Source organism: Schistocerca piceifrons, chromosome 5 (genome assembly GCF_021461385.2).
Source record: "Schistocerca piceifrons isolate TAMUIC-IGC-003096 chromosome 5, iqSchPice1.1, whole genome shotgun sequence".
Taxonomy (NCBI): domain Eukaryota; kingdom Metazoa; phylum Arthropoda; class Insecta; order Orthoptera; family Acrididae; genus Schistocerca; species Schistocerca piceifrons.
The window spans coordinates 373,941,606-374,085,784 of NC_060142.1; the positions used below are offsets into that span (position 1 = coordinate 373,941,606).

At 41.9% G+C, this 144,179-nt stretch overlaps 1 non-coding gene across 1 annotated transcript; it reads right to left on the reverse strand.

The window, feature by feature from the left end:
• Positions 1-130,314: 130,314 nt before the first annotated feature.
• On the reverse strand, positions 130,315-130,389 carry Trnai-uau. Its single transcript has one exon. It is a non-coding gene; the product is annotated as a tRNA-Ile (tRNA).
• Positions 130,390-144,179: the final 13,790 nt, after the last annotated feature.

Sequence of the window (144,179 nt, forward strand, 5' to 3'; positions counted from 1 at the left end):
GACCGTTCGCCGATTTGCGGGGGAGGAATGTGGTGTCACCGCCAGACACCACACTTGTTAGGTGGTAACTTAAATCGGCCGCGGTCCATGTAGTACATGTCGGACCCGCGTGTCGCCACTGTGATCGCAGACCTAGCGCCACCACCAAGGCAGGTCTCGTGATACGAGAGTGGACTCGACCCCAGTTGTACGAGAACCAAGCTACCGCCCAGTTGTACGCGAACCTAGCTATCGCCCAGTTGTACGAAGCCTTTCTCTCTCATTAGCCGAGAGACAGAATAGCCATCAGAAGTTAATGGCTACGAACTAGCAAGGCGCCAATTGTATCAGTGCCTATAGCTTACTAGTATTCAAGAGCGATGTATTCCAAGGAATAAAGAAAAGATAAGTAAAACGCATCTACATACTTTTCTTCTTATTCATTCATAAGTTCTCATGTTCCAGACTTCACGCCCGTATGCTTATTGCCGTGCGTGCACTATCGGCTACAGCGTTAGTTTAGCGTGCCTTTCTTTTGGCTACTACCGTGTGGCGTAACAGTCTTGTTACGTCACAACACTATGCATACCACCACGACCAGAAGTATTGGATTCTAAGTTATTTACAGAGCAACGATTCACTGAAGTCACATCTAATTATAAACTGAAGGATTTGTTGGGGTGTCAATCTAGCATAAATGTCCACACTTGTCTCAGCTGCATGTAGATATCTATGATGTCATTTTATTTCTTGCAGCGCCTTCACCTTAACACTATCATCGTACATTTGCATCATATTCGTCCTTTCTCCAGCCAGAGCGCCATCGAAAGCTTCAAGCATGAATTTTGTTTCAACAATTTGGAAAATTTTGGCGATTTCTTTTATCACGTGTATCACAGTGGAATTCTTCTATAAATCAGTTTATGCATTCCAACAATCGTAGACGAACTTTTCTTGAATCTATAATTCATCTCCTTGAGCTAATTCATCTGGCAGTCTTTTATTTGCCTTCCGTTTCCTTCGTCGGTAAGTGTGAATATCCATATCAATACACATTTTGGTGCCAAAAGTAACAGCTTTATCTATACCTGTAGTTCGTTTCGTCACTAAAAACTCAACCAGGTTCTAATTTAGCCAGTCCTTTATCCAAAGGCGTTTTTGGAGACTATACAGAGTTTTGGACTAAATTGACTTCCTCCATTATCGTGTTCCAAAAGAAGATGTAGGTCAAAAATGTAAGACTGCATCTAACTGGAAGCACCAAGCTAGCTGTAGATCCTCATGCTTGCTCTTGGATGGTCTACCAAAGTGCTCAAAATTGTTTTCTTTTGTGACTTTAAATGGATTTTAATGAGCACTCCAGCGAGTAATAGACATTAGTTTCAAACTTTTTCTGCTTTTTCTATGTGGCCGAGCGGTTCTAGGCTCTTCAGTCCGGAACCGCGCTGCTGCTACGGTCACAGGTTCGAATCCTGTCTCGGGCATGGATGTGCGTGATGTCCTTAGTTTAGTTAGGTTTAAGTAGTTCTAAGTCTAGGGGTCTGATGGCCTCAGATGTTAAGTCCCATAGTGCTTAAAGCCATTTGAACCATTTTTTGAACCGAAGCCAAAAATAAGTTTCGCAATTTACAACAATTTTAAATAACATTGGCGTTACAGATGAAAGGGACCACCGTGGCCATCACAATCAAATGGTGCCTAGGCCTTCCTGACAACTGCCTTCACATATACAATGACATATACAAAGCTCCACAGAAATATCAAACGCACCTATAAAATCATTGCAGGACATAGCACTAAAAGATGAAGCCGTCAATAATGTCGCAATTCATATCCGGTAAACCCTTTTAAAAGGATCAAAACTTACTCAGCCAATCTCGCCGTAATAACATAACCAAGATTAATAAAAACTAGCAAATAAAAATGAACCAATAATCTTCACTAAGGCAAATGTGGGCGAAAGTGCCGCGACTTATTAAAAAGTTAAAATTTTTAAGTAGTAAAAAAATTCTACGGATCTCTCTTTGAAACAGACCTAAAAATACCAAGGTTAAACAAATTTAAAATCTATAAGCTTTTATTCTCAGCTCACAATCATTATCTGATCCAAAACAATCAGAAATTAAAGCCTAGCTAAAATATTTTGGTAATATTTACTTCAAAACACAATCACTAAGAAACAATTTCATTCCCATCGCCCTGTGTGGCGGTTACGGAAAAATAAACGCTACTGGAATAAATGAGCCAGAAAATAAACAATTTAAAACATTACACTAAATAAACCTCACAACGAAATACAAAGAGGATTTTCTACTATACTTAAAACATAGACAAATTTATTGAGCATGCGGGCACCTTGTGCCCATTGAATATACAAAACTTGACAGCAAAGTCACGCACCGTAACAGCAAGCAAATAATTGAGCCACTTGCTCTAACGCTAGTCAAAACTGTTTACATTCAAACAGAATGTTTACCATTTCATACATTGAAGTGTTGCTTGTTGACTGCAGTAAAAATTTATCACACATTGCACAGGAACATAATGAAATACCCCCCAGGGTGCCGCTAATTTAATATTTATTTAACAGCAAAGCAAAAATGAAATACCGATCGAACAGACGCATTAGCAGAGACTAACTAGGAAGGTGCAGACAAACGAAGAAATTTTTTCACATTCACCTTTTGATGTAAAGTTGGTTTTTTTTTTTTTTTTTTTTTTTTTTTTTTTTTTTTTTTTAGTAGTAGTAGTGGAGAATAATCGAAGATTTTCTCGTAAGAGAAGGATGTACATTTTGTAAAGCAAAAGGTACTGCAGTCTAAGTGTATTTAAATGTGCATGACTAATACAATATAGAAGACCAATATAAAGCATTTTTATTTATGGAAGTATGTGAAGTGATTTATATGTAATAACGATCGGCGCCGGTGCCCACGGAGTCCTTTAGTTGCCTGCATCTTCAAATATTTCGGCGAAGTTAAGCACAGAGTATTTTTGCAGAAGCACACAATTCATTATTTCTATTTTATATACAAATATATTTTATTCAATTACATTACAATTGGCGACCTGTGTGCCAGGACTTCTGGGCACTGGTCGTGAATTGTGTTTGTTAACTATTGTTATGGTCAGAAATTTTTACGGCATTGTTATAAATTGCAAAAACTAACTGCCTGTATTTTCTGTTTGCATGAATCACGACGGGGAGCGAGAATTAAAAACGGCAAAAATTGGACCTAGGTCACGAAAAATTTTCCATAGTAAGCTGTTTTATTCGGCGCAGCAAAAGGCAGAACGGCTGCGGAAGTTGCTTGCATGGTATGCTTGGTAGCGCCTCCTTTGATGTAGATAGAAACTTTTTCCTCACAATTTCCTTCCTTGAATTTTATTGGCGAAAAAAAAATTAACAACAAATTTTCAGTGTTATACGTATTGTCAGTAAAAGAAGTGTGATACACTAGTTAGAGCATCACAACAGACGACAAAACAGGCTTTGAGATCACGTAATTTTCACCTATCAAGTGTAATAATTAATGTAGGAAATTTTTTAACATTTTGTTGAAATTTCTATTTCTTACAAATTCATATAATATGGCCGAAAAATATAAGCCCATTGTTGATAGCGATAGCGAAAATGCAATCAGCGAAGATGGCGTAGAATTGCAAGATCGAATAATTGAAGTTCAGACGCCATGCATGACTACTGTATAATGTTTACGCAGATCAGAGATGAGTGTCGCAGGAGTGACGAATGATAACGACGCTCCAGCGCAAAATATCCTCACGCATCTCCCAGAGCGACATACCGCTCATGAATGAAACATTGGAGAGCGAGCAAAATATGAATCTTGACAACACGTTACAAACACCACTTGGTCATAACACAAACATTAACTTGGGAAGCAAGGCGGACAGCAAGTACAGTAGTACAACTGAAGCACTGCTGTGGCAGCTGCTATCTAACATTAACACGAAATTAGATCGTATCAATACCAATTTCAGTGATATGAAACACGATATGAATACCAAAGTTGATAATTTGACACAAGATATGAACACTGTTACACAAGATCTAAATGCAATGAAGCAAAAACAAAAACAAATCTTCAAAGATTTGCAAGATGCGGTCTCACAGAAATTCGATCATTTAGCCAAAAATTTTCGCACTGAAATAGACGAAAAACTGAATGATGTGAAGACACAGGTAAAGCATAAAGTACTTTCTGAAGTTAACGGTAGCATTCCGGCGTTAAAGCAGAAGGTAAATTCTTCTAATGACCATCACGACCTAGTAGAACAACAGACAAATAAAATCACAGACGGAAATACAGACACTGAAGCCGCACAAAACCAGCTGTGTTCGACAGTAAAAAAAGTAACCACTGTCGTTAACAAAATAAATAAAGACTATAGAGCTGTACCTCTAGCTGTAGAAGAGCTTACTCTAAGGGTAGCGACATTAGAAGTTGACTCAGCTTTTGCTAAGAAGGAGAGAGAGAAGATTAATGAAAATCTGAGTGAGATCATTAGTCAAGCTGAAGCAGGTACACTAGATAAGGGTAACACCATTGCAGAGAAGTTGGTAACCGATTGTAAGTTATAAACAGATGTAGTAGAAAAGGCTATTCAGAAAAAGGAAAATGAAATCGTGAACAAGGTAAACATTAACCTGCAAGCCGTGGAAAATAGGATCCGCAATCTTTTTAAGGAAAATACTGCCGGATCTCGAAATATAAATGTAAATTGTACACAAGCTACAGTAAACAAACCACAACCTGTTTTTATATATCTACAAATTGTCACGAGTCCCACAGCAGGTACAAGTGACAATTGTAGATTGCCAAGTGTAAACATACCCACAACTCCAATACCTGAACAATTACCTGCCGGAATCACAGGTAACAACCATAACGACATAAATACGACCGAAAATGCCATGTGCTCATCAACTATTTTTGCAGACGAAGGTTTGCTGATGCATCGACAATTCCCTACATTCACTACCGAAGGTAAAAGAATGAATCCCGTAGTGTCCATCAGTGCTTTTCGTCATGTATTTCCACGCAGCTGGAAGGAAGCACAGAAAATCAGATTTGTTGTAGGATATACGCAAGGTGATGTGCTCTTATGGGCAACTGAAGTGGCCGAACGTTGCAACACTAATATTCAATTTGAAAGAGCTTTCCTCTACAAATACTTGTCTGAGGCAGTGCAGGAAAGATTCAGACGCGAGGTTTTCAATCCTGCACCATTCAATGGCAAATACGTTAGTCTCCGTGGTTACTTTGAAAAATACCTTAACAAGACACGCTACTGGACGAACCCAATATCGCAGGTAGCCATGTTAAAAATTTTAAAAAGTCGGTTACCATCGCACATCAGAGAAAAATTAGTCACAACGACCGAGCACGACACTGAATATTTCCTGTCAGTGCTCGATTCAATCGTCTTAATCTGTGAGGAAAGACCTATACCCCATACAGCAATAGAAGAACAGGAACCACAACATAATTACGTAAATGAGTCAATAAAACGTGATTTAAACACGCAGCAAGGTTGGTACACACAACAGCAAAACAACATACCGAGAGGCAATGAGTACGGTAACGCGAATGGAAAAAACAAACGATTTAAAAGAAATTTCCAAAACAACAGGGGTAATTTCAACGCACAAGCGAATTACAATTCACCACCACAATGTTCTATGCCGAATATAAACAGAAACAGTCATCCGCAGTAGTGGCTGACGCGCGGCAACAATGTCATGTCTTACGCTGTACCGCAGCAAACTTTTGGGCAGCAAAATAGCTCCACAGCAGCTAACGACACAAATTGGCAAAGTTCACACAGTGCAACGCATTGAAATTTGTCCAGGTAATGAACTAAGTCACACTTCTCCGTCGGAAAACACCAACCGGTCGTAGTACAGCCCCAAACTATTGACCTCTCTGGAAGTGGGGGCAAGGAAGAACTGCAAACATGTTTCATAAGATTTGACAAACGAGGTAACATCAAGGATGATTTGTATCATCATGAGTTATACAGAGTAGATAAGGTCAAGGAAGACCAAATACAAACAATCACTAAGGTAAAAATATTTGGCATTTACACACAGTTAATTTTAGATACAGGTTCAACTACCAACCTCATGTCAAATGCATTTTTTGTGAATTGAAGAAGAGAGGTAAGTTCCCAATATTTCCTGTACAAAATTTCAAGGTGCAAACTGCTAACGGCAGTAAGACTAAATTTGTTAAGCATCAAGTGCTTATTCCAGTACAAACTGAACATTCACAGTGAAGTGCAACTTTCTTATAATTGACAAACTAATTGTTAATTGTCTTATTGGGATGGACACGCTTAGAACGTACAAAACACAGATTGACAAAGGTAATGGCAAATACCACTTTTATGTAAAGGATCAGATCTTTTCTATTGACTTAGTCAAAACACCTGATGAAAGTAACAAAAACAAACCAGAGTCAAATTTGAAGACTATCCACATGAAACATTTTGTGCAATGTCATATCCTATTGCATGGGCAAAACGAGAGGCAGTAAGGGAAGAGATCAATCGTATGATTAAATGGGGAATTATACAGCCTTCATTTTCAGCCTATTGTAGTCCAACATTAGCAGTAAGCAAACCAGATGGTTCTGTAAGATTAGTTCTTGATGCTAGGGGTATCAATAAGACTACAGTACCAGTACGCATAAGACCAGACAATTTGGAAGAACAGCCTTTAAAGTTTTGTAGTACGAAATATTTCAGTATACTCGATCTCAAAATGTCCTACTGGTAAAAAAAACTCCACGAAGAAAGTCGAAAATATACTGCATTTGTTTGTGGGGGCAGAAGTTACGTTATTCCGTGTTCTACCTTTTGGACTGAACATTAGCGCAGTAGTGTTTATATCTGCATTGGACAAGGTCTTAAGACCAGAATTGCTTAGCAACGTCACTGTATATGTAGACGACCTGCTGACAGCCACAGATCAGACTCATTGAACAGGTGCTTCAACGATTTGCAGATTACGGAGTAACAGCCAATTTAAAAAAGTCTAGTTTTGGTAAGGAGCAAGTCAAATTTTTGAGACTTGTTGTGTCAGAACAAGGGATATTACCTGATTCCAAAGAACTTCATGTCATACGCAATGGTCCATCTCCAAGGAATAAAAAACAACTAAAGGCCTTTTTAAGGCTAGCTTCGTTTTTTCGTAAATTTGTACCACAACAACTAATGAACAGAGACGCATTGCTCAACTTTTTACGAAAAAATAGGGTTTGGTTACGGGACGATAAGTGTGAAAAGGACTTTAATAACATTAAGCAGGCATTGGTAAATGCAAACATTCTTAGCCACCCTGACATGTCCAAGGATTTTTGTCTATGCACATATGCCTCATTCAAGGGATGGGGGCATGCTTATTTCAGATTGTTGTTGTTGTGGTCTTCAGTTCTGAGACTGGTTTGATGCAGCTCTCCATGCTACACTATCCTGCGCAAGCTTCTTCATCTCCCAGTGCCTACTGCAGCTTACATCCTTCTGAATATGCTTAGTGTATTCATCTCCCTCTACGATTTTTACCCTCTACGCTGCCCTCCAATACAAATTTGGTGATCCGTCGATGTCTCAGAACATGTCCTACCAACTGATCCCTTCTTCTAGTCAAGTTGTCCCACAAGCTCCTCTTCTCCCCAATTCTATTCAATACCTCCTCATTAGTTATGTGATCTACCCATCTAATCTTCAGCATTCTTCTGCAGCACCACATTTCCAAAACTTCTATTCTCTTCTTGTCTAAACTATTTATTGTCCACGTTTCACTTCCATACATGGCTACACTCTATACAAACACTTTCAGAAACGACTTCCTGACATTTAAATCAACACTCGATGTTAACAAATATTTCTTCTTCAGAAACGCATTCATCGCCATTGCCAGTCGACATTTTATATCCTCTCTACATCGACCATCATCAGTTATTTTGCTCCCCAAATAGCAAAACTCCTTTACTACTTAATTCGTCTACATTCCATTATCCTCGTTTTGCTTTTGTTGATGTTCATCTTATACCCTCCTTTCAAGACACTGTCCATTCCGTTCAACTGCTCTTCCAGGTCCTTAGCTGTCTCTGACAGAATTACAATGTCGTCGCCGAACCTCAAAGTTTTTATTTCTTCTCCATGAATTTTAATACCTACTCCGAATATTTCTTTTGTTTCCTTTATTGCTTGCTCAATATACAGATTGAATAACATCGGGGAGAGGCTACAACCCTGTCTCACTCCCTTCCCAACCACTGCTTCCTTTTGATGTCCCTCGATTTTTATAACTGCCATCTGGTTTCTGTACAAATTGTAAATACCCTTTCGTTCCCTGTATTTTACCCCAGCCACCTACAGAATTTGAACGATAGTATTCCAGTCAACATTGTCAAAAGCTTTCTCTAAGTCTACAAATGCTAGAAACGTAGGTTTGCCTTTCCTTAATCTAGCTTCTAAGATAAATCGTAGGGTCAGTATTGCCTCACGTGTTCCGATATTTCTACGGAATCAAAACTGATTGTCTCCGAGGTCTTCTTCTACTAGTTTTTCCATTCGTCTGTAAAGAATTCGCGTTAGTATTTTGCAACAGTGACCTATTAAACTGATAGTTCGGTAATTTTCACATCTGTCAACATCTGCTTTCTTTGGGATTGGAATTATTATATTCTTCTTGAAGTTTGGGGGTATTTCGCCTGTCTCATACATCTTGCTCAAAGATGGAAGAGTTTTGTCAAGACTGGCTCTCCCAAGGCCGTCAGTAGTTCTAATGGAATGTTGTCTACTCCGGGGGCTCAGTGCTCTGTCAAACTCTTCACGCAGTATCATATCTCCCATTTCATCTTCATCTGCATCCTCTTCCATTTCCATAATATTGTCCTCAAGTACATCGCCCTTGTATAGACCCTCTATATGCTCCTTCCACCTTTCTGCTTTCCCTTCTTTGCTTAGAACTGGGTTTCCATCTGAGCTCTTGATATTCATACAAGTGGTTCTCTTTTCTCCAAAGGTCTCTTTAATTTTCCTGTAGGCAGAACTATCTTACCCCTAGTGATATAAGCTTCTACATCTTTACATTTGTCCTGTAGCCATCCCTGCTTAGCCATTTTGCACTTCCTGTCGATCTCATTTTTGAGACGTTTGTATTCCTTTTTGCCTGCTGTATTTACTGAATTTTTCTATTTTCTCCTTTCATCAATTAAATTCAATATTTCTTCTGTTACCCGAGGATTTCTACTAGCCCTCGTCTTTTTACCTACTTGATCCTCTGCTGCCTTCACTACTTCATCCCTCAAAGCTACCCATTCTTCTTCTGTTGTATTTCTTTCCCGCATTCTTGCCAGTTGTTCCCTTATGCTCTCCCTGAAACTCTGTACAACCTCTGGTTTAGTCAGTTTATCCAGGTCCCATCTCCTTAAATTACCACCTTTTTGTAGTTTCTTCAGTTTTAATCTACAGTTCATAACCAATAGACTGTGGGCAGAGTCCAAAGAAGGATGTACATTTTGTAAAGCAAAAGGTGCTGCAGTCTAAGTGTATTTAAATGTGCGTGAATAATACAATATAGAAGACCAATACAAAGTATTTTTATTTATGGAAGTATGTGAAGTGATTTATATGTAATTACGGCCGGCGTCGGTGCCCACGGAGTCCTTTAGCTGCCTGCATCTTCAAATATTTCGGCGAAGTCCGAGCATCAAACGAGATTAAGTTAAGCACAGAAAATTTTTTGCAGAAGCAAATATAAATAATAAATTGAGTTGCGTGTGTGAATATATATATATATATATATATATATATATATATACACGCAATTCAATTTATTACTTCTATTATGTAGATAAACATATTTTATTTAATTACGTTACAACATGTACTGGGAAGTGCCCACAATACGCAGCTAGTAGAAGCAGTACATGGTAGCTCAGTCGATCCGCCAACCATACACTACGGCTACCACGGCCACTACACTTCAGTGCACTGTATTGACCATCAAACGACAACTACGTGTCCACGTCCCCCACTCGCCCCCCCCCCCCTCCACCTTCCATCCCTCGCTCTCACCTAGAACAGCCCACACTAACTCTTCCTTTAACGGACGCAACAACAGCTGGCTATCAAGATTGATGCAAATGGCTCTGAGCACTATGGTACTTAACATCTATGGTCATTAGTCCCCTAGAACTTAGGACTACTTAAACCTAACTAACCTAAGGACATCACATAACACCTAGTCATCACGAGGCAGAAAAAATCCCTGACCCTGCCGGGAATCGAACCCGGGAACCCGGGCGCGGGAAGCGAGGCTATCAAGAGAAGGCACTGCCAGCCAAGACCATCGTAGACAAGACACTGGTGGACAGGATATCCTGAGACTCCTCACTGCTGGACCGTATGTGATCCTTTAACCAGACTCACGCACCTCGGCGCCCTCCTAAAAAAGGCGCCGGGGTGGCGCAGCCTCGAGCGCCGCCTGTCAACATCAGACCGGCTCAAGTAAAACCACCATGAATTAAATAAGGATGTGTTGTTCCTTCAGTGTGTTCACAAGGCTTTTCTATTGATTCAAAAGGTCCCTCCTTGTTTTAATATACTCCACTATTCTTTTCAATAATAACCATTGAGTTTATCTCTGGAAAAGGTATAAGCCAACGTGCATTATCACTGGATGTAGCGGAGTTGAAGTTAGATTCATTATAAACATGTTCATTCTCATTAATTTTCACGCCATTATTATACTTATCATCCTTTTTTTCGGTGTCACTTGCGTCAAAGTCATCATTAAAACAACATACAGTAAACTCTTCACCTGTGTTTGTAATCTCAGCATCAATAATTGTCTATACATCAGAGCCAGGTTCAACAGGGTGATTAAACCTTCCTCCCCATCTCTATCTTCTCCCCAAGCGGAGGGGTTGTACACAGAGACCCAGCGAGCGATTTAGCGCCTTCAGCCCTTGTCCTTCTTAGCTTTCTCAACAAGAGCCAGATATGTGAATTGTGAAATATTCCAGAGATTATTTCGGTGACTCATCATGGCCTACACGCCCATCAACAGTACTTTTTCTCTCCGAGTACCCCGTAGGCTCGTAGGGGAGAGCAGATAGGTACAATCGTAGTCATAAATGCATAGTCATTTCCAAAAGTATACTGTGGCTCATAATAAGACCAGCTTTTTCAGTGGATGAAAAGATTATTTTTATTTTAGTATTTTATAAACCATTATTTGTTCGTTAAACATAATGATTCTAAATTTATAATACATTTCGATATTACAACAAAGTTTTATCCGCTGTAAAACAGTGTAAAGAAAGACGCTAATGTTTTCAAAGGATCCTGATACCATGTACTAGAAAATTACGAGATATTAATTACCTAGTTAGAAACTTAGGTGTTTACTTTTCGGCTCTTCTTGGATATGAGCAATGCAGTCACTGTTTACAATCACTTAACAAACAACAACAAAATTCAAAGAAAAATTACATTAATTTCTTAGTATACCTAATCGAGCTTCATGAAGAATGAAATTAAAGAAATTTAACAAGAAACTCAAGGTATTTTAGAGAACATGCACTAGAGAACTGTTTGAGTTTTCCTCATTCTGAGTGGTATTCGCCGAGAATTTTAAATTGAAGTTGGAGGGAAGTCACGCAATGACTAATATTTTAATTTGTTGAAACCTGCTAGTAATAACGTAATTTTATGAAAAAGGTTCATATTGAGTAGCTTGTTGCTATTCTTTTATAGGTACTATTTGCTCACTTTATGAAAGAAATCATCCCATAATTTCTCCGTTGTGCACATTATTTATGTTTCGCCCTGAAGCTGCCATAGACCGAATTGGGTGCACCACTTTAACGCACTTATTGTAACTATATAATTAGTTATGCTATATTGTGTGTGTTTAGCACAAAAAACCTTATTCCCGGAGCGTAAAGTCTCGATCACTCTTGTGTTGAACTTGATGTCTGCAGTTGGTAAAATCCATTTCTTGAATCTAGATGACACCACTCTAGTTCATTTAGTTCGATTTTCATATTGACAAAATACACTATACAATATTTATATAAAATCTTTAAAAAACTTTTGGAATGTAATATTTCAGTTAAAAAATGAATAAATCACTGGTAAGTTATTCACTGCACTCCTGTGCGTATTTTTAAACAGTATTTTTAGTACACCTGCCTAGATGGCGTAGACATCAAAAGACATTTCATGTAGAGTAGTTGCGTTTAGCTGACAACTGGTTACATTCCTACAGTTTTTAAGTTTCATGTAACATTTTCCCAAAATTCAAAAAATTCTGGCCTCGAACTCCCTACTGCTTCTTATTTATTGGACACACTTTGTTTGCGATTTGATTAAAATGATATGGTCCAGAGGGCCTCCAAATCTTGAGGTCCTCGAGATTTGGAGGCTCCCAGGACCGGAGACCCAGTGCAGACTGCCCGCTCAGCTTCCCCTTTGCCCACAACTGCTTCATGACGGTTGCGGGTGAGCACAACATATTATTCTTACAGAACTTTTTGAGCAGTGAAGAGTTTCTTTCTGAAAGATGGGTTGTCCAAGAATATTATTCCGTATAACATTATTCAATCAAAAGATGGAAAATATGAAAATTTAGAATGATTGTAAGTAGTAATGTGGCTGAACTAAGGTGTTTTAAGCACATTATACAATTACACCTCCAATACGCAGTGGGCCCAGAAGATTACAAGTGCTTTACGAGTTCCAAAAGTGTGCCTCCAGTTTAAATTCTCAACACTGTGGCAGCATATGAATTTTGAAGTTTCCATCCTATTTATTATTTCCTCACCATGTGTTACACTTATTGATGTAGTACCCATTGATGTGGAGAAATCATTATGTTGTGTCTTTTTAAAATCGAGGATGAGACCATTCGCAGAAAACCAGTCAGTGATACTTTTAAGAACACTGCTTACCATTTCCTCTGTTTCTGTATGTATGCTTGTATTGATTAGAATGCTAGTGTCATCTGCAAAAATAATTAATTCTGTTTGTTGTATATTATAGGCTGGGTGACATCACATTCCGTCAATTCTCATCAGCCTGTTGTACCAATAAGATTCTGTATACATTCTTTAAGAGTGGATACCTAGCTGAACGTCCTGCACAGTTTGTAACTCCCAAGGGATTCGCCTTCGATTTTTATGGTGCGAACCTTTTTTGATTACTGTGGTGCCCCATTTTTCATTCGGTGTTCATGGTGCAAGTTAATGGTTTGTTTTGAACGTTTTTTGAATGTCGGCAATGTCAATTTTGTGAAGTGTAATACACAAATCCCATAAAAGGTCTGTTTCTACACTTCCCGGATACTCATTTTCTGCCACCTTCCTGATGCACATGTTGGGTCATTAACAGCTAATATCTTTCCTGTCAAATTGTTAACACAACACGTTCAAATGAGCCCTACTAAATATTGATCTTGCGGCTTCGCACTGAATGGGTTCCTTGTCAGCAATCGATGTTTTCAACGGGTTGTAACATAGCAAATTATTCCGAATCTTTATTCCTTTGCAGTGAAGGAATCGACCTTAGATTGTGTCTTGCCATGTAGGCGGGAGGAGAGCAGCCTTTTTTCTCATATACGCGTAGCTGTCACTCTGTGCGCTGGGGCCAGGAGCAGATTTCCTTATGCGCACTCCCAGTGACTTGAAAGAAGTAGTTGTAAAATTTGTAAGATATTTTCCATATTCCATATACAGACCTGTATTAATAAAACAACTTACTATAAAAATATTAGTTCAGTACCTTCAGTACTTTTAGAGACATAAATCTTTACTTACAAAGCCCACAACAACATCTCTGGTGTTGCGAAATTGAGCAAGGAACTGTAATGTATTCATCTATCGTATCAGCAGAAACTATAAGATCTAAAAAAAAAAAACTTAGCTCCTCTCGAACAGGCCATGAAGGCCCAACAGTACCAACAAGCGGCCGTGTCATCCTCAGCCCATAGGCTTCACTGGATGAGGATATGGAGGGGCATGTGGTCAGAACATCGCTCTCCCGGCCCTATGTTACTTTCCGAGACCGGAGACACTACTTCTCAATCAAGTAGCCCCTCAGTTTGCCTCACAATGGCTGAGTGTACCCCGCTATCCAAAAGCGCTCGGCAGACCGAATGGTCACCCATCCAAATGTTAGCCCAGCCCGACAGCGCTTAACTTTGGTGATATGGTGGGAACCGGTGTTACCACTGCGGAAAAGCCAATGGCCAGACTATAAGATCTAATAAACTAAAAGATAAGTTCATATAAATTGTTTTTTCTAGATTTTTCTTTGCTTTCATCACAATAGCTGCTGACGGAATACTAAACATTTTCAAAATAATTATTTAATTACATTTTACTGTGTGAATTATGTGGAGAGAGAGCACTAGTGACCTGGAGCAGCTGAGATGCTGAATGACATTGTGTGTGGCCTACCTAATCCCTTCGTTTCCATACTCACGTGACAGTCGTGAGATGCCGACCAACACAACCAGCACACAAACAACATTCAAATGTGATTTTTGTATGAGAAACGCGTTGTGTTATCTTTTCTTCTATACAGCCTGCAGCTGGCATTACTCATACCCACTTTGTGCGACTGCTTTGAAATGCTAATCGTTTATATTCAAGCATTTGTTACGCTTCATTCCAGTTTCACGTTAATTCTTCATGGTGTTACTGTATTAGCGACCAGTAGTATGTGAGGTGAGAGGATATGGTTCGGCCCTGCAGAGATATACTTGGCTTATTTATTATTCAGAGGTAAGTCTCATGACAGTATGTGTACTTGTAACACATATTTCCTCAGTCTTCGCGTGAATTTCAACTATTTCAGAAAGTTCTGCGCAACTGTAAGGTAACTACAATTTTTTAAACTCAACTACCGAGGGCATCGCGTAAGGGTTGTCCACTACAATAACAGTTATGGTGCTTTTACACCTGTGCGCCTTGCGGATAGCCGCCGTGCGGCTGTGCTTACCCCACACGCAACTAGAGGCACGTGTCTCGCTGTCTGCTATGGGGAGACTGCTTCTACCCTGTGCACACAATTCAGCGGCATGCGCGCCTTTGCACAGGTGCATGCGCCTCCTTGCCTCTTCGTGCAACTGTTTGATGAGCCTAGTGCGCGGGGGAAGGCTCACAGGTGTAAACGCACCTTTAGGAAACGGAAATGGGTAACTCTCAAGTTTTTACATATGACTCCTGGAAGTATAGCAAGTCTACTATCATTTCCTCTACAGACTGTAGGTTTCCTGTTCTGACGTACCACAAGCGCCGGAACGAAGATGCGGAACGTAAGGGCAGAGAAGGCGGTGAGGGAACGTCGGCCAGCGGTGCGCAGAATTGGACCGCGCTGCGCCAAGAGCGACACCTGGAAGAAGCGAATATTAACGCCGCTCCTGCTGGCCTCGGCCGCTCAGATCCGCACCGGATCACGGACGTTAGTTATCAGTGACGTGTGACAACTGGCCTGAACAGTTCACATACCAAGGACTCTAAATTATACTGCAAGTCGCCCCTCGTTTGCGACTACTATTTGTAAATCTCCAAAGTTAAGTAATAAAATTATTAATGTTATTTGTTTGAAATTTTTGTATAGCATTCTGAAAACTCTGCATCCCGTAGGCTTCCTAGTAGCGACGAGTGGGCGAGACCCCACATTTCCGACACAATCATGTCCCCCATTTCACTAATTTGGCTGATTTTAACACAACACTGCGGTGCATGGTATAAATTTAGTACTTATATCCTTCCTGCAGGTAGTTAAATTATTATTCTTACTAGCCTTGACAAAGACTTTGTTAACTCTAATTGTATTCGGTATTTCCTGAGCACGTATCCACACCAGTGTCAGAAAATTGAATAACCCTACTATTCTGCCCAACCGCATCTCGTACAGTAAAAGTTATTTACTTTTCACTAAGAAGTGCTGTTCTATACCAGGTCTTAAATATACATTTACAGCATTATACAGGGTGATTCAAAAAGAATACCACAACTTTAAAAATGTGTATTTAATGAAAGAAACATAATATAACCTTCTCTTATACATCTTTACAAAGAGTATTTAAAAAGGTTTTTTTTTTTTCACTCAAAAACAAGTTCAGAGTTGTTCAATATGGCCCCCTTCAGACACTTGAGCAATATCAACCCGATACTCCAACTCGTTCCACACTCTCTGTAGCATATCAGGCGTAACAGTTTGGATAGCTGCTGTTATTTCTCGTTTCAAATCATCAATGGTGGCTGGGAGAGGTGGCCGAAACACCATATCCTTAACATACCCCCATAAGAAAAAATCGCAGAGGGTAAGATCAGGGCTTCTTGGAGGCCAGTGATGAAGTGCTCTGTCACGGGCTGCCTGGCGGCCGATCCATCGCCTCAGGTAGTTGACGTTCAGGTAGTTACGGACAGATAAGTGCCAATGTGGTGGCGCTCCATCCTGCTGAAATATGAATTGTTGTGCTTCTTGTTCGAGCTGAGGGAACAGCCAATTCTCTGACATCTCCGGATACTGTAGTCCAGTTACAGTAGCACTTTCGAAGAAAGGTGACGCTGACGCCTAGTCAACAGCGCCTCAAGCGAACAAATGTACAACTAAATGAAACTTTATAGCTCCCTTAATTCGCCGACAGATAGTGCTTAGCTCTGCCTTTTGTCGTTGCAGAGTTTTAAATTCCTAAAGTTGTGGTATTCTTTTTGAACCACCCTGTACTTCCATTCTAATGGGTTGTAAATTAAGTATCAAAATTTTTTTAATCGACCATAGACTTGGTAGGTTTCTGTATAATTGATCTACACCGAGGACATGTCTTCTTTGTTCCTTTCAAATGTAAGAACACGTCAAAGGCTGGAAACACTTGATCGCGGATTATAGCTACTTCATATAACAACTCATGCTTGTTCTCTAAATTCTTCATAGAACCTCAGTTTCTCCATTCGGCGTCCTTAAGCGATGGATTATCAGAACTACTGAACTTAGATGACATGAGGAGCATTCAATAAGTAATGCAACACTTGTATTTCTCGGCCAATTTCAGATAAAAATTTGCTGTGAGACATCGTGGAATATTCCCGCTTCTCTGGTTTCGTGAAGTTCCGGTAAGTAATGGCGCTCTATCTAGACCTCAAAATAGCGTCTGTGACTGAGGTTTGTTCCAAGCAGAGAGCTGACACTGAGTTTCTTTTGGTGGAAAATCAGAGCATCGCAGCTGTTCATACGCGCCTGCGTCATGTCTATGGAGTTCTGGTAGTAAACAAAGGCAGGGTGAGTCGTTGGGCGAGGCTCCTGTCATCATCGCAACAAGGTCGCGCAAACCTGTACGATCTCCATGTACCGGCCGGTTGCACACAGCTGAGACTCTTGCAGTGTCGGAGGGTGTGGACACTCGCATTCGAAGTGACTGACGGATCAACCAGACGTCCCTGTTAGTAGTGCTGACTCACTCGTCCACCAGTTGGGGTATTCGAAGGTGTGTGCCCGCTGCGTTCTTCGTTTCCAAAGAGAAGACTACAAATACTAACGAAGGACCATCTGCGTGGAACTAAGTGCTGGTTACGATGCTGATCGTCACAGGCGATGAAACAAGGTTCATCACTTCTAACCGGAAACAAAACTGCAGTCCATGGAGTGGCGCCACGCCACGCCTCCTCCTCTTCAGCCGGTAAAGTGGTGGCGCCTGTCTTCTGGGACTGAAGGGGTTATTTCGTTTGGTTCAAATGGCTCTGAGCACTATGGGACTTAACATCTGAGGTCATCAGTCGCCTAGAACTTAGAACTACTCAAACCTAACTAACCTAAGGACATCACACACATCCATGCCCGAGGCAGGATTCGAACCTGCGACCGTAGCGGTTTATTTTGTTTGATTTCCTCCATTATGATGCAACGATCACCGCTGATGTGTACTGTGCAGCCTTCAGTAAATAGAAGAAACGACTTCAGCATGTTCGTCGCCACAAAAATGGAAACGAACTTCTCTTCTCTATTACAACGCAAGGCCTCACACAAATCTGCGCACTCGAGAAGTACATACTAAACCCCATTTAACTGTTCTTCCTCATCCACCATACAACCCGAATCTCCCACCTTCCGGCTTCCATCAGTTTCGCCCAATGAAGGGTGCACTAAGCGGGAAACAGTACGTAGATGATGGGGTGGTTATTGATGCAGCAAGACGTTGCCGTCGACGTGGACCATTGGGGTGGTACCAAGCAGATATACAAGCTTTGCCAGAAATGTGGCGCAAGGCCGTCACATGGAACGGAAATTATGGTGAAAAACAGGGTTTTGTCGCCAAAGAGTGGGAGATAATATGGTGTATCGAAATCATGGATGAAACCAACCTACTTTAAGAAAAAATGTGTTTCAATACCTATGGAACGGCCCTCCTATATTAACAGACCGTACAGTCCTAGTTTTATTCTGGACTTTTTGTATCTCCCATTGTTTATGAGATTGATACATCTAGCAGCACTTCCTGTAGCAGTACGAGAAAATTCTAGATTGTCACAACCAGTGTACTTCACGGGAATTCTATGTAGCACTAAGAAATCTAGATTAAATTCAGATTCCAGTTCATCAGTTTTGTCAGTTAGCTGTACCTTAACAACTTTGATAGAACCATGTCACTTATAACTGACTTAACATCCAACTTTATTAATTTGTTGTGTTTTGCCAAACTGTCCACCATGTGGAATTTCCTTCCATAATAGTCCTTCACTAGCGCAGCTTAAGATGAAAGTTCCGTTGGAGACTTATCTATCTTAGTTGTTACATGTTTTAACTGAGCCTTTAACTAGTTAACGGTTTGGTATCAATTTCTCATCATCTTACGTTCAGATTTGTGAAACTGACTAGTCTCCAGTAGCGTTGATAAGCAGCACGACCATTTCTTTCCCTCGGTTAGTACACGGCGAGCACTTGGCTAATTCGTTGATTGTATTCCAGTTTAGTTTCTTAGGCTCCGATACCGCAAAATGGAAACGTTTCATCCACATCTATATAGTAAACGGAAGTCTGCTATAGGCAAGGTAAGGTAGTCGTCCCATCTGCCAACAGTTATTTACGCATTTTCAGCATACTTCTAAATCACAATTTCTGTTTCCACTTGTCCTCTGATGATGCACTCTATAAAATTATGTTCATAGATACGTGGGTCATTGAATAAGTAATGCCCTACAATTTTTTAAAAAGCCATTATATACATAGACAAACGTCCTTTTTGGTGCTTCACATCTGATATTTGTTCTGTGCGCCGGTGAAGTTTCGAACCTTTCTGACAGATGACAAGCCGTAGTACAGCGTCTAAACGGCGTCTACATACGACTCACTTTAAAGCAGCGTGTTGTTATTGAATTCTTGTGAGCAGAAAAAGAAAGCGTGTTGAACATCCATAAATGTTCGTGTGCAGTGTATGGTGCTGCTGCAGTTGACAATAGTACAGTTGGGCGTTGGGTAATGAAAGGTACAGCCTCAGTAAATGCAGAAATAGAGCTCCATAGTCAGCCACACTCGCCGTGCCCTGTCACAGCCACTGCTCCGGACATTCTGAATTGTGCGGATGCCATTATTCGTGCCGACTGGCGCATCATATCTCGACAGTTGACTCTAGACTTGTCGGTCAGCATTGGAAGTGCGTTTTCAATGATCGAGACTCTCAGATATTAAAAGAGGTGCTCACGATGGGTTCCACGAATGCTCACAGCGGACCACAATATTCAAATAAAGGCCATTTCATCTTAATTGTTGGAGCGTTTTGAGACCGACGGAGAGGCCTTTCTGTCACGGATTGTTACGGGGCACGAAAACTGGGTGCACCACTTTGTGCGGGAAACAAAAAGGCAGTCCATGGATTGGCATCATCCTCATCCACCACAAAAGAAGAAATTAAAGACAGTCCCCTCTACCGAAAAAGTGATGGTGACTGTCTTCTGGGATTGTGATGGCGTCATTGTCATGGATGTGATGCCAAGACGGTCAACGTGCAATTCAGAGGCATACGTGAAGACTGTGAATAACTCAAGAACCGTTTCCGACGTGTTCGATCGGAGAAGAATCCAGCACAATTCTTGCTCCAACGCGATAACGCACGCCCACACACAAGTCTGAGAACCCGAGAACACATCACCAAATTGGGTTGGACATCATTGCCTCATCCACCCTACAGTCCAGACCTGGCACCCTCCGAATTCTAAAGATTCTCTACGGAAAGCACACTTTGAAGATGACGAGAGTGTCAGTCATGCAGTGAAAACTTGGCTACGCCTATAGGACAAGAGCTTTTACTGGCAGGAAATACATGCTCTTCCACAACGTTGGCGTACGGCCATAGAACGTGATGGTGACTACATAGAAAAATACGCATAGATATGTTGATGTATATTGTCACCAAATTCTGACTCTTTAACAGTAAATACGTTCGGAGGGAAAATAATTTATTGAACCACCCTCCTCATAGTTACTGATAGATCTCCTTTGGACAGTTCAATAGCAAATGTGTATATAACCCTGTCTCTTCTTTCAGATTTCACATTTGACCGTGTGAACAGAGCTAATGTTCTCCATTACCTGTTTGTCTTAACACGTGAAATAGGGGGCTCTAGCTTCTTACTTGGGGAAGTGTTCAATACTGAATTATCATACTTAAAATTCGAAACACGGTGAAAAGTTCTAAGTCTACGTCACACATCAGAAGAACAAAAACGTATTAACGTACTTTGAGTTTCACTTCAGACCCGCATAAAGGCAAATACAGCGTAAAATAATGAGAGTTTCTGAGGACAAGAAAAGTAACTCTATTCATTCAGTTACTCATGATTTAGAAACAGACGAATACTTCAAAAACCCAAATAATACTTAAAATTTTGTTTGAACCGTTAAGTAGCGAGACAAACCTCGCTACGAGTATCGAAAAAGGAACAGGACAGCGGCAGTCTCATCAGCTTGATAGTATAATACCCTATAAGTAAGCAAGTAACCACGTGTGCTCCCTGAAGGTTGTTTTATTAAGTTTCGTGCACAACTAGTGACTTGGCACCACTCCGCATTCGAGACTGCGAGAGTGTTAAAGGTCTGGAGCCGAAAAATTGGTGTTCTGTGAAATTCGGACACGGGAAGTGCTATTTTCAGTCTTTTGCAATGGTTCCTAATCGTTATACACGTCAACGAGGTCATTATCTGAAACTAACGGTGAGGCGTAATTGACTTGTGTATATACGGCAGCTGGAACCAGAGCTCTAGGCAACGTCAGGAGCTTGCGTTTCAAGGCAAACTGCATAATCGTGGCTGCATACAGCGGTCGTCTGCACCAGACGATTCGAGCTGAGTTCTTGCACATAAATGGAGCGACGCGCTCCTTGCACGCGAGTCAAAATTCAACTCTGTACACTGGTTTAGAGGTAACAATCTACCAGTTCAAGGTAACAGGCTGGACTGAAAAGGAACTGCATTGTAAACTTGCGAACGATTTCAGCCAACATAATGTCGATTTTCAATCATCGAAAAACTGCTTGACACACGCAGGCTCGAAGATAGAAACAGAGGGATTTCTGATAACGATACAAGATCAGGTCATTGTGACGAAGAACTGCCGCAAGTATATCCCGAAAGAGTACGGAATAAACGGTAGCTGCAGGAATCGTGGGATCAAGAGGAGACTGTATCTCACATTACATCTGGATTTAAAAGCCTGTAACTACCGGAATATCTGAGAAGGTATTTTGAAGTTGTAAAAATATCCACCAGAGTTTGGGACTGCAATATTAATTAATGATAGACTTACATCCATCCGATAGAAGTGATCCTCTCGGTGTAGAAAAACAGAAATTGAAAGTTTACTGGAACTGTAGCGTAACAATCAATGATAGTAACGTAAAAATTATAGGAGAGATGAATGATGGGAGAGATGAATGATGGGAGATGAAAATTTAATTGTGGTGGGGGACAGGAATTCGGTAGTAGGAAAGGGAGGGATAAACAGTCGCATATGCATTGGAGGAAAGGAATGAAAGATGGAGCCGCGTGTAGAAATTTGCACCAGAGCATAATTTAAACATCGTTGGTTTGAGAATCATTAGACAAGGTTGAATGCATGGAGGAGACCTCGAGACACTGGAAGGTTTCACATTGATTATATATTTGTAGGACAGAAATTTCGGAATCAGATTTTAAACTGTAAGACATTCCAGGAGCAGATTTGGACTCTGACCATAATTTGTTGGTTACGGCTTGTAGACTAAAACTGGAGCAATTTCAAAAAAGGTAGAAAAGTAGGAAGATGGGATGTAGATAAGTTTAAAGAACCGGAGGTTACTGAGAGTGGTTTCAGAAGGAGCATCAGAAAACAATGGACTACAACAGGGAAAAGAAATGTCATAGATGACTGAATAGGTAGCTTTGAGAGATGAACGAGTGAAGGCAGCGCAGGAGCAATAGATAAAATGACAAGGCCTACTAGAAATACTTGGAAAAAGCAGGAGACACTGAATTTAACTGGTGAAAAGAGAAAGTGCACGTCTAAAAAATGAGACTGACAGAAAGTGCAAAGCAGCTACACATAAATGGCTAGAGGACAAATGTAAGGATCTAGAAGTACAGTACACACACTAGGCCAAAGATGGATACTGCCTGTAGGAAAATTAAAGAGATCTTTGGAGAAAAGAGAAGCTTCTGTATGAACATCAAGAGCTCAGGTGGAAAACTACTACTAAGCAAAGACGAAAGGCTGAAAAGCGGAAGTTCTATTTAGACGGGCTACACAAAGAAAAGAAGGCAATATTGTAGAATGGGAAGAGGATGTAGATGAACATGAGGTGGCAGATACGATACTGGCAGAAGAATTTGACAGGACACTGAAGCTAACTTTGGGGAAGATCTGTTTGGTTCCAGGAGAAAAGTAGGAACACGCGAGACAGTACTGACCCTACGAACTTTCTTCAGTGAGCACTTAAGGAAACATAGGAAAATTTGGAGAAGGAATTAAAGTTCAGAGAGAAGATACCAAAAGTATGAGATTTGCCGATGACATCTTAATTCCACCAGAAACAGCAAAGGACTTGGAAGAACATTTGAATGGAATGGACGGCGTCTTGACAGGAGGATATAAGACGGACATTAATTAAAGCAAAACAGAGGTAGCCGAATTAAATCAGGCGATGCTGAGGGAATCGAGACACTGAAATAGGCAGATGATTTTTGGCATTTGGTCAGTAAAATAACAAATTATGGCTGAAGAAGAGAGGTTATAAAAAGAAGGCTGTCAATGCAAGAAAAGAGTTTCTGAAGAAGAGAAATTTTTTATCATCGAAAATAGATTTAAGTGTTGGGAAGTTTTTTCTGAAGATGTTTGTGTGGAGTGTAGCCTTATATGGATATGAAATGTGGACGATAAAGAGTTTAGACACAAAGAGAATAGAAACTTCTGAATTGTGGTGCAACAGAACAACGTTGAGGATTATGGGTAGATCGTGTAACTAATGAGGAAGTACTGAACAGAACTGAGGAGAAAAGAAATGTGTCGCATAATTTGATTCAAAAAAGTGATCGTTGATAGGACACAGTCTCAAACATGAATACATCACCAATGTATTATTGCCATCATGGCAGTTGCAGGTAGTAGTTGCGCTGAACGCCTGGAGAACAGATTGTCGGATTCGTGGAGAACATAGATAACTTTGTGCTAACATGTTGTTTAAAACCGTTATCATTTTATCAACACATAGTAAAAATGAGTAATTCTATAAAGGAGAATAATAATAATACGTATCCATCTTTTGAGCATTTTTCACAATGATATGAAATAGTCACTTACAGATAGTTACATAGAATTTAGATAATGTGGCATGTAAATAAATTTATGCCTTAATTTTCTACACGTACAATCAAAATCTTACGCTCTAAATCTTACCATTTATAGAGTCATATATTAGTATACTGTAATGTTACAGCATTACATTTACCTATTCTAGACTGTGTTGTTGGTAATAACAAGTCATTATCGATTATATCGATACATTAATTCTGTTAAAGTTAATTTGTACTTCACAGCTTATTGCACCATAAGTTTGATGTATATGTAATTATTTATAGAAGAATGTGTGACGGGTCACAGCAAGATTTGGAATTTTTTGTTGTCGACGCGGTAGTTTCGTCGTCTTAACGTATCGTCGCAGCAGCTGGACTGACATAAGTTATTATAAGTATTGCTTAAATGTGATAGATAGGTTTAACGGGGTGGTCGCACTTTCAGTAGTAACAGAGTTTGGGGTACTTGCAGATCAGAGTTATCACTGATATACAATTGGAAGTATATTTGCGTGATTTGTAAGTAGGCTACGAAGAGTGATGACCATTCGATTTGTTTTACTCTGCGGACGTCTGTTGATGAATTACTGTCTAGTTGGTTCCCATTATTAAAAATTGACTTGCTACAGTGGGAGACCTGGCTAAATAATGGTCTAAAACGAGGACTTTTATCATTCGTCGGATTATGGCAACATTTCATTGAGAGTACTGGGACAAAGTACTTCTTATTGGTACTTAAGGTCACATACTAGTCGGTATTGTTGACTAGTGTTCCTGTTTGGAAAACTCTGGGGCAGAGTGTTATGTGTGTGTTTATAATAATTAGCACATTCTGAGAGAACTGAGTGTTAGCTGTGTTTATTTGGAGAACTAGCACACACTAGGGTGATAGTGTGGTGTTATGGCTGAGTAGAGGATTGATTGGTGATTTACATTGAGCGATAGTGACTCAGTTTCCAAAATACTTGATCAGACAGACACTAGAGAATTTCGGAACGGTATTATTACATTGGTCGCACAGAGTGGATTGCCCGTAAACTGTCAAGATCTTTCCCGTAAAAGTAACTACTAACATTTCATGCAAACACTTTACAGTATCAGCATTGCTATCAGCTCTGAAGTGGCGAGTGATCAATAAGTTAGGGAATGGTAGTGGGACGCGATTTGCCAATACCTGTAGAGGCTTAATTTTGCTTGGACCGTTTGGTTTCAGGTTTCAAAGTGGTGGTGGCACTTGCGTTATTTGTTTATATTTTTTGTATTTGAATCGTTGTACTTGGTGGTACAGAGTTGCTGACACTCGTCCACAGCTGTCTACTGGCGACGTAAGACTAAAAAGCAAATAAATCTTCGGTACGCAAAAAAGAAAAATAAGTGACGAATATCATTTGAAGAACAATAGGATTATTTCCAAAGAAATCTGAGTCCCTAAAGAAAAGAAAAAATGAATGTAAAGTACAGGAACAATACTTTAAAAAGTTCGAAAAAGGGAAAATGTATGTTCGAAGCTATCAGTTTGCTGTTAGTTACTTGAACGAAAACAAAAACAAATTTCATAGAAGCAGTTTATTATTAATACGTCTGGCTTGACGATATTATTTGGGTAGAATGGATGAAAAAAGAAATACATCCTCAAAGACAAGAAAAAACACGTAACACGAAGGCATTATCCGAATGGGACGGAAATCTGTAGACGTGATGTACAAGTACAGACAAACAAATGATTAAAATTTCAGAAATTTTGAATGATTTATTCAACAGAAGGAGCTTCACAAATTAAGCAATTCAATAACGCGGTGATCCACCTCCAGTCTTTATGCAAGCAGTTATGCAGCTTGGTAATCGATTGATTGAGTTGTTCGATGCCCTCCTAAGGGATATCGTGCCAAATTCTGTCCATCTGGCACATTAGATAGTCAGAACCCCGAGTTGGTTGGAGGGCCCTGCCCCGTTCTCAATTGGGGATACATCCGGCGACCTTGCTGCCAAAGGCAGGGTTTGGCAAGCACGAAGACAAGCAATAGAAACTCTCGCCGTGGCGGGCGGACATTATTTTGTTGAAATGTAAGCCCAGGATAGCTTGCCATGAAGGGCAACAAAACTGACAGCAGAATATCGTCGCATACCACTGTGCTGTAAGAGTGCCGCGGACGACAACCAAAGAGGTCCTGCTATAAGAATAAATGGCAGCCCGGACCATCACTCCTGCGTGTCGGATCGTATGGTGGGTGATATCCCACTACTGTCCTGGGAGTCTTCAAACAGGCATGGAATCTCATTCAAGTAGAATTGGCTTCAGTGATGAGTCCAACTTCGAACTCAGCGCCGATGACTAGCAAAGACTGATCGATCGACATTAATTCATACACTAAGGATAATTAATTAACCTCTCTCTCTCTCTCTCTCTCTCTCTATATATATATATATATATATATATATATATATATATATATATATATATATATAGGGTGAGTCACCTAACGTTACCGCTGGATATATTTCGTAAACCACATCAAAAACTAACTAACCGATTCCACAGACTGAACGTGAGGAGAGGGGCTAGTGTAATTGTCATACAGACCTTTGATAGTTTTTGATGTTGCTGAGCAACAGTCATACAATAATTTTTAAATGAACACACCACCATTTTATTGTATTGTTGTTTATTTAATTACGGTCCATATTGCGGCCTTTTATACTATTTTCAACTGATTGAGTTTATGTCATTAATATATATTTCAGGACATCAAGCTCGAAATTGGCCATAAATTACGAAAAATATTCGCTCCCCAAGAAATGCCATATGAAAACTCATCATCTTGTGAAAAGATCGAGTGCCTCTGAGCACTATGGGACTTAACATCTGTGGTCATCAGTCCCTTAGAACTTAGAACTACTTAAACCTAACTAACCTAAGGACATCACACACATCCATGCCCGAGGCAGGATTCGAACCTGCGACCGTAGTAGTCGCGTGTGAAAAGATCAATTGATAATAGAGTGTGAGCATATTACGTGCTTTTATTGAACAGGAAAAGTCCAAATGAACGTGCTGCAAAGGCGCTTCTGGTTTTGGCCAATCAAAGAAATTTTTAGTAGGAACTGCCTGGTGTTCCACATAAGCATGGCACTCGGCCGTCAGCTGTTCTATTTGAGCGTCGTTGCCAAACCAAGTGCAGTGTCTGCAAGCTAATTGTTTCGTGCGGACAACGTCCCAGTGATCCTGGTGGAGCAAGTTGAGTACATATGGAGAGCCTTTGGGATCACTGCACGCAATTGTTCTGATTCAGTGTGTCGCAAAATAACGCCTTATAGCGCTGACAAGTAATGCCGACGTGCAAATTATCGGCTGATCACCGGGCCAATGACTTGTTTCACTGAGCAGGGCCAACCCAGGCGGATATAGCTCAACAAATTCTACAAGTTCGAATCCGCTGCCGTTGCTTGGGCGACCTTCCGGTGATCTAAGGGGAATTGGTCCAGAGCATTTAAGTCCTGTGTATCAATGTAACAATATGATGCTTCCGATGTGTCAAAGTCTGCATCCGCTCGCACGGGAAGACGTGAGAGAGTGTCAGCATTGGTGTGCTTGGATGTAGGCGTGAACGTTACCTCGTACTGATAATGTAAAAGAATAAGAGCCCATAGCTGCAATTTTTGTGCAGCGCTATTTTGAATGGGCTTGCCCGGGTTGAAAAGTGACTGCAGCGGATTGTGCTCAGTGAGTAACTAGTGCGCCCTTCCATGCAGGTATTGGAGAAATTTAGTCACTCCATACAGGACTGCAAAAGCCTCCTTCTCTATCTTCGAAAGCCTTGTTGAGATGTTTGGAGGTAAAAGTAATTGGTCTGTCCGTAGAAGCAATTCTCTGCCAAAGTACCGCGCCAGTGCTGTACGAAGGTGGATCCGAGGGTGGAGCAAAGCGTCTTTCAGTTTCTGAAATGCAATGTCACATTCGTGGGGCCACATGAAAGGTACTTTCTTGCATAAAGACGATGTAAAGGCGCCGCGATTTGACCTACATTGGGAATGAAGCGGATGTAGTAGGTCAGCTTCCCTAGTACTGATTGCAGTTCATAGAGATTTGTTGGAGATTTGAGATCACAAATATCCTGTAAGTGCAACTGTGTTAGGTAAATACCTTGGGAATTGATCACATGACCTAAGTATTATACTTCAATCTGGAAGAACACACAGTTGTCTTTTTTACATTTGTGGCCTGCCTCTGAAAAACACTTTTAACAGTGTACACAAATTACTAAGGTGTTCTTCTGCTGGGCACACTGATACCACAATGTCATCCTAGTAATTTGTGCATGAAGGCACAGATGCAGTTAATTGTTCCAGATAGCGTGGAAAGATCGCTGGTGCAGATGTGCTACCGAACGGCAAGCGAAGAAACTTGTAGATACCCATATGTGTATTAATCACAGATACTTAATGTCATTGTTCCCCTAACGAAATCTGTAGATATGGGTCGCGCAGATCGATTTGGAGAAGTAGCGACCCGCTGCTAAGAGGTCCGTCCATAAGCTCATCAGGTCATGGCAGTGGGAATGAACTAACTACAGTCTGAGGATTTACTGTCGCCTTAAAGTCTGCGCAGAGTCTCATTTTTTCTGAAGGTTTCTTCACGGAAAGTAAGGGGGCTGTGATGGGTGCAGTGACGCCTTTTCCCTGTCACTGTTCAAGTTCCTTTGCAGCATGTTCACGGACCGCGTATGGTTCCACGCGAGATCTGCAAAAGAGGGGCTATGCATTGTCTTCCATTGACACATGAGCAACAAAATCGATAGCTTTGCCTAAGCCCTCAGCAAACAAGTCTTTACATTTGTCACACAACTCACCAACACTGTCTCTAGAGTCGAACGAAGTAAATGCTACCACATTGTCTACAATACGCAATCCAAACGAGTCAAACAAATCAAGGACAAAAATATTAGCACTGTCCCGTGGACGCAACATCTGGAATGATACATTCTTTTGCAAATTTTTGTAGATAGCAAGAAGACTACAAGTTCCTAATACTGGAATGTCCTGTTCATAATAAGCTGTCAACGCAGTTGCTGACTTCCGTAACTTGGGTTTACCGAGCAGATCATAAGTACTGCTATTTAGCAATAAACGGTTGCACCCCAGTGTAACTGAAACTGAACACTATGATCAGCAATAGCAAGGTCCACAAAAAATTTGTTGGAGTGGTGAATATAACGAAACATCAAGTCGCTATACTGTTTTCCACATTCAAACTTAAATATTCATTGTCTTATGAGCCCCTGCAAATCTGCATTATTGACTCTACGTTTCACTTGGTTGTTTCTTTAGAGTATAGAATTTAAATCTGACAGCCGCCACATTGATATTATCGTCGCAATATTTGTTCGGTGCTTGAACAAGCTCCTCTTAGCTAACAAGTTCTGGCCTCGTAGTAGGGAATAACTTCGTACAAATGCGGTAAACGGTGACACCAACGGTGGACAGAAAAAAAGACTGCTTCACAGTACCTTGAATGAGGGCCCAGGTGCGCGTCAAACTGTGGAAAGTATTCCGAAAGTCTTCCTTTCCGTCTTCAGATTGTCGAAATGGAGGAAGCAGAGTAGGTTATATTGCTTGTGGCTGTGCAGTGGGTGACAGAGTCTGATACCGTATCTCAGTTGCTACCATCTGCGTTCAGATGAACCCCTTCATCAGTTCCGTAATCTGGTTCATTGATTGCATTTGTAACTGAAGAACCTGGTTTAGACCAGGGGTTGGTGCAACAACCGTTTGCGTTTTGGCTCCGCTAACTGTGAGGCAGGCAAATGAAGGGTTTGCAACATTGGGTCTGACATGAAAACAAATGCTAACGCAAACACACAAGAAATTCTAAAGCTAACTTATTGACTATGGCAGCACAGCAATTAAATAGCAAAAATACGAAGAGCACCAATCTGTAACAGAAAATTTCCACAAGTACGGAAAGGCAACAAACAAGCAAGCAAAGTGACACAGTAGATGCAGCGCAGTGAGTTGCCGCGCGGAGTGGCCGCGTGGTTTGAGGCGCCATGTCACAGACTGCGCGGCCCCTCCCGCCGGAAGTTCGTGTCCTTCCTCGGGCATGTGTGTGTGTGTGTGTGTGTGTGTGTGTGTGTGTGTGTGTGTGTGTGTGTGTGTTGTTCTTAACATAAGTTAGTTTAAGTAGTGTGTAAGTCTAGGGACCGACGACCTAAGCAGTTTGGTCCCTTAGTAATTCACACGCATTTGAATATTTGAGCGCAGTGAGTTGGGAACTCTCGTCACCAGATGATGTGTACGGATCATCTGGGTAGATCGGATTGTACAGGTCGATTAGGTTTAGGTGCCCCAAGGTGGACAGAGGAACTGTAAGAGTGCAAATTATTATTATTATTTTTTTTTTTTTTTGCGTCATCAGTCTTCTGGTGGTTCGATGCGGCCCGCCACGAATTTCTCACTTGTGCCAACCTCTTCATCTCAGAGTACTACTTGCAACCTACGCCCTCAGTTACTTTCTGGATGTATTCCAATCTCTGTCTTCCTCTACAGTTTTTGCCCTCTACAGCTCCCTCTAGTACCATGGAAGTCATTCCCCGATGTCTTAACAGACGTCCTATCATCCTGTCCCTTCTCCTTGTCAGTGTTTTCCACATGTTCCTGTCCTCTCCGATTCTTCGCAAAACCTCCTCATTCTTTACCTGACCAGTCCATCTAATTTTGAACATTCGTCTGTAGCACCACATCTCAAATGCTTCGATTCTCTTCTGTTCTGGTTTTCCAACAGTCCATGTTTCATATCCATACAATGTTGTGCTCCAAACGTATATTCTCAGAAATTTCTTCCTCAAATCAAGGCCTATCTTTGATACTAGTAGAGTTCTCTTGGTCAGGAATGCTGTTTTTGCCAGTGCTAGCCTGCTTCTGATATCGTCCTTGTTCAGTCCTTCAGTAGTTATTTTGCTCCCTAGGTAGCAGAATTCCTTAAGTTCATCTACTTCGTGACCATCAATTCTGATGTTAAGTTTCTCGCTGTTCTCATTTTTGCTCCTTCCCGTTACTTTCGTCTCTCTTCGATTTACCCTCAATCCATATTTGTAATCATTAGATTGTTCGTTCCGTTCTGCAGATCATGTAATTCATCTTCACTTTCGGTGAGAATAGCAATTCATTAGCGAATCGTATCATTGATATCCTTTCACCTTGAATTTTGGTTTCATTCCTGAACCTTTCTTTCACTTCCATCATTGCTTCTTTGATGTACCGTTTGAAGGGAAGGGCTGAAAGACTGCATCCCTGTCTTACACCCTTTTTAATTCGAGCACTTCGTTCGTGGTCGTCCACTCTTATTATTTCCTCTTGGCTCTCGTGCGTATTGTATATTACCCGTCTCTCCCTATATTTTACCGCTATTTTTCTCAGAATTCCGAACATCTTGCACCATTTTACATTTTCGAACGCTTTTTCCAGGTCGAAAAATCCTATGAACGTGTCTTGATTTGTCTTTAGTCTTGCTTCTATCATCATCCGCAACGTCAGATTTGCTTCCCTTGCGGATTTACCTTTCCTAAAGCCAAGCTGATCGTCATATAACACACCTTCAATTTTCTTTTCCATTCTTCTGAATATTATAATTGTAAGCAACTTGGATGCATGAGCTGTAAAGCTGATTGTGCGATAATTCTCGCACTTGTCACCTCTTGCAGTCTTCAGAATTGTGTAGATGAGATTTTTCCGAAAGTCAGATGGTATGTCGCCAGCCTCTTACATTCTACACACTAATGTGAACAGTCGTTTTGTTGCCACTTCCCCCAATGATTTTAAGAATTCTGATGGAATGTTATCCATCCCTTCTGTCTTATTTGATCTCAAGTCCTACAAAATTCTGATTCTAATACTGCATTCCCTATCTCTTCTAAATCGACTCAAGTTTCTTCTTCTATCAAGTTAGATAAATCTTCCCTCTCATAGAGGCCTTCAATGTACTCTTACCACCTATCAGCTCTCTCCTCTGCATTTAACAGTAGAATTCCCGTTGCACTCTTAATAGTACCAGCTTTGATTTTAATTTCACCGAAGATCGTTTTGACTTTCCAGTACGCTGAGTCAGTCCTTCCGACAATCATTTCTTTTTCGATTTCGTTACATTTTTCATGCAGCTATTTCATGTTAGCTTCCTTGCACTTCATATAAATATAAGTATTTCTGTATTCCTAAATTTCCCTGAACATTTTTGTACTTTCTTCTCCCATCGGTAAACTGAAATATTTCTTCTGTTATCCATGGCTTCTGCGCAATTATCTTCTTTGTACCTACGTTTTCTTTCCAGCTTCTGTGATTGCCCTTTATAGAGACGTCCATTCCTCTTCAACTGTACTGCCTACTGAGCTGTTTATCTTTGCCGTGTCTATAGTCTTCGAGAACTTCAAGCACACCTTGTCATTCCCTAGTACTTCCGTTTCCCAATTCTTTGAATATTGGTTCTTCCTGACTAATCTCTTAAAATTCAGCTTCCTCTACATCTGCTCATTACGCCTTATAATCAGGTACATGATTTCTGAATCTCTGCCTGACCGTGATGTAATCTAACTGAAATCATCCCGTATCTCCCGGCCTTCTCCAAGTATACATCCTCTTCTTGTGATTCTTGAATAGAGTATTCGCTATTACTAGCTGAAATTTATTACAGAACTCAATTAGTCTTCCTCCTCTCTCATTCCTTAATGTTACCAACTTTGCTTTTAATTTCACCGAAGGTCGTTTTGACTTTCCAGTACGCTGAGTCAGCCCTTCCGACAATCATTTCTTTTTCGATTTCGTTACATTTTTCATGCAGCCATTTCATGTTAGCTTCCTTGCACTTTATAGAAATATAAGTATTTCTGTATTCCTAAATTTCCCTGAACATTTTTGTACTTTCTTATCCCATCGGTAAACTGAAATATTTCTTCTGTTATCCATGGCTTCTGCGCAATTATCTTCTTTATACCTACGTTTTCTTTCCAGCTTCTGTGATTGCCCTTTATAGAGACGTCCATTCCTCTTCAACTGTACTGCCTACTGAGCTGTTTATTTTTTCCGTGTCTATAGTCTTCGAGAACTTGTAATCCCATACTGCCCCGTAACCTTTTCTTCTGTTCCTTCCCCTACAACTCCATGCCAGTCCCCCATGACTATAAGATTTTCATCTCACTTTACGTACTGTATTGCCCTTTCAGTATCCTCATATCCTTTATCTCTTCATCTTCAACTTGAGACGTTGGTATGTATACCTGAACCTATCGTTGTCGTTGTTGGCTTGCTGTCGATTCTGATAAGAACAACCCTGTCACTGAACTGTTCAGAGTAACATGCTCTCTGTTCTATCTTCCTATTCATAACGAATTCCTGCTGTTGATATTACCCTATACTCATCTGACCAGAAATCCTTGTCTTCTTTCCATTTCACTTCACTGAGCCCTACTATATCTAGATTGAGCCTTTGCATTTCCCTTTCCACATTTTCTAGCTTCCCTACCACGTTCAAACTTCTGATATTCCACGCCCCGACTCGTAGAACGTTATCCTTTTGTTGATAATTGCTGATTTTTCCGTCTTTAGGGGCAGCTTCCCACCGCAAAGACAACAGAGTGCCCTCTTTGGCAAGGTTGTTGGCAGAATTAGGGTGACTTCTTATACCGTAAGTCTTCGGCCGCCAATGCTGATTATTGATCGAAATTTAAGCAGTGCGGGTTTCGAACTCGGGACCGAGGCAAGACGCCATAACAATCCAAGACGCCACCCCTATACCACCTAAACCACAAATTACACTTTATCGCGTTGCAATACTTAACTAAAGTTGCACAACAACTTGTTGGGTGCGCTTACGAGCAGATACAACTAAGCAGTGGCCTGTCAAGGCGTGCGTTACTGAATACAACGTCTACAAGGCTATGTCCGTCCTGGCCGCCACACTGTCAATACCTGTAGCAAAAAATGTCCCTATGCGAAGGCTGTAGGCGACTCCATTTGTATACTAAGTCTCTCAGGCCGATCTCCACTACGAACTGTAGCTACGAACTGCAACCTTGGAACTCCGTACTAGAACTGTCATACGCCAGCTCCGAACATGAACCTGTTGCTGCCTGTGGCTGTCGTTTAACACAACGAGGACGGCCATCTCATTAGCGGCGGGGCAGAGGTTGCCGATAGGGCCGCGCTTGTGCTAGGCGGCGAACTTCAAAAAGCCGCCCGTGGTGCCAGTCGGAAACGGTTTCGGCGTGCCAGCTACAGTTGCGTCTACTGGTGAGGGTACAGCAGATTAAGTGTTAGCTTTTGCCGTCCGCTGTTCGAGAGTGGAAAGGTAGAGAAATAACTTGAATGTAGTTCGATGAACCCTCTGCCAGGCACTTAATTATGAATCGCAGAGTATTCATACGGATGTAGATGCGAAATCTCTCTACAATATTGGAGAAGGGACATCATTTGTACACAACCTGATTCAAACTCAGTGAGGTACTGATAATGGCGTCAGTGTATTTCCTGATAAAAGTAAGTACGTCTCAGTCATTGTCTTCCGCTTCCGTTTATGAAGTATTGGTGTCCTCTGTGACTATCTGTCTACCAAAACATGAAATAATTGACGACCGCTGTTAAGATATTACCTCGTGGACGCAGTGCATAAAGCAGTGTCAGCAACCAGGAATACGTTTTAGACAAAATTACATGGGTGTTACTCGGACACAGCGCAAATGGAAAAACTGGTAGAAACCGATGTCGGGGAGGGTCAGTCTGAACGCCGGAAAAACGTTGGAACACGGAAGGCAATACCCACTCTCGGAAGTATCTTAGAATGTAGGATTATGAAAGGCAAATCTACATTTATAGCATTTGTAGATCAGGAGAATGCCGGCCGAGGTGACTGAGCGGTTCTAGGCGCTACAGTCTGGAACCGCGCGACCGCTACGGTTGCAGGTTTGAATCCTGCCTCGGGCATGGATGTGTGTGATGTCCTTAGGTTAGTTAGGTTTAAGTAGTTCTAAGTTCTAGGGGACTGATGACCTCAGAAGTTAAGTCCCATAGTGCTCAGAGCCATTTGAACCATTTTTTTGATCAGGAGAATGGTTTCGACAATGGTTGACTGGAATACATTATTTAAATCTATCAAGATATCAGGGGTAAAACAGAGGGCGCGAAAGGTAATTAACAGCTTGTACAGAGACCAGACAGCAGTTATAAGAGTCGGAGGACATGAAAGGGAAGCAGTGGTTGAGAAAGGAGTGGGACAGAGATGTAGCCTATCCCTAATATTATTCAAACCTAACACTGAGAAAGTTGTGACGGAGAGCAAGGAGAACTTTGGAAACGGAGAAGAAATAAAACTTTGTGATTTGCCGACGACATTGCAATTTTGTCAGAGGCAGTATAGGACCTGGACGTGCGATTTAACGGAATGGACAGTGTGCCACGCAAACATTCCGCAACCCATAACTATTGCAGGGTGTCTACTTTCAGACGTTTCGCCGGTCGCGGTGGTCTAGCGGTTCTAGGCGCTCAGTCAGGAACCGCGCGACTGCTACGGTCGCAGGTTCGAATCCTGCCTCGGGCATGGATGTGTTTGATGTCCTTAGGTTAGTTAAGTTTAAGTAGTTCTAAGTTCTAGGCGACTTATGACCACAGATGTTGAGTCCCATAGTGCTCAGAGCCATTTGAACCATTCAGACGTTTCAAGCCATACACGCCAGCGATCATCTGTCCGATGGAGTATAAAACTTGATATATCTGAAGAAACCACCTGTCGCCTCTCAATGGACGTCCAGCTGCCGTACTGGCGCGCAAATTCCAGCCTTCAACGCCGATTAACAGCAGTCATCATGAGTGGGCGGACTAGGTGCCTTCTGCGGAAGTCCATACCTAGCAACGTTCGATGAACAGTCGTTTGGGTCTAGTCCCTTGGTTTATATGGGTGGTCAGCTGCTCAACAATTGCACATCAATTCGCCTGAACACATCGTTCACGTTTGACATCTATGACCTCGGTGCCGGTTTTGAATAGCACCATGCGCCGTATACTTTAATCACGGCGACACCAGACGTTTCGGAAATGCCTCCATCCCTGGCCCGAAAGCCAATGATCACGCCCTTTTGGACGTCAGGAAAAACCGCTTCGTTTCCGCATTACTAAAGCTGCATTGTTTACCGCGTCCCCTCGACACGCTTTATGTGTCCTCCACTGTTAGTGCTGCCACCTGCCACACGCCGTATTGCACGTTGACGTCGAACACAGGTGCTGCACACGTCAATGTGACTGAACCGTGAAAACTTGTTAGGAAGTCTTTTCTTATTGCATTTGTCTGGCTTGTAACCTTGTACGGAAGTGAAATATGAAAAGTAAGCAATTCAGACAAGAGAAGAATAGAAGCTATTGGAATCTGATGCTATAGAAGAATGCTGAAGATTAGATGGGTAGACTAAGTAGCTAATGATGTACTGAACAGAACTGAGGGGAAAAGAGATTTGTGGCATAACTTCATTAAAAGAAGAGATCGATTGATAGGGTTCTTTCTGAGATATCAAGGGATCACCAATTTAGTACTGGAGGGATGTGCGTGTGGTAAAAAATGTAGAGGGGAACCATGAGACGAATACAGGAAGCAGATTCAAATGGATGTTGGTTCCAGTCGTTATTCGGAGATGAAGAGGCTTGCACAGAATAGAGTAGCGTGGAGAGGTGCATCAAACCAGTCTTCCGGCTGAAGATCACAGTAATGACGACAACAGTACCACTATTTTCAATAATGCAAGTGATAAAAGTCTATTCCCCTCCTGAGCAAAGAATATTTTATTGTGAAGTTAGGAGTGTTTGCTTCAACCACAGACATAATGGAAACACAACGTCTATTACCTTGCCTTTCCATACCCGAATGTCTTTTCCCCGGGCATGGAGAGCAGAGCATAGAAAACTGTGGCAGATATGCCAGGCAGAGTACAGTTCACTTAAAGTCCGCTCTACATAAAATTGATGATTATTGTGCAAAAATATGGTGAAAGTTTTGGAAGAATGCGGCTGTTTGGTGCCTTTTACAGCAGTAAGTCGTATCATATAAACTGTAGTACCGGACGCAAGATATTTCCAAGTAAAATTCCGCGTTGTTGTACCACCGTTACATCAAGCATTGCTCTAAATCTTAAAGGCGGGTAATACAGTATACCATAATTTTCTTCATCTGTCTAACACGAGGCGTAAAGACATTGTGAAAGCTAATGTGCATAATACTTCACACTGCATTGTGGCTGAAAGGCACGAATTTTGTCATCAATTTTATATTTAAAATTGGTACAAAAGAAATAGTCATGTTGGAGACAGCGTAGTGAGTTTTTTTTCAAAACAATACAGGGATGGATTTATAATAATTTGTATTAGCATCACTTAAATTTACCTCATGTCTATTTTCCTGAATCATGTAAGAAAAAGTTTGTTAAGCTAAAAGATATCTCCATTAGTAAAAAGTTATATGTTGTGATCTTCATAAGAAAATTATTACGTAAATTTTCAAACCAGTAAGTTATGCGACAAATGTGAAACGTCGCGTTTTAACATTCGTTGGCAAATTTGTGTTTGTCAGTTTTTCAGATTTAATGTAAATTTAGTAAGTTAAACAAGTTGCTCCAATTTCTGTTTGCGTAACGTCTTTAATCTGATTACAAAATTTCTTTCTAGCATCATTCTTGTCCTAAAAGTGAAGCTGTGTCCTTTTAAGAAAAATTTCAGTAACGATTTCAAGTTCAACTAAAAAAACTATTTTCAAAATTTGTCCTCTCGGGACTGGTGATCGATTTCTGTGGACACTGTTACGCGATTCCGGAGGGAAAAGACTCAAGGTGAGTTTGTACTGATTTCAGACCCAGTTCTAAGTTCTACCACTGTCGTTTATCGGAAAATATTTAATTACCTGAACGACAAAAAGATAAGTAGAGAAGTGCGTGAAAAAGTGACTGTTTCCTTCTAGAACGAGCCCACAAATATCCATTAAAAATTGATATCCTTTGCAGTAGTCGAACGCGTTTTACACACAATTAAATTTCAATAAAATCAATTTTCAAAAGTGTTGAAATGTAATTTTATTAGTAGTTTCGAACAATGGCTTGGCGCTAACATTACAGTTTAAAAGTTGGAGCAAGGTCACGCTATTTTACAGACCCTGCTAGCCACTCATGAAGTTGCCAATAACACTTCACGGTATTTAGAGAAAAATATAGAGTTGGGTCGTTACAGCACTCAGAATACTGACAACACCCCACTCTCGCAGCTTCACACACGTAGTTTCACACACGTAATTATTATTGCTCTTTGCCAAGCTCACTTCAACAGCTTTCTGAGTATCCGACTGCCTGAAACAATAAATACAGAGAAGCAGTAGCAGACACATTCTTTATGTGAAAGACATAATGAAATACATCAAACGGTTCTTCAATTAAATGTCAAACCGTGTCAATGTCAATAATTTAAACATTCCTTAATACTATACGGGTAAAATTATTACTTGTTATCAAGGTTTCTAAAGGCTTTCTTAACTGTATCTTTTTTTGAGGTCATCTGATGAGGCCTGCCACGAATTCCTCTCATGTCACAACATCGTCATCTCAGAGCAGCACTTGAAACCTACTTATTTGCTGGATGTATTCCAATCTCTGTCTATCTCTACAGTGTTTGCTCTCTACAGTTCCCTCTGCCGTCATGAAAGTTATTCCCAGATGTGTTAATACATGTCCTATCAACCTATCCCTTCTTATAGTCAGTATTTTCTATATGTTCCTTTCTTCGGCGATGCTACGACGAAGCTCCTCACTCCTTATCTTATCAGTCCACTTCATTTTCAGTATTCTTCTGTAGTACTACACCTAAAATGCTGCGATTCTCTTCGGTTCCGGTATTCCCACAGTCCACGATATACTACCATACAATTCTGTGCGCTAATGTACATTCTCAGAAATATCTTCTTCAAATTAAGGCTTACGTTCGATACTAGTACACTTCTTTTGACCAGAAATGCCTTTTTTGCCTGTGCTAGTCTGCTTTTTCTGTACACCTTCCTCTGCCCATCAAGAGTTATTTTGCTGACTAGGTACCAGAATTCCTTTATTTCGTCTTCGTGGTCATCAATGTTGATGTTAAGTTTCCTGATATCCTCATTTCTGATATTTATCATCACTTCCGCCTCTCTTTGGCTTACTCTCAATCTATATGCTGTACTCATTAGGATTTTCATAACACTGAATAGATATTGTAATTCTTCTTCACATCCACTGAAGATAGTAACACCATTAGCGAATCTTATCATTTTGAACCTTTGTTTTATTGCCGTCAATGCTTCCTCGACATGTAGACTAAACAGTAGGGGCGAAAGACGGCATCCCTGGCAAACACTCTTTTAAACATAGCATTTAGTTCTTGGTCTTCCACTCTTATTGTTCCCTCTTGGTTCTCGTCCATATTATATTACCTCTCTTTTCCTATACCTTACTCCTATTTTTCGTAGAATTTTGAACTTCTTGCACCATTTTACCTTGTCGAACGCTATTTCTAAGTCGACAAGTTATGCGAGCGTTTCTTCATTTTTCTGCAGTCTTGCTTCCATTAGTAAGTGTGTAGTCAGGACTGTTTCTCTGGTAGCTTTACTTTCCTAAAGCTAAACTGATCGTCATCCAACAGATACTAAATTTTCTTTTCCATTCTTCTGTGTGTTATTCTTGCCAGCAACTTCGATGCATGAGCTGTTAAGCTGACTGTGCGATAGTTTTCGCTCGTTTCAGCTGACACATAGTCAAGACTGATTCAAAAAACATCGTTGTTGTGTAACACAATTAGCTCTTTATACTCAAGAAGTAATGAGTCTTATCGACAGGGGATGTCAAATTGATTTCCAGAAGGCTTGCGGCACTGTTCCTCACTAGCGTCTTCCAAACTGCGTGCCTATGGAATATCGCCTCAGTTGTGCGACTGGATCCGTGATTTCCTGTCAGATAGGTCACAGTTCGTAGTAATAGACTGAAAGTATATCGAGTAAAACAGAAGTAATATTCAATATTCCCCAAGGAATTGTTATAGGCCCTTTATTGTTCCTGATCCATATTAACGACATAGGAGACAATCTCGGTAACCATCTTAGATTGTTTGCAGATGGTGCTGTACTTTACCGCCTAGTAAAGTCATCAGACGACCAAAACGAATTGCAAAATGATTTAAATAAGACATCTGTATGGTCCGAAAAGTGGCAATTGACCCTGAATAAAGAAAAGTACTAAAAGAAATCCACTAAATTTCGATTGCGCGATAAGTCACACAAATCTGCGGGCTGTAAATTCAACTAAATACTTAGGAATTACAAATAATCTAAATTGGAACGATCACATAAACGATGTTGTGGGTAGAGCAAACCAAAGACTGCATGCAATTCATCGGCAGAACACTTAGAAGGTGTAACAGACCTACTAAAGAGACTGCTTACACCATGCTTGTCCGCCTTATTCAAGAGTATTACTGCGCAGTGTGGGATCCACATCAGATGGGACTGACAGATGACATCGAAAAAGTTCAAAGAAGAGCAACTCGTTTTGTATTATCACAAAATGGGGGAAATAGTTCAACAGATATGAAATGTGAATTGGAGCGGCAATCATTGAAATAAAGGCGTATTTCGTTGAAGTGGGACCCTCTCATGAAATTTCAATCACCAGTTTTCTCCTCCGACTGCGAAAACATTCTATTGGCACCCACCTACATAGGGAGAAATGATAATCACGATAAAATAAGAGAAATCAGGACTCACACAGAAAAACTTAAGTGCTCGTTTCTCCCGCACGCAGTTGGAAAGTGTAACGGTAGAGAGGAAGCTTGAGATTGGTTCACTGAACATTCTGACAGGCATTTTATTGTAAATAGCAGAGTAATCACGTAGATGTAAATGTTACTATCTTCGGATTTGAGCAGATGATGTATTTCCGATGTCTGGTGGTGCGTCGCCTGCAGTGTCCTGCGATTGGCAGGAAAGAAGTAATAGTCAGTTTGAACACACTTTATTATAACTAAAGAAAAAGGCCTTCTTGGAATACACTAAGTGTTAAACGCAAGAACAAACAGAAAAAAACGCAGCTCTTATGGTGACAAACCAGATAAGGAAACAAGACAATGGAAGAAATACTGACCAAAATCTTTTCCATAAAATACAAAATGCAATGTGCTGCTACAATGCTGCTGCGAGTGAATACAATGCTAGGGCCAGTGTAAGTACTGGCCCGAGCTGTTCCTAGTGGTTGGTAAACATTGCCGGTCTGACGGTCTAGGCATGCTTATAAAGCAAGGTCGACTGAGTGCTACATCAGTATTATGAGTTCCGATTGGTGGAACTCCGTCACACGTTGTCTGACGAAGTAGCTCCATGTTTATTTGGAAAGTCTGTTATTGTTTCTGTCCGCTGGCGATGTTTCTCTCCACGCTCCTGAAATGGGGTCGCAACCCACTTTGCGTGTCGGTTCTGTGGGCCTCTAACAATAAGGGGCTACAACGACATTTTTCCCACTGGGAAAAAAAAATGCGCAGCACCACAAACGTCCGTAGGACTAGGGGCATCCTGGTCGACGTCCACGGGCTCGAGCCCAGCAGGGGCAGGTGGCAGCAGCGCAGCACAGGCATCTGGTGGTGGGGACAGCTGCTGAGGCAGAGACGGAGAAGGAGGTTCCACCACAAGGCGGTCGGTGATAGGCATTGGCAGCTCCCCCAGGGCGTCGTGATCCACCAGACAGGAGTGGAGCTGGTTGAGGCACCAGCGGGTAGTGGAACCATCAGTTCACTAGAGAGACACCATTGCAAGGCTGCAGAGCTCAGTGATGACCGCAGGCATGAAGCTCACCTGTGGATGAGAGAAAGTCTGCGCCCAGACCTCTTGCCTGATGTGAAAGGGCTGTACCGGCATGTGGGCAGGAGGATGAGAAGCCTCAGGAATCAGCACAGATCAGGGAGCGTGGAAAGGTCGACCATGAAGTATCTCTGCTGGACTTTTACCAGCATGAAAGGTGGCATGGTATGTTTCCAAAAAAAGGAGCATGGCCTCCTCCAGCAGGTGATGGCTCAGCAGCTTATCGAGCTGGGTCTTGAACGTCTGCACAAAATATTCTGCCCAGCCGTTTGACACAGGGTGAAATTGTGCAGCATGGACAAGGGGAAATTCTGTTGGCAGTACAGAATTGTTTAAACTCGGTATCTCGGCAGAAGTAAACTGTGGACCGTTATCCACAACAATCATTTTGGGGTGGCCCTCGACAGCAAAGAGGCGCAGGAGAATTTTGATAGTCTCAGCAGAAGTGGTGTTCATCATACAGGAGACATAAAGTATCCCGACCCAGAGTCAATCAGTATGAGCCACTGGGAATCATGAAACGGCCCTGCAAAATCCAAATGGAGATGTTCCCATGGAGCAGCTGCATCTGGCCACGGAAAATACTGGCACCAGGGTGCTGCCTGCCGTGTTTGACACAAGGGAGGCAATGTCTTTATCCAAACTGCATCACTAGAGGTGTCAGTGGGCTAACTATTTGGTGAGGATGATGCCCCAATGGCCTACATGGAGTATGTCGAGACCAGTGCGGCGCAATCGCGGGAGAGACCCTGGAGCGTCGTAATCCATTCCCTTTAAGTCTGACCTGAGCAGTTTCGACAAGAAAAGAAAGTCTGATGGGCGGAGGTGACGTGCATTTGTGCATAAAAGTACTCAAAAAGACAGCTCTTAACGTAAATGAGATATCTCGAGGGGACTGCTAGGGTTCAATCGTTGAATTAAACGATACACCTGTGGACCGACTATTGATAAATAAAAAAAATAAAATAAAAAAAAGCCCGACTTCGATTTTCGTCGTGGATCCCAACCGTTTGACACAAATTGAACATGGTTCGACGGACATATCGAAAGCTGGAGCCACATGCAAAGTGGTCAATTTACCTGCGATGGAATCAACTCTATGAGCTAACTCTTGGAACGCTGGCGAGTGAGAGCGAATTTCTGAACGCGTGTGCGTTGCCTGAATCTGCTGTAGAGTATCCACCAAGAACTAAAGAAGCTCCTCGGAGTAGGCCATTCCATTCAAAAAAGAAAGTTTTATCCTAATCGCCAATAAATGTAGTGTCCTGCGGTCAGCAGGAAAGAACTAAAAGTCAGTCTGAACACACTTTATTTAAAATTAAAGAAAAACGCTTTCTTGGAGTGCACTATGTGTTAAACGCAAGAACAAACAGAAAAACATACACCTCTCGTGGTGGCAAACCAGAGAAGGAAACAAGTCAATGGAAGAAATACTGACCAAAATCTACTCTACAAATTACAAAATAAAACGGCTACTACAATGCAACGGCGAGTGAATACAATGCTAGGGCCAGTGTAAGTATTGGCCGGAGCTCTTCCTAGCGATTGGTAAACACTGCCGGTCTGACGGTCTAGGAGTGCTTATAACGCCAGGTCAGCTGAGTGGTACATCAGTCATATGAGTTCCAATTGGTGGAACACTGTTACATGTTGTCTGGTGAGCTGGACAGTGTGGCTGAGCGGTTCTAGGCGCTTCAGTCTAGAACCGCGCGACCGCTACGGTTGCAGGTTCGAATCCTGCCTCGGGCATGGAAGTGTGTGATGTCCCTAGGTTAGTTAGGTTTAAGTAGTTCTAAGTTCTAGGGGACTGATGACCTCAGATGTTAAGTCCCAAAGTGCTCAGAGCCATTTGAACCATTTTTTGTTGTCTGGTGAAGTAGTTTCGTGTTTATTTGGAAAGTCTGTTATTGTTTCTGTCCGCTGGCGATGTCTCTCTCCACCACTCCTGAAAGGGGGTCGGCAACCCATTTTGCGTGTCGGTTCTGTGGGCCCTCTAACAATAAGGGGCCGCTACAACATCGCCAGTCTCATAGGTTCTACACACCGACTTGAATAACCGTTTGGTTGCCATGTCCCCCAATGATATCAGAAATGACGTAATGCTATCTGTCCCTTCTGCCTTATTTGATCTTAAGTCTTCCAAAGATCTTCTAAATTCTGTGGATCCCTATCTCTTCCTGAGCCACCCCAAATTTTTCCTTCCCTCACGCCATCAGACAATTCCTCAGCCTGTTAGAGGCCTTCAGTGTACTATGTCTACCTGTCCCCTCTCTCCTCTACGATTAACAGTGGAATTCCCAATTGCACTCTTAAGATTCACACTCTTGCTTTCGCTTTCAGCGAAGGTTATTTTTACTTTTCTGCATGCAAAGAGAGTCCTTCCGATGACTGCTTCTTTTTCGATTTCTTCAGATTTTTGCTGGAACCACTTCGAATTCGCTTCCCTGCACATCCTATTATTTAATTCCGAAGGGAGTTACATTTTTGTACTTTCTTCTTTCATCGATCAGTTGAAATACTTCTTTTGTTGCCCAAGATTTCATCACAGTTACCTTCCTTGGATTTATATTTACCTGTTTAACATTGTTTTAGAGGTGTCCATTCCTCTTCAACCGAACTGCCTTCTATGATATTCCATACTACCCATAATGCCGTATCCACATCATTAGCGAACTCCAAACACGTCTTATCCTTCCTCATTCCTTCAGTAACCAACTTCCTTCTACACTGATTCTTCTGTACGAGTCTCTTCGTCATTACTCAGTCGCGATACAAGACTATATCTGCTCCTGGATACATCCAATATCTGATTTCGGAATCTCTGCCTGACCATGATGCAATCCAGTTGGATTCTTCCCGCGTCTCTGGGCGTTTTCCACGTGTACCTTATCCTCTTCTGGTTCTTGAACTGAGTACTCACTATTACTGGGTGATATTTATTGCAGAACTGAAACAGCCTTCTCCCTTTCTTATTCCTGCTACCAAGCCCATATTCTCCGTAACCCCTTCTTCTACTCATTCCATTACAACCGCATTCCACTCCCACATGACTATTATATTTTCATCTTTTTTTATGTACTGAATTACTCATTCATCATCCTCAAATACTTTCTCTGTTTATTCGTTTTCTTACTGCGACGTCAGCTTGTATACCTGAGCTTTATTTCCCGCCGTTGATTTGCTGTCGGTTCTAATGAGAATAATCCTGTCACTGAACTGTTCACAGTAACTAACTCTCTGTCCTAGCTCCCTGTTCATGAGGAGACCTACTCCTGTTGTACCATTTGCTGTTGCTGTTCATTTTACCCTATTTAGTGTCATCGTAAGACACCACTCATCCGCTGCCATCCAACGCGCGACAGAGTGAACGTCAGCATCCCCGGTCCCCTAAGGGTGGCGCCAACGTGGCAGTAGTCTCTGGGAAGACTACATGACACCAGGCCCTCTCCAGCGCTGCCATAAAGGACGCCGACGACAGCACTCGGGGGCCAGTTCGTCAGCACAGATCGTCTCCTCAGTTCCACAGCTCAGCTCCATGGGACACCGGCTGCCAATGTCATAGTTAGTTAAGTCAGCACAGCCAGAAAGAAAGCTTGTAGTTGAAATGACAAAAGTGTTCAGGGATTGGAAATGTTAGTTAGGTTCTGCATGATCTCTTCTCAAAAGATAAGTAAAAGTGTTGGATTATTCAATTATAGCACTATTTATTGATATTCTGTAGTATGCCCAGCCACCCTGGCGCTGTATGCTGCTTCCTAGTCTACAAATTATTGTTGTGAGCACCCGAGGTACAGCACCCTATATCCGGCGAGTCAGAAATCCTTATCTTGTTTCTACTTCACTTCGCTTATCCGCACTACATTTTCACTGAGCCTTAGCTTTTCCCTTTTCATATTTTCTAACTTCCCAACTACGTTGAGACTTTTGAGATTCCACGTCCCGACTCGTAGAATGTTACCCATCTTTTTCTTATGGTCACATACCCCTTGGCAGTCTCCTCCCGGAGACCCAAGTGGAAAACAAGTTCGGAATATTTTGTGAAGGGAGAAATCATTATGATACTTTCTCAGTTACAGGCTATATATCCTGTGGCTATAACCTATGTGTCTTTAAGACAGTGGTTTTCATTGCCTTCTGCATCCCCATGCCGTTGATCATTGCTGATTCTTCTGCTTTCCCACCGAAAGTACAAGAGAGTGCCCTGAACCTCTGTTCGCCCCTCTGCTTTATTTGGTAAGTCCGTTGGCAGTACGGCAGTCTCTTCTTTTGGCGGAAATCTTCGGCCGCCATTACTAATGATTTTTATTCAAAATTTAAGCACTAGGTAGGCTCGAACCCGGGACCCACGATGTTTTGATTACTGGTCAAAGACGCTAACCATTTTTTATTACTTTTTACGTTTCTTCATTTTGATCGTCATTGTTCTCGCCATTTGGTTTATTTCGTACTGTGGGATACATAGGGCGCATCCAGGGAAGACGCAAAAGGTCTGAAGGTGTTCATTCGGCTAGAGTGCCGAGTGGATCCTAGGAGAGTAGGAGAAGAAGTGTTGTCGGTTCGCCGCGTGGAGTGGCCAAGCCGTTTTAGGCGCCATGCCAAGGACTGCGCGGCCCCTCCCGCCGGAGGTTCGAGTCCTCCCTCGGGCATGGCTGTGCGTGTTGTTCTTAGTGTACGTTAGTTTAAGTCATTTTAAGTAGGGTGTAAGTCGAGGGACCGATGACCTCAGCATTTTGGTCCCTCACGAATTCACACACATTTGAACGTTTTTGGTTGTCGGCTCAGGGGCCAGTAGCGGAAAGCGAGCTCGTTTGTGCCTGGCACTCTGTTCCCACATAACAAGGCCTAACGCGAGCAGTTTCCTACGCTTCCCTTGGTCGAGGACTCCTGGTGACGATCGCAAGGCGTCCGTTCATCAGAAATCCCTAAGCGGGAGAACGATGCTGGTCCAGCAGCATGGGGTGGCACTGTGAACGAGCCGTGGGAGCAATCCCCCAGCAAACAGCACCCTTAATCAAGGACATCAATTTTTTTAAAAATTTTTAGTAAATTTTCTCGATTTCTTCCAAATGAGTTGCCACCTGCACTTCCTCCTTCTGCAGGAATGGACTGTAAAGCTTACAAAAGTTGTGGTTTCTTAAATGCTCCCGTGGGCAGATTGTGCTATTATGGGGCTCTAAAATACTAAGGCACGGCAACTATTTATATATATTAAGATGGTATCTGTTATTTCGGACATGTCCGAAAGAACAGATACCATCTTTATATATATATAGTTAAGGCTCACCGGTAGTTCCGTTTCAGCCGCGCTCGCGAGTGGCCGATGTTAACTGTTGCGCTGCACTTCCGTGTTTACATCGCTGTACTTGTGCTTCGCCGAGTGCCGTCCGTCCGTTAATCTCCGTGTTCGTTCCTGTTCCTTGTGATCTGATCGCTCTTTCTGGTCTTGCTGCTGCTACTTGGAATTTCAGTTGTTTAACCGAAATTGCTTTGCTGGATTAACCATGACTACAAACCTCAGGAAGAATACTCTGGTATTTGCTTTTGACAAGGAATCCCGTCCTGTGCAGCCGACATCCCTGGAAATAGATGACTGGATTACACAGGTAATTGGTCTAAATTCTGAAACCGTTCATACCTGGCAACTGGATCAGGAAAAATACTATGTTTTTGTCAAGTTAATCAGTGCTTCGACTGTTGATAAAGTGTTACGAAAGTGGGGCTATGAAGTAGAGTTTGTGCATAGAAATGGTTATAAAAGTAAGGTTTCCATCTATAGAGCAGACATTCATTACAAAACCGTTCGTGTCTTGAATCTTCCCATTGAAATTGAAAATGATAAGATTAAGGAAGCTCTTTCAAACTACGGAGACGTTAAATCAATTGCAAATGAAAGATGGTCGCCTCGCTTTAAACTGCAGTGTTTTAACGGGATCCGCTGTGTAGAGATGGACGTTAAGACGAATATTCCGTCTCACATAACTGTTTGTGGGTATAAGGCACAAATTGTTTATACAGGTCAGGAAGCTACATGTCATATGTAACGAAACCAGCCACTTCAGACAGGAATGTCCGCGGCGAACTGTTGTTCTTAAAAGTAATTTGATACAGCGTCAGAAGCTTACCTTAAATGATCTGTTACCAAAGAATAGCCCGGAACAACTGGTTGAGAATGTTAACGCAGCGGACCAAGCTGATGTGTCCCTTCACGATAACAGTCAATTTCCCCCGTTAACAACAAAAGGAAACCCTGTTGCCACTACTCGTGAAACTGAAACGCAACCGAAAAAACGACCTCTGGAGATAACTGATAGTTGTTCAGAGGACGAGCTGTCTTGTCCCACTCCCTCACTTCGCAAGCAAAAACAGTGCGATGAGGAGGCAGAGGAACCTGAAGGCAAAATGCGAATGGAAACTAATGAACAGAAAGATAATACACATACGGTACCAGAAAATGAAGGGGGTGTAAGCAGCATTAATTTGCAAGAAACAACAGGTGCAGTAGCCGATTGCAAAGATCAGAATCTATCTGATAACAAACAAATTCAGGAAGAGGTTGCAAAACTGCAGTCTCCATTTGTTTCCCTCGATCAGAAAGTGAGTGAAATTAATAAAGAACGAGGAAGTGGTGGCCAAACTGAAATCACGGTCAACACCTCAGGGCAGGCGCCGGCAACCGAAATTGCGAAAGCGTCTGCCGCTGCTCCAGATAAACCGCGAAGTAAAATACCGACGCAACCAAATGAGAATGTGGCTAGTAACCAAGGGAAGGGAAAATCCGGTAGGGGCGACCCAAGTCCAAAGAATGTTCAGTCCGAAACGGTCGTACACGAATCACTGGAGGAAAAATCAGAAAGTTTACCAGGAAATCATTCTGCTTGCGTTACAAGAGAAAACATCAGAAGTAGAAAAAAACGGGACAGTAACTAATAAACGAATGGAAGTGTCATTCCATGTTCAGCCTTCCGAGAAAACTGTTACAGCTTAACTGAAACCTGAACCACAGGAAACTAAATTAGTTCATCAAAACAACTACATAGTGACAGCACAATGACGCAATCTTATTCTGTCACCACTATAAACATAAATAAAATCACGACCGGTTTGAAATTATCGGCCCTTAAGGAATTTTTGTGCGAATCTGCGACTGATATTGCCCTGTTACAAGAAGTTCTAATTTCGGATTTGGTTATTCCCGGCTTTGTCAGTTACATAAATGTGTCTGCCGAAACAAGTGTTGGAACAGCTATTTTGGTGAGGGAAGGGATTACAGTAAGCGAGGTGGAACGACTGGAATCGGGAAGGGGAATAGGATTAAATATCTATGATGTGACTATCATCAACTTGTACGCCCCTTCAGGAAGTTCTCATCGAGTTGACAGGGCACTTTTCTTCAAAGATGACTTGATATACTTGTTAAGGAAATCGCCAAGACAGTTATTACTTGGAGGTGATTTTAATTGTGTTTTAAATCGAAAAGATCAGTTACCTAATTTTAATTTCTCAAGTGAACTAAAACAACTAGTTACTGGTTTAGAATTAATGGATATATGGGAAATCAAATACCCCTCCACTGTTGAGTTCACTTATGTCACGGCAACATCACGTAGCAGGATTGATAGACTATATATTTCCAAAAATCTTGAAACTTCCGTGACAAAAGTAGAAACCATTCCTACGTATTTTTCAGACCATTCAAGTGTCTTAGCTTGCATAAATCTAACAAGACAGCCGGTTTGCCGATTCAAGAATCAGTGGAATTTGAACACTTCCTTGTTAGTAAATCATGATTTAGAAGATCTGATTAAAGAAACATGGGCAATATGCCTGCGAACCCGTAGTAGATATGCCACTGCTATTGACTGGTGGGTTAAAATGGCAAAGCCAAAGTTGAGGAAAGTTCTTATTCAATACAGTGCCCAGAGCGCAAGGGAAATGAAATGCACTATAGAGTATTACTATTTCGTTTTGAGAGATCTATATGATCAAGTCTCCGCAGGTTTCTCACTTCGGATAGCAGACATCAAAAAAGTCAAAGCCAAGTTACTTAATATCAAGAGAAGTCAAATGGAAGGGTTGAAAATAAAATCGAAGGCAAATTCGGTGTCAGAAGATGAAACTTCTTCCCTATATCATTTAGTGAAGCATACGAAAAACGGGAGAAGGACTTTTATTGATGAAATTCGAACAAAACACAGTACGATTCTCAGAACCCAGCAGGATATCATGGACGAGATTTATCGCTATTATTGCGAGCTATATTCTGTACATCAAAGCAGTGATGCTTCCTTGGAAGAATTCATTGACATCCTAGCCCCACAGCTGACAGAAGATGACAACGAAAATTTTCTCGAGGTTGTCAGTGAAGAAGACGTGTATGAGACTCTGTGCGCCTCACCACCAAAAAAATCCCCAGGACCGGATGGTTTGCCAGCAGAGTTTTACATCCGTTACTGGCCAATAGTAGGTGCGAAAATCACGGACATTGTAAATGAGGTTATTCAGTGTAAAATGATTCCGGCTGAGTTTAAGGAGAGTAAAATTGTTCTGGTGCCAAAAAATAATGGAAACAAAGATTTAAATAATTTTCGTCCAATTTCACTGCTGAATTCTGATTATAAATTAATAGCTAGAATAATAAACAAGAGAATTTCATGCCTTACAGATAAAATTATTAGTCAACATCAGAACTGTGCGAAAGGCAGAACCATTTTTCAAAATCTAGCGGAATTCAGGGATATCATGGCAATAACTTCTGTAACAAACATGAAGTGTGCTTTATTGTTTTTAGATTTTTATAAAGCGTTCGATGTAGTAAATCATGAATATCTTCTACAGACATTGAAGAAAATAGGTTTCAACGGTAGGGTAATACAGTTGATTAAGCACATAGCAACTGGAATAAATGCTAAAATAGCGGTGAATTGTCAACAATCCAGGCCGATACAAATACAACGAGGTGTTCCTCAAGGAAGTCCTCTGCCCATGTCGCTCTTCGCCATTTCGCTGGAACCTTTCTTCCGACATGTCCATGCTAGATTAAAAGGCTTAACATTATCAGGAAATAAAACAGTTATAAGAGCCTATGCTGACGATATAGGGGTCATTATAAGGAACAATGACGAGGTAACCACGCTACCAACAGTGATTGATTCGTACTGTAGAGCATCTGGAGCCAATGCAAACGAAAAAAAAGTAAGATGTTAAGTCTCAGAGGTTTTGATAATATAAACGTCGAGTGGGCAAAATTAGTACGACAACATAAAACACTTGGGATCACCCTGACAGCATGCCCTATGAAAATGGCGGCTTTAAATTGGAAAGTTGCAGCAGATAAAGTACAAGGAGCCACTGTAGAGAATTTAACTCGATATATGAACCAAGTTCAAAGCACACAGTATATCAACTCATGCATCCTTGCTAAAGCTTATTATACTCCCCAGCTGTTTCCAATACCGAGAATGATAGCGAGAAGAATAATGTCTAAAATCACCAACTTTTTGTGGAGAGGTGAAGTGCTCAGAGTACCTGCTAAAGTAGCCACTTTAGATCCTAAAAATGGTGGACTAGGATTGACTGATATAACGGATAAAGCCTCTGCTCTTTTTATCAAAAGGCAAGTTAATTTAATAAGAGACTCGCGAGAAAGCATAACCAGCCAACTTTTCGAGATCATTAAACCTCCAAGCCTGCTTCCCCCGATTGACGTGCAGGATATCAACAGTCGCTTACAGCACGTGAGGATTTTCTATGTTGAGTCAGTCCCGACACTTAACATCGAGAGCCATAATGCGGGAACGAAAGAAAAGCGAAGGAAGGAACAAAATAGAACGACAGTTTCCAAACATTGAGTGGACTGAGATTTGGAAAAACGTTAGTTCTAATGTGCTCACGTCTAATATAAAAACGTCATGGTACAAGGCAGTTAACAACATAGTTTGCACCAATGAAAGACTGCACGCAATCGGACTCTGTGAAACAAATTTATGTCAACAATGCCATCTAGTTGGCACAGTAATCCATAGATATACTTGCAGTGGTCACATGAATAGTTGGAAGTGGATCCGGGAGCAAATAGCTCTGATTACAAGAACATCCCCTGAGTATATATCGCTGTCATTGATACACAGGCCTGAAGCACGCTATTTCCCAGAAGCAAAAAATAACGCTGTGTACTGGTTGCTGGGAAATTTTGTTAAGTACGTCCTTAACAAATTAGGATCCGATATCATCATAGAGTTCCACAAAATTAGAAGCTATTCGAACCACAAGAAAAAGTTCGGTAATATGTTAAAATTGTATTTGAAAGAATGGGCATTGGTTAATATAAAAAAGAAGACTATGTTGACAATGATGTATTGTAGTTACCTTAAGGATACTATTTACGATTTTACAGTATATTTATGATGTGTGCTTTTTCTACTTCAGAGAGTAGTGTTTGAAATTTATAAGCTAATGTACAGAACTTATGTGACATTGAGATTGTGTGTCTAATAGTGTCAAAACAGAAAACATTAAAGGTGCATTGTTGGCTTCTACTAGAAATTTGGAAATAGACAGTTTTTATAGAAATGTCCTTATCGATTGGTTAAAACCATAAGATTCTATCTGATAAATGTAATATTCAATGGTTGGCACATTGCCCTGTTCGTTTTTGCACTGTGATGTGTAAGTCAGTTCCGCAGTGAAAGACTGATTATATAGAGCTGATCACTTCAGATACTTAAGATTCAATTAATGTCCAGAAAGTATTGTTGGAAGGCTAGTCAACTTTATTATATATCTCCTTTATGCCATTCTCAAGTATTTCAGAAATTGCCTAATATGATTATTAAATTGTTTTATATTTAAAATTATCCCACGAACTTGCTGATATCCATCATAAAGAAATTATGCTTCTGTAAAGATTGCAGCTCATGTAATTCAAAGTGCAGATTTTACTTCTTCAGGTTGAAGTTTGAATGTCTTTAAAAAAATTTCTTGATGTTTAACGTAATTCTTTCTGGTAATTTAGTTAGGAACATAATCTTCTGTTGTCTTTCCTTAACGTCGGCGTAACTGAAATGATCAAACCGTTTTGTTTAAATAATTTCATGTATGTATAACTTAGTATGTATTTGGAATGTGTAACATTGTTTTTTTAATAAATGTTTTTATGAAAAAAAAGATGGATAGAACGTCTGCCATGTAAGCAGGAGGTCCCGGGTTCGAGTCCCGGTCGGGGCACACATTTTCATCTGTCCCCGTTGACGTATGTCAAGGCCTGTAAGCAGCTAATGGTGTTCATTTCATTGAAAGGGCAACTATTGGCTGACTGCAAATAATTTTGTTTTGAGGGTCGTACCCCGATTGTCACAGCCTAGTTATGTCCCTGAGTTGAATATTAACTGAGAGAATAAACATTTATTAACACAATAATCAGAAGTGCACTCTTACGAGAGGACTGGCAAAAGAGGAAATTAGTTTGCTATCGCACCTTCTTTATCACACTTACGTAGACCGGGCTTCGGCATATTGTATGGTCTGCAATGAAACACTTCCTGTTTTACGGCCGATCACACATGTGTATAATATTTTATACCTGCATTTGAAGTATTAATATTTGTAGTGCTTGAAAACAAATAAATTGATAGGCTATATAATTAATTTCACTGGAAAGAATTTATAGATATGTGCCGTCGTACTCTATCGACACCACACGCTACATCCAGAGGTTGGCAATCAATACGCAGCCGGCTCGTAGACAGCCTCTGCTGTATGCGCGAGGAGCGCTCACAATGAGCCGACTTATGAAGATGCCGCACCAACACCAGCCAGGCTACTCGGTGGTGTTCCCTTGGAGCCTTCGCAGCCTTTGTTGCCATATGCCCTGTCGGCTATCGCTCAGATATAGCACACACACAAACAGGGTGGATCACTATACAAATGCTGTTGATGTGTAACGCGGAGTCGCGCGGAGGCGCCGCGGGGTTAGAGGCGCCATGTCACGGATTGCTCGGCCCCTCCCGCCTGATGTTCGAGTCCTCCCTCGGGCATGGGTGTGTGTGTTGCTCTTAGCGGAAATTAGTTTGCTATCGCACCTTCTTTATCACACTTACGTAGACCGAGCTTCGGCATATTGTATGGTCTGCAATGAAACACTTCCTGTTTTACGGCCGATCACACATGTGTATAATATTTTATACCTGCATTTGAAGTATTAATATTTGTAGTGCTTGAAAACAAATAAATTGATAGGCTATATAATTAATTTCACTGGAAAGAATTTATAGATATGTGCCGTCGTACTCTATCGACACCACACGCTACATCCAGAGGTTGGCAATCAATACGCAGCCGGCTCGTAGACAGCCTCTGCTGTATGCGCGAGGAGCGCTCACAATGAGCCGACTTATGAAGATGCCGCACCAACACCAGCCAGGCTACTCGGTGGTGTTCCCTTGGAGCCTTCGCAGCCTTTGTTGCCATATGCCCTGTCGGCTATCGCTCAGATATAGCACACACACAAACAGGGTGGATCACTATACAAATGCTGTTGATGTGTAACGCGGAGTCGCGCGGAGGCGCCGCGGGGTTAGAGGCGCCATGTCACGGATTGCTCGGCCCCTCCCGCCTGATGTTCGAGTCCTCCCTCGGGCATGGGTGTGTGTGTTGCTCTTAGCATACGTTAGTTTAAGTAGTGTGTAAGGCAAGGGATCGATCACCTCAGCAGTTTGGTCCCTTAGGAATTCACACACATTTGTAACGCGGAACAATGTTGGAAGTGGCCGCCGCGAGGTGTGTCGTAAATGCGAGATACTCTCACGACAGCTGATTTTAAATGACGAATCACTGAAGTGCGTAAAACAAAGAGTTTTGTAGCCCTGAATTTAAACTTATGTACTAAGCTTACCACAACGTCGTGACGTGCAATGTATCCGACAAAACGGCGGTCAAACATTGCAGCAGACCTTAAATCACGATAGCTTATTCACGGCAATGAAAGCTATCCTCTATGAGCAAACTCAAGACAGAAAAGAAATCGGTTTCAGTTGTAAAATGAAATTATAGTTTCTTGCTATCACTGGTTGCATGAAACGATCCTGACACTGGCTACACGAGCTGCTGCGTTACCAACAGATGGGCAGCCCTCATTAGCACTTGTTTGCATATTAAAGGCGTCACAGGCAAGTTTCAACCGCAAGAACAATGACAGGAAATAAATAACAGCAAATAAAAAAGTCAGTAAGATGATGAAAATGATGCGGCAAAGTATTAAAAACAAAAATTTATATTTAAACCAATTAACTGAATACAAATACTGAACAAACTCTTTTGATTAGCTTTAGAAATAAGAAAATCCGCTTTACTGTATTTGACAAAATTCAAACGTAAGACCTTCCCCACGATAGGCTAATACGCTAACCACTACACTACGCCACAGCATTGAGTTGAAGACATATATTTACAGCTGTGGTGACTCGGTCGCAACGGCGAATTGAAGCTTTAAAAAATTCAGCTTCACACAGTGTCGTGCGAAGCTTATCTAATGTAAACCGATCTCTGTGACTATGGTAGCTGGATACACTATGTGATCAAAAGTATGCGGACACCTTGCTAGAAATGACTTACAATTTCGTGGAGCCCTCCATCGGTAGTGCTGGAATTCAATATGGTTTTGCTCACCCTTAGCCTTGATGACAGCTTCCACTCTCGCAGACATACGTTCAGTCAGGTTCTGGAAGGTTTCTTGAGGAGTGGCAGCCCATTCTTCACGGAGTGCTGCACTGGGGAGAGGTATCGATGTCGGTCGGTGAGGCCTGGTACGAAGTCTGCGTTCCAAAACATCCCAAAGGTGTTCTATAGGATTCAGGTCAGGACTCTGTGCAGACCAGTCCACTGCAGGGATGTTATTGTCGTGTAACCACTCCACCACAGGCCATACATTATGCAATCGCCATCCCCGAATTGCTCTTCAACAGTGGGAAGCAAGAAGATACTTAAAACATTAATGAAAGCCTGTGCTTTGATAGTGCCACGCAAAACAAGGGGTGCAAGCCCCCTCCATTAGAAACGCGACCACACAATAACACCACCGCCTCCGAATTTTACTGTTGGCACTACACGAGCTGGCAGATGACGTTCACCAGACATTCGCCATATCCACACCCTGATATCGAATCGCCACATTGTATACCGTGATTCGTTACTCTACCTAACGTTTTTCCACTATTCAGTCGCCCAATGATTACGCTTCTTATACCAAGCGAGGCGTCGTTTGGCATTTACCGGCGTAATGTGTGGCTTATGAGCAGCCGCTCGACCATGAAATCCAAGTTTTCTCGCCTCCCGTTTAACTGTCATAGTACTTGCTGTAGATCCTGATGCAGTCTGGAATCCCTGTGCGATGGTCTGGCTAGATATCTGCCTATTCCACATTATGACCCTCTTCAACTGTCGGCGGTCTCTGTCAGTCAACAGACGAGGTCGGCCTGTACTGTTCAGGAGTGTGGAAATCTCGCGTACAGACACGACACAAATGACACCCAATCACCTGATCACGTTCGAAGTCCCTGAGTTCCGCGGAGCGCCCCATTCTGCTCTCTCACGATGTGTAATGACTACTGAGGTCACTGATATGGAGTACCTGGCAGCGGGTGGCAGCACAATGAACCTTGTTGTTCTCGTGTGGTTATCTTGTGTGATGAAATACAAAATAAAAGTACCAGACACGTGATTCTGGATCCAAACACTTCAAGAAAGAAAGCTGGACAAGGAATTTGAAGTGAACTGACCAATCATTGAGGCTATTTGGCAAGCTTGAGCTGTTCGGGCATGACGTTGTGCACTTTGATTAGAAGACACCAACTCCAACAAGTGAAGTGTCAACTATCAAGTAATTTTAATCGGACTGTAGACTGCGTCTCTGTTATTGCAGTTGTTTAAGACTAACGCACTAGCAACGAAATGGTGCGGTCTGCTACATGGACTTGCAGAAAAAAGTTAAGTCATACCGTTACATACATATTACTTGCGCTTCTAATTGTTTTGCTTTCTGTCTCAGTAACCACATATTACTCGGCATCCAGCCCTGGACCGAACCAATAGTTTTAACCATACCTATGTAATCCCCAGATAGGATTAAGCTGCAGTGGCATGAATCAACCATCAGTCAAAGACTTAAGAACGCTGCGGTGAAATGCAAATCCAATTAATCTCTCATAGAAACGTATTTAAATTGTACTTATTCAAAAATAATTGTTAAATGTTGCCCATTATTTCAATAAATTCAGCTCCAGCTGCCAAGGTAGAACATTCTAGGTTCGAAACTAGCGGTCTTATCGCAGATCATATCTCAGTACGTTGGAATCACACCGACCCAACTCCAGCTCCCCTTGAACTGCCCGTAGGAAGTTGCCCTTTCGTTAAAACAATACATTTTCAAAGGCATGAAATGCACTTAAATGACACAAAAAGTATATCTCGGTACCTTATTCTATAAATGTCCTACACGTACTACATTCTGTTGCTCGCTTGTATGGTGGTGATTAATTGTGTGCCGAACTGTGTATTTGCGATTCCAGCTTCCTCTACGTGCCTAAAGTACGCGCTTCCAAAACAGGACGTTTATATCACATGAATCGTCGATAGAAGAGCTTCAAAATGGTACATATGTCTTCTGAAATCAATCTTTCCTTCTCCCGAAGATATCGCCGTCCATATATTACTTGAATCTTCACCATTTCTTTAGTCTCAGCCGGAGTCTACATTACTGCCTGGTCACCCTACCGTCGAGTGTAGGGATTTACATTCGGCCACGATTTCGTCAGATAGCTGTCCATGCAGACCTGTCAAACTCTGTCGGCGGAGCCTTGGACTTTCCATTGACGGAATGCCACGGCAACGCTCACACTTTCCTATTGCGCCGTTCTCACGTGTAATGTCACAAAGCGGCCGTGAGAAAGAGAATGGAACACCAACAAGGCAGAGCATGAGGTGGCTGTAGACTGAATGTGGTAACGGAGTTAGAAATTCTGAAATGAGTAATAAAAAGGTTGAAAATAGATGCAGAGGTGTCCGCGAAACGAAATAGAAACAGGAAGACATTTGGTCAGACCAACAGTGTGTGATAAAAACAGCATCAGAAAAAAGTATAACGGGAGTAGGTTTCATTACAAGTAGAAAGGTAGGTCAAAGTGTGAGTTGTTGTGAACGACTCAGCCTCAGGATTGTTCTTAAGAGAATGTTATCGAAACCAATGCTAACAACTACAGTTCAGAAATACGGAAATTACAAGATATAATGTGTATATGAGGTGATTAACGAATAATTCTGTGTGTAAAGCGACATGAAAATCTAATAATTATGTCAAATGAGAGTGCTACAGTAAAGGTAGGATTGGAATACAGAGACACGGAGAAATATTGGTTCGGCAGTAGTGATATGAGCTGGATTGCTTCTTTGTGAGACAAGGATTCTGATATCAGGGTCTAGATTGTAATACATTCTCAGGAAAAAATATAGACTCAAATCATAATTTAGAATTCTTGAAGAGTAAACTGGAGAATAAGAGAACATCACGTAGCATCAACACGCAAGGGAGTGGAATACCGGAATCTTTAGGAATGGTTTTGTTGGTTCGAATTCCTTTGATGCTGTAGATAGTCAGCAGATAGTGGATGTGAGGTGAGATGGACAAATCTAAAAGGGTATCGCAGACATTTCATCGCCCAATATATAGTCATAAGAAAGGAAACTGCGAAGAAATTGTGGGTAATAGAAGAAATATTTCATTTGGTCAATGGAAGAAGAAAATGGTAAAGAATTCAGTAAAATAAAGAGACGTAGCAACAAAAGTCCCTTAGAAATAAAGTAAATTGAAAAAACGGGGAATTAAGGGGAAAATATTGCAGGAAAAAAAGTAAAGAAATCATAATAGAAATGAACGTCGGAAGGACAAATTAACCGTATAGAAAACTCGAAATACTTTCGGAGAAATCACTGTTAAACGCGGAAGAGAGAGAGAGAGAGGGAGGATAAGTATAAAGAGTATGAATTTCACTAAGAGGGGCGGGGGTCTGTCTGGCAACCAATGGAAGACAAAATCCGAGGCGAAATGCGTGTCCACTTGGAGGATATAGAGGGTCCAGTATTAGAGAGATTGACAGAAGTTTGAAAGACTTACGAGAAACAAAGCAGAAATGACATAAATTTCCTTCGGAATGTTTGAAATAATTGTAGAAAATGGTAATAACACACCCATCGATGGGATGGAGACCATAATTGAGTTGCACCGTTACACCTTTGAGTTACAATGGAGGCAGTGGCATATAGATTAAAAACTGTAATTAACTGGATAGTTTTAGGATATCCAGAATCTCGCACCAATATAGTGAATGTGGTAAATAAAGGATTGGTCTGGGAAACGCTGGATGAAAACAAAATAACTTCCAGTTGCTTCAACAAAATTTTCAGCGCAACAATTTCGAGATGGGAGCAGTGGAAGAATGAACCACAATACCGTTAGGAAACATAATCTGGTTTACCGATGGGTCGAAAACAGACGAAGGTATACAGCTCAGATTAGAGAGAGGGAAGCTGGCCACAGTATGCCATGAGGAAAAATCCGAGATCAGAGTGTATGCTGAGAAGAATTTGCTTAGGTGCTACAATGATCGTGGCATCTACATTTATGCAGACAGCCAAGCACCTCTGAAATCTCTATCTGCCCTTGCAACGAGATCAAAGATCGTTTCAGAATGCCATGTAGCCCTTGAGTGACTAGGGGAAACTAGCAGGGTAAACCTGCTGTGGGTCTCACGAATTAGTAGCATCGAACAAGCTGATAGGCTGGCCAGGAAAGGTTTGATGGCGCCATTTATTGGCAGAGAAGAGCCGAATGAGACCGCACTTATTCTAATCTTCCAATGTGAATCGTTGGAGGGCAAAAAACACAGTTTCATTATATCCTGAAGGAATTGTGTGTAATAAGGAATTAGTAAATGCTCTATTACTACTCTTTAAGTCATTCGCTTGACTTTACTAGAATCACACACAGCGAAACCGTCCAGCAAACGCGTATGAAATAACATGGTAACAAAAAATTTTCAAGTTTTTGTGTAAAGTCTGTGAGACTGGAAACTTCATGCAGGATCTCATGGCGCTTGGAAAGGACAGTCACGGCACAAATGGACTCTCTGGGGGGCTGGCTTGTCAGTTAGATTTCAGTAAAAAATTCCATATGAACTAGATGATGGTGATCATGCGAATGACTATTTTAGCAACAGAATTGGATTGATTTGGGGGAGGGGACCAAACAGTGAGGTCATTGGTCCCATCTGATTAGGGAAGGATGGGGAAGGAAATCGGCCGTGTCCTTTCAAAGGAACAATCGCGGCATTTTCCCGAAGCGATTTAGGGAAATCACGGAAAATCTAAATTAGGATGACCGGATGTGGGTTTGAACCGTCGTCCTCCCGTATTCGAGTCCATTGTTCTAACCATTGGGCCAGCTCGCTCGGTTTGGCAGCCGAGTCAGAACGTGGATCGTAATGGAATCATACCGCAAAAGTAGTAGCACATGAGAGTCCGAAGACTCTCAGAAAAGAAAAGAAAAAATCGAATGTCTTTGAAAATAAACATCGGACTAGAATTAAATCCAGCAAAGTCTGGAAAGGGAATCAGAATAACATGGAGTAGATTGAAGTCATCGCGGGATCGGATCAGCAGCGAAGTCAAATGCAGACCAAATCCTGACTACCTAGTCTTGAGATAAGGTTCCAGCACAAAGTCTCTCGAAAGAACCGCCAAGAAGTCTCACTTCTCACTAAGTGCCCCCACCAAAAAAACTCCACTCATTCTCATCACTGAATTTCATCGCTCCACAGAATGTGTCTCCACTCACCAGTTGGTCGGTTTTTATCCAAGTCTTCCCACTCTTCAGCTTGCAGAGGGCTGAAAGTTTGTCGTCGCATCTACCGTTGGCCGACTATGTATCACTGCTGTACAATAGATGATTCCTCCTAGGCAGTTCTCTTCCTCTTCCAAGATGCTTACCTAATGTTGAAGTCTGTCAAAAGTCCATAAAATATTTCATTTGCAGCCAGTTGTTGTGGACGGTTTTTCACACACTTCACCCAGCAAGCATTCTCACCGTCTTGCCCGGCGCAATGACTGCTGATGGCTTCTCGCAAACAAGTTTATCCCATTGAGAAGCCTTCAGATGGTTTCAGGGTGGGCGCTCACCTGCAGGAAGGTTAGTTCCGCTGACATGTTTCTCACGGAGGCGCAGGTTTAGGGACAGTAGGTGCTTTCCTATCGCAGAAATCCGGCTGACGATGAATCCCCTGTCATCCATAAGCCTTTCTCAGTCAGGTGCCTCCAGTCGAAAACGGTGCTCTTCTCGGCAAATCCACATTGCCCATCAACAAGCTCTTATCGGTTCCTTTTGTGTGTAATGCTGGTACATCCCAATCACAATCTCTCTGTTTATACTTTGGCATTAACTGATGTATCTATACGATCGATTCTGCGAGGCATATGTGTTACAGTAAACGCAGATGGACCGTTCATCCGCAGTCGTTCTGACAGTTGGTAAAACTTCTCATTGTACCCCACCTGTTAAAAAATTGTAGTATGTGAACCACTCCACGGTCTATCCTCTTCATCCAAGGCTGTGAATCGTTTAGAAGAGAACCAGTATGTATAAAGTCCCCTGTCCGTGTTACGAGCGCTACACAAGTTAAGCTTGCTGATAGGGCTGCCGTATCACAGCTTCCAACATCGCTGAGTAATATTTCGAATTAAAATTCCTAGACAGGCTGCTAATCCCAGGCTTCGAACTCTGCCTGCCCTGAAGAGATGTCTTCTGCCTCTTCCATCGTTGGAATGTTGTATAACATTCTCTTCCATCATCTGAGCCGCTGACGTACTCTTCAATAGAGAATGAAAATGAAACACACCATCGGGCGACGCAACCTAGTACCTTCGAGGTCAAAAAAACAAGAGTTGGCAAAAGAGGCCTACAGGAAAAAAAAACAGAAGATGGCTGACCCAAGTAAGTGGAATATATGTCACACGCAGCTAACGCCCATGTGGTTGCTGTCCATTTCCTCCAAAGAAGAGAACCTTTAAACTCATGAAAGATGTAAACAGAACAAAGAAAAATAATGCCGAACTGAATACACACACATGAAAAAAAGTTTTGCATCACCCCAGTTCCCAGAACTCCTGAAGATGGGCGTTGACTGTGTGTGTTGTATCACAGACACAGTCCCTTTGACTGTTCAGAGATGTCAATAAACCCGCCCAAAGATGTAAACAACCATGCATGAGCAGCGCCTATTAGACGGAGGGGGTCCAACAGCCGATCAGTTCCTGTCATTCCACCAGGAAGGAGCTACACTGCTCGTGTTGTCCGTAGTTCAACCACCCCTAGACGGTCAATACCGCGGTTCGATGATCACGTCCGCATTGTTACTTTGTGCCAAGAAGGGCTCTCAACAAGGGAAGTGTCCAAGCGTCTCGGAGTGAACCACAGCGATGTTGTTCGGACATGGAGGAGATACAGAGAGACAGGAGCTGTCGATGACATGCCTCGCTCAGGCCACCCAAGGGCTACTACTGCAGTGGATAATCGCTACCTACGGATTATGGCTCGAAGGAACCCTGACAGCAATAACACCATGTTGAATAACGCTTTTCGTGCAGCCACAGGACGTCATGTTACGACTCAAACTGTGCGCAGTAGGCTGCGTGATGCGCAGCTTCACTCCCGACGTCAATGGCGAAGTTCACCTCTGCAACCACAACACCATGCAGCGCGGTACAGATGGGCCCAACAACATGCCGAAAATACCGCTCAGGATTTGCATCGCATGCTCTTCACCGATGAGTGTCGCATATGCCTTCAATCAGACAATCGTCGGAAACGTGTTTGGAGACAACCCGGTCAGGATGAACGCCTTAGACACACTGTCCAGCGAGTGCAGCAAGGTGGAGTTCCCGTGCTGTTTTGGGGTGGCATTATGTGGGACCGACGTACGCCACTGGTACTCATGGAAGGCGCCATAACGACTGTATGATACGTGATTGCCATCCTCCGACCGATAGTGCAACAATATCGACAGCATATTAGCGAGGCATTCGTCTTCAACGACGACAATTCGCGCGAACATCGTGCACATCTTGTGAATGACTTCCTCCAGGATAACATCGTTCGACTAGAGCGGCCATCATGTTCTCCAAACATTAACTCTATAGAACATGCCTGGGATAGATTTAAATGGGATGTTTATGGACGACGTGACTCACCAACCACTCTGACGGATCTACGCCGAATCGCCGTTGAGGAGTGGGACAATCTGGACCACAGTGCCTTGATGAACTTGTGTATGGTATGTCACGATGAATACAGGCATGCATCAATGCAAGTGGAGGTGCTACTGGATATCAGAGGTACTGGTGTCTACAGCAATCTGGACCACCACCTCTGAATGTATCGCTTTATGGTAGTACAACATGCAAAGTGTGGTTTTCATAAGCAATAAAAAGGGTGGAAATGATTTTTATATTGTTATCTATTCCAATTTTCTGTACAGGTTCCGGAACTCTCGGAACCGAAGTGATGCAAAACTTTTTTGATGTGTGTAATTAGCTAAGACCAGTGAAAAGAATTGTATAAAAATATGGCAAAAAGAAGATCCAGAATTGAAGGAAGAGGAGATCACATTACATAATAGTACCGTGGATCCAGTCACAATAGAAGAACTGCAAGTCGTTTTAAAAAGTATAAAAAACCTGAAAGAATGTGAACCTGGTGATATTAATATGGAAACTTTAAATATTCCTATACCTTTTGTGCTTTTACACTGCGCAACATAAATAAAGAATCACTTTTTCGGAACTGTTTCCCATTGTGGCGTATGAGTTTGAAATTTGGCTCGTGGTGCCTACAACCTTCCTGTGTAATGGTGAAAAAGCGTGGTGCCCCACGACATCATCCTCGGGCTAGGCGACACTTCAAACAGCAACGTGTCAATACATGCGAAATAAAGGTCAGAACTCAGAAGTTCATGTGAGGTGTAATCTGGGTTAATGGTATCACATTGGCACCGAATTCCCCTACAGTTACGTCCAGCGCCAACGTCGACCTATCACGCGCTGGGAAGCCTCTTATCCACATTTCATTCCTTCCTTTTGATGCCTCTACAATGGAGATCCCAAATGCCCTGCTTTGAAATCACGTGGTTTCTTATGGGTGGCCGAGGAAAACATCTGAGACGCGCTGCCACTTAGAGTCGCCACGAATTTGCCTTTAGGGGTGGCATAAAAGGAGTCAAAGAAACCACCACTTCCCTTGGGGCGAGGCTCCCCACGTATTTCAGGGTCGCAAACGACAGTTTTCAGTGTGATGAGCAACTTCGACACCCTTCCGATACCGGATGGCTCACTAGCAGGCGCAAGGGCAGGAGAGTAGCCTGCCTGCAGGCGCCTAGGGCTCTTGTCACGGGTTCTACTTGTACAGGTACATTTTTAAGGTGATCAACAAATGTAGGCGATCGGTAGAGGTTCCACCCCTAACATCTGAGTAAAAATTTCCGTCGTACTGCACTCCAAAGGGGTGCGCTCACGTTCATTGGGGTTATTGGCCCACAACGTGCTTAGAGAAAGGTGGAATCGTCAGAGGACTGCCAGCAGTGTCAAAGGCTGTCAATAATTTCTCCCTGTTGCTCGTCACACTGCGAACTGTTGTTTCCCACCGCAAAATTTATGAGAATCAACGCCCCAGGCAAGGGGTGCACAGTAGTGGAGTACGCCACAATCGGAGGCAATTAGAGTGTTTCGAAAAAGTAACCCTTTAACTGTGTTACACAATGTAGATTATTACGTTTATTTAATGCATTTTAGCACTGGTGTTAATTCTCAAACTATTGAAAAATATAGGAATTTATATCATTTTTCAAGAAAGGTCAAAGAAACAATTGTGGAAATTGTAAAGGACTTAACCTCCTAAAACAGTCTATAAAATATTTGCAAAAATAAACTGTAATCTATAAGAACCGTATCAGAGACTCTCCTATTAGAAGAACAAAGTGAGTTTGACGGCCGCTGTGGCCGAGCGGTTCTAGGCGCTTCAGTCCGGAACCGCGCTGCTGCTGCGTTCGCAGGTTCGAATCCTGCCTCGGGCATGGATGTGTGTGATGTCCTGACGACCTCAGATGTTAAGTCCCGTAGTGCTTAGAGCCGGCCGGCTACAGTCTGGAGCCGAGCAACCGCTACGGTCGCAGGTTCGAATCCTGCCTCGGACATGGATGTGTGTGATGTCCTTAGGTTAGTTAGGTTTAATTAGTTCTAAGTTCTAGGCGACTGATAACCTCAGAAGTTAAGTCGCATAGTGCTCACAGCCATTTGAACATCCATGCCCGAGGCAGGAGTCGAACCTGTGACCGTAGCGGTCGCGCGGTTCCAGACTGAAGCGCCTAGAACCGCTCGGCCACCACGGCCGGTTCACTGCTCTCCGGCCCGTTAGACCTGGACCCGGCATCGCTGCCGCTGTCATCGCCCCGGAAGACGCCCTCAGGACTGAACGTGTATCCTGAGCAGTGTTTCCGGGAGGAGATCCTTGTGCTGTTGCAAGCCAGATGGCGGGGTACGGATGGGAGTGCCAACCTCCATAGCTCGCAGCTCACAGCTACAGCTCCCGGCTCGTCACCCCCCCTCCCTCCCCCCCGTTGCCGTTCGCATCTCCAGTACCCAACAACGATTCGGCGTTTCGGGGGTAGAGAGGAATGTGCTGGCGTACGCCTTCGCCAGCACATCAGTCAGCACTAGGAAACATTGTATAGCAGGCTCTGTACTAGGGCGCCTATAACGAGGGAAAACCAAGACACGCTCCCTGGGCAGCGTGCGTGTAGGCCGCCGCCGCGTCAGACCGAACTGTCTCAATCTCAGTAAGTCGAATCGGGACTCAGTTCGCACTGAACCCCGATACGTCGCACTGTGCTCTAGTCTTCCACAGTGATAGTCGTCGCCTCGAACATTAGCTAGCTGTGAGAGAATGTTAGTCGTTATTTGTAGTTGTGATATGGACACGGACAAGATTCGAGAATTAGTACATGTTATTTGATTGCTGTTAACCACAGAACATCAGACTGGACATAACTGAAATACTCAATTGGTTCCAGTGATAAAATGTAATTAACCACGTGTGCATTTTGTGTTGGAGTGAGAGGAAACCGGACACCCACCTATCATACCACCCTCTCCTCATTCAGCCAGGAACCACAAAACATTACAACAGGCACAGCCACAATAAATACATGCACACACAGTGCGGAATCTGTCACTCCTAAGCGGAAAGTCTGAGAATGGGAAGGTCCCAATCCCGCCTGTACAAGTGAAGTGTTTCTCATCAGCTACGGTATCTCTACATACACAACCCGCACCTATTCACTAGACTGGCTAGGGTACTACCTAGTGTCAGAACAATGGCAGGTAACCTCCTCTAATCGCCACAATTCACACAGCCAGAGGAAGAAAAATTATTACTGATCTGAAAGACTCTTGGAGATAGATGTAAACTATCTCGATTAAGTCTGTTAACAAAATTTCCAGAAGCGGCTTTAAATGATTACTATAGGAACGTCAGGCGCGTAATGGGACTCCTTAAGGATATGGCAGCAAGAGAGGGGAAGAAAACCAATGTGCACTCCGTGTGCATACCGGGTGGAGTCATTTCAGATGTAGAAAGGGTCCTTCCGGATGCCATGAAGGGTACAGGGTGCACCCATCTGCAAGTGGTCGCTCATGTCGGCAACAATGATGTGTGTCGCTATGGATCGGAGGAAATCCTCTCTGGCTTCCGGCGGCTACCTGATTTGGTGAAGACTGCTAGTCTCGCTAGCGGGATGAAAGCAGAGCTCACCATCTGCACCATCGTCGACAGGACTGACTGCGACCTATGGTACAGAGCCGAGAGGAGGGTCTGAATCAGAGGCTGAGACGGTTCTGCGACCGTGTGGGCTGCAGATTCCTCGACTTGCGCCATAGGGTGCTGGGGTTTCAGGTTCCGCTGAATAGGTCAAGAGTCCACTACACACAGCAGGCGGCTACACGGGTAGCAGGGGTTGTGTGGCGTGCACTGGGCAGTTTGTTAGGTTAGATGGCCTGGGGCAAGTACAGAAGGGGAAACAGCCTCAAAGGGTGCGGGGCAAAGTCAGGACATGCGGGGACCTAGCAGCAATCGGTATTGTAATTGTAAAATGTCGAAGCTGCATTGGTAAAGTACCGGAACTTCAAGCGCTGATAGAAAGCACCGAAGCTGAAATCGTTATAGGTACGGAAAGCTGGCTGAAGCCACAGATAAATTCTGCTGAAATTTTTACAAAGGCACAGACGGTGTTTCGAAAGGATAGATTGTATGCAGCCGGTGGTGGCGTGTTTGTCGCTGTTAATAGTAGTTTATCCTGTAGTGAAATAGAAGTGGATAGTTCCTGTGAATTATTATGGGTGGAGGTTACACTCGACAACCGAGCTAGGTTAATAATTGGCTCCTTTTACCCACCTCCCGACTCAGCAGCATTAGTGGCAGAACAATTGAGAGAAAATCTGGAATACATTTCACGTAAATTTTCTCTGCATGTTATAGTCTTAGGTGGAGATTTCAATTTACCTCATATAGACTGGGACACTAGGATGTTTAGGACGCGTGGTAGGGACAGAGCATCGAGTGACATTATACTGAGTAAACTACCCGAAAATTACCTCGAACAATTAAAAGAGAACCGACCCGTGGAGATAACATCTTGGACCTACTGATAACAAACAGACCCGAACTTTTCGACTCTGTAAGCGCAGAACAGGGAATCAGTGATCATAATGCCGTTGTAGCATCCCTGAATATGGAAGTAAATAGGAATATAAAAAAAGGGAGGAAAATTTATCTGTTTAGCAAGAGTAATAGAAGGCAGATTTCAGACTACCTAACAGATCAAAACGAAAATTTCTGTTCCGACACTGACAATGTTGAGTGTTCATGGAAAACATGCAAGGCAATCGTAAAATGCGTTTGAGACAGGTACGTGCCGAGTAAAACTGTGAGGGACGGGAAAAACCCACCGTGGTTCAACAACAAAGATAGGAAACAATTGCGAAAGCAAAGAGAGCTTTACTGCAAGTTTAAACGCAGCCAAAACCTCTCAGACAAACAGAAGCTGAATGATGTCAAAGTTAGCGTAAGGAGGGCTATGCGTGAAGCGTTCAGTGAATTCGAAAGTAAAATTCTATGTACCGACTTGACAGAAAATCCTAGGAAGTTCTGGTCTTACGTTAAATCAGTAAGTGGCTCGAAACAGCATATCCAGACACTCCGGGATGATGATGGCATTGAAACAGAGGATGACACGCGTAAAGCTGAAATACTAAACAACTTTTTCCAAAGCTGTTTCACAGAGGAAGACCGCACTGCAGTTCCTTCTCTAAATCCTCGCACAAACGAAAAAATGGCTGACATCGAAATAAGTGTCCAAGAAATAGAAAAGCAACTCGAATCACTCAACAGAGGGAAGTCCACTGGACCTGACGGGATACCAATTAGATTCTACACAGAGTACGCGAAAGAGCTTGCCCCCTTTCTAACAGCCGTGTACCGCAAGTCTCTAGAGGAACGGAAGGTTCCAAATGATTGGAAAAGAGCACAGGTAGTCCCAGTCTTCAAGAAGGGTCGTCGAGCAGATGCGCAAAACTATAGACCTATATCTCTGACGTCGATCTGTAGTAGAATTTAAGAACATGTTTTTTGCTCGCGTATCATGTCGTTTCTGGAAACCCAGAATCTACTCTGTAGGAATCAACATGGATTCCGGATCGTGTGAGACCCAACTCGCTTTATTTGTTCATGAGACCCAGAAAATATTAGAGACAGGTTCGCAGGCAGATGCCATTTTCCTTTACTTCGGGAAGGCGTTCGATACAGTTCCGCACTGTCGCCTGATAAACGAAGTAAGAACCTACGTAATATCATAGCAGCTGTGTGACTGGATTGAAGAGTTTTTAGCAAACAGAACACAGCATGTTGTTCTCAATGGAGAGACGTCTACAGACTTTAAAGTAACCTCTGGCGTGCCACAGGGGAGTGTTATGGGACCATTGCTTTTCACTAAATATATAAATGGCCAAGTAGATAGTATCGGAAGGTCCATGCGGCTTTTCGCGGATGATGCTGTAGTATACAGAGAAGCTGCAGCATTAGAAAATTGCAGCTAAATGCAGGAAGATCTGCAGCGGATAGGCACTTGGTGCAGGGAGTGGCAACTGACCCTTAACATAGACAAATGTAATGTATTGTGGACACATAGAAAGAAGGCTCCTTTATTGTATGATTATATGATAGCGGAACAAACACTGGTAGCAGTTTCTTCTGTAAAATATCTCGGAGTATGCGTGCGGAACGATTTGAAGTGGAATGATCATACAAAATTAATTGTTGGTAAGGCGGGTAACAGATTGAGATTCATTGGGAGAGTCCTTAGAAAATGTAGTCCATCAACGAAGGAGATGGCTTACAAAACACTCGTTCGACCTATACCTGAGTATTGCTCATCAGCGTGGGATCCGTACCAGATCGGGTTGACGGAGGAGATAGAAAAGATCCAAAGAAGAGCGGCGCGTTTCGTCACAGGGTTATTTGGTAAGCGTAATAGCATCACGGAGATGTTTAGCAAACTCAAGTGACAGACTCTGCAAGAAAGGCGCTCTGCATAGCGGTGTAGCTTGCTGTCCAGGTTTAGAGAGGGTGCATTTCTGGATGAGGTATCGCATATATTGCTTCCCTCTACTTATACCTCCCGAGGAGATCACGAATGTAAAATTAGAGAGATTCGAGCCCGCACGGAGGCTTTCCGGCGGTCGTTCTTCCCGCGAACCATACGTGACTGGAACTACATTTTCTAAGGACTCTCCCAATGAATGTCAACCTGTTACCCGCCTTATGACAGTGGCACGTAAAGTGCCCTCCGCCACACACCGCTGGGTAGCTTGTGGAGTATAAATGTAGATGTAGAATGTAGATGTAGATGTAAGTTTTTTTTGTGACTACATTCTCCACACTCACATGGTAGATGCCTTCATCAGCGAGTGTTCAGAGCAGGTAAACCATACTGACTCTTTACTAAGTAGTAAAAGTTTGTTTTTTCACAAATGTAAAAAAGTGGCTGAGCACTATGGGACTTAACATTTGAGATCATCAGTCCCCTAGACTTAGAACTACTTAAACCTAACTAACCTAAGGACATCACACACATCCATGCCCGAGGCAGGATTCTAACCTGCGACCGTAGCAGCAGCGTGGTTCCGGACTGAAGCGCCTAGAACCGCTTTTTTTTCTTTTTTTTTATTCCACAAAAAAATTGCTACAATGAAATGACATAAATAAGGTGACAGATAATTACAGTAATAAATTACAGCATTCTGAGAATAAGTCTTTAGCAGTAGCACAATTTAGCACACTCGGCCACAACGGCCGGCTCACAAATATACTTTCAAGTTCCAAAACTTATGGAAGCAGTTTTGTCAAAGCTCCTAATCTTGTTAAAGGCAGACATTTTGCAAAAAATAGTGCTAAGAAAATTGGTAGTAAATGTTTGTTTTTTGTGAAACATATTTTCTAGTTCTGAAGATTATGGAGGCAGTTTAGCCAGTTCTCCTGATCAGTACAGAGTATAAATGCTATTATTCAAAAGGAGGTAACTGAGTTAATTTTGTTATCTTAACGTCTTGCAGCTTATTTACACACATCTGAATTTTTAGTACCGCCAGTTTTTGTGGCTGTACTTTGGTCTATCCTCCAAAACAAAGAATTGTATGAAAAAATAGAGAATACATAAACGGCGTGACCAAAGAATAAAGAATATTGCCGACTGTAAACTAGCGCAATTTATATTGGCAGTCGCGTATCTCAGACAACATGTTTGTTACGTGTCTTAACTTCTTTAACATATGTAGATCAACTGTGACAACAGCGGTTATGCGTGTATTCTGTCCATTTACCTCTTAAACTTATTAGGACATCCTGCGTTGTCATAAGTTCAAACCCATGTCATAAGTCGATTCAGTTGTATGTATGCTTGTCTCCTTGCATTCAGATCAATGAGTCAGACATATGAAAGTGGGCACATGCTGTATTAACATGATACTGTATACTGTATTAACGTGTACTGTACCACCGCCAGAGGCTGGCAGCTGCAAGACGCTGCTGCAGCAGTACAGTCTATAGAATATTTTGAAGTTCAGGTAGCTATAACCAGTGGCACACAGGTTTGTACTTCAAGGCGAACTGCTCATTTCTTGTGGCGTTGTTGATTGACAGGGCTGAAAATAAAAAATAATTTTATAGAACATATTTACATATATCTCACTGTACAATCGACAGTAGTAGTAATAGCCACTCATTTTCACGTTTTTCGTCCTGATTACTTGGTAGTCCAAATAAACTCTCATGCCTTGATGTAGAAAGCCCCGCTGTGACGTGTACACTAGTGTGTGAAAAACCTGTGTCCTGGTTCAGTATCAGATTAGAGGGATACCATTGCTCTGCGGATTCAGCAGCTGTTGGGATGGTTCAGGCAATATCAGGTCATGGAACGCATCCAGTAGTTCTGCTAGCTCTTTACTGATAACAAAGCCCTGAGTATAACAAAATACACACAATATAGTAATAGAGATGGACTACTGGCGAATTCCTAGTCAGAATTCGCAGTGATACCCTACTCAACGTTGGTTCCCGAGTGGTGACACCGTATTTCAAGACGACAGTGCCCCTGTACACGCAACTTGCAACGTTCAGGATTGAACTTGTAGCCACAAGGATGAATTGTCGCATCTACCCTAATCACCGGTCACCAGATCTAATATTATTGAGCTTTTTTGGCCTGCTTTGGAGATAAGGGTGTGTGATCGCAATCGTTTCCCAAACTTGCCATAATTTTGCGGGAAGAATGTTATAAGATTTCCTTGAAAACCATTCAGCGCCTGTATTTACGCAGTCCAAGATGACTGGAAGCTGTTTTCAAGAAAGTCAGTCCTACTTCTGCAGCATTTGTAGATTAGGAGACTCTTCAAGGAAATAGTGACGGGAAAACACTCTGAAGGTAGCACGGACAAATTACAGGAGGTGAAATCTACAACTTGTGCAGAAACTTGAGGGGATATACAGAGATATTTGTTAATGTCGCACATAAATATGGTGTTAGAAACTCTTTCTTGAAGGTATTTGTTTGGGGTGTAGCCTTGTACGCAAGAAACGTAGACAATAAGAAGTTCAGACGAGAAAAGAACGTTTGAAACATTAAGATGGCGTCGAAGGTAAAAGTTCGAAATGTGTGTCCCCACAAAAACTTAAATTCTGCGACAAAAAGAAATCGTGTGAAAACTGCAAGGGCGAAATTACGAAGCTAAATGAACGAATTAGTAGCCTACAGTTCGTAATCAATGCCCTGAAAATGGATATTACTAAAATTCAAGAAAGAAAAACCGAAGTGAACACGCCACGTTTTCTGCAAGATAGTTCGACAGTTTCCGAAAAGTGGACCAAGGTGAAGTGCAGCGGCCGCGAACAAAAAGTACAAGATCAAGAGAATTGTGAAATAAATGTAAGCTTCGTGCACGACAACTTATTTCAAGTACTTTCCACAACAGATTGTGGAAGTGCAGTGTTTAGTGATAGTGCTCATGAACCATGTGAAAAGCAAAAGGATCTTGTAAATAAGCCAGAACAAAAGAATTCGTTGACGCAGAAAAATAAGAAATCCGACGTAAATTTAGTAAACAAACATCTGCCGACCTTATGTAGTTCCGATGGATTATCGGCTTGTGTGAAAAAGAAAGAGGAAATAAACAGCTCAGTTAGGCCTACATTTTGTAGCTCCAAAACAATTACAAAAATCGAAATATATTCAGACAGCCAAGGGCGAAACATAGCTACTGACTTTCGTAATAAAAGCAATGTGTACTTAACTTCCATGGTGAAACCAGGTGCGAAACTGCACAGCAACTGCAATAAGCCACGAAAAAATTTCCACATTAAGCAACAAAGACTTTGCCGTTTTCCTGGCGGGAACAAACGACGTCGCAAGAAACGAAAAACAAGATCTGTTGCTTTCACTAAAAAGGCGACTGTATGAACTAAGATGTACTAACGTCATTGTACCTTCAGTACCACATCGTCATGACCTAGCGGAATGGTCCTGCGTTAACAAAGAAGTGGAACGTGCGAATAGTGAGATGAAACAGATATGCAAACGATTCGAAAATGTGACTTTCATTGATATAAGCAAACTAGGAAGGAGATTCCATACTAGACATGATTTCCACTTAAATAGATTAGGAAAAAATTTCGTAATTGCAAAAATAATAGAAATAGCAAATGCCAAAACGAAAGTAAGTTGTGACACTTCAAACGTAATTCCCCTCAAGGACAAGACCAACAAACTACTAGGTAAATCTGAAAATGAAGCATCACCACTACAAGACAAGTGTGATGTTCTGACATTGCAAGAAAACACCCCAAGTTCACACGGAAGCATATCAATAACAACAGAACCAACACCTGAAGTATCAGAAACAGCTACACCACCATCATCATCAACAGCAGCAGCAACAACAACAACAACAACAAAAATGACAGCATCAATAACACCGGGAGCTACACCAGCAGCAGCAGCAGCAAGCAACTCACCATATCCCAGTGAACGACCTACAAGGTGCAGAAAACCTGTCCTTCTGGAGGATTTTTGGTACCTCACCAGGGCAACGAACGGAGTATGACACCACAAAATGTAAATACAAATGTAACCAGTTCTCATCCTCATCACCTGCAGATTCTAAGCTTAAACATTCAGTGTCTTAGAAATAAATCATTAGAACTTGAGGTAGCTATGAACAGTGCAAATATTGACTGCATGTGCATTGTGGAGCATTGGTGCAGAAGTTTTGAACTAAGTAGCATTAATAGTCATCCGTTTAAGTTGGCAAGCCAATATTGTAGAAAAAATACAAAAAATGGAGGTGTATGTATATTTACCAAACTAAGTATCGGCTATAAAAGAAGGTGTGAAGCTGAATCATTGAGTGTGGAAAATCATTTTGAAGCTGCAGCTATGCAGTTGAATGAAATACAGGGAAAAGTCATAGTCATAGCAATATACAGACCACCTACTGGTAATGCAGACATATTCTTTAACCAATTAGAAATATTGCTTAACACTCTGTTCACCGATAGAGCCACTGTAGTTGTGTGTTGGGACTTCAATATTAATCTTATGAGTGAATGTAGACTAAAAGACCAGTTCCTAAATCTGTTATGTAGTTTCAACCTGCTTCCACACATACACACACCCACAAGAATAACAAATAATACAGTCAGTCTTATTGATAATATATTTTCAAATGTAGGACGCACAAAGTTGAAGTAACAAATACTGATTCAGGATTATCAGACCACAATGCTCTTGTCCTCAAAATCCCTTCAAGGCCACTGAAAGAGAAAAAAACAAACTTCATGCATAAAAGAATTTTTCCACAGAGAACTGTGTAGAATTCGTAAATATGCTAACTATTGAGGATTGGGCAGAAGTACTATCTCTAACAAATACAAATGATGCATATAACTCATTTTCTTCCATTTTCATGGGATATTTTGAAATGTGTTCTCCAAAAAAGCTGTCAAAAATCAGGTCACATGGCAATACAAAGCCAAGTTCTTGGATCACAGCTGGCATCAAAACTTCCTGTGGAACTCTAAAGAGACTAATTTCTGAAATGAAAACATCCACAGACCCACAATTCACAGAATATGTCAGGAATTACAAGAGGGTATATAGAAAAGTCATTTCTAAAGCAAAATTCATGAGTAATGATAGTTCTATAAGACAGTCTGAAAACAAATCAAAAGCCATATGGGGTATTGTGAAGACTGAAACGGGGAAGAGTTGTGAAAACCAGGGCATTAGCCTCAAAAAATTAAAAAATGTCAATATTAATAAACAAGATTTGCCAAATTATATTAACAATTATTTCATAAATGCAACAACTTCATTAAGCTTAAAATTTACAAACAAAGAAAAACCTGAATATCCAAAAACAGCTTGTAGGATGAGGGTAGAGCCAACAAATGAGGGTGAAATATTGAAAGTGATACAAAGCTTGAAACCCAAAATGTCGGCTGGCATAGATGAGGTGCCTGTGTCAATCATTACAAGGACAGCACCACAAATCGAAAAGCCCTTTGCACACATAGCCAATTTATCATTCAGTGAAGGAGCTTTTCCAGAAAGGCTGAAAATTTCATAAGTGAAGCCATTATTTAAAAACGGCGCCAAGTATAAGGTAGAAAACTATCGCCCAATATCTCTCCTCCCAGCATTTTCAAAAATATTAGAAAAACTGGTGAAGCACCGAATCAACACATATCTAAATGACCATAATTTACTTAACAGACATCAGCATGGCTTCCAAGCACGTAAAAATACCGAAACAGCAGTAATGTGCTACACTGAACAAATAATCAAAAATCTAGAAAAAGATTATAGTGTAGTAGGAGTAAATTTAGACCTCTCCAAAGCTTTTGACACTGTGAACCAGGACATTCTCTTAGAAAAATTGGAATCGTTGGGTATACATGGGATAGGAAAAAAATGGTTTGAATCATACCTAAAAAACAGAACACAGGTTGTAGGACTGACCTCAACTTACTCCAGCCACAAAATAAATTCAGTATCAGAGGCAAAAAAACGTAGAAATAGGAGTACCACAAGGCAGCATCCTAGGGCCCATATTGTTTCTTGTCTATATAAATGATTTTCACACCTCAGGCGATGCAGCCAAAGAAATAATATTTGCAGATGATACTAGTGTCATAATAAGTGCACCAAAGCAATTGCTACCAACGACTACTAATAAAGTACTAAATTACATCCACTCTTGGCTCAATGCAAACAGGTTGACAATGAATGTAAATAAAACAAATTATATGCAGTTTGGGAAAAGATGTCAAAATGTAAATCTCGATCTGGTGTGGGGTGACAAAGCCTTAGACAGAGTGACATCCACAAAATTGCTGGGGATTCATGTGGATGAAAACTTAAATTTTAATGACCACGTAATAAAACTTGCACAGAAACTTAATTCAGCCTCTTTTCCTCTCAGAATTATTGCAAATGTTTGTACCTCAGAGGGTGCCAGAATGGCATATTTCGGCTATTTTCAATCTCTTGCCACATACGGAATAATATTGTGGGGTTCCACAACAGGGCGCCTAAAACAATTTTTTTTGTTGCAGAAGAGGGCCATCCGAATAATAACTCACAGTCATCCACAGACACACTGCAAACCCATATTCAGAAAGCTTAGAATACTTACTATACCATCAAATACATATACAAATGTGTATTGTATGTCAGGACCCACAATGCAGATTTTCAGACAAATGCCGCCTTTCATAACTACAATACCGGTAATAGCGCAGCACTCCATACTCAGCGAACAAAAAGAACGAATACACAAAGGCATGTGAGCCATATCTGTGCAAAACTGTACAACGCACTGCCAGTCAACATCAGGCAGTTATAAGATGATAACAAATTTAAAACAGAATTTAAAAAATTTCTAGTACAACAATGTTTTTATTGTGTAAATGACTATGTAGGCCAATAAATTTTTTCTAATGATACTTATAAAGGCAAAATGGAAAATACTCAATACGTACCTAATCATTCATTACCTAATCATTCATTACATTTACATACTAAAAGGACAGCTGTTGTGTGATGTAAATACACTCCTGGAAATTGAAATAAGAACACCGTGAATTCATCGTCCCAGGAAGGGGAAACTTTATTGACACATTCCTGGGGTCAGATACATCACATGATCACACTGACAGAACCACAGGCACATAGACACAGGCAACAGAGCATGCACAATGTCGGCACTAATACAGTGTATATCCACCTTTCGCAGCAATGCAGGCTGCTATTCTCCCATGGAGACGATCGTAGAGATGCTGGATGTAGTCCTGTGGAACGGCTTGCCATGCCATTTCTACCTGGCGCCTCAGTTGGACCAGCGTTCGTGCTGGACGTGCAGACCGCGTGAGACGACGCTTCATCCAGTCCCAAACATGCTCAATGGGGGACAGATCCGGAGATCTTGCTGGCCAGGGTAGTTGACTTACACCTTCTAGAGCACGTTGGGTGGCACGGGATACATGCGGACGTGCATTGTCCTGTTGGAACAGCAAGTTCCCTTGCCGGTCTAGGAATGGTAGAACGATGGGTTCGATGACGGTTAGGATGTACCGTGCACTATTCAGTGTCCCCTCGACGATCACCAGTGGTGTACGGCCAGTGTAGGAGATCGCTCCCCACACCATGATGCCGGGTGTTGGCCCTGTGTGCCTCGGTCGTATGCAGTCCTGATTGTGGCGCTCACCTGCACGGCGCCAAACACGCATACGACCATCATTGGCACCAAGGCAGAAGCGACTCTCATCGCTGAAGACGACACGTCTCCATTCGTCCCTCCATTCACGCCTGTCGCGACACCACTGGAGGCGGGCTGCACGATGTTGGGGCGTGAGCGGAAGACGGCCTAACGGTGTGCGGGACCGTAGCCCAGCTTCATGGAGACGGTTGCGAATGGTCCTCGCCGATACCCCAGGAGCAACAGTGTCCCTAATTTGCTGGGAAGTGGCGGTGCGGTCCCCTACGGCACTGCGCAGGATCCTACGGTCTTGGCGTGCATCCGTGCGTCGCTGCGGTCCGGTCCCAGGTCGACGGGCACGTGCACCTTCCGCCGACCACTGGCGACAACATCGATGTACTGTGGAGACCTCACGCCCCACGTGTTGAGCAATTCGGCGATACGTCCACCCGGCCTCCCACATGCCCACTATACGCCCTCGCTCAAAGTCCGTCAACTGCACATACGGTTCACGTCCACGCTGTCGCGGCATGCTACCAGTGTTAAAGGCTGCGATGGAGCTCCGTATGCCACGGCAAACTGGCTGACACTGACGGCGGCGGTGCACAAATGCTGCGCAGCTAGCGCCATTCGACGGCCAACACCGCGGTTCCTGGTGTGTCCGCTGTGCCGTGCGTGTGATCATTGCTTGTACAGCCCTCTCGCAGTGTCCGGAGCAAGTATGGTGGGTCTGACACACCGGTGTCAATGTGTTCTTTTTTCCATTTCCAGGAGTGTATATACTTAAGCAGTGTTGTGTATATAAGGACTTGCCGTTTAGGGAGGACAAAACTAAAGCCTTATGAAAAACAGACTATGCATTTAAAATAACAAGCAGGGATGTGTATAGGCTATATTACTTTCATTGTATTATTATTAACCTCATTGTATTATTTTGTTTTGTACTTTTTTACGTATATATTGTTTGTGTCCATTTCTTTGAAATGGCTTGACAACATCCATACAATATTTATTGTCAACGCGTGGATAAATAAAATAAATAAATAAACTACAGAAGGGTGCTGAAGATTAGGTGGCTGGATCGAATAACTAATGACAAGGTACTGAATGCGATCGGGAAAAAAAATTATGTTACAGCTTGATTACAAGAAGGTATCGTTGGCTGGACAAATCTTGAGGCATCAAGGAATTGTAAATGTGGTAACGACAAACTTTAGAGGAGACCAACGAAAAAAATGGTTCAAATGGCTCTGAGCACTATGGGACTCAACTTCTGAGGTCATCAGTCCCCTAGAACTTAGAACTACTTAAACCTAACTAACCTAAGGACATCACACACATCCATGCCCGAGGCAGGATTCGAACCTGCGACCGTAGCGGTCTCGCGGTTCCAGACTGTAGCGCCTAGAACCGCAAGGCCATTCCGGCCGGCCGGAGACCAACGCTTGAATACAGTAATCAGGTACAAATGGGTGTAGTCTGTAGCAGTTATGAAGAAACATACGCGTGATGGACTAGTATAGAGAGCTACATCAACCAGTCTTTGGACTTAAGACCTCAACTAGAACAACGTAGCGTGAGTACTGTCTGTATTGTGGAAGTTTTGTATTTACGATTAGTTATAGTGCAGATATCTTTTATTCGAAGATGTTGTGCGAGAGGTTCGTCTTACGTTGGGATGGTATATGGTACTCTGTCGTACATCGTCGACTTATAATCGATCACGTATCCGACAGGACACGGCATCAAGACCAGAAACCAGAGATAGTCAGTGCCTGTTGATAGACTGCAGAAGTTTTAATTGTGAAATGGTGGTAAGGTACAGTGCTACCTTCCATGGACAGCAGATTGTCTGAAGCTGCCAACTGCAACTAGTAATTTGTAGTTCCAGTGGCTAGATACAATCTCTTTTCTGAATTAAAAAAAAAAAAAAGACTTTGCGCGATCTTGGAAGGAACGAATGTACAGGTATTTATGAAATAACGGCAAAACCTGCTGACATTGGGCCGAAAGGCTCGTGAATGAAATTTATGTAACTTGATCAGATTTTGAAAAGAATCTAATTATTGCACTTCTAAACATATCGAGAGAGGATGGGTCTGAAAATTACCACACATTCAGTCTAGTATCGCGTGCACCAAAAATAGAAGAGTCCCTTTTCGAAGGGATGGAACGGAAAATAAAAGCAGATTAGGAGAGGACCGATTTTTGCATCGCATATACCAATAAACTGAACCATGGACCTTGCCGTTGGTGGGGAGGTTTGCGTGCCTCAGCGATACAGATAGCCGTACCGTAGGTGCAACCACAACGGAGGGGTATCTGTTGAGGGCCAGACAAACGTGTGGTTCCTGAAGAGAGGCAGCAGCCTTTTCAGTAGTTGCAGGGGCAACATTCTGGATGATTGATTGATCTGGCCTCGTAACACTAACCAAAACGGCTTGCTGTGCTGGTACTGGGAACAGCTGAAAGCAAGGGGAAACTACAGCCGTAATTTTTCCCTAGGGCATGAAGCTTTACTGTATCGTTAAATAATAATGACGTCCTCTTGGGTAAAATATTCCGAAGGTAAAATAGTCCCCCATTCGGATCTCCGGGCGGAGACTACTCAGGAGGACGCCGTTATCAGGAGAAAGAAAACTGGCGTTCTACGGATCGGAGCTTGGAATGTCAGATCCCTTATCGGGCAGATAGTTTAGAAAATTCAGAAAGGGAAATGGATAGGTTGAAGTTAGATGTAGTGGGAATTAGGGAAGTTCAGTGGCAGGAGGAACAAGACTTCTGGTCAGGTGACTACAGGGTTATAAATACAAAATCAAATAGGGGTAATGCAGGAGTAGGATTAATACGAGAAGATTTCAATTAGATTACATCATGGTCAGACAGAGATTCCGAAATCAGATACTGGATTGTAAGGCGTACCCAGGAGCAGATATAGATTCAGATCACAATATAGTAGTGCTGAAGAGTAGGCTGAAGTTCAAGACATTAGTCAGGAAGAATCAATATGCAAAGAAGCGGGATACGGAAGTACTAAGGAATGACGAGATACGTCTGAAGTTCTCTAACGCTATAGATACAGCAATAAGGAATAGCGCAGTAGGCAGTACAGTTGAAGAGGAATGGACATCTCTAAAAAGGGCCATCACAGAAGTTGGGAAGTAAAACATAGGTACAAAGAAGGTAGCTGCGAAGAAACCATGGGTAACAGAAGAAATACTTCAGTTGATTGAAGAAAGGAGGAAGTGCAAACATGTTCCGGGAAAATCAGGAATACAGAAATACAAGTCGCTGAGGAATGAAATAAATAGGAAGTGCAGGGAAGCTAAGACGAAATGGATGCAGGAAAAATGTGAAGACATCGAAAAAGATATGATTGTCGGAAGGACAGACTCAGCATAAAGGAAAGTCAAAACAACATTTGGTGACATTAAAAGCAACGGTGGTAACATTAAGAGTGCAACGGGAATTCCACTGTTAAATGCAGAGGAGAGAGCAGATAGGTGGAAAGAACACATTGAAAGCCTCTATGAGGGTGAAGATTTGTCTGATGTGATAGAAGAACAAACAGGAGTCGATTTAGAAGAGATAGGGGATCCTGTATTGGAATCGGAATTTAAAAGAGCTTTGGACGACTTACGGTCAAACAAGGCAGAAGGGATAGATAACATTCCATCAGAATTTCTAAAATCATTGGGCGAAGTGGCAACAAAACGACTATTCACGTTGGTGTGTAGAATATATGAGTCTGGCGATATACCATCTGACTTTCGGAAAAGCATCATCCACACAATTCCGAAGACGGCAAGAGCTGACAAGTGAGAGAATTATCGCACAATCAGCTTAACAGCTCATGCTTCGAAGCTGCTTACATGAATAATATACAGAAGAATGGAAAAGAAAATTGAGGATGCGCTAAGTGACGACCAGTTTGGCTTTAGGAAAAGTAAAGGGACGAGAGAGGCAATTCTGACGTTACGGCTAATAATGGAAACAAGGCTAAAGAAAAATCAAGACACTTTCATAGGATTTGTCGACCTGGAAAAAGCGTTCGACAATATAAAATGGTGCAAGCTGTTCGAGATTCTGAAAAAAGTAGGGGTAAGCTATAGGGAGAGACGGGTCATATACAAGATGTACAACAACCAAGAGGGAATAATAAGAGTGGACGATCAAGAACGAAGTGCTCGTATTAAGAAGGGTGTAAGACAAGGCTGTAGCCTTTCGCCCCTACTCTTCAATCTGTACATCGAGGAAGCAATGATGGAAATAAAAGAAAGGTTCAGGAGTGGAATTAAAATACAAGGTGAAAGGATATCAATGATACGATTCGCTGATGACATTGCTATCCTGAGTGAAAGTGAAGAAGAATTAAATGATCTGCTGAACGGAATGAACAGTCTAATGAGTACACAGTATGGTTTGAGAGTAAAACGGAGAAAGACGAAGGTAAAGAGAAGTAGTAGAAATGAGAACAACGAGAAACTTAACATCAGGATTGATGGTCACGAAGTCAATGAAGTTAAGGAATTCTGCTACCTAGGCAGTAAAATAACCAATGACGGACGGAGCCAGGAGGACATCAAAAGCAGACTCGCTATGGCAAAAAAGGCATTTCTGGCCAAGAGAAGTCTACTAATATCAAATACCGGCCTTAATTTGAGGAAGAAATTTCTGAGGATGTACGTCTGGAGTACAGCATTGTATGGTAGTGAAACATGGACTGTGGGAAAACCGGAACGGAAGAGAATCGAAGCATTTGAGATGTGGTGCTATAAACGAATGTTGAAAATTTGTTGGACTTAACAGCTCTACGCAGAATCGGAGAGGAAAGGAATATGTGGAAAACACTGATAAGGAGAAGGGACAGGATGATAGGACATCTGCTAAGACATGAGGGAATGACTTCCATGGTACTAGAGGGAGCTGTAGAGGGCAAAAACTGTAGAGGAAGACAGAGATTGGAATACGTCAAGCAAATAATTGAGGACGTAGGTTGCAAGTGCTGAGATGAAGAGGTTAGCACAGGAAAGGAATTCGTGGCGGGCCACATCAAACCAGTCAGTAGACTGATGACCAAAAAAAAAGGTTTAATAACGAATAAAAAAAAATAGGAGTGCGGGTAAGCTACTACAAGCAGCATAGTGAACGCCAAGATACACTCAAAGCCCACGCCCACCACAGTAGTACAAGTTTATATGCCAGCTATCTCCGCAGATGACGAAGAGACTGATGAAATGTATGATGAGATAAAAGAAATTATTCAGATAGTGAAAGGAGACGAAAATTTAATGGTCATGGGTGACTGGAATTCGATAGTAGGAAAAGGAATAGAAGGAAACGTAGTAGGTGAATATGGAATGGGGGTAAGAAATGAAAGAGGAAGCCGAACGGTAGAATTTTGCACAGAGCATGACTTAATTATAGCTAACACTTGGTTCAAAAATCATGAAAGAAAGTTGTATACATGGAAAAGGCCTGGAGATACTGGAAGGTTTCAGATATATTATATAATGGTAAGACAGAGATTAGGAACCGGGTTTTAAATTGTAAGATGTTTCCAGGGGCAGATGTGGACTCAAACCACAATCTATTGCTTATGAATTGTAGATTCAAACTGAAGAAACGCAAAAAGTTGGGAATTTAAGGAGATGGGTCCTGGATAAACTGACAGAACCAGACGTTGTAGAGAGTTTCAAAGACTAACCTGTACGTCCCAGGTTATGGCATTTTGGAAATCACATATGGCACTGAATACAGTAATTGCCACTTCTTATTCGTTATGCCAAATTTTGTGGATTTAGGGTGCGTCTCAAGAGGGCTCGTTGCCCTTCAAAAATTGTGTAACACGTTTTAGTTTCTTATTATAAATTTTCTTTCTGTACACGGCCCTGTTTTCTAGTGTCACCATGGCTTGTTTGATTTTATCTTGTAGTGTCATTTTTGTACCTTTGGTTAGGCACTCCCACTCATTCGTTTGTTTTGTCTGGAACATCAATTCGTTAGGTGTGAAACCTGTTGAAGAATGTGGAAGGTTATTGACAACTTCCATGAAAGAAGTTATGTATTCTGACCATCGGGTGCGTTTGTGAGGGGTGTATGTCCTAATAAACCAGTTAAATTATTTAAAGACTCGTTCTACTGGGCTCGCTTCCGGATTGAAAAAGCTTACTAATATGTGCTTTATGCCCTGTGAGGTCATAAATTGTTTCCATTTTTGCTCAACGAAATATGAAGCATTATCAGTTAGTAGTACCTTTGGTTTACATACTCTTCTCAAATAGTCCCCCCCTCAATTCTTTTTCTGATATTTTCAGCTGTTGCATTTTTAATGGCAAACATTTTGATGTGTTTCGAGAAAATATCGTATAGTGCTACTACGTGTCTTACTCCTCCTTTGCTTCTTGGATATGGACCAGTTATGTCCAGGGATGCTATGTCTAGAGGGTTTTTTGTGAGTATTGGGTATAGCTCAGTATATTTTGACACATTGGACTGTTTTGATTTTTGACATATTGCACGCTTCCTTAATACCTGTAGGACTCGCCTTCTCAAATTTGGAAAATAACAAAGTGTTGCAATTTTTTCAATTATAAATTCATCGATATAATCTTCAGGAATACACTCACACCGTTGCTCAGATTTTTCACGTTTCCTACGAAACAGAAGGCCCTTGTACTCCTGATACCATTTACTTACCTTTCCACCTTCATCCTGTTTAAGGTTTTGCATGACTTTACTCCATCTGCGATCTTGCTGTTTTATAATTTTCACTTTCATGCAAGATTTATGGTAATCAGACTGTTGTACCTTGCATCAATAACGTTCTGAATTCTGCGTCTTGCTCTGTTAATTCACTAAATTTCTCTAAACCTTGTGGTTCGCTGTGATCGCTGTGTTCGGATGAGGGCTGAGTTGGCATCCCTTCGCTCACAGTTGCAAGCGGCGCTGACTTCGGTCGCGCAGCTTGAAACTGTTGCCAATGGGCACCACTGTGGGGAGCCTGGCTTGGGTATCACGGTGATGTCAACCTCGTCTCGTCTGTCCCCAGATCGGTCTGCCGCTGTGGTTGCCCCGGTTGCTGTCCGCAATGGGGCTGAGCCCTCGCCTGTGGTTGATTGGGAGGTCGTTCCAAGGCGTTGCAGGAAGCGAAAGACGTCCCCGGAGGCTGATCAGAAAGCCTCCCCGGTGCGTCTGACAAACAGGTTTCAGGTTCAAAAAAAATGGTTCAAATGGCTCTGAGAACTATGGGACTTAACAGCTGTGGTCATCAGTCCCCTAGAACTTAGAACTACTTAAACCTAACTAACCTAAGGACATCACACACATCCATGCCCGAGTCAGGATTCGAACCTGCAACCGTAGCACTCGCGCGGTTCCGGACTGCGCGCCTAGAACCGCGAGACCACCGCAGCCGGCCAGGTTTCAGGCACTGTCTCTGGCTGCGCCAGATGCAGCTGCCTGCCCTGTTTCAGAGGATGATTCTCGGCCTTCAAGGTCCGGGCAATCGCAGAGGGTGGGCTTATTGGTAGTTGGGAGCTCCAATGTTAGGCGCGTAATGGGGCCCCTTAGGGATATGGAAGCTAAGGAGGGGAAGAAATCCAGTGTGCACTCCGTGTGCATTCCGGGTGGAGTCATTCCTGATGTGGAAGGGGTCCTTCCGGATGCCATGAAGAGCACAGGGTGCAGTCAGCTGCAGGTGGTGGCACATGTCGGCACTAATGACGTGTGTCACTTTGGATCTGAGGAAATTCTCTCTGGATTCCAGCGGCTATCTGATTTGGTGAAGGCTGCCGGTCTTGCTTACGAGATGAAGGCAGAGCTCACTATCTGCAGCATCGTTGGCAGAACCGACTGCGGACCTTTGGTGCAGAGCCGGGTGGAGGGTCTGAATCAGAGGCTCAGACGGTTTTGCGACCGTGTTGGCTGCAGATTCCCTGACTTGCACCATAGGGTGGTGGGGTTTCGGGTTCCGCTGAATAGGTCAGGAGTTCACTACACTCAGCTGGCGGCTTCACGGGTAGCGGAGACTGTGTGGCGTGGACTGGGCGGTTTTTTAGGTTAGAAGGCCTCGGGAAAGTACGGGGTGGGCTGCAATCTCAAAGGATGCATGGCAAATACAGGACGTGCTTGGATCAAGGAACAGTAGGAATTGTAGTTGTAAATTGTTGTAGTTGTGCTGGGAAAGTCCCTGAGCTTCAAGCGCTAATAGAAAGCACAGAAGCTGAAATCGTTATAGGTACAGAAAGCTGGCTAAAGCCTGAAATAAGATCTGCAGAAATTTTTACGAAGTCTCAGACGGTGTTCAGGAAAGATAGATTAGGCAGAATTGGTGGTGGAGTGTTTGTGTCTGTCAGTAGAGGTTTATCTTGTAGTGAAGTCGAAGTAGATACTCCGTGCGAATTGGTATGGGTGGAGGTTATACTTAACAGCCGAACTAAGTCAATAATTGGCTCCTTCTACCGACCCCCAGACTCCGATGATATAGTTGCGGAACAGTTCAGAGAAAATTTGGGTCTCGTAACAAATAAATACCCCAGTCATACGGTTATAGTTGGTGGGGACTTCAACCTTCCCTCGATATGTTGGCAAAAATACTTGTTCAAAACCGGTGGTAGGCAGAAAACATCTTCCGAGATTGACCTAAATGCTTTCTCCGAAAATTATTTCGAGCAGTTAGTCCACGAACCCACGCGAATTGTAAATGGTTGCGAAAACACACTTGACCTCTTAGCCACAAACAATCCAGAGCTGATAGAGAGCATCATGACTGATACAGGGATTAGTGATCACAAGGTCGTTGTGGCTATGCTCAATACCGTTTCTTCCAAATCCACCAGAAACAAACGCAAAATAATTTTATTTAAAAAAGCGGATAAAGTGTCACTAGAAGCATTCCTAAGAGACAATCTCCATTCCTTCCGAACTGACTATGCAAATGTAAACGAGATGTGGCTCAAATTCAAAGATATAGTAGCAACAGCAATTGAGAGATTCATACCTAATAAATTGGTAAGAGATGGAACTGATCCCCCGTGGTACACAAAACAGGTCCGAACTCTGTTGCAGAGGCAACGGAAAAAGCATGCGAAGTTCAGAAGAACGCGAAATCCCTAAGATTGGCTAAAATTTGCAGACGCGCGAAATTTGGCACGGGCTTCAATGCGAGATGCCTTTAATAGGTTCCACAACGAAACATTGTCTCGAAATTTGGTAGAAAATCCGAAGAAATTCTGGTCGTATGTAAAGTACACAAGCGGCAAGACGCAGTCATTACCTTCGCTGCGCAGTGCCGATGGTACTGTTACCGACGACTGTGCCGCTAAAGCGGAGTTATTGAACGCAGTTTTCCGAAATTCCTTCACCAGGGAAGATGAATGGAATATTCCAGAATTTGAAACACGAACAGCTGCTAGCATGAGTTTCTTAGAAGTAGATACCTTAGGGGTTGCGAAGCAACTCAAATCGCTTGATACGGGCAAGTCTTCAGGTCCAGATTGTATACCGATTAGGTTCCTTTCAGATTACGCTGATACAATAGCTCCCTACTTAGCACTCATATACAACCGCTCGCTCACCGATAAATCTGTATCTACAGATTGGAAAATTGCGCAGGTCGCACCAGTGTTTAAGAAGGGTAGTAGGCGTAATCCATCTAACTACGGACCTATATCATTGACGTCGGTTTGCAGTAGGGTTTTGGAGCATATACTGTATTCAAACATTATGAATCACCTCGAAGGGAACGATCTAGTGATACGTAATCAGCATGGTTTCAGAAAACATCGTTCTTGTGCAACGCAGCTAGCTCCTTATTCACACGAAGTAATGGCCGCTATCGACAGGGGATCTCAAGTTGATTCCGTATTTCTAGATTTCCGGAAAGCTTTTGACACCGTTCCTCACAAGCGACTTCTAATCAAGCTGCGGGCCTATGGGGTATCGTCTCAGTTGTGCGACTGGATTCGTGATTTCCTGTCAGGAAGATCGCAGTTCGTAGTAATAGACGGCAAATCATCGAGTAAAACTGAAGTGATATCAGGTGTTCCCCAGGGAAGCGTCCTGGGACCTCTGCTGTTCCTGACCTATGTAAATGACCTGGGTGACGATCTGAGCAGTTCTCTTAGGTTGTTCGCAGATGATGCTGTAATTTACCGTCTAGTAAGGTCATCCGAAGACCAGTACCAGTTGCAAAGCGATTTAGAAAAGATTACTGTATGGTGTGGCAGGTGGCAGTTGACGCTAAATAACGAAAAGTGTGATGTGATCCACATGAGTTCCAAAAGAAATTCGATGGAATTCGATTACTCGATAAATAGTACAATTCTCAAGGCTGTCAATTCAACTAAGTACCTGGGTGTTAAAATTACGAACAACTTCAGTTGGAAAGACCACATAGATAATATTGTGGGGAAGGCGAGCCAAAGGTTGCGTTTCATTGGCAGGACACTTAGAAGATCCAACAAGTCCACTAAAGCGACAGCTTACACTACACTCGTTCGTCCTCTGTTAGAATATTGCTGCGGGGTGTGCGATCCTTACCAGGTGGGATCGACGGAGGACATCGAAAGGGTGCAAAAAAGGGCAGCTCGTTTTGTATTATCACGTAGTAGGGGAGAGAGTGTGGCAGATATGATACGCGAATTGGGATGGAAGTCATTACAGCAAAGACGTTTTTCGTCACGGCGAGATCTATTTACGAAATTTCAGTCACCAACTTTCTCTTCCGAATGCGAAAATATTTTATCGAGCCCAACCTACATAGGTAAGAATGATCATCGAAATAAAATAAGAGAAATCAGAGCTCGAACAGAAAGGTTTAGGTGTTCGTTTTTCCCGCGCTCTGTTCGGGAGTGGAATGGTAGAGAGATAGTATGGTTGTGGTTCGACGAACCCTCTGCCAAGCACTTAAATGTGAATTGCAGAGTAGTCATGTAGATGTGGATGTAGATGTGGTAATCTAGACAAGGCATCTGCAGTTACATTCTGACTTCCTTTAATTTAATTGATCTCAAAATTGAATTCTTGTAAACATAGACACCACCTAGCTAATCTAGGGAGGAATGGTTTACATGTTAAAAGAAAAGACAGTGACTGATGGTCACAGTAAACTTTCGTATTCTTGCCCCACAAAAAATATTCAAACTTTTTAATTGCCCATACTACTGCTAAACTTTCCAATTATGACACAGAGTAAGATCTTTCTGCTTCTGATAATGAGAGACTAGCAAAACTGATGACCTTGGGCTCTTCTATACCTTCTTCTTCTCGCATCTGGAAAAAGCATGCCCCCGGCTCCTGGGATAAGGCACCTTGCATAGATAAAAATCCTTGGACATATCAGGGTGGCTAAGAATGTTTTCATTGACTAAATCCCGCTTAATGTTATTAACGTCCTCCTGACACTTATCATGCCATAACCAAGGCCTATTTTTTAGTAACAATTTGAGCAATGCGTCACTGTTCATCAGTTGCTGTGGTACGGATTTACAAAAAAAGGATGCTAATCCTAAAAAAGCTTTTAGTTGTTTTTTATTCCTTGGAGTTGGACAACTACGTATGGCATCACGTCTTTTCGGATTAGGTAATATACCTTGTTCCGACACATGTCCTAAGAATTTCACTTGCTCCCTACCAAAACTAGACTTTTTGTAAATTAGCTGTTACTCTGTAATTTGCAAATCGTTGAAGCACCTGTTCAATGAGCCTGATATATTCTAACAAAGTGGATGTGGCTGTTAGCAGGTCGTCTACATAGACACTGATTTTGCTAAGCAATTCTGGTCCTAAAACCTTGTCCAATGCAGATATAAACACTCCTGCGCTAACGTTCAGTCCAAAAGGTTGAACACAGAATTCGTAACTTCTGCCACCACAAACAAATGCTGTATATCTTCGACTTTCTTCATGGAGCTTTATTTGCCAGTATGACACCCTTAGGTCGAGTATACTGAAATATTTTGTACTGTAAAACATTATAAACTGTTCATCCAAGTTTTCTGGTCTTATGCATACTGGCGCTGTAATCTTATTGATACCTCTAGCACCGAGAACTGATCTTACAGAACCGTCCAGTTTGCTTACTGCTTACTACAATAGGGTGAAAATGAAGGTAGTGTAATACCCCATTTAATCATATGATTGATCTCTTCCCTTACTTCCTCTCGTTTTGCCCATGGAATAGGTTATGACATTACACAAAATGTTTCATGTGGATAGACTTCAAATTTATATTCATAGTCTTTGTTGTCTGCTGGTTCCCTACTGAAAACGTTTGTATACTTAAATAAAAAGTCAGAAAGTTCTTGTCGTTGCATATCACTTAGTATCTGTGATTCACTTAGTTTCTGCTCTACCATTTCGTAACTAACCTCAGTTTTTGCTTCTTGTTCAGTATCAAATTTGTTTGTGAAATATACAGCTGGAAAGGAATATTGTACTATTACATCTGACTCTGGTTTGTTGTTGTTACTTTCATCTGGTGTTTTGACCAAATCAATAGTAAAAACCTGATCCCTTGCATAAAAGTAGCATTTGCCATTATCTATGTCAATCTGTGTTTCGTATGTTCTAAACGTGTCCATGCCAATAAGACAATTAACTATAAGTTTGTCAATTATAAGAAAATGTTCAATTTGTAATGGAATAAATGCCTGATGTTTAACCAATTTAGTCTTACTGTCTACAGCTGTTTGCACCTTGCAATTTTGGACATGAAATGTTGGGAATTTGACTCTCTTTTTCAATTCACAGAAAAATGCATTTGACATAAGGCTGGTTGTTGAACCTGTACCTAAAATTAACTGCATATCAATATTAATTATTTTCACCTTAATGATTGCTTGTATTTGTTTCTCCTGGATTTTATCTGTTGTATCTAACTCATGCTGATACAAATCATCCTTGATGTCACTTTGTTTGTCAAACCTTACAAAACATGAAACTTCCTGGCAGATTAAAACTGTGCGCCCGACCGAGACTCGAAGTCGGGACCTTTGCCTTTCGCGAAAGGCAAAGGTCCCGAGTTCGAGCCTCGGTCAGGCACACAGTTTTAATCTGCCAGGAAGTTTCATATCAGCGCACACTCCGCTGCAGAGTGAAAATCTCATTCTTACAAAACATGTTTGTAGTTTTGCTTTGCCCCCACTCCCAGAGAGGTCAATAGCCTGGGGCTTAACTATGACCGATTGGTGTTTTCCATCGACGTAGTGTGACTTAATTCATTACCTAGAGTCATTTCAGGTAGTTGTACTGTGTGGGAGCTTCGCCAATTTGTGTCGCTAGCTGCTGTGCCGTTATTTTGCTGCCCAAAGGTCGGCTGCGGTACAGCGTAAGGCATGACATTGTTGCCGCGCGTCGGCCACTGCTGAGGCTGACTGTTTCTGTTTATGTTCGGCATAGAGCCTTGTGATGGGGGAATGTAATTCGTTAGTGCATTGAAATTACTTCTGTTGTTTTGAAATTTCTTTTCAATCGTTTGTTTTTTCCGTTCCCGTTACCGTACTCGTTACCTTTGGGTATGTAATTTTGTTGTTGTGTGTACCATCCTTGCTGACTGAGTTACACAACTATGTTGTTGTTGTGCCTGATTTTCTGTTGTTCTATTGGCTACAGGTCTTTCATCATAGATTAAGTCGATAGAATCAAGCACTGTCGGAAAATATTCAGTGTCGTGCTCTGGTGTTGTGACTAATTTTTCTCTAATGTGCGATGGTAAACGACTTCTCAAAATTTTTAACATGTCTACCTGTGATATTGGGTTCGTCCAGTAGCGTGTCTTGGTCAGGTATTTTTCAAAGTATCCGCGTAGGCTACCGTATTTGCCATTGAATGGTGCGGGGTTGAAAACCTTGCGTCTGAGTCTTTCTTGCACTGCCTCAGACCAGTGTTTGTCGAGGAAAGCTCATTCAAATTCGATATAAGTGCTGCAACGTGAGGCACTTCAGTTACCCATAAAAGAACGTCACCTTGCGTATATCCCATGAAAAATCTGGTTTTCTGTGCTTCCGTCCAGTTGCGTGGAAATACATGATGAAAAGTACTGACAAATGCTACTGGATTCATTCTTTTACTTTCGGGAGTGAATGTTGATTAGTACATGGAATTAGGAAATTGTCGATGTCTCAGCAAACCTTCGCCTGCAAAAATAGTTGACAGAACCGTGGCATTTTCTGTCGTATTTATGTGGTTATTGCAGTTACCTAAAATTCTGGTTGGTAATTGCTCAGTTATTGGTGTTGTGGGTATGTTTACATTTTGCACTCTACAACTGTCACTCGTACCTGCTGTGAGACTCGTGACAATTTGTGGATAAATACCGACAGGTTGTGGTTTGTTCACTGTAGTCGGTGTATTATTTACATGCATATTTCGAGATCTGGTAATATTTTCTTCTAAAAGATTACGGATCCTATCTTCCGCGGCTTGTAGTTTAATGTTTACTTTCTTCACTATTTCATTTTCTTTTTTCTGTATAGCCTGTGTATAACTTACAACCGGTTACTAACTTCTCTGCAAACGTCTTAGCCTTATCTGACGCACCTGCTTCAGCTTGATTAATGACGTCACTTAGATTTTCATTGATCCTCTCTCTCTCCTTCTTAACACAAGCTGAGTCAACTTCTAATGTCGCTACCCTTAAAGTAAGCACTTCTATCGCTAGAGGTACACTTTCATAGTCTTTATTTAGTTTTTTTAACGACAGTGGTTACCTTTTTTACTGTCGAAACCAACTGGTTTTGTGTGGCTTCAATGTATGTGTTTGCGTCTGTGATTTTCTTTATCTGTTGCTCTACTAGGTCATCACGGTCGATAAAAGAATCTACCTCCTGTTTTAACTCCGTAATGTTACTGTTAGCTTCAGAAAATTCTTCATACTCTACTTCTTTTTTCATATCATTCAATTTGGCGTCGAATTCAGTGCGAAAATTTTTTGCTAAGTCATTGAATTTCTGTGAGACCGTGTCTTGCAAATACTTGTTTTTGTTCTTGTTTCATTGTATTTAGATCTTATGTAACAGTGTTTTGTTGTTGTTTTACCGAGTTCATATCTTGTGTCAAACTATCAATTTTGGTATTCGTATATTGTCTCATATCACTGGTATTGGTGTTCATATTGTGTGTCATATCACTGAGATTGGTGTTCATATCATCAAATTTCGTATTTATGTTAGATAATAACTGCCATAGTAGTGCTTCAGGTGTACTATTGTGGTTGCTGTCAGCTGTACGTCCAAGTTAATCTCTGTGTTGTGACCAAATGGTGTTTTAACGTGTTGTCAAGATTCATTTTTGAATCGCTCTCCGATGTTTGATTCTTGAGCGGTATATCACTCTGGGAGATACATAACATTATCTTGTCAATTGTAAACATTGTGTCACCAAGGTTATTCTGCTGTGGAGCGTGGCTATCATTTGTCACACCTGCGACACTCATCTCTGATATACTTAAATTTTCTGCAGTAGGTGTGCATGGCGCCTGAACTTCAATTGCTCGATCGCACAATTCTACGCCATCTTGGCTGATTGCATTTTCGCTATTGCTGTAAACAATGGAAATATACACAAATCAAAAAAAGTTTTGCATCACCTCGTTTCCAGAAAATTGGAATAGAGATCAACATAAAAATCATTTCCACCCTTTTTATTGCTCATGAAAACCACACTTTGCATGTTGTACCACCGTACAGCGAGACATTTAGAGGTGCTGGTCCAGATTGCTGTACGCGCCGGTACCTCTAATACCCAGTAGCACGTCCTCTTGCATTGATGCATACCTGTATTCGTCGTGACATACTATACACAAGTTCATCAAGGCACTGTTGATCCAGATTGTCCCACTCCTCAACGGCGATTCGGTGTAGATCCCCCAGAGTGGTTGGAGGGGCACGTCGTCCATAAATAGGCATAGGCATGATGGGGTTCATATCTCGAGAACATGCTGGCCACTCTAGTAGAGCGATGTCGTTATCCTGTAGGAAGTCATTCACAAGATGTGCATGATGTGGGCGCGAATTGTCGTCGTTGAAGACGAATGCCTCGCCAATATTCTGCCGATATTGTTGCACTGTCGGTCGGAGGATGGCATTCACTTATCGTACAGCCGTTACGGCGCCTTCCATGACCACCAGCGGCGTACGTCGGCCACCCCAAAACAGCAGGGAACCTCCACCTTGGCGCACTCGCTGGACAGTATGTCTAAGGCGTTCAGCCTGACCGGGTTGTCTCCAAACACATCTCCGACGATTGTCTGAAGGCATATGCGCCACTCATCGGTGAAAAGAACGTGATGCCAATCCTGGGTGGTCCATTCGGCATGTTGTTGCGCCCTTCTGTACTGCGCTGCATTGTGTCGCGGTTGCGAAGATGGACGTCGGGAGTGAAGCTGCGCATCATGCAGCCTATTGCGCACCCTTTGAGTCGCAACACGACGTCCTGTGGCTACACGAAAAGAATTATTCAACATGGTGGCGTTGCTGTCAGGGCTCCTCCGAGCCATAATCTGTAGGTAGCGGTCATCCACGGTAGTAGTAGCCCTTGGGCGGCCTGAGCGAGGCATGTCATCGACAGTTCCTGTCTCTCTGTATCTCCTCCATGTCCGAACAACATCGCTGTGAGTAAGCTCATCTCCACAAAATGGGGTGCCGACCCACATACTTTACGTACGTCGGCACTTGCACTCTGCTACTCGGTTGCTGAATACGCTGCCCCAGTTTGGGAAAGATCAGCGCACGCGAAACGAGTGGATCCTCTGCTGAACGATGCCTGTCGCGTAATCACGGGATGCCTAAGACCCACCCCGGTTAGCCAACTTTATTTGCTTAGTGGCATAGCTCCACCCAACATCAGACGAGCTATAGCAAGCGAAGCAGAGCGCCTCAAGCAGCTGCGCGACCAGCGCCATCCTCTCTTCGGACAAAACCCTCCACACACACGTCTAAAATCAAGACGGAGTTTCCTCACCTCAGTTCAACCGATCGAAACCTCAAAACAAAAGGCCAGATTGTCAAAATCGAAAGCAACACTGCCTACGGGAGACCAGGCACCTCTAATCTCACCCAACGAACAATTGGCCTCTGGAAATGAACTAAAATGGCCATTATGGAGAACCCTCAACCGCCTACGAACTGGGGTGGGCAGATGCAACGTAAACATGTGTAAATGGGGATACCGAGACGGGACGGACACGTGCCAGTGCGGACAGACCCAAACAATGGACCACCTCTTGGAATGCAGCAACATGGGGGAAGTGTGCAGGAAAGAAGATCTGGCAAACGCTACGGCAGTGGCAGTTAAATGCGCTGAATTTTGGCGGGACGTGATATGATATATATACTATGTTTGTCTTTATATTGTAATGTGACTCCCCATTTTGGGTTTGTTTTACTTATACATATGTGTATTGTATTTGTATTTGTGTGTATATGTAATATGTGGGTTGTCTATGGCTTGGACACGATTAAATAAAATAAATCGCTGTGGTTCAGTCCGAGACGCTTGGACACTTCCCTTGTTGAGAGCTCTTCCAGGCACAAAGTAACAATGCGGACGCGATCGAACCGCGGTATTGACCGTCTAGGGATGGTTGAACTACAGACAACACGAGCCGTGTACTTCCTTTCTGGTGGAATGACTGGAACTGATCGACTGTCAGACCCCCTCCGTCTAATAGGCGCTGCTCATGCATGGTTGTATACATCTTTGGGCAGGTTTAGCGACATCTCTGAACTGTCAAATTGACTGTGTCTGTGATACAATATCCACAATCGACATCTATCATCAGGTGTTCTGGGAATTGGGGTGATGCAAAAATTGTTTTTGATGTGTGTATCTTTCGGCCACGTTGTAAGAATATCCAAAAAAAATCACAAAAGACATTAAAATTTCATATGCTAATTGTACACTTGATGACTGTAATTTACGTAATGTCAAAGCCTGATTTACGCCTATTATGATGCACCAACTATTGTGTCACAATTTTTTAAATTTTACTGACAACGCGTATCACACTGAATAATTCCTGTAATTTTCCACCATAAAATTCAAGGAAGGGAATAATGAAGAAAATGTTTCTGTCTACATCAAAAGAGACGCTACTAAGCGTAACCGTCCAAGCAACTTGCGTGGCCGTCCTATCTTTGCTGCGCCGAACAAAACAGCTTACTATGGAAAATTTTACGTAACCTGCGTCCAATTCTTACTACTTTCCAAAATTTCTTCTCAATATTTGCCTTTTTGTTTTACTTGCTCCCCGTCGTGATCATGCAACAGAAAATACAGGCAATTAGTTTGTATTATTCATAACAATGTCATAGAAATTTCTTACTATAACAATAGTTAACAAACTCAACTCACAATCGGTGCCCTGAAGTCCTGGCACACAGGTCAACAGTTGTAATAAAAATAAATAAATAAATAAAAATATACATATGCGTATGAAAAACGTTTAAAAGCTTAATATAATTTTGTTATTAGAAATGTTCCGAGCTTGTACGAATTTTTGGACTATCGGACTTCTTCTCTTACATTTCAATTGAAGTTGCAGGCAGCGGACTTAAAGTACACCAGTGCGTTTCGTAAATAAGAAAATCCTCCTTACTTAGTTTCACTTCACTTTAATAAAAAATACTTAATACTGCTATCAATTTTTTTCTTATTTCGAAACATGTATGATACAAAACACTCGCAGCCGTCATCCTCCGTACGACACTTCTTAACAGAACTTCAACATACAAGAGAATGAGAAACAAAATTATGTAGAAAAAAAATGAATGAATGTTTTTTTTATTTGTCTTCGCCTTACCGCGATTTCATAATTAACGTCTTTGCCAACGCTTATGGTCGATCGGAGTTTCATTTTTTTGTTTTTAATAAATTTTAACTTTACGATATCCTGGGGGGTCTCTTATCACGTACCTACACAAGTTGAAATCAGGAGGCCTATGTGACGGTAAAAGTCGTTAATGAATACCAATAACAACACTCAACAAGAACGTAGCCAAAGAGGAACGAAGGAGGGTGGGGGGAGGGGGGAGTCCAGGGGGTCCGGACCCGACCTTTCACCTAAATGAAATTATTACAGACGACCCAGTTGCCGTGTAGTGATACTGAAAGATATTTGTATTTTCAATCAAACGACAAAAAAGGGATACGCATAATCGATAGTCAGCATAGCCAATGAATGATTTAAAATATCTATACATCCATAGCACTGTCAACTATCGCCCATTCCTATTTTACCCAAGACCAATTGTTGGCCTTGCTTGAGCTCAGTTGTTGGTTTTTTAATCAGTTCAGTTCTTATTTTCAGTTGAATTTAATGGTAACTCTTTCGTTTATTGTTTTTGACTGTTTGCTGTTGTGAAAGTTTTTAACTATCGATAAGTTTGTAGCAACAAAGAACACGAAAACCGATTTTGATTCGATGGCTAGAGTTATTGGAAGTTAAAAAATGTACGCGCTACTATAACAGGCTAATTACCAATCTATATCAATTATTTGGAGGTTAATTGAACTCTGGGGTTGCAATATTTTAGCATTTCACAAGGAAACGGAGCAGTAAATATCATAACAAATACAGGGTGATACTAATTAAATTTAAACTTTCAAACCGCTGTAGAAATAACACCACTGGTCATAATGACGTCAAATTGCAGCGGAATATTATCGGAGAAGGGGGAAAACGTATGGCAGGAGAAAAATAAATAGTTACAAAATGTAGCAATAGATGGCGCGTTAAGAATCGTAATTTAATAATGACCGACAACAAATGACAAATGATTCATACAACAATGCCTAAGGTGTACGTCTGACGTTAAACAAACTGTGGCTACTACTCAGTCTACATGGGTGTACAGGTGTTACGTAAGCCCATCCACCGTGGCAAGGTCATATCACATCGGATGGAAAAAAATCCCTTTTTAATTGTCCTGAGGCCAAAAACCGCATAAAAAGCATCACTCACATCGGTTTTCAAATGTCCTGATGCCAAAAACCGCATAAAAAGCATCACTCACATCGGTTTTTAACTATCCTGAGGCCAAAAACCGCATAAAAAGCATAAATCAAAATCAAATCTGATTGTTAATTTCCGTGTGACTGGTGCAAAACATGTTCAATGTGCTGTCCACGGTTTTCTGCAACAAGTTGAAATCGAGAAACAGCATGTTCCACAACTGATCGAAGTGTTTACAGGATCACATTCAGAATGTGTTGCGCAATTCGTGCCTCCAATGCTGCCAAGTTTGCAATCGGAACACTGAACACAACATCTTTCAGATAGCCCCACAGCCAGAAGTCACACGGATTAAGATCAGGCGATCGGGACGGCCAGGCTGTAAGAAAATGGCGGCTGGTAATTCTAGCATTTTCGAAATGGCGCTTCAGCAGCTGCTCAACTGGATTTGCGATGTGTTGAGGTGCGCCATCTCACATAAAAATGATCCCATCCACACATCCACTCTGTTGGAGAGTTGCAATGACGTGGTTGCACAAAAGACACTCATAGCGCTTACCAGTGACGGTACAGGTAACAGGACCAGAAGCACCTGTCTCTTCGAAATAAATATGGCCGCATGATAAATGATGCCATAAACCTTCACGACACAGTGACCTTTTCAGGATGAAGTAATACTGGTTGATTTGCGTGTGGATTTTCCGTTGCCCATATTCGACAATTCTGTATATTGACATTTCCTGTCAGATTGAAGTGGGCTTCGTCTGTCCACAAAATCTTCCACGGCCAGTCATTGTCCATTTCCATGCGATCAAGAAATTCTAAATTAAAGGTCTCTCTTGCTGGCAGGTCAACAGGAAGCAACTCGAGCACATGGGTAATTTTGAATGGATGGTAATGAAGGGTTCAAAATGGTTCAAATGGCTCTGAGTACTATGCGAGTTAACTTCTGAGGTCATCAGTCGCCTAGAACTTATATCTAATTAAACCTAACTAACCTAAGGACATCACACACATCCATGCCCGAGGCAGGATTCGAACCTGCGACAGTAGCAGTCGCTCGGTTCCAGATTGCAGCGCCTAGAACCGCACGGCCACTCCGGCCGGCGCAATGAAGGGTGTTTCGTAGGATTTTATGCACCGTGCTCATGGGTATGTTCAATGTTCGGGCAATTCTCCGTGCACTACACGTTTGCACACCACCACTCGTCTCCTCCTGCACTGCTGTGGCCTCTGCTTCCACTGACGTCGAATCAATTCGTTTCCTCCCTCTACCAGGTCGCACCCCAAAAGAACTGGTCTTTTCGGATTTCCGAATCATTTTCTCCAGAGCCTCGGCAGTCATCAACCCAGCGCCTTTTTTCAAACCCTTCAGTGTCCGGAACTTCTGCAGAGCGACGTGTGTACAGTCATCATTCTTGTAACACAGCTTTACAAGCAGAGCGCGATTCTGCATTGAGACTGTCATGGCAAACGTCGCACACGAGAAACGAGGAAAAGCTGTGTACCCAGAGTGATTATACTAACTTCAATGGGTCTTTCGCCTGACAGGTGTTTTCATTTACGTATTCTGACACATACAGCGCAATCTATTGTTCAATTTTCCCACTATTTTTTCTTCTGCCATACATTTTCCCCCTTCTCTGACAATATTCCATTGCAATTTGACGTCATTCTGACAAGTGGTGTTATTTATACAGCGTTTTGAAAGTTTAACTTTAATTATAATCACTCTTTAATATGAAATTAAATTCAGTGTATAAGGTTTTGAGGACAGAACAACAACTGTGTAAGCTGTAAATATTTTTGGTTTAATGATGCCATCTTATCACAGACATACACCCATTTACACAGTTATAATGTGACTATGTTACGACTGTTGTCAAACGAACACATCTCATCCTCAGAAAGTGAAATAATCCTAAACAAAACAGTGGTAAATTTTAATAGCAGTTTCTTTACAAAATTATTCCTACGACTACGTCGTGATGTTGGCTAGTACTACAATAAATTCCGGTTCAAAATTCGTTACTATTTAGGATGACAATCAAGTCTACGGAAGATGGTTAGTTTTGTGACAAGTTGAGCAAAAGATTACCCAAGGTTGCTCGAGTTTACAGTGGATGCAAGCTGGTGAACCAACAAGTTTATGCCTGTGCTTGTGGTATTTACCTTAGCTGCAATAAGCTGTCGTCTGCATGGCTGCTCTCATCCCCTGAAATTCCTATAAGAACTAATTAATCCTTTGCTGATTTTTCCAGCAGAAATTCTCCATATGTTTCTCGTTATGCGAGAAAACATGTACTCATCCCTAGTCTTGGAATATGGCGATATGCACATGCATGGCTGGAGCAGCGTGCATATTAAAATGCCCTCTCAGTCCTCGCAAGAACAATTAACTAACTGACAGGTTCATTACTCCATAGTTGGAACTCAACGACGCTACAGCTGATATCTAGCTGAATGTCAGCCGCAGTGAATGCAGTGTTCACACAAATTTCTCCTATGCGTCGTACAGAGCGTTATGTGCTCCATTCTGCACTTGATGCCAGTTCAGAGAAGAGTCCCCGAAAATTTCGGTCTTGTCTTTCTCATAGCCGAACTGTCTCCCCTCCTGGGTTCTTTCGTTCTCCACGTCATGGCTTTTTTCGACAAATAGGGTAGTTCCTTTTATTTTGTGGAAACTCTCTCTGCCAATCGCAAGAGCCCTACCATTAAACTGCATCGAAATCTCAGAACTTTACTCCTTCCTTGTTCGTTTCCGCCAATCGGATGTTTTGTGCCTGCTCCAGAGGCCTAAAAGTTACAAGCGTACATCACATGTGTACCACTCGCTGTTCACGTGATCAGCTGCATCACTGATTTTGTTCGTATACGTTTGGGATTCCGAAATGCAGTTTTCTAAAGCTTCTTTCTGTCCTACTACTGGTGGCCCATTACTTGCTCTCCAGTATGCGTCACCTGACTGGTCACTGACTACCGCCACGGGACGCCCCCTAAGAGTTTTTTGTAGTGCCTCCTGTGGTGTGGCATTTGCTTCTTCCCACGCCTGCTTCCACATAAAACATTTCCTCTCGCTGCTTGTTTCACCTTCTGTTCATTAACATGCATTATATACGAGAGGTGTGTTAATACCATCGATTGAGTTTCGTCCCTTTTGCATTACATACTTATAGGGAAATCCGCTCATTACCGCCGAAGTAAGTTAGGTGTCATATTCACCTTCCCATTACGATGTATAAAACTCTTATGTAAGGTGTAAAATTGACCTTCATTTATTCCGCCACCTTTCAAGTGCATAAAAAAACACTTGGATTTGAATGTGTCGCTCAAAAATCGCTTTGGTCAACAAAACTATAACCCAAATGTCGATGGTTGCATTTCTTTAAAAAATTTGCTCAATATTCTACCATTAGTAGTCGAAATGGGAAAATAATGCCCAAACTGGTCACCTGGTGGTACTCCATTATGAAAACCAGTTCCGATATGGAACAACAGAAAGGGATTTGTAGAGTGCAGATTCGTGCGTGATGACAGCACATTCCATAGTTTGTTCGCTTCTAGAAGATTTTTTTCAGTGGGCTGCTTGAATTCGTCCCAACCGACTGTGCCCTGTATCCCTCACTCCCCTTTCCTCCAAAATCTACTTACGCTCTTGTAATAAAATAACAACTGAAGCCAACAACTCGATGATCAATTAAATCTTAAAATATATACACATTCATGCACTATCAAATGACTAAATATGCATAACTAAAGGAAAAACATGCAATGGCAGAAGTCAATCTTTTGTTGTCGTGCATTTCATTTTATTTTAAAACAATGTACAACTAGTTTTTTCCAAATTCTCCACCGACTTCTGGTAACTTTGAGTGTTGAACTGCTGAGCTAGCAATCCCTGGTTTTGGGAGGTGGCGTGATTTGAATCCGTCAGCCGGCAAACCTTGAAAATGGTTTTCAGTGGTTTCACATTTTCAGTTCAGGTAAATGCTGGGGTTAGTCTCTTACCAGAGGTCGCAGCCAATTCCTTTCGAACGCCTTCCTTTGCTAACAAATTTCAATGCCCTTAAAGATGCTACCCCTCTATTAAACAAAAAGAACTGCGTCAGGGCCGAAGATCTCTCCGGGGACTCTCGGCACTAAGAGCCATGAGATGAATAAATAATAATCCAAATGCTCCTCATTTAGGCTCATGCATTTGTCTATCGGGATATTCTTTAATGCGGAAAAACGATTTTTCTTAGATTGCAAGTGCCAGATGCATACTTAAATAAGAAAGTTTTGGAATGTGTAAAGCTCAATAATTCCAGATCCTTTGCATTTTCGCCCCCCAAAGTTATTCTAGCTTCTCTGTTGAGCAGAGATCGCTTTATTCCAAAAGCCCTGCTGGTAATAATCACGATGTCCCAGAAAATTATCGCTTGTGCATTCCTCATCACTTCCTCCTCTCAAATGCAGACTGAAAGAAGAAAAGTGTGAAATGACCTTGGATTGTGAATGGAGATTGGAGTATGACTGCTTCTTAGTGGTTTGTCAATATATAGCTCTCAAAAGTAACTAGCTTATATTTCCGTTTTGTGAAAACTCCGAGATCAATGTCGGATAAAATGGAGATCAATGTCAAATAAAATGGGTTATTATTCTTTAATGAAATTTTCAGAATAAATGAGAAACATGAGTCTTTGTACGACTCTCTTTAACAAATCTGACGCCCGTTTAACAAACTCCTATGTCCTTGCACTCAGCACTCAGTAACCCTAAAAATTATCATAAAAATTACAACAGTTAAAAAGTTAAGAATGATGGGGTGTTCCCAAAAACCGCATAGCTGTATGAAGGTGCTTTATTCGCAACTACCGGTTTCACGTTAGCACAGACGCAACTGCAGGTTTATTCGTCAAAAACATAAATCACTGTGCGAAATTTTTGAAATTGTAGAAGAACAGATCAATACATATGACATTCAGTAAGAAACAATGTCGAGTACTCACAAAGGTTAAATTTCCGTACTTTATATGGACAGTTACGGAGTCCCAGCTTTCTGGAAGTTATCCACGTTGAAAGTCAAACCAATGGTGGATTGACGTAATAAGATTAAGTACACCCAAAAGATGCTTGTAAAAATGTACAAAACATGACTGAAATTCGGGGATACACGGTAATGTATGGTACTACAGACCAAGAACCATGAAAATGCAAGATTCTATTGCTTGTATTTACTATTAAAAACAGTCTTGATCACAATTTATTTATTACGGTGACCGGTTTCGACCACTACTGTGGTCATCTTCAGGCCATTGAGTAAGAACCTCCTTCTACTGGAGAATCACTAGTGGTCGAAATCGGTCACCGTAATAAATTGTGATCAATACTGTTTTTAATAGTAAATATTTGTAACATATTGATCACTGTCACTCCCAAAGTGTATTCAAAAGTAATTCTATTGCCTGAATTGAACCCTTAGGTACAAGTAATCGTCACAGTGTAATTGTCATACAGACATAGGAACATGAGGACAAATGTACGATGGAAATCAATAACCCTAGCCCAGAGGTATCTACAGGCAAGCTTTGCAAGTTGTTCTTAGTGCACGAAGTTAACTGAGTCTGTGTGCACACTTATGTAGTACCTGCATTTGTAGTCGACATTTTGAGAACAAAGTGCAAATATATTAAAAAACTCCACGTGGTTTGTCATGACAAAGTATGTGGAGCTTTTTAATGTATCTACACTTTTTTCTCAAAATGTCGACTACACATGTATGTGAACATAAACACTAAGTTAATGCCAATCTGAAGATGACAGCACGATTCTGTCGAAACCGGTAATTTGAGTTAAGATCAAAGTGATCATGGCTTTCACAAAATATGTATTACATTGGTGTATCTGCATACATATATTATAGTGGAAGTGGAAGGAAGGTATACCATCAATGGTGACGGTGCACCTTCACTGACCCCTTTAGTGGAAGTGGATTATTGATTCTATTTTTGCCAAACAATGCACATTCACTAGGGATAGTGCATCATTTGTAGTGAAGGTATACCTTCGCTGCCAAAGGTAAGGATTGTGACCGTGGATGCAATAACAAAAAAGTCATATTTCGAAAGTTACATTTTATGAGCTGCAATTAGAAAACATAGTTACATTATATAAAATTCATGGTATTGGAATAACAAAACATAGATATACTTCGAAAGTTGCATTTTAAAAGTTGAAATTTTGTAGGAGCATTTGTGCTGATAGCTGCATTTGAAGAATCCCTGGCTACTTAACTTTTATTCAGACGTCGCAACTGGCCTCAGGGCAGCAGTTTTTTTCTGCTGGAACTGAGATTATTCTAAGAGGGCAAGAACTGAACTGGGACCTGAAACAAAATTTTGTTACAGTCGTAGTTGCAGTAGCACATCGTATCGTCCCTTCCTGAAAAATTTCAAAACAATCAGTGTAAAGCTGGCGCAGCACACCATCTCTCGTCCCGATTCGATTGAAGCCGTTAGCTATTGCCTCGAGGACAACGCCCAAGATCGACCTTGCATCTCTTCTTCTTCTGTCGAAGTCGAGAGCTGGAACTCTCACAGTACAACACTTTTATGCTAGTGGCGAACGACAATCTGAGCATTGCTGCATTCTTTGTACTTGTTCTTCTAAGCACGTCTCAGTTCTACCTGTTGTAATAGCACGAGTTGCCGTGAGCAAATCAGACAGCCAGCATTCATTACTGTATGGAACACGTTCTTTCTCTCTGTTCTCAACATCTCTTCCTGTTGGTATGCTATCCTCCAGCATCGGAGATTTGCTATCATCATTAACCCGCAACATTTCAGTCCCTTTCTCACCCCTATCACTCACTTGATTAATTATATTTTGAAGTTCATCCTTAGAGTGAATGTTCTCCGATGCTTCAAGAGGTAAACTTGATAAAGCCAAACCCTTTTTAGGAGGGCATCCAAACATCCTTTCCTATGCGAACCTTTTAATTCCAAAATGTACAGTGTTGTTCTTCATCACCTGCACAAACACAAACCTTAGTGCACAGCTCCACTCTGCTGTGTTGTGCTCCTGCATAAATGTAGTTAGCACATTTTCTATGTCTTGATTTGCTCGATCTACGTTGCCTTGGCTTTGGCTGTGGCTAGGTTTATCGTTCAGAATCTTAAACCAGGACCATAGTTTAGTTGCTCATTATTTTGCTAACGAACTCTTGATAACTATTGACTGCAAAACTGAATGAGCACCTAACAAAGCAAAACTTTCAATAATATCGTCGCATACCTCTTCACCTGTTTGGGACTCAGTGGCCTGAGAACAACGGATTTGGAGAGATGGTCGTGATAAACCGTTAAGAATTTATAGTCTTGTGATTAAAAGTCGATGAGGTCAGTTTGCCATCTGGAGTTGGACTCATTGGACAGCATGAGTTTCATATTGTTCCTTTCTTCCGACCTTTATGTTTTTGTAAACCAGGCACACATTAGCTAACATATATCTGGACGTCTCTGTATGTGATATTATGTTACTCTGACTTTAAGCATGTTATCATTTGGTTGCGTCCACTGTGGCCAGTCGTTACCGGTACATGAGTATTATGCAGAATAGCATACAGTTCTTCGTCATAAACATAGTACTTAATCTTGCCTTCTTCAGAAACCGGTTGTATTAATTTCGTTATACGATTCGAGCACTTCATATCTCTTCAAAAACTTGTAGTTGTTGCCGTCTCTTTCGTCGATATTTCAGTGATTTAGTCTTTCTGATAAGAGACTCGTATATCTCGTTCTGTCCATGAGGACACAGTTATAATTGGAGTTTCCCTTTTCCACTTGAAGATGTTTGTAGAACACTGACTTAACCATAGCTGCACTGCTGGCAACCATAGCTGCTCTGTTGCATAACATAACAATAACCAACTAAAGATAATTTTCTTCATGGCTACGCCTGGTAACATTGTTGGATGCGCCGTTTATAATATGTTACAGTACACATCCACTAACCAGAGCCAGTGATGGTACACCTTCGCTGGTTGATGTGCTTTTTTCAGTTTATGGTAAGCTTTCACTAATCATTTTAGTGCGGTATACATGTACTAGGGAAGGTTTACACTCCCTAACCATCCACTGCCACTATAATACATTCACAAATACATTGGTTCCTCTTTTCTTTTTACATGTAAATGTACATACACCGATTTTTCCATTGATACAATTAAAACATCTTTCTAACAATGTGTACAATAAGTAATCACATCTTCTCCAATCTTCATCTGCGATCTGTGTTTCCAGTGGCGAAACACTTGTGTTAGGAATAATTTCACTTAGGCAGCGCATTTGTTGTGAGATTTTTCCATGAGCGGGATCACATTTCACACACACATGGTCGTAACACTTCTCTATTTCCATTTTCTGCACTGGATGCTGTGTCTGAGATGTCTAAGCCCCAGTCTTATGGTTACAAGGGTGATGGTGGTTACTAACACATAAACAGAAATGCATGTAGTCCAGTCGGATCTCTCAGTTTCTGCTACCCTTTTATGTAACCCTAGCGTATTTTCTAATTCATGCACCTATTGCCCTATCAATTTTAGGGCCTGCAAGTGACGTATCTGTAGGCGTGGGGTTGTGCAGTTCTCCGTATTCATCACTATCTGCCTGTATTTTAGTTCCGAATATGTCAACAGTGTGTAGTATGTCCCAGAGGACTCGATCAGTGTGTATTATCTGCTAAGTATGCAGTATAGTCCGCCCGCCATACCCCATGAGCATTCCTAAGAATGTCAGTTTACCTCTTTCTTTCACAACTACCGAGGGGCGTTCAACAAGTAACGCAACACTTTTTTTCTCGACCAGTTTCAGTAGAAAAACTGCGAAATTTTGGTATGGGGCATCCACTTCAGCCCCTGTAGTTTCATGAAGTTCCGATAGGTGGCAGTGCTGTACATAGCCTTCAAAATGGTGTCTGTAATGGAGGTGAGTTCCTAGCAGAGAGCTGTCATACAGTTTCCTTTTGGCGTAAATCAAGAGCATCGCAGATACTCAGAGGCGGTTTCTGAATGTCTACAGAAACCTAGCAGTAAACAAAAGCATGGTGAGTCGTTGGGTGGGGCGTCTGTCTCATCGCAACAGTATCGTTCAAACTTGTTCGATTTCCTACGTGCTATCCAGCGGCACACAGCTGTGACTCCTGCACAGAGTCACAATCAAACACCTCGCTGCTCAACTGGACATCTCTGTTGGTAATGTTGACACACTTGGACACCAGGTGGGATACTGAAAGGTGTGTGGCCACAGGGTTCCTCGCCGTCTATCGGAAGACCATAAACAGCAACGAAGGACCATCTGCGAGAAGTTTCGTGCTCATTACGAGGCTTATAGTGCCATTTTTTGTCTAACATCCTCAGTTCGAACAGGAAACAAAACGGCAATCCATGAAGTGGCGTCACACCACCTCTCCTCCGAGGGAAAAGTTCAAAGCCGCACTATCAGCCGGTAAATCCATGGCGACAGTCTTCTTGGACACTGAAGGCGTTATTCTGTTTGATGTCCTCTTCCATGGTGAAACTATCAACTCTGAAGTGTGTTGTGTCACTCTCAGGAAATTGAAAAAACGACAAACGCAAGGCTTCGCCCAAGTCTGTGCACCCAAGGGGAGCTCACAGAACTTCATTGGACTGTTCTTCCTCATTCTTTCTACAGTTCTGATCTAGCACCTTCTCACTGAAGGGTACATTCCATGGGAAGCAGTACGTGGATGATGTTGACTTTATCGATGCAGCAAGACGTTGGCTCCAACCTCGACCAGTAGAGTGGCACCATGAGGTCATACAGGCCCTCCTACTAATGTGACCTAAGGCCGTCCCATTTAATAGACATTATCTTGAAAAACAGCTTCTCCGGAAGAGTGGCGAATAATATAGTGTAATTAAATCCTGAATAAAACCAACCTGCTTTCGGAAAAATTTGTGTTCCATTACTTATTGAATGCCCCTAGTATCTATTGGTTCATGGCCATCACATAACAAAGTTACTCTTTCCGCTTTGGAGGCTACAGAGAGCCATTCATTCGATTTCAAATGGTATTTATGATCGATACTGTTTTCTTGTTACAGTTATTTGCAAATTCTTGTGGCTGCTTTAACAGATCTATCCCACAGGGAATGTGTCTTTGCCTTGTTTTAATCGCAAATGTGTGCTTGCATATCTTTCTGGCTTGCGCTATGCTTTGCAATTTAATTGATCCTGTTGTACGGCAGTGTGTTGTCGTTTGGCATCGTCTATTAAAAGATAGTCCATTTATGGAGCGACATATAAGTACCGATCCTCCTGTCTCCCAACGGGTAATGGCAATACCCTGTATAAATTGAAAACTTGGTTCTCTACTAGGTGTACTTTCAATACTATGCTAAATGTGTGTCGGTTCAGAATACATCAGAGTCTGATCTGTTCCCTTTTTTAAGATCTGCTGGAAACTTCTTGCTGCCGATGTCATCCTGATTAACCAGAGGTATTCTGTTGCCTGTGTGGAGTTGATGATATGGGGTCCTTATACCCCTTTCTATGCATTCACGGAGGCTGCCAACAACTGTTCGTACACTCCTCTTAATATTTGGGATATTACTAACAACAGAATCATCTGCTCATTAAATACTGTCTCTAAGGTCAGCCGCTGCATCGTCTGGTCTGTTTCTCTCCGAAATTTAGACGCTTGCTTCTTAATTTTCTCCGCACTGGCCCGCAGCATATTGGAATACCTTTGCTGACTCCCTTTTGTGTTGTTACAGTCTGTTATCGTGGACTTCACTATCGTCAATTCGCCCAGCCTTAGGTACAATAGTTGCTTCTGTTCCTCTCCCAATTGGTTTATTCCAGTCTCAAAGTATTCAGTGTCATGTTTGTGTAACGTACTGAATAAAATCTTACTAGCCGATCCTACGAAGTTCATTAGCCCTCCCTAAGACTGTGCTTCGTGATGTGCCAGCTCCTTATGCCTATGATTCTCATAGCTTGTCCTTCTGCCATTCCACCGTTGCATCTGTGGAATGTTCTCTTACAGCGTCCAGTCCTGCTAACCGGGTCCAAGTCTCATCAGCTTTTTCTTCTAACTTCCCTAAAATGATGTATATCACGATTTTGCATGGGACGTACGTAATCTGTACTTTCCCTCCTGCGTCGCAGTAACCCCCGCGTTGGTGTGGAAGGCCTGTATCCAGTAGGCATCGGGCTTATACTGGACTGAAGTCACTGTTGTCCACCAACTCATCGAAAGGGTTCCCGGCAGCATCGTCGATGGGGCCGCCTGTAAGGTTAGAGAGGTTTCCCTTATCTCTGGACATCTAAACTTCTAATTTTATGTTCTCACTGACATATTCCATCTCTGTCCTTTCTTTCTCTTTTTTACTGCGGGCCTGTCATAGGCTAACAGAGGCAAAGTAACCGGAGGTCGGCCTGTCTCCGAGAACCAATCACAATGACTCGAGATCACCTACACCTTTTGGCTTCCCATATGTGAGAATCTCGTTAATCAGCTCTGAGACAGAATTTATCCCATTCTTTTTCCTTTATATTATAGAACACTTTATCACAACAACACATGTCTAAATTTAAATGAACTGCTTTAATCTATTCGCATGTATTGTTATGAACTTCTTACTCGTTAATTGGAGCACTACATTTGATTCACGAGTCCGTATGACATGAAAAGGTCCTCTCCATGGGCTTGTTAACTTCTTTCACCGCCCTCTCTTCACACTTTCGTCATGTAATAATACGTTGTCTCCTGCCTTAGATTCCTTGCAGTTTTGAGTGCGATAGTAACTCTTCTTATTTTTCTCTTTACATTCCTTATTAAAACTCCTTGTCATCTGATGCATCTAACGCATCCCTTCCTTTCGTTCCGTTGCTTAATCACCGCAGTTGTGTTGTTCTTTGACTGGATCCCGCAGTAGGCTCCCGGATATGTTGTATATTCTCCCGAAAAATAACTCAGAGTGAACCCAGTTGATGAATACAGTGTGGTATTAATATACAAAAGTATCAAAATGCATCCATCCACGCCAGTTTGCCTGGTTCGTTTACACCTAACGGCGTAAACATTCTATTAGCGTTCGATGCGTTCCTTCGATGCTGATGGTATGTGCAAGATTGAATCTTTTCGATCTTTAGCATATGACATACCCTCTCTAACATGTCACTTAGGAATGAAACTGACGTTGTTACAGAATTTAAATTATTCCCTGAGCTAAGTTTCGCGTTATTGTGTCAGCATCCCATTGTGGTATAGGCTCTGCTACAATGAATTTCGTGGGACATCCTGGAACGTTAGGATGTATCTGTTCCCCTTCTCTGTTGTCTGAAGCAGTTCGATTACGCTGATATCATAACGAGTGATTACCCTGTTGGGTATTTTGGTCAGTACTTAGGGCATCTTCGCCTTATTCCGTATAATCTTGTATTTGTGACAGCTCTTGCAAGTTCGAATGTATTCTATGTCTTTCTTCATACATCTCCATGATCTATATCTTTGGAGAAGTATCAAGTCTCGTATTAAAACTGGCTAGAGCTTTCGAGGTAAATCAGGTACATGTGCGACCTACTTCTTGGTGTGCATCTATTGGTGAATCATGAAACTGCTTCAGAATGGCTCGCTTCTCTCTTCGCTAATCACTGTTTGCTGGTCATCTTGTTCTTCCTCGTCAGTCTCATCCACGTTCCTAATGACTGCATCTGGATCTTACGGTATCCGTAAAAATCCGTCTGCTACTGTGTTTTGCGATCCCTTTTGTATTATTATCTCAAAGTTGTATTCTGCCAGTTTAATCCTGAATTTCATTAATCTTGATGACGAATAACCTTAATGTGCCAACCATTTCAAGGATTTGTGATCAGTATATGCAATGAATTTTCTTGCATGCACGTAAGGCTGGTAGTGCTTAACTGCTCACACTATGGCTAAGAGCTGTCGCTCGATCGCACTATACTCTCTCTTGGCGCGGTTCAGCGTTCTGGATGCAAAGACTACTGCCAATCCCACCTAATTCTCCTCGAATTAATAAGAACCCGATCGAGTGCTTTCTGGCGTCTGTTGTAGTTATGGATATTGTAATTACGAACTCCTTCGTAAAATTAGGATACTGAAAGATGTTTGCTGGCTATTTTCACTTTCAGTTCCTTCAAAGGTACTTCCTGCTGAGTCAACCATTCGTAGTTTGCTCCTTTCTTCAGAAATATATGTAACGGTCTTGCTAACAGACTGAATTCCTTTATAAAACTACTGTAAAATGACACAGTCCTTAGAATCTTTAATCGATTCGTGGTACTGGATCTTGGATGCTCTTTTATCACATTCACCATCCGTGGCTAGTTTTTAATCCATCTGTCATAATTGCGTGTCCCAAGTAAGTTACCTCTTTCTTTAGGAACGCACACCTTTCAGTCTGTAATTTTAAACTGTGCAGTCGCAACGCCTCAAATGCTTCTCCGAGTCTAGCATTATGCCCTTCTAACGTAGCTCTGAAAACGACTACATCATCTAAATATGCAAATGTCTTACGTCCCTGAAGTCTGGTTAGTACTGAGTTCATCGGTTCCACTACCTGTTATATCCACTGTAATCTTTTGTATTCTTGATGCCGTTCTGGAGTAGAGAACTCTGTTTTCTCTCTGTTATCCTCATTCAACAGTATCTGGTAGTAACCGTTTGCACAGTCTCAACTGGTGATGTACTTGGCTTTTCCTAAGCTATGAAAAAATCTCATCAATATAGGGTAACAGAAATACAGCCCTAGTACAAATGTCATTTAATCTCCGGTAGTCCGCCACTGTTCTCCACTTTCGCTTTCCTGAAGCGTCCATCTTCTTCGGAATCATCAATAACGGAAAATTCCACCCACTTGTGGTCGTTGTAATGATATCCTCCCTCAACGTAATACCTATCTCGTTTTGGAGGGCTTCCTTTTGCGAGTCTGGCAGTCGGTGCGGTCGGATGTTCATCACTGTACCTTGTGCCTCTTGTGTCAACTTAATTCCATGCTTTTCATAGTGTCAGTGTGCGTTAATCTACCTCCACATAGGTGACATACATCGTGATATACAATACACAATTCAATAATCTAAGCCCTTTCTTTTTGGTTTAAGTCATATAGTTTCACAATTTCCTTTAGCCTGCTAACTTGCGACCTTGTCTCTTGTTGCACTGAAACTATTCTGCGCATGTGGCGTCCCTCACCTTCTCTATTGTCAGGTACTGCTCTTGTCTTTATTTTGGGACATTCCAATAAGACTTCTTCTTCTGTGGCATTCAAAATAATCGTGACGCAGGTGCCTCTCTGTATGGTCACTTAAGGCTGCAGGTAAATACATGCCCGTTTGCAACTGCTGCTTCTCCACTATTCTTCAGTCAGATCTGTGTTCTGCCCTTTAATATTTAAACGTTTCCTTCTGGTGAAACTATTCATATCGTCACACAGAGTCTCTTTCCTTTCTGTCTGTCGCTCACCTTTGTTCCTTATTTCCCTTAGATGCGGCATCTAACCGCTTTTTATCTCTTCTGGTTCCTCGCTTTGGAGGTCTCTCTTCTCTCTCTCCGATCCTACCTGAATTCCCACTGTCACCTGTGGCGTCGCATTTACCCTCGTGGCTCGTAATCTCTCGGTGCAGTTCTCTCCTGTTTCACCACACTAGACGGTTCGGCTCCTGTTCCGCCCTTAACCATTTACACTTGACCCGTAGCGTCTTCGTTGTTGAATCTGTAACTACTCCTAAACTCCCATAGAAGTCTCTGCCTAAAATCCCTCTATACGATACATCTGACTCGTCACACACATATCTTCATCTACCTCAGCATTAGCATCGCAGCTCCGCGCTCTTTATTACTTCTCTAGTAATCCCTTTAAGTTTTATTCTTTTGTCCTATTTAGTGCCCACCAAGCTCTGCAATGCTGATTCCTTTGTTACTCTCATATGAGTGGCACTATCTATAATGAAACGTGTTTCCCGCAATTCCCTGTGCATATCTTATATTTACAGAATCATTCCTGCCCTTCCAGTGTATGAGCACAACTTTGTGGTACTGGTCGAGAGCATACTCATGCCGTTCTTTTGTTTCCTGGTTTCTGAGTCTTCATAGTCGTTAGCGTATCGTCGGCATAACACTGTCGGGCTAAGTCTCCTGCTTCTTTACAAAAGTAATATTTCACGGGTCTCGCCTGATCTGATGGCCTTGTATGCCCTTGAAGTTCACATCGACGACACCCCATCGGTCATAGGTCTCCAGTTTCCCTGTGATGACCTCTACATAGAGTTCCCTATACTGAAGAAACTGCAAAAAGTTGGGAATTTAAGGGGATGGAACCTGGATAAACTGACTAAACCAGAGGTTTTACAGAGTTTCAGGGAGAGCATAAGGGAACAATTGACAGCAATGGGGGAAAGAAATACAGTAAAAGAAGAATGGGTAGCTTTGAGAGATGAAGTAGTAAAGGCAGCAGAGGATCAAGTAGGTAAAAAGTCGAGGGCTAGTAGAAATCCTCGGGTAACAGAAGAAATATTGAATTTAATAGACGAAAGGAGAAAATATAAAAATTCAGTAAATGAAGCAGGCAAAAAGGAATACAAACGTCTCAAAAATGAGATCGACAGGAAGTGCAAAATGGCTAAGCAGGCATGGCTAGAGGACAAATGTAAGGATGTAGAGGCTTATCTCACTAGGGGTAAGATAGATACTGCCTACAGGAAAATTAAAGAGACCTTTGGAGAAGAGAGAACCACTTGTATGAATATTAAGAGCTCAGATGGAAACCCAGTTCTAAGCAAAGAAGGGAAAGCAGAAAGGTGGAAGGAGTATATAGAGGGTCTATACAAGGGCGATGTACTTGAGGACAATATTATGGAAATGGAAGAGGATGTTGATGAAGATGAAATGGGAGATACGATACTGCGTGAAGAGTTTGACAGAGCACTGAAAGACCTGAGTCGAAACAAGGCCCCGGGAGTAGATAACATTCCATTAGAACTACTGACGGCCTTGGGAAAGCCAGTCCTGACAAAGCTCTACCATCTGGTGAGCAAGATGTATGAGACAGGTGAAATACCCTCAGACTTCAAGAAGAATATAATAATTCCAATCCCAAAGAAAGCGGGTGCTGACAGATGTGAAAATTACCGAACAATCAGTTTAATAAGTCACCGATGCAAAATACTTACGCGAATTCTTTACAGACGAATGGAAAAACTGGTAGAAGCCGACCTCGGGGAAGATCAGTTTGGATTCCGTAGAAATGTTGGAACACGTGAGGCAATACTGACCCTACGACTTATCTTAGAAGCTAGATTAAGGAAAGGCAAACCTGCGTCTCTAGCATTTGTAGACTTAGAGAAAGCGTTTGACAGTGTTGACTGGAATACTCTCTTTCAAATTCTGAAGGTGGCAGGGGTAAAATACAGGGAGCGAAAGGTTATTTACAATTTGTACATAAACCAGATGGCAGTTACAAGAGTCGAGGAGCACGAAAGGGCAGCAGTGATTTGGAAGGGAGTGAGACAGAGTTGTAGCCTCTCCCCGATGTTATTCAATCTGTATATTGAGCAAGCAGTGAAGGAAACAAAATAAAAATTCGGAGTAGGTATTAAAATCCAAGGAGAAGAAATAAAAAATTTGAGGTTTGCCGATGACATTGTTATTCTGTCAGAGACAGCAAAGGACTTGGAAGAGCAGTTGAACGAAATGGATAGTGTCTTGAAAGGAGAATGTAAGATGAACATCAACAAAAGCAAATCGACGATAATGGAATGTAGTCGAATTAAGTCTGGTGATGCTGAGGGAATTCGATTAGGAAATGAGACACTTATAGTAGTAAAGGAGTTTTGCTATTTGGGGAGCAACATAACTGATGATGGTCGAAGTGCAAAGGATATGAAATGTAGACTGGCAATGGCAAGGAAAACCTTTCTGAAGAAGAGAAATTTGTTAACACTGAGTATAGATTTAAGTGTCAGGAAGTCGTTTCTGAAAGTATTTGCATGGAGCGTAGCCATGTATGGAAGTGAAACATGGACGATAACTAGTTTGGACAAGAAGCGAATAGAAGCTTTCGAAATGTGGTGCTGCAAAAGAATGCTGAAGATTAGATGAGTAGATCACATAACTAATGAGGAGGTATTGAATAGGATTGGGAAGAAGAGAAGTTCGTGGCACAACTTGACTAGAAGAAGGGATCGGTTGGTGGGACATGTTCTGAGGCATCAAGTAGTATTGGAGGGCAGCGTGGAGGGTAAAAATCGTAGAGGGAGACCAAGAGATGAATACACTAAGCAGTTTCAGAAGGATGTAGGTTGCAGTAGGTACTGGGAGATGAAGAAGCTTGCACAGGATAGAGTAGCATGGAGAGCTGCATCAAACCAGTCTCAGGACTGAAGACCACAACAACAACAACATATCCTTCTCTGCAGTAATGGAGGATGAGGCCCCCATTTCTCTGCCCCACTACAGCTCAGCCGCCTAGCGTCTATTTTCGCGAAGTATTTCTCCATAGTACAATTCCTTGCAATATGGCCTCCTCTCTTACACCTAAAACAGTTATCTGTCCTCAGGGATTAACTTAAATGAGTCAGACGACACTATTCGCAAATTCATATTAGATTTTGTTTTCGTCCTGTTTACAGCTGTAGATCTCGTTTCCTTACTATGTTGTGATTCATTCACCACGTTTGTCGCTCAGACGGTGGTGCTGTGTTCGCACTTCTTGCAGATGAAAGGCTGGAATTCGGTGCAGTCAGCATATGCATGCTGTTGATTCAAGTGTCAGTGTCCTCAACCTCGGTTTTCGTTCAAATGGTTCAAATGGCTCTGAGCACTATGGGACTCAACTGCTGAGGTCATTAGTCCCCTAGAACTTAGAACTAGTTAAACCTAACTAACCTAAGGACATCACAAACATCCATGCCCGAGGCAGGATTCGAACCTGTGACCGTAGCGGTCTTGCGGTTCCAGACTGCAGCGCCTTTAACCGCACGGCCACTTCGGCCGGCTCGGTTTTCGTAACTGTTGTGAAGGCATCCTGTCTTGTTTATTACTGCGAGCGGATGGCTGTGTTCTGGTAATTCTTTGACATGGGATGGAGACTTCTTCTCAACTCCTTCTTGCCTCGCTTCTGCTGTACACCCATAAAGAACTGCTCTGTCTGTTCGATGTACCTGACCTACCTCGAAACCCAAATGGTTCATTCTAATACGGGGTTTGCTGTTTCTCCAAGGAAGAAATCCTGTCTTCCATACCAAAATACTGCAACATTCCACATCTGACACGAAACTATTATGTCATAGCCTGACGTCGGTCGTGGCACAGTCACATTAGAAGCTAACTCTCAGATCAGAGGTGATGCGAGTTTTGGTCAACCGTTTCTTGGTACACGAGCGGCTATGTACAGGAGCGAATGGCGACGATGTCAAGCTGAGATTTTTGGTCTCTGTGGTTGAAGACAGTACAGAATGACTTGGATGTCAGGCTAAAGGAGGTAGATAGGGTTCGGACAGTGAAATGAGATACTAGGTTCGCTTAGTTGTTTACTGGTTTGTATTTTATTGCTTCTTCACGTGACTACGTAGTTTTTCGTGCTGGAGTCCTTGCATAAGCATTTCTCGGTTCACTCGCAGCGACATATTCAGATGAAATTCCATACTTTCGATGATTGCTTCCATCATCATCATCAGGGGCCAAGACTGACTGTACTCATCTGGCGAGGCTCCCACTTGGTGTCGACAGGACGGCATCTGGTTGGCTGCATTATGTCATGATGACAGTAGGAAATGGGACGTACTGAGGTGGCGCCCTCTCCATCTATAGATTTATTTTGTTCTCTCTGTTCAGTGTTGTTTGTAGTGTCATCCCTCTCATCAAGCAGAAAAATGTCAACAGTTTTTCTGATAACAGAATACCAATATGCTGATGCCTGATCAAGTACTCTCGTTTGTTCAAACTAAATCTTGTGCTTATTTAACAGGCTGTGCTCTGCAACCACCGATTTATCCAAATAATAGTATGTAAGGTGACGTTGATACTCGATGCAGCAGACGCAACAGTCCCTGTAAACTGGTCCACATAACTTTTGCTACATTCACAAGGAATGTTACAGGCCGAAATTATCCTTGACTAGTTGAAACATTTCTTTAATGTTTCTAGGTGGCCGGAAGACTGCCCTGATTTTTTTCCTATGTAGGACTCTACCTATCTTGCTTCTTGTACCGCAGAATGGAAGCCACACTATGTGTTGGTCGTCTTGGCTTGTTCGAAAGGCATCTTGGTTTCCTCGACAGTGTTGATCTAATACTGCGAACAGAATACCCATTGCTTCTGAACACTGTAGTAAGATGATTAATCTCGGAGACGACATGGTCCTTGTCCGAACTAGTCCTGGCTCTGTGTGCTAAGGTGTCCGGCACAGATGTCTTCTGAGCTGGAATGTGAAAGCTACACCCGCTGAGATACAGATCTATATGCGTCAGTTTCCTGTAAACATAATGGTTGAATCGTCCGTCTGATTTCCGTTCCACCAAAGCATCTACGAAAGGCAACTTCCGTCCTTTTTCACCTCCGCTGTAAATCTTACTTAGCATGTATAAAGTTCAAATGATTGGTGAACTGCTGCAGCGCTTAAACCTTATGCGGCCAGAATAAAAACATATCGTCAATATGTCTGAAGAGGCAGGATTCTGTTTGAAAATTTAGCTACAGCTGGTGACAGTGGTGAATGGTTCAAATGGCTCTACGCACTATGCGACTTAACATCTGAGGTCGACAGTCCCCTAGACTTACAACTACTTAAACCTAACCTAAGGACATCGCACACATCCATGCCTGAGGCAGGATTAGAAACCTGCGACCTTAGCAGCAGTACGGTTCTGGACTGAAGCGCCTAGAACCGCTCGGCCACAGCCGCCGGCTGACAGTAGTGAACCCATGACTGCTATATCAGTCGTTTCATAATATGAGGGTGGTTTGAAAAGTTCTTGGAACAGAATAGAAAAAAAGAACATACATCACTGAAACTTTTTTTTATTTTTCAATGTAGTCTCCTTGTAGATTAATGCACTTGGTCCAACGATGTTCCAGTGCCTTGATACCCTCTCGAAAATGAGTTTCCTCCAGGCCTGCAAAATAGTTGTCAACTCCGGTTATTAATTGTTCGTTTGAAGTGAATCTTCGTCCACCAAGAAAAATTTTCAGTTTTGGGAAGAGATGGAAGTCTGACAGAGCCATATCAGGTAAATACGATGGGTGTAGCAACAATTCATACCTTAGTTCGTATAATTTTGCCATGTCGACGGCACATATGTGCAGGAGCGCGTCAAGAGTCGCGGCACCCATCTTGCAGATAATTTTTTCATTTCTAATTCTTCAGTTAAAATGTGATCTAGCCTTTCAGATGACATCTGGCAAGCGTGAGCAATTTCATGCACTTTCAATCGGCAATCCTCCATGGCCATTTTGTGCACTTTTGCAATGAATTCTGGAATAGTGACACATCTTGGCCGACCACTACGCGGATCATCTTCTAAGCTCTCCCGACCAAATTTAAATTCATTTGTCCACTTGGTAACAGTTGCATATGAAGGGAGCAGAATCCCCCTGTGTATTCTGGAAATCGGCATGAATGTCCTTTGCTTTCATACCTTTCTTTATGAAGTACTTAATCACTAATATTGGCAAGTCCACTTTGGTGGAAAAGGTTTTATCGAAAAAGCATCACGTCTATTTGCCTTTTTGTTCCGAATTCGGATTTGGTGGGTACGATAGTCGTATTCACAAGGTCATCGTATTTGAAGAATTTGAATGGTCCAGGTGGCGTATTGTCGAAGGCCGACCGGTTATTGTTAATGTTAAAAACAAACCTGGCATGGTCTTTACACATCGTGGCTTGGTTGTATTTGTATAAAATGAATTTAGTATTGGAGATGAAGCTCTAATATCCCGACTGGAGGTCGTACATGCAGATTGTCATATTGGTCATATTGTGCATTGTCGTTCATTTAAGGATGAGGTGGATGCGTCGGACACGTCGGATGTGGAAACCCCGGAAGAGGTTATCTGTATATCGTCGGATGAGAATGTACCGGAAGTTTCGTGCTGCACACCCTCGGCATTGGATACGCCGACGGACGAATCTAACTAGGCCTATATTCGGTCGTATGTGTAGGTGGCGTACAGAGTTTACTCAAACAGATGGTGTCCGCTTTGAGTATGGTAAAATGGCCGCCCTTGAGAAGCATGATGAGAAAGCCAAGAACATTTCTACTTTGCAACATTATGATATTACTGATGAGTTTAAGTTTCTTGGGAATAAATATGCCTCAGTAATTATTAATAAAATTGTAACATACGTTTATAGAGTTAACGTCAGGACTGAAAAGCTAACACTTGATGATAAAGCTAGCAAAAAAATATTTGAAGATCAGGGTGCATTGGAAAAAGTTCGTATTGCTTGTAGTAATAAGATGGGTGCCTTTGATTTGAAGGCAACGGCCTTGCCGCAGTGGATACACCGAAGTTACGCGCTGTCGGGCGTGGCCGGCACTTGGATGGGTCACCATCCAGGCCGCCATGTGCTGTTGCCATTTTTCGGGGTGCACTCAGCCTCGTGATGGCAATTGGGGAGCTACTCGACCGAATAGTAGCGGCTCTGGTCAAAGAAAACCATCATAACGACCGGGAGAGCGGTGTGCTGACCAGACGCCCCTCCTATCCGCATCCTCAACCGAGGATGACACGGCGGTTGGATGGTCCCGATGGGCCGCTTGCGGCCTGAAGACGGAGTGCTTTGATTTGAACCCGCAAAGGTCTACTGGTGTACCCTGGCGTAAATATACTAGGAGGAATAGATTTAAGTTTGTAGCGTATTCTAAGCCTGAACAAAGTGCTGATATATCTAAAGTCAAATCCTGGACAGATTTAGAGAAAGAATGTAAAGTAAAAAAACGCCTTTTTCAAGGTACTAATCCATTTTATATTGGACTACAAATTGCTGGTGATGAGCCTGAGAAGAACGATAATGTTCAAAACGAAGTTAAATATGTTACTTTTGTTGTAAGGAAAAGAGTGTATATGACATTTTGTAAGAGGAAAGGTAATGTTACTTTCTGAATGAAGGTATTTGTTTACAGCTAATGTCTGCTTTGGAATTTTTTTATGCCAACTGGGACCATATACGAAATTACCCGGACGATCTACGCCTCGCCTTCCTTGTTCCTAATAACCAACAGAGGATTGATGAACTTGCTATAACATTTTACGGCAACAAGATTGATTATTCTGCAGCTGTTATTGTGTTGGGAGAATTGTGGTACTATAAGCCTAATTTGGGCGATTTAATAAGTCAGTTTAGGGACGCCTATAGAGAATATGTATTTATGCCAAACGGTATAAGGTGTGCAAACAGGTACTTTGATTTTCGGCAAGGTCGTTATAGGCGACTGTGGTACAATTATTAGAACCTCAATAAAATAACCTCAGAAGTCATACCTCAGACGCACAGCCGAAGGCCATCCTATAAAATGGCCTCACAGGTAGTGAGGTCTCCTGAGCAGGGTAGAAGCAAATATAGGCTTGTTCACAAGTTATCCGATGATAAACCTCGCTGGCATTGTAAATGTTCATATGAATTTTGTTTACATTTGAGATGGGTATTGTTATGACGCCTGTATTATTTGTTGGACGTGTCAGGATGGCGTACAATCTCCGTTCCGCTGTGGGATTCAGAAGAGCAGACTATGAAAGCCTTACCAATAGTCGTCAACAAGCCCAAGGTTATGAACATAATACAATTAATCCTTCGTCGCAGTACAGGGGAAGTGAGGACTCTTCACAATCTCAATTTGACGACGGATGGGAAGTGCCGCTGTCGCGCATGCCAGCGTACCTATTCGCAAATCACTACGCAGGAACAACAACAGAGCCATGTCACCACCACAGCTCTCTTCCAAGAGTGCTGACGTGGCACGTGTTTACCGGCAACTGTCCAATGAATATCACGTGATCAACTCGTTGTGCAAGCCCTGACCCTTCGTGGTGATTGCGAGAACTTCTCAAACCACCCTCGTAATATCCACCATTCAAAAAGTGAGTGGTTGTCAAAGCGTGCCGAAATAATTTCAAAATCACGAAAAACACGGAGATATCAGTGGAAGACATATTAAAACTGTTGGCCGTTCATTTCTCCCTTGAAAGTCTGAAGTTTGAGATTAATCATCTAGCAACTGTGTTCAGAAGTTACGTGTATTCCGTACGTTACATTAGATCAACGCTGTCGAGGAAACCTAGATGCGATGCTATCCAAAGAATCCCAGAGGACCAAAACATAATGCGGCTATCATTCTGCGGTGCAACAATTAGCAAGATATGCAGAGTTGTAAACGAGCAAGTAATCAGACTAGTCTTCAGGCTACCCAGAAAAATTAACACTAGAAGGGCCGTACCAGTCAATCTGAGTGGTGAGCGTTGTTTAACATTTAATAAATAGCGTACGTTTTAATTTATGGGCCTTATATTTCATGACTTTTAATGTACCATGGTGGTTTATAATTTCTGTAAAGAACAATCGTTTATTTCAAAAATAAGGATCACAGCCGGTCATTCTGACAGGTGAGATATTTTTTTACATTAATTTTCCTGTCTGTAAAGGTGTAACAATGGATTTTTTCATCCACTTAGCCTATTTTACTTCATTGTTGCGATCTCGTTCCTTCTCTCTCTTGACATTTTAAAACTTTATTTAGTGGAAGAGTGGAAATGTTCAGTTGCTACAGTGTTGCGCTCTGCAGAAGTTAAGCACTCCTCCTCATTATTATGGCACGCCAGTGTTTTCGTTCGGTTGAAGAATTATTGAATTACGTGAACAGTTTACCAGAAGCAAATTCTGAAGGAGAAGATATTTTCTATGTGATGAGTTGGATGATAAAAATGAAGAAGATTATAAAGACGACACGGAATATCAGCCCCATGAAACAGAATAAGGTGAATCATCAGAGTTCGAATAATCAGAACCTGTACAACAACATACGGATAACACAATGCTTACACGTTCGGTTCCAGTGGCGCCACAAATTCCTACTCGCAGCCGAGGAAAAAAACGGAAAAAATCGCATCCTCAGCTTCTGGCAGCTGGAAGTACAGGGACTGCAGCTACAGGACAATGTGGACTCGAATTGCACCAGAGCAGGCGCCTGGAAGATAGGGCGTCACAACTTGTGCGCATGGCAGGTATTGATAGACAATAATATGCTACAGAATATAAAAAACTTTACAGACATTAGAGCCTGAGAACTTCTCCAAGATGACACGTGGGTATTTGATATTGCCCAATTAGAAGCTTCCATAGCTGCAATGTGTGTACGTGGAGTGTATGGAGGAAAGAATTCCCCCTGGAACTCCTGTTGACTCCAGTGTGGGAGTCGACATTTTTTCTCACTAAGTTCATAGAAGTCACGCGATTTTTTAAGATTTGATGGCAAACACACTCGTGCTGAAAGCCTGAAGGCCGATGACTTCGCAGCACCGACCCAAGTCTGGAATTCCTTCGTGCCTAACTGTATCCAAAACTATAAAACAGGTACATTTATTCCTGTAGATGAGCAGCTCTATCCATGCACAGCTCGGTTCCACTATATACAATTCATCCGTAATAAGCATGACAAATTTGGTTTGGATTTCTGGCTTGCAACAGATGGCAGCAGTAAATATATGGCGAATGGATTTCCTGACTTGGGTAAACAAAGTGAAAAACCAATTACATACTCGTTGACACTTCCTGGCAGATTAAAACTGTTTGCCGGTCCGAGACTCGAACTCGGGACCTTTGCCTTTTGCGGGCAAGTCCTCTACCATCTGAGCTACCCAAGCACGGCTACGCCCCGTGCTCACAGCTTTACTTCAGCCAGTACCTCGCCTCCTACCTTCCAAACTTTACGGAAGCTCTCCTGCACTTGCCCGCATAAGGCAAAGGTCCCGAGTTCGAGTCTCGGTCCGACACACAGTTTTAATCTGCCAGGAAGTTTCGTATCAGCGCACACTCAGCTGCAGTGTGAAAATCTCATTCTGGGAATATACTCGTTGCAGAACATGTCGGTACATGTCTCTTACAACCTTGCACTTCGAAAGCAAGAAATCTGTGACAATTTCTTCTTCTGAGGCGGGAGAACACAGCCATGGTGAGTACACTCTAGAAAGCTCGAAGCGAAGTTCCTCCATCAGCAAAGTCTACTGCTGGAGCTATGTATGATACTATTTTATACAAATCTGGTGGCACAACAAATTATTTCCTATCAGTGGAAGACCAAGACAAATGTTCTTCTATTGAGTACAACGCACCAGTCAGTTGCACTGGACACACAAACCCAAAATAAATTCCCTGAAGCAGTGAGCTTCTAAAATTCCACTAAATTTGTAGTTCATTTAGACCTGGCTGGAATAAACGCCTGGATCCTTTACAGAGAGACGACAGGAGAAAGAGTTAGCCAGCGAATGTTTGTTTTCAAATTAGCAGTAGAACTCTCCTCTGTGTAAGTACAATCGAGGAAAGGACCTGTTCATACATTCACTGTGACTACTGAAATACGTAGGGTACTGGCTACATCTGGCTACAACTGGCACAGATGAATAAAACTAAAAATCCGTGTGTGCATTGCAAGAAATTCGAATGTTGTCCATGTGCTGGAAGTGTTCAGTATGTGTGTGCACAGTGCTTTTATGAAGATGGTGGCTTTGATTGATAAGATGTCACAGAGAGAAAAAATGTTTTTTTCTCGCTATTGCTGCAGCAATTTGTCCATTTTTCGTACTAAATGTATGTTTATGACCTGTTTGGTGCTTTGACTGAGTACAAGTCATACAAATAAAAAAACATAGTGCTCTACTGACCTGTAAAGACACTGTACTGAAGTAACTTAAGAAGTAAAACTGAAACTTCACCAGTCAAAATGACCGGTAGCATATCGTAGTTAGTTCGCTAATGCCGGTCGTCCTAGTGTTAAAGAAATGTTGCAACCAGTCAAGGATAATCTCAGCCTGAATGTACCACAGATTTATAAGATTACTTAAGAGTGTGACAAAAGCTATGTGAGCCAGTCTACATGGGCTATTGCTAATCGCTGCATCGAGCATCACCGTCACCTTAAATAAAGGTATTTGGATAAATCAGCAGTGGTTTTTTTCCCCTTTATTGTTATTTCATCCCCCATTGCCGCATGTGGATGGTGGGGGCGGGGAGATAGCATCAGTACAATCAACCCACTCTTCAGCCAATAGACACTATTCACTAACTTATATGCATATGCTAAACACAAAACAAGGAGACAGATTTACCATGAATTTCATTTTTTGATGGTTATGTTAATGGGAGAATGTAAGAAATAAATGCTGTCGTCATGAATGCTTTAGAAAAGGAGCACTGTACACTTACTTCACTAAAACTGGAAAAGGGCCCCTCGGATGTCAGATCATTGATGAAAAGAAACGTGAGTATGAAGGAAGATAGGAGAGTGGTGGTGATGTGGACTGAGGACTAGTAAGAGGTGGTTATGAGATATGGGTGGCCGTGGGACACAAGGAGAGAGAGGTGGTTGGTATTTGGGCCAACACATTTGGAAGGAAAAGGGGTTGGGGAGCGACGAAGAAGAGGAAAAGGAGGAGGTGTGGATAGGTTGAGGCGGAGGAAGACAGCTGAAATTTGTTTGGGAGAGGACTTGGAGGGTATGCAAGTTGAAGGTTGATGGGATGTACAGTAGAGTCTCGATAGTTCGAGGTGAATGGGACTGGAACCATCTCGAACTATCGAAAACTCGGCCTATCGATATTTAAATGGGAAAAAGAAATATTATGATATTGTAAGTAATACAGGTCAAAATATGAACTTTATTGAAATAAAAGTATTTACACATGCATTTGCATTGGCAGAATAACAATAATTATTTATTTAGACAAGTAATAGTGACGTGTCTTTTGTTTGGCGAAGCTGCAACGTTTCCTCGCGGCAATGTCACGCCAGCGTCTCTGGAGCAGTAGGTCAGTTGGTGTCACCTCAGGCTGTTGTTCCACGTAGCATATGGCAGCCTCGAGAGCAGCGTAGCCATTGGTGTGGCTCATCATCGATCCAGCCTCTTCCCCGTCATCCTCGTCACTCTCACACTGCGATGGAATATGTTAACCATGTCAATTATAGAAGAGTCTGTCACTTCCAACTGTTCGTCCGAATTTAACCACTCGCCTACTTCCACCTCTTCTGCCTCTTCACACCCTGACAATCTTCTACATCTACATCTACATCTACATCCACACTCCGCAAGCCACCTGATGGTGTATGGCGGAGGGTACCTTGAGTACCTCTATCGGTTCTCCCTTCTATTCCAGTCTCATATTGTTCGTGGAAAGAAGGATTGTCGCTATGCCTCTGTGTGGGCTCTAATTTCTTTGATTTTATCCTCATGGTCTCTTCGCGAGATATACGTAGGAGGGAGCAATATACTGCTTGACTCCTCGGTGAAGGTATGTTCTCGAAACTTAAACATAAGCCCGTACCGAGCTACTGAGCGTCTCTCCTGCAGAGTCTTCCACTGGAGTTTATCTATCATCTCCGTAACGCTTTCGCGATTACTAAATGATCCTGTAACGAAGCATGCTGCTCTCCATTGGATCTTCTCTATCTCTTCTATCAACCCTATCTGGTACGGATCCCACACTGCTGAGCAGTATTCAAGCAGTGGGCGAACAAGCGTACTGTAACCTACTTTCTTTGTTTTTGGATTGCATTTCTTTAGGATTCTTCCAATGAATCTCAGTCTGGCATCTGCTTTACTGGCAATCAACTTAATATAATCATTTCATTTTAAATCACTCCTAATGCGTACTCCCAGATAATTTACAGAATTAACTGCTTCCAGTTGCTGACCTGCTATATTGTAGCTAAATTATAAGGGATCTTTCTTTCTATATATTCGCAGCACATTACACTTGTCTACATTGAGATTCAATTGCCATTCCCTGCACCATGTGTCGATTCGCTGCAGATCCTCCTGCATTTCAGTACAATTTTCCATTGTTACAACCTCTCGATATACTACAGCATCATCCGCAAAAAGCCTCAGTGAACTTCCGATGTCATCCACAAGGTCATATATGTATATTGTGAATAGCAACGGTCCTACGACACTCCCCTGCGGCACACCTGAAATCGCTCCTACTTCGGAAGACTTCTCTCCATTGAGAATGACATAATGCGTTCTGTTATCTAGGAACTCCTATATCCAATCACACAATTGGTCTGATAGTCCATATGCTCTTTGTTCATTAAACGACTGTGGGGAACTGTATCGAACGCCTTGCGGAAGTCAAGAAACACGGCATCTACCTGGGAACCCGTGTCTATGGCCCCCTGAGTCTCATGGACGAATAGTGTGAGCTGGGTTTCACACGATCGTCTTTTTCAAAACCCATGCTGATTCCTACAGTGTAGATTTCTAGTTTCCAGAAAAGTCATTATACTCAAACATAATACATGTTCCAAAACTCTACAACTGATCGACGTTAGAGATATACGTCTATAGTTCTGCACATCTGTTCGACGTCCCTTCTTGAAAACGGGGATGACCTGTGCCCTTTTCCAATCCTTTGGAATGCTACACTCTTCTAGAGACCTACCCCAGATAGCACAGTAAGCCAGTTTCAAACTTGTTTCCAGATGTAAAGTTCAAGTATATAAGCTTGATCAAAGCTGGAATATTCAGGCCTGTTAGTTGGATTCAAGCTTGAAACAAACATCAAAGTTGGCAGAGTTCAAGCTATATTTCAAGCTTGACTTATCAAGTTTGGCTCCAGCTGTATCTACACACGTGGAATACAGTCTGGTATTTACAGCTTGTTTTAAGCTACATAATTATTAATCTGAATTTATTGAACCTAATTAATTAAATAAATATCAGAATGGAAATGGTGTGAAAAAAATTATCAAGACATGTATGTTTAAAAAAAATTATTTTCAAAGTGTTTAAAATTGTTTTATTTTAAAATTTAATTATTCTGAAGCCCCTCTGGCCCCAGCACACAGACCAGAGCAGGATCAAATATCGCTGACTTCTGCTGGTATAATGATCCTGTAACAGGTAAAAGAAAATGTTAGCCATACCTAAACATAAAAAATCTAAAAAGTTGAAACTGATCAACCTAAATATAATTTATGCCCCAGATTAGCAAAATAACTAGTATAAACGTCACTGAGTAAGCAGCTGCTTTTGGTGACTTAATTCCAAAGAGTTTTTAAAGTAATTTGAAATTACTTTTTGTTTGAAATTTTGAAAGTAAAGATGATATTTGGGTAATTTTGCGATGACTTCATGAAGTTTCAGGGCCATTTAATCTGAATTATAAAGAAACAATTACTTAAAATCATATACACCTCATACTGTAAGCTTATAAGTAAACTACCGTTTAGAAAAATGTAGACGTTTTATTCTATCCACAATTATATTTTGGTGAGTAAAACTGAATCAAAATGAAATAAAAGATGAAATCGAAATGAATTTAAGAAATTACCAGTTCAGTGGAACTGAAATGTAAAAGAACAAAAAATGTTCTCCTTGTCATATTTTAATATTGCCTTTTATTAGATTTCAGCCACATTACAAATAACAATAAAAGTAAGAAGTACCAGTAGGCCTTGCAGTATTATTTCACCTAGGGAACAACAAAATTAAGAGCAATTGAAGACCAGTCAAAGCTATGTAAATAAAAAAGACTGACACGTATGTAGTGACTGGTTCTTGATGCGCTTTTCCCGTTCACCATGTCATTACTATTTGTATTAGCAAAGAAACATCTCACACTTCATGATTATTCATTCATGGTGTGACACACGCGAGTATTTACAAGTAAACAAATGTAATAGGGCGATATAGGCTATATAAAAAGGCGAGATTTTAAAAAGGTAAAATAACATTAAGTTTTAATTTATTGGTGCCACGTACTAGAGAGCTAGTTTAAAATGACCTCTTTTTGCTGAACAACTTGTAATATGTTTTCTTAGCTGGTAATCCATTTCACTTTCATCCAGGTTCAATTTTTCTATGTAAAAGAATACGATATTTCTTTATGTTACGTAATAATATTTAACATTTGTAATATTGACGTACCACTAGAGAAAAAATGCACCAGCGTACCTGTAATACACTATATATCTTCTTCAGACCCGGTGTAGCAGTAAGGCAGGGGACGCCACACACTTTCCGAACTATTTTCCAGTATAAAACAAACTTCACAACAGTCAACAATCATTAACGCACGTCACAAAAATGAAATGGCCGTAAACCTAGCAGAGTCAGTGCAACTGCAAGGCTTATAAACGCTTGTGGCGCTTCCCGTGGACGTCTATGGAAGCTATGCTGCACGCACATCTGCTGTACAGCCTTCCAGGGAAATTACAATTTATTTCAAGCTTGGGAAAATTATTTTAGTTCAAGCTAAATTTTTATAGCTTGATGTAAACTGTGTAACAGGTTGATTTTTCAATCTTGAATTTTCAGCTGAACCTAAACTCAATATCCACCTTGAAATAAGCTGTGTAACAGGTTGATTTTTCAATCTTGAATTTTCAACTGAACCTAAACTCAATATCCACTTTGAAATAAGCTTGAGTGCTAGCTGGGACGATACACCGCTGCCAGAAGGGGGGCAAGTTCCTTCGCATGCTCTGTGTAAAATCGAACTGGTATCCCATCAGGTCCAGCAGCCTTTCCTCTTTTGAGCGATTTTAATTGTTTCTCTATCCCTCTGTCATCTATTTCGATATCTACCATTTTGTCATCTGTGCGACAATCTAGAGAAGGAACTACAGTGCAGTGCAGTGATTAAATTACACAATGGTTGATCGTCCTCATCTGCTAAATCTTCAGTTTCTGTGTCTGGCATACTTTCCTGTAGAATTTTCCTCCATGACTTAGAAATTGTGCCTGACTTTATTTCACTCCAAGATTCGCTAATCCGGTACACAACGTCCTTCAAAGTCACTTTCTTCAAAGCTCCTACAATGCTTTCATTGTCTTTGGAATGCAGGATTGACTGTAGCAATCGCCGTCGATACTTTTTTTAGACATTCCAGAACGCCCTGATCCATAGGCTGAATGAGACAGGTAACGTTTGGTGGGGAAAACAAGGCACGGATACCATCGCACTGAAGTTCTCCTTCACTTGGATGTGAGGAACCATTATCCATGAGCAAAATTGCTTTGCATGGCAGTCCCCTTTCTTTTTAAAAAAATCTTGCTGTCAGGTACAAATGAGTTAAAAAACCAGTTCTTGAAGATTTCCTGATTCATCCAGGCATTATTCTGATGTGTATAGACAACCGGAAGAACTGAGATGGATACATTCTTGAATGCTCTTGGCTTGCCAGACTTCCCAATCACAGCTACTTTTAGTTTGTGGTTTCCAGTTGCATTTGAAGCTGCCATAACTGTGAGCCGCTCTTTGCTTTTTTTTTGTGCCCAGGAGCACTTTTTTCTTCACAAGAAGTAAGTGTCCTCGCTGGTAACATTTTAAAATTTAGCCCAGTTTCGTCACAGTTATGTCAGTTATATATTTGTTCATTAGACAAATTTTAGTCAGTTATGATTTTTTTAAACTCGACAGTAAATTTTGAAATGGCCTGAGCGTCACCAGAAAGTTTTTCTCCACATACATCTAGTTGACGCACTCCATACCTCTTCTTCCACTTGTCGAGCCAGCCCACACTAGCAGCAAAATTGTCATCTCCTTCCTGCAGCTGGTTTCTGAAATACAAAGCTTTTTCTTGCAAGATTGGGCCAGAAATCGGAGCACCCTTCTGTCTCTGTTGAGTAAACCACATGAACAATGCCTCACTTGTTTTTTCAAAGTCTGACTTCTTTATACTTCTTCAACTGAGAGATTCGTGTGAGCATTTCTTTGAAGAAAACTGTTCCAATTTAAGTCGGTTTCTTCGCCAGTCACCAGCAGTAACTTCACCGACACCATAATGAGAGCAAGTTTTTTTATTGTTTCTCCTTTGTTAAGTAGTCTTAGTGCTTCTAATTTTAGATGCAAAGGCACAAAATTCCTCTTTTTTGTTACAGCACAGCCGGCTGATGTGGCCGTGCGGTTCTAGGCGCTTCAGTCTGAAACCGCGTGACCGCTACAGTCGCAGGTTCGAATCCTGCCTCGGGCATGGATGTGTGTGATGTCCTTAGGTTAGTTAGGTTTAAGTAGTTCTAAGTTCTAGGGGACTGATGACCACAGATGTTAAGTCCCATAGTGCTCAGAGCCATTTGAACAATTTGTTACAGCACTCATCTTTGTAAGGTGTACAACGGAACACACAGTCAACAAACAAAACGTTACAACACTGTACAGTACAGGTACTGGGAACTACAGCAGCGTATAAACTCCTCAGTTTTGATCGGTAGCAGCCGGCAGCAGTCGGGGTATTCCGTGCCATACTGACAACTGATGTTCGTGCAACAGGGCAGTGAGCTAATCGTCGGTGTTGATTGCATTGTTGTCTGCTTTGTCACTGAGGTGTACTCTCCCTATCTATCTTTTGCAATGATGTTTTCATTATTTATCATGTCAGTAAAAAAAAAAAGAAAGTAGATCGTTGCAACTTTTTTTTTTAAAAAAAAAAAAAAAAAAAAAAAAAAAAAAAAAAAAAAAAAAAAAAGGCTCTTGGATTATTGGAAACTCGAACTATCGAGACTTCTGTATAGGCAGAAGTGAGGCAACACATTAGGACTGGGAAGGAGAGGGAACACAACAGAATTGTTGGAGTCAAGTTAGCAGATGGTGTAGGTTATTTGGAGGTATTCAGTGCGACTGAGGAGAAGTGGGAATTTGATAAGTTAGTAAAGGATCCATATGGGAACATAAGTAGATGCAGAAAGCGAAGCAGAAAGCATGACATTTGAGGCTCTGAAGGGACTTATAGAACTTTGGTGTGGAGATTAGTCCAAGGTATTTTAGTGTGTTAGTTAGATGGATAGGACAGCTATAAATGGTGAGGTATAAGTCATGGAGACAGAAGGTGCAGGTGGTGCATCTTTTTAATTAATGCCTGGGTTTTGGAAGAGTTAATCTTAAGGGGACATTGATAATTAAATCAAGACCCTACACTGCCGACAGGCATTGATATTCATCAAATGTGTGCCCCGACCGGGACTCGAACCTGGGTTCTCCTGCTTATATGGCAGATGCTCTATCCATCTGAGCCACCGAGGGCACAGAGGATAGTGCAACTGCAGGGACTTATCCCTTGTATGCTCCCCATGAGAGCCACATTCCCAACTTAATGTCCACACATTACATTCATAATGCCCCTGCCCATTACACTCATTACTCACGGCAGACAATCTTACTGAGTCCCGTAAGAGTTTGGGCAATATGTGTGCATCCGCACAGTAGGAGAAGGTCATTGTCTGGTTAGCCTTAACTATATGAACTATATGAAGATGGTATCTGGTCTTTCGGACATGTCCGACCAGATACCATCTTCATATAAGGAGACATTGGTGACACCAGGAGGTAAAATGACTGAGGTAGATTTAGAGGGTTGATTGGAATTTCTGGAGCATAGGGCAAAAAGTGAGGAAATCACACTGAGGAGGTGATTTGGGTATATTGACGGTGTATAATAGGTAAAGGAGAGAAGAGAGAACAGAACCTTTGGGCACTCTTGCAGTGGGGTGGAAGGTACAGGAATGTTAACAATGACATAGAATGGGCAATTGGACAGGAAGGATGCAATAAGATGGACATAGTTGATTGGATGTGCGTAGGTCTGGCATTTGAAAAAGAGGCTGGAATGCCATATGTAGTCATATGCTTTCTATAAGGAAGACAAAGAAGGTGGATTTACAGTTAGAGTTGCTGGGACAGAAGTAAGGTGGGGGTTCAAGAGTTGATCACCAGCAGAGAAGGATCGACAGAAGCCACACTGGGTAGTAGGAAGGAAATGGTGTTGGTGCAGATATCACTGGATGCCTCAGGAGAGGATGGATTCAAAGACTTTGCTAAAAACTGAGATGAGGCAGATAGGTTGTAAAAGGAGGTGTCAGTGGGGGGTTTTTTCAGTTTGAGGACTAGTAGAATTTTGGAGAGTTTCCACAGATTGTGGATGGATAGTGGTATATACAGTTGTAACAGTGATGATAAAGGAGATAGGGCATTCTTTGATGTGTTAATAGGTAGTACAGTCGTGACCAGGGGATGTGTTGTATTTTCTGTGAAATACTCGTTTTATGTCCTGTGCTGTGATTAGTGTGTTTAATTCTGTCTCTGGCATGTTGTTTGAGTACCAGTAGCTGGGAGCCAGGGGTGGGACTGTGGCTTGAGTGTGTTCATGGACAGTGGGGAAATGGGAAGTGTCAAAGTGAGGATCATCAGGGATGGAGAAGACATCAGAAAAATAGTATGCAAAGTGATTGGCTTTGCTCAGGTCGTTAGGTAAGGGATGGTTGTCATGAAGGATTGGGTAGTGAGGGATGAGATGGGTGTCAGGAGATTGGTAGAAAGGTTTCCAGTACTTAGAGGAGTTAACTGGGAGTGTAGCATTGAGTTTGGTGCATGTCTGGCACCAGTCCCAGCACCTTCTGACATTGAGTAAATTTCTAGTATGTTACTGTATTTGCCAGAGACATGTAAGAGTACCCCAGTGAAGAGCCAATAGGACGGAGCAATATAAGTGACAAGATGCATGGAGAAGGAGTATAGCTTGTTGTGAGAGAGTGAGGTCATGATGATATATGGCTTTAGTAGAGAGGTGGGTGGAGATAGCATAAGACAGGGTTTGCTACAGAGAGGCTGTGGCATGGGGCATGGGGGGGTGCCATTGGGTCACTGGAATGTTAGGGGTTAGCTTCCTATCCAGGTACCTACGGATTCCTGGTAGGCATTCCAGTTGATATGGGAGTAGTCATGGATAACTTTTGGATGAAGACTGAGATGGTGTGCATGGGAACATGGTAGTGTGTAGTATATAGTGAGGAGGACAGGTAGATGGTCACTTCTTATAGGTTTGAGGACCTCTAGTGTGAGGTGACCAAGCAAGATGGGTGATGTTAGGATGACATCTGGGGTGGTGTTACTTTCAGTGTGGATGTGCTATGGTAGGGGACTACATTGCCATATGAGAGTTCATAAACTGATGCCAGCACCAGCATTCTACAGGGGATCTGTTATGGATTCTGAGGTCAGTGGCAATAATATGGGTGGACTATGTACAGTCAATGTGGCTGAGGAAGTTATAAGAGATGGAACTGGTGGATTGGGTGTATAGTGTGGCACAGGTGACAGTTAGGAATTTGAAGAAGACCAGGGGTTGTGGCCAAATATGCATGGCCAGCTGCCACTCCACCTCTGGCCAGGGGAGAGGATTATCAGTGAGGTGGAGGATTTAGGGAGAGGAATGGCTGGTATGTTGTGGTTGGGGGAATGTTTCTTTGAGGATGAAGGTATCGTTGTTTCAGGGCAAGGTATGGATGAAAAGGGGCTTTTTGGTGGGTAAGGATCAGAAGTTACTATGTAGGGTGCTGTACTACTCTCACACCATGATGGGAGGCTAGGAAGTGTGTTATATGTGTTAGGGATGGAGAGGTTTATATGAGGATGTCAAGAGAGGAGAAGACCAGGTGGACCTGGTTTTGGGAGTGTGTGGTTTTGGTGATGAGGTGGAATATGGAGCAGGCAACAAGGGAGAACAGCAGAAGGGTGCGTGATCATTGGAAGTGGTGGATATTTTGGAAGCTGACTGTAAGGAAACAAATGATGCCCTCAGCAGTGGGAGGTGGGTGGAGAGAGTTATTGGGATGGATGTGATGGTCAATAGGAAAGATAGGCATAGCTAATTCAGGTTTAATTTTGGCAGATTAGGTAGTGTGAGGGCCATTGCATGTGTTGCAGGCAGGAGCAGGGGAACTTAGGTTGTGACATTGCTTAAGGAAGTTGGATTGCACATAGTGGGGCAAATGGGAGAATTCTTACAAACAGGAGTAAGGTGAACATTATATAGGAGGCATTTTTGGGGGAGAGATTTGGAGGGTTCAACTTCGTGATGGTGGTTATAGATGAGAGCTCTCTCGATGAGGAGGCAATCAATGGTGAGGACATGTTCTGTGAATACATGCATGAGGAAGGTGGGACATGAGTCACTGAAGATACAGCAGGCACTGTAGATTTCTAGGGAAGGAATGGAACTGAGTTCAGCATCTGCTCTGCCATGATCTCAGGCAAAGTTTCAAGGTCATGGCAGTGGTGGGGGGGGGGGGGGGGGGGGTTGTTATGATGGGGGTGTGGTGTTGAAGGGAGTGAGAGAGGCATGAGGTGAGTTTAAGGAAAAGGTCTGTGTGGAAGCTGCAATTGGTTGCTTTGATATGGACATAGTTACTGGAGGGGATGATTTGTGATAGCAATGTGGGGGATATACTTTCTGATTTCAAGGGTGAGAAATGTGGTGTGTAGGAATTGAGGATCAGGACAGGATAGGATGAAGGTATGGGACAGCCAGGGGAAAAGGTGCAGAGCGAGGGAGCAGTGTCCGTGTGCTCAGTGGGGTCTCAATTGGTTTGCGGATTTTTGGTGGCAGTGCTAGCTGTGCTGTCTGTTTTGGGTCACTTCTGGGTGTTTTTAAGGACTATGAGATTGGGTCGGGGTTGAGGAATTGGAGATGGTGAGATATGGCACTTGGCAGGTCCTTGGGCTGGTGTCAGTGTGTCTTCTGGTGGATGGTGTTGAGGCATATGGTGCAGCAATGGTGTCTTGGCAGGATGTAATTTGTGTAGATGTTGCAGGTTCAGTGTTGAGTGTGAGAAAGGTTGGGTGGAGGACAGGCAAATGAAAATGTGTTGGATGGGGAAGGTGCTAAAGGGATGATAGGGTAGGTGGATGATGTGACTGTGGATGGGGAAGAAACTGTGGGAAAGGGGAGGTGGATGGGCCAGAGGAAGTGCCCCGTGTAGCGATGACTGGAGCAGGTGAGAAGGTGGGTGTGAATGATGGAGGTGGATGGGGTGTCCATCGTGGGTTGATATGTACTGGCAATGTAGCGTCACCGAGATAGTGGAGGATGGTTGCTATGATGTCTGAGATGATGTGATGATGGTAGATAAGGAGTGGTGGTAATGATAACAAAGGCAAGTAGATGGAGGCAGCAGTTGTGTCAGCAGCAGTGATGATGGTGGCGATGAAGATGTAGACAAGGATGGAGACAGATTTGGGAAGGCAGTAGCAGTGGCAGCAGCTGGCAGCATCAGCAATGATGGTGATGGAAATGGTGGTTGTGCAGCAAGATGGAGGCAATGACAATAAAACAATGATATGCAAGGTGATTAAGATGAATGCACACAGACGAAAGTCTCAAGTAAACTATGCAGATATGGTAGCAAAGCATTGGGGAGTGGACCCCACCAGTTTATGTGAAACAAGAGTAGCAACAAACAAACTAGTGAGAAAGAATTCTAGTCAGTTGTGCTGATCCTCTGCAGTAACAGACCACAGCCTGTTAAATAAGTACAAGGTTTAGTTTGAAGAAATGGTAATATTTGTTCATGCAGACATTTATAGGGACCCTGTGATCAAGAAAGCACTTGACATTGGACTTTGTGGAAAAAAATTTCAGTAGAGAAACCGGCTATGCACTTAGTAATGCACAGAAGCAAGTACCTAATAAAGAAAAAGCACAGAGATCGAGTTTTTGCTGTTTTCTGCCTGATTTGAGGGATGACACTGCAAATAAAGCTTGATAAAGAATGCAATCAAAATCTATGAATGTCAAGGGTGCCACCTCAGTATGCGCCATTTGCATGCTGTCATCACGATGTAATACAGCCAATCACATGCCGTCCTGTGTGTAAAAAAGTGTGAGTCTCACTAGTTCATGACAGCCAGTTTTAGCACCTGATGATGATGATGATGATGGAGGCAATCATCGAAAGCCTGTTTGTACAGGTGCTGATGACTGCGCAGTTGAGTGCCTCACAAACCAAACATTATCATCATCATCATCGAAGGCTTGGAATTTTTTCCAAATATGATGTGGCAATTGAAAACCAAACTTTTGACACATCTTCAAGTGTTAGCAATTAACAAGACATAGATGAGTCTTACTAGATTCTCCAATCAGTTATTAGAACAAATGGCCACCCCAGCTTATAACCTTGTTAAAATGCAGATATATGCAGTAAAGTATGGTACTACAGACCAAAAACAATGAATGTATAAGATTCTGTTGCTTTAATTGAACTCTTAAGTTCAAGTACTCATCATAATGTGTCACAGGACATAGGTACATGGAGACAGTTGTACAATGGAAACCAACAACCCTAGTCCAGAGGTATGTACACACCAGCTTTACAAGTCCTTCTTAGTGCATGAACTTAAATGAATGTGACTGCTCACTTATGTAGTATCTGCTGTAAGCTCCTTCATCCAAGGCTGCTGTTGTTCACTGGAACTCTTGAACTCTGCTGAGCTATCACGTGCTTGACATTTGAAAGCCCCAATGTATGGCGTTTGAGGCTGTTTGTTTATAGATGATACACAGCTGAATCCTCCAACTTTTACCTCCAATTCACAATCAGCAGTTTCCCAGTGTGTGTTACCTCTGAATGGCCAAGTAAAAGTGGCTTGCACTGTACATCTATGCCTAAGTTACAAGTTAATATTCATACTTAGATGATTTTTCTCTTTCCTCTTGCAACCTTTTTGTGACCAGTCATTACAAATGTTAAAATGAAAAGTGCTGTTAAAGTGTACAAAAGCATAATAATAGAGTCTGATGCTTACTTTCTCACATACACGAATCCTATAGCATCCAGACTGTGTGCTTCTCTAAACTCCATAAAGCTAGTATCCCAGTCGGTCCTGTTGTGTATTCATTCTCAGTTCCTATTATAAATTAGCCAGAGAGCCAAATGATCTGATCAAGATAATGCCAAGTTTAACCCCAGTCATAGTATTCTTACTTCAGTTGACTTAGCGAACAAGATAAAAGGCCTGCAAATCCCCCCCCCCCCCCCCCCCCCCCAGTACCAACCTAGTTTCCTTTGATGTTAGCAACTTATTCACTAATATACCTGTAAAGGAGTGCCTAAACATTTCCACAAGCTTACTAGATAAATCAGGAGTTAATATGGTTGTCACAGACAACAGGCCAGCCAGAGTGACCGAGCAGTTCTAGGCGCTACAGTCTGGAACCGCACGACCCCTACGGTTGCAGGTTCGAATCCTGCCTCGGGCATGGATGTGTGTGATGTCCTTAGGTTAGTTAGGTTTAAGTAGTTCTAAGTTCTAGGGACTGATGACCACAGAAGTTAAGTCCCATAGTGCTCGGAACCAGTTGAACCATTTTTCATAGACAACATAAGGTTAGCTACACAAACCTGCGTCACACAAAATTATTTCAGTTTCATTGGCAAGATATACAGATGGCTTGATGGGTAGCTATGAGATCTCCCCTTAGTCCAATCATTGCTGAAATCTTCATAATTAATTCTGAAAAACAGTTTCAGAAAAATACCTCACGCTCTTCCAAGGTAGGATACCGATTTTGTCATGTTGTGCCTAAGGACAGGTACTACCAGACAACTTCATAAATTCCTCAAGCAACAAAATTCTGAACACAACAGTATAAAATCTGCAATGGAGCTTGGGGGTAACTGCATAAATTATTTTCATTTAACCATAGACATCAGTGATCATATTCATACTTTCAAGATTTTTAGTAAGGGTTCAACCACAGATATTGTAACACCTGCTGATTCTCAAAATCTGTGGCCTATAAACATGCTGCCTTTCATTCAATGATACATTGCCTAATATTAATTGCCATGAGTGAAGACAAAAATGCTGTCAGACAAATAGCATCAGACAACAGCTATCATCCTACCTTGGTGGGCTCCATAACGCACAAAAAGCAGAAACAACTCTCTTCTGTACCTTGTTCTCAACCCATCACCTCGAGAATGCAATAAATGGTCCACAATTCAATATTTAGGAAAAGTCTCACTGAATGTAGCTACACAGCTTATATTGGACACTTTTATTCTCAATGGCAAAGACAGCACCTCAGCTTTGAAAAAGAGTGGAATATACAAAATCACTTGAAATTGTGGAAAATTCTGTATAGGTTAGTCTGGCAGGGCAATATGCCCCCTTTGAAGGAACACAAAAGAAGTTGGAAATTTAGAAAAGGAGACTCTACTTTTCAGATCACCTGCTGGCAGGGCAATATGCCCCCTTTGAAGGAACACAAAAGAAGTTGGAAATTTAGAAAAGGAGACTCTACTTTTCAGATCACCTGCTTATAGAAGGCCGTAGTTACAAGGTTCATGATGAGGTATTACATCACATCCATAAAGGAAGGAAGGTGATTTACCTTGAAATAATGGAAATAAGAACATATGTCTATCTGCCCAAGCTTGGTACTAAATGACCAGACACAGATCCCTTACCTGGCACTTTGAACTACAGACACCACTCATCATCTCGTCCAGGCCATGTTGTAAACTACCCTTGTTACTCAAATGCCGTATTTTTTCCTTTATTTCAGCTACTATAACTTCTCTTGTCCTGTTAAAAAATTTAGTTTGTATGATCACAGCTGCTTTATGTACCTGTTTAATCTCACTAGTATAGCTTATCTGTTTGTAATTTAGGACCTGTTAAAGACAAGGTTATTTTATTCAGCCATGCCCTTGGAACATGTCACTGAAGTTTGTTGTTCACTTTATTTTCTTCTACAAACAAATGTTGTAATTTGTTATGCAGTTCATTAATTAGTGTGTCACACATTTATCTTAGTTAAATAATCTTACATGAAAGTTTCATTGAAATAATTACTCTCATTTTATTCTTAAAATTGATATTAACAATTTTCATCTTTGGAAATGGAGGTACTCTGAACCTGCACTATTTTAAAATTTTTGATCCTACAAAACTTCCACTGCATGATTTATTTACCTTTGTGCCTGATGGTGTAACAGCAGAGAACATGTCTGTGACATAAACAGCAAATATTGTAGACTGTTAGACTGGAACATATTTGTTTTTATTCATAAAAGCCATTATTGTTTGTGCTTAATCATCTATAATTAATGTACAGCATTCTCACTGTCTCTCTGCTATGTAGCACTCTTTCCATTTTTTTCTAGTCTCCACTCAGATGAAGTACCACCCAAAACATGGGTCCATTCATTCAAGTTTTGCACCAGACACCGTCATCATCATTGTCTCTATCACTGCCAGGTTTCTTGACTGGAGAAGTCGAATCAAATTGAAATGCTCTGATTTATCACTCCATTCATTTCTTTCTGTGGCAACCATGATTGCATTTTGTATTCAGCATTAGGCTTGCTTCATGAGTTAAACTGATGTTTTATGGTGTAGAAGGGTGAGCTGAAAAGTAATCACTCCATTTTTTTTTTTTTTTTTTTTTTTTTTTTTTTTTTTTTTTTTTTTTTTGTGTGTGAAAACACCCCCCCATGAACCATGGACCTTGCCGTTGGTGGGGAGGCTTGCGTGCCTCAGCGATACAGATAGCCGTACCGTAGGTGCAACCACAACGGACGGGTATCTGTTGAGAGGCCAGACAAACGTGTGGTTCCTGAAGAGGGGCAGCAGCCTTTTCAGTAGTTGCAAGGGCAACAGTCTGGATGATTGACTGATCTGGCCTTGTAACAATAACCAAAACAGCCTTGCTGGGCTGGTACTGCGAACGGCTGAAAGCAAGGGGAAACTACAGCCGTAATTTTTCCCGAGGGCATGCAGCTTTACTGTATGATTACATGATGATGGCGTCCTCTTGGGTAAAATATTCCGGAGGTAAAATAGTCCCCCATTCGGATCTCCGGGCGGGGACTACTCAAGAGGATGTCGTTATCAGGAGAAAGAAAACTGGCGTTCTACGGATCGGAGCGTGGAATGTCAGATCCCTTAATCGGGCAGGTAGGTTAGAAAATTTAAAAAGGGAAATGGATAGGTTGAAGTTAGATATAGTGGGAATTAGTGAAGTTCGGTGGCAGGAGGAACAAGACTTCTGGTCAGGTGACTACAGGGTTATAAACACAAAATCAAATAGGGGTAATGCAGGAGTAGGTTTAATAATGAATAGGAAAATAGGAATGCGGGTAAGCTACTACAAACAGCATAGTGAACGCATTATTGTGGCCAAGATAGATACGAAGAGCACGCCTACTACAGTAGTACAAGTTTATATGCCAACTAGCTCTGCAGATGACGAAGAAATTGAAGAAATGTATGATGAAATAAAAGAAATTATTCAGATTGTGAAGGGAGACGAAAACTTAATAGTCATGGGTGACTGGAATTCGAGTGTAGGAAAAGAGAGAGAAGGAAACATAGTAGGTGAATATGGATTGGGGGACAGAAATGAAAGAGGAAGCCGCCTGGTCGAATTTTGCATAGAGCGCAACATAATCATAACTAACACTTGGTTTAAGAATCATGAAAGAAGGTTGTATACATGGAAGAACCCTGGAGATACTAAAAGGTTTCAGATAGATTATATAATGGTAAGACAGAGATTCAGGAACCAGGTTTTAAATTGTAAGACATTTCCAGGGGCAGATGTGGACTCTGACCACAATCTATTGGTTATGAACTGTATATTGAAACTGAAGAAACTGCAAAAAGGTGGGAATTTAAGGAGATGGGACCTGGATAAACTAAAGAACCAGAGGTTGTACAGAGATTCAGGGAGAGCATAAGGGAGCAATTGACAGGAATGGGGGAAATAAATACAGTAAAAGAAGAATGGGTAGCTTTGAGGGATGAAGTAGTGAAGGCAGCAGAGGATCAAGTAGGTAAAAAGACGAGGGCTAGTAGAAATCCTTGGGTAACAGAAGAAATATTGAATTTAATTGATGAAAGGAGAAAATATAAAAATGCAGTAAGTGAAACAGGCAAAAAGAAATACAAACGTCTCAAAAATGAGATCAACAGGAAGTGCAAAATGGCTAAGCAGGGATGGCTAGAGGACAAATGTAAGGATGTAGAGGCCTATCTCACTAGGGGTAAGATAGATACTGCCTACAGGAAAATTAAAGAGACCTTTGGAGATAAGAGAACAACTTGTATGAATATCAAGAGCTCAGATGGAAACCCAGTTCTAAGCAAAGAAGGGAAAGCAGAAAGGTGGAAGGAGTATATAGATGGTCTATACAAGGGCGATGTACTTGAGGACAATATTATGGAAATGGAAGAGGATTTAGATGAAGATGAAATGGGAGATAAGATACTGCGTGAAGAGTTTGACAGAGCACTGAAAGACCTGAGTCGAAACAAGGCCCCCGGAGTAGACAATATTCCATTGGAACTACTGACGGCCGTGGGAGAGCCAGTCCTGACAAAACTCTACCATCTGGTGAGCAAGATGTATGAAACAGGCGAAATACCCTCAGACTTCAAGAAGAATATAATAATTCCAATCCCAAAGAAAGCAGGTGTTGACAGATGTGAAAATTACCGAACTATCAGCTTAATAAGTCACAGCTGCAAAATACTAACACAAATTCTTTACAGACGAATGGAAAAACTAGTAGAAGCCAACCTCGGGGAAGATCAGTTTGGATTCCGTAGAAACACTGGAACACGTGAGGCAATACTGACCTTACGACTTATCTTAGAAGAAAGATTAAGGAAAGGCAAACCTACGTTTCTAGCATTTGTAGACTTAGAGAAAGCTTTTGACAATGTTGACTGGAATACTCTCTTTCACATTCTAAAGGTGGCAGGGGTAAAATACAGGGAGCAAAAGGCTATTTACAATTTGTACAGAAACCAGATGGCAGTTATAAGAGTCGAGGGACATGAAAGGGAAGCAGTGGTTGGGAAGGGAGTAAGACAGGGTTGTAGCCTCTCCCCGATATTGTTCAATCTGTATATTGAGCAAGCAGTAAAGGAAACAAAAGAAAAATTCGGAGTAGGTATTAAAATTCATGGAGAAGAAATAAAAACTTTGAGGTTCGCCGATGACATTGTAATTCTGTCAGAGACAGCAAAGGACTTGCAAGAGCAGTTGAATGGAATGGACAGTGTCTTGAAAGGAGGATATAAGATGAACATCAACAAAAGCAAAACAAGGATAATGGAATGTAGTCTAATTAAGTCGGGTGATGCTGAGGGAATTAGATTAGGAAATGAGGCACTTAAAGTAGTAAAGGAGTTTTGCTATTTGGGGAGCAAAATAACAGATGATGGTCGAAGTAGAGAGGATATAACATGTAGGCTGGCAATGGCAAGGAAAGCGTTTCTGAAGAAGAGAAATTTGTTAACATCCAGTATTGATTTCAGTGTCGGGAAGTCATTTCTGAAAGTATTCGTATGGAGTGTAGCCATGTATGGAAGTGAAACATGGACGATAAATAGTTTGGACAAGAAGAGAATAGAAGCTTTCGAAATGTGGTGCTACAGAAGAATGCTGAAGATTAGATGGGTAGATCACATAACTAATGAGGAAGTATTGAATAGGATTGGGGAGAAGAGAAGTTTGTGGCACAACTTGACCAGAAGAAGGGATCGGTTGGTAGGACATGTTCTGAGGCATCAAGGGATCACCAATTTAGTATTGGAGGGCAGCGTGGAGGGTAAAAATCGTAGAGGGAGACCAAGAGATGAATACACTAAGCAGATTCAGAAGGATGTAGGTTGCAGTAGGTACTGGGAGATGAAAAAGCTTGCACAGGATAGAGTAGCATGGAGAGCTGCATCAAACCAGTCTCAGGACTGAAGACCACAACAACAACAACATGTGAAAACACTTAGAGCTCTTTTAAATAAAGCAAACATTATCAACATTCTACATCTTTATTCTTTGTATCAAAATATTTCCAGTCCTCTGCCAACAGAGGACCCCAAACTGTAATGTGTAGCATAGTGGAGGGTAGCATAACTATGTTAGTGCATGTGAAACAGTGTGCTTTAATTGAGTTTCAAATTTGAAGAGTCCTTCCACACATGGAGTACCCTACCTGTCGGCATGACAGTGCCAGACCACACATGAGTCCTGCAATGTCTGCAACAGTCTGATGCCTTGGGTTCATCATTGATCTTCTCCATACAGTCCTGGCTTAGCCCCATCCAATTTTCATGTTTCCAAACCTTAAAGAAGTCCTTTGATGACTTCACTTTGATAGTGATGAAGTGCTGTCAATGTGGTCTCACATTGGGTGAAATATGTTTATTACTAGGGTGACTATGTTGAAATAAGCACATAGAGATGAAAAATAAAGATGTAGAATGTTAACAAAGTTCGTTTTCTTATCTTGAGAAAATTCACATAAAAAATTCAGAAGCATTACTTTTGAGCACATCCTCATAGATCCTATGTGTTGGCTATGGCTCATACTTGCAGCATTATCCTGGTTAGCAGCAACCCTTTGCAAAACTTAACCTATATGATGTTCTTAGGACTGATGCATTAAACTTTCAGTACACCTTATAAATAACACAGGCTGACTAATTGCTCTGTAGATTATAGAGAATTAACGTTGGCAGCTAATAGCAATGAAGTTCTGTTGCTTGTCAGGGGATGCCATCCTCTTTGCAAATGAGCTGCAACAACCAGGCTCACAATGCATTAGAGCAATGTGGTCACCCCTCATCCCAAATGGGAGTCAATGGGAGTTATATAATACACATTCAAGGAACAGAGCTCTTCGGTAGAATTTAAATGTAGGGGTTATGTTGTAAGTGGAACCCCTCAAGCCATTGATAGAACTTACTGGTGTTGCATAGGTTCTGTAGAAATGTGGTTACATCCTTTCCTCATTGGGATCATTGGAAAGACTGGACACCGTAATTCATGTCACATCCTTCTATGGCATTCCTTGTGTTCAGGTTTCCTTTATCAGAGGCCTAAACAAGGACAGTTTATGAACTCTTTGCTAGGTGTCATCAAGGTATTCCCTTTAATTGTATTTTTTGAAGTGGGGAGAATTCTACTGCAATGAGAATCATTCAGCCCCCTCTCCCCCTCAACACTACTGTCAGGTAGTTTTGTGTCTCTGTCCTTGCATTATCCCTGACCACTAAGCATCTGTACAAACCTTTTCACTTCTATAGGGCCCATGTTAGTGCTGAGATTGATCCTTGTGGTGACTCACATACAGTTATATGACTCAAATTAATCAGGTAAGGGAATATTAATGATTCAAGTTGTACACGAATATGAAAACTGAATCACTTAAATTACGTATCTTGGACTCATAATGTTTATCTTCTTAATACAATTACACACCACCAGTACTCATGACATATTACACTACTATTATGCATCTCATTTGTCAGTTCCTTTACCATGTGTCTCATTGCTGTACACAGTATATGTGATGTTTTGGTTTCACCAATGTAATTAAGTTTTTCTGTCTGATGTCAGTGGCACATTAACCTTTGCATATCCATTCTGAAAGATTAGGTCCCAATTTTCTGTGTAAAGAGGATAACTGGTGACATAAGCTATAAAGCTCAAGAATAACAGTGTAAACAGGTACTATAATACTTATTTCTGGGGCAAGATTTCAACTATTATAACAAAAATTGGGTTTACTATGAGAATATGCTAGCACAAGTAAGTAGTTGATTCTGATTTGAGAGTGAAACCTCTGTTAAAGCCACCTTTGACTCATCCTGCAGTCCTAAATTATTTGCTGTATTTGATATATTATTGTGCAGACACAATATGTATTAACTGTCCTGTGTACTAGCTACTTCTATTTGATATGCTCCAAACCTCAACATGTTGTTGTGTGGCCACTCACCACTTTGATGTTACTAAGCTGAAAGGATGTTGTCTCAGGCCATACTGAACTGGCTGTTAACTCCGCATCTTCTATGTGCCATTGTGCTGTTAGGTAGCTAATGCAATTGCTTCCTGCACACTCTCATGAATTCTATATGTGTGCCAAAGTTGTTCTACCAAAAACACTTGTAATTTGAATCTATCCGAATATCTGGCTATTGTGAATGTTCCTTGAGTCATTTCATTTTCTGATATGTAGC